Source organism: Natrix helvetica (genome assembly GCF_964273705.1).
Source record: "Natrix helvetica genome assembly, chromosome: 1".
Lineage (NCBI taxonomy): Eukaryota > Metazoa > Chordata > Lepidosauria > Squamata > Natricidae > Natrix > Natrix helvetica.
Genome location: NC_138548.1, coordinates 48709175 through 48836067, shown reverse-complemented (window position 1 = coordinate 48836067; position 126893 = coordinate 48709175). Strand labels below are relative to the sequence as shown.

At 37.5% G+C, this 126893-nt stretch overlaps 2 protein-coding genes across 4 annotated transcripts in view; one reads left to right on the top strand and one right to left on the bottom strand.

Annotated features, from left to right (window-relative positions):
- Window positions 1-43162: 43162 nt before the first annotated feature.
- On the bottom strand, window positions 43163-102046 carry KCNK10 (potassium two pore domain channel subfamily K member 10). 2 transcript variants are annotated; one of them, XM_081938252.1, is made up of 7 exons: window positions 101058-102046; window positions 74634-74992; window positions 64012-64129; window positions 59087-59247; window positions 54705-54891; window positions 47536-47678; window positions 43163-43798 (listed from the first exon to the last, which is right to left on the bottom strand). In XM_081938252.1, exons 1-7 carry the CDS (start codon window positions 101107-101109, stop codon window positions 43169-43171), a joined length of 1650 nt encoding a protein of 549 aa, XP_081794378.1. In that variant the 5' UTR covers window positions 101110-102046; the 3' UTR covers window positions 43163-43168. The 2 variants fall into 2 exon arrangements, with proteins under 2 accessions (XP_081794378.1, XP_081794379.1); XM_081938253.1 differs by having other exon boundaries at window positions 74634-74971.
- A 10756-nt stretch (window positions 102047-112802) lies between these two features.
- Window positions 112803-126893, top strand: part of SPATA7 (spermatogenesis associated 7) — a 53349-nt gene continuing 39258 nt past the window's right edge. The window contains exons 1-4 of one of the 2 annotated variants that reach the window (XM_081950029.1): window positions 112803-113010; window positions 116178-116252; window positions 119108-119203; window positions 124852-124899. In XM_081950029.1, coding sequence (XP_081806155.1) covers window positions 112956-113010; window positions 116178-116252; window positions 119108-119203; window positions 124852-124899 — 274 coding nt within the window. In that variant the 5' untranslated portion in view covers window positions 112803-112955. The remainder of the gene's footprint in view (window positions 113011-116177; window positions 116253-119107; window positions 119204-124851; window positions 124900-126893) is intronic. The other variant, XM_081950030.1, reaches the window with a different exon arrangement.

Here is a 126893-nt window from a genome sequence, read left to right as displayed (position 1 = left end):
AGGTAGAAAATATGCCTGCTTAATATTCCATGCCATGCTCCTTAGAAGTAAATATAACCTTGTGACCACTCAGCCTAGCAATGCAAATCCAATTAATGTTAAGCAGAATAAATTAAAGCATTTTTCTTACCAGAGAGCAGCTTAGCATCATGCTAGGAAATGTATTATATTATTTGTCAGCCTAATTAGACCTCATACTTCTAACAGGCATAAGATCCATAAATGGTACCTTTGACATATAACATTGATCTAGGGTTTAGATAACTCTCTTTCAAAGTTCAAACCATGCAGAGTTTTTCTCTGCTTAGAAGTGCAAGATTTAGAAAAGTAATTACAGCTAGTCCCTGATCATATTGATTTAATAGAGCATATAAAAACACATTTTAGTACCATGAGATAGGATATCTATCATGGAAGAGATATAGACACACCAGTCAAGAAACTAAGCAGAAACTATATTATTTTCCTTAAACAAGAAGACTAAAGCAGCAGGAAATCATTGCATCTACTTGCATATATAATAAACATCATTGCCACAAACTGGCTAAAGTATGTAATTTCATTATTCAGGTAGTAATTTTTCAAAGCCCTTTAATATCACAGGATGTCTGGCTTAAATCTGGCTCCTATAAGCAAAAAAATATTCCATTCAGGATATATATACTATATATCCTGCCAACTTTCGAAAGGAAGGAAGGAAGGAAGGAAGGAAGGAAGGAAGGAAGGAAGGAAGGAAGGAAGGAAGGAAGGAAGGAAGGAAGGAAGGAAGGAAGTTAATAACATATAGAGTAGTTTAATGCTTAATGACTTAAGATCCAGTTCTATTGTTTAAGTGGACAATTCCACTGAGAATTTTTTTTGAATACAGCTGCCAGATCTCTTCTGCCCAAACTGCTGTGGGCTATATACAGTACAGATACCGGCTCTAACGTAACACTTGCACAGAAGTTCTGTTCACCACTCAGGAGTAGGCATAGTTAATAATAAAGTAAGAAGATTGGCCAAATCCTCTGATTTTACTCCCACTATTATGTGTATCTGTTTAGCTTTTGCATTGACCACATTATTGGGATTCTCATTCACACAACTCTGTTTTTCAGGAAGATTCTCTGTTCACGTACTTTTTTACAGTTTCCACATTATATACCTTCTACTTTTAAGCTACTAATAACTTTACTGCAGATTTGAAGTATATTCCTATATTGTTTGTCCTCTGGAAAAAAAGAAATTGATGATATTTAATGTTTCCCACAATATTACATGTCACATTTGTGGTGTTCCACTAGGTTGGAAATCATTAGATAAGAAACTGATGTTCAGTCATAATAAAACTAGGCAGCATGATACCAGTATGGCATCTAGAAAGCATCTAGATCTAGAAAGGCATCTAGAAAGGCTTGATAACAATTAGGAAATGAGTCCACTGTATAGCTTTTGAATTAAAGCTCAGTATTGGTTTCTCATTTTCATGTTCTTTAATAATTAAACCCATCTACAAATTAGTTAATAGTGTCAGTTATTCTATATTATGGAATCCATTTCTGGATTCCATTTTATGGAATCAAATAAAACGTTCTTTGAATTTGGAGGCAGATATCAGATTTATGCTGATGGGTAACTGGGAATGATGAGATTAAAAACTATGCGGAATAGACAATGGACTCATTTGAATATCTGTGGAGTTGCAAATATTGATTTTCATCAGCATTCTTGTGCTATTTTTCAAAAACCTTACGTAGTCTCTGTCAAGACCATTAAATCTAGACTGATCTCCAAAGTAGTTCTTGTGGATATCTGCATGGTTCACAAACTGGACATGAGCACAGTGTGAGGCAGCAGCAAAAAAAGCAAATAAAGTCATAATCTGCCTCAACAGAAATACAGGGTAAAAATCAAATATCATTTGTATCTACTCTACAGTGGGTAGATCATACCTAGTATACCACAACTGGTTTTGGACACCACATTTTGGAAACAATATTGACATACTGAAATGTTAACCAAGATAATAAGAGATCTGGAAGAAAAAAATTATCAGAAACTCTTGGAGCTATTAGATATGTTTAATATCTGATGGCTCCAAGAGTATGCACTTATTATAGCTCTCTTCAAGTAATGCAAGGGTAGGCATGTAGGCAGATCTCAAACTTAATTCAGAACAGACAACATGAAATTATAAGAAATAGAGGAAGACATCCTAATAGTAAGAAATGTTCAACTACAGAACAGTCTACCTCAGGCATGGGGGCTTCTCCTTTGTTCAATGATTTTAAACAGAAATCTAATAATCAAGATTACACTAAAGGGAGGTGTGATGACAAAAAATGTAGGAACCTCTGATCTAAGGATTTCATGAGCACTGCTGCACTTGCAAGCACGACTTATTGACTCCTGACCTAGGAAGAACTTAGAGAAGGGCAGGCCTGCGCTTTTTCAAATTCTTTGAATTTGAACATCCTAATTCCACAAGGCTTTAGGGGCAGTCCTAGGAGTGAAATTCAGCAGGTTCTGACAGGTTCTGGAGAACCGGTAGCGGAAATTTTGAATAGTTCGGAGAACTGGCAAATACCACCTCTGGCTGGCCCCAGAGTGGGGTGGGAATGGAGACTTTGCAGTATCCTTCCTCTGCCACACCCACCAAGCCATGCTCACAGAACCAGTAGTAAAAAAAAATTGAATTTTACCACTGGGCAGTTCTATCTCACTAATTACTTTCTGGTCTTGTAAGGACAAATGGGTTTAATTCTGAACAAATTTTAAAGATTTTAAAACCAAAAATTATTTAACTGAACTGCAATGGGCAGAATTTCTGGATGGAGGTAACCAAGTATTGAGCTTTATCCTAAATTTACCCTGCTAAATATGAAGCTTAGTGACCTGGAATTACAGAAATAGAGTGGCAAAATTACATTGTCTGACATTGTGCTCTTTCAGGAATCTCTGGGCTTTAAGTCTACTTTTAAATCTTATGTGAATAGGTCAACAAAATAGCATATTTGACTATAAGTGTTGGGAGACAAAGAAATGTACCAACTGCAATTGCAGAAGCTAAACTGCTCACATAAATAATTCTCCTCAATAGCTTTTACCGTTAATGAAAAAAGTGGCACATCTTTTTTTTTTAAAGAAAAAAGCATGCACTACATATGATTTAGCCTCTAATGTCTCGTAGTTATTTTGTGAATGAATCAATCACTGTGAGATCGTTGTCTCCAGGGTAACTTTCAAAATAAATGGTAATATCATGAAAATAAATGATCATTTATCTTTCAGTATTCGCACATGTGCTCCACATTTAAATAAGGGCAATTGGTCCAATGAAATGTAGCAGGGTCTTGTCTGCCTCAGCACATCTGTCATACTAATGGGTGTATTTTGTCATTTTCATAAGGCTGAATGTGGGAAAGGGGGGAGATGAAGAACAAGCAACTCTTGCTGTGATCTACATCCTTTCATGGACAATAATACTTCCTTCCTGACTTGCTTGACAGATCTGTCCTATTTTACAGGCAGCCCTCTTAACTCAAACAGCTATTTATTATCAACAGCAGCTACGTAATAGGCTATAGGAACCACATACTTCGAAAAGCTTGTCTACATAGACAACAGGCTATTGTAGGACCTAATAATGTCAGACTCAACATTAAAGATTCACTTGTCCACATCCAATAAAAATACTGCAAACTTTCAGTAGTTAGCACAAATTTGACATCAGAATGGAACAGCCGAGTATAGTGAGCAGAGGTCATGCGGGGTCAGGATCTGAATGATGAAAGCAGCCATGCCCTTATCAGGATTTTGCACCTATGCGCAAAAAGTTTTTAGCTCTTACAAATGCCACTGACCAAAATAAAACCACTGACACTGACCTTGGGAGGTTATTATCAAAGAAAGAAACTTGCATCAGAAGATCCAATGTATAATTAAGAACTTCTAAGAAATTTAAAATGTCAGGTATATTATATGTTATGAGGGAGAGAGAGAGACACACACAGAGAGAAACAGACAGACGAACAGACAGACAGACACATACACACACACACACACACATACATATACATATACACATACATACATACATACAGTCAGACAGATATATCACTTAAATTATCACACTGAATACACTACAGCACTGTTTAGAGTGTAATTTAGAATGTTGGGATGTATTAATCCTGACTTTGTGAGAATTAGATTAGAATCTAATCATTAGATTATTCTCTAATCAATCTGCAATACACCTGGCACATAAAATTATTTCATCTGTTCTTCTATAGGTACTAATTTGATAAACTGCATTCCAATGGTCATTATTAGTGATGACTAAGACTCTATCTAGGCACATTTTCTGTGGATATTTTTCAGCTTGTGCAACCTCAGAGTATGGTTAATATTTTTGCAAGAAATTGGATGCACTTTAAAAAAACTGGACAATATTTGGCAGCAGTCTTGAAAACTGTATCCAAGGACACTAAATTAAATCATATGAAGGTGACAAAATCTCAGAAGGTAACATGATACCAAATTCTCAGGATAGGGAACTAATATACTAACTAGGGCTATACTGCAGGTTTGTACTAATATGTGGAAAAAGAAAACATTTGGAATGGCAATCCACAATTTTTCACATATATGACATATGGAACAACAGGATGAACTTGAAATGTCAGCTGTTATTAAATGAATCTCTTGTTTGACATATTGGAATCGAAAGGCATCAGCTGCTCAAAGGATATCAATATCCATGGGATGACCAGACATGGAAATCCAGTTGAATCCATCTGGGTGAAAATAAAAAGATGGGAAAAGAACATAAAAGAATATTTTGTGTTATATTTTAAAGCATCAAGCCTGGCAGAATAGTGGAATGGTACTTTAATAATTCAGATTGTTAAAAGTTTAGCAGTAATAAGATATTACTCTGATATTATGGAAGCCCAACTCTGCTTAAATGAAATATCTAAGTTCTTGACTTGTTCTGTTGACAGTTTCATCTCCCCCGAAGCAGAAGAATGCATCTTAATCTGATCACTGGAAATAGGATAAGATGGCTGACGAGATGAAACTAGTAAAACCCGTGGTTGAAATTGAACATATCATCTTGGGATTTATGATACTGAGGAAGGAGAAAGTTGAGTACAATGTCAACTTTCTCTTAGCTGATACCAGAAGAGGAAGTTATGTGGCAATGATGCAAAGATACAGATCTCTTACAAGTAAATTTACTGCAAAAACGAATAAAGGCATTTCAGTGATGGCTAAAAAGAAATCAAACTCTGAAATTCTTGTGTCTCTTTCTCCTGCTGCATGGCATAACAGTCTCAAGGCTTTCTTTTCCTTTTCCATTTTTTTAAAATATAAAAATATTTTTTAAACTCTATCAAATCGAAATAGTTATTATAAAAGCACTAAGAGCAACCCCATTGGAATTTCCAGCCAAGCAAGTGACTGAGAATTCAGGCACCCATAGAGAAACAGGGAGACTGCATTTGAAGTAGTAGTGGCTTGGTGGGCATAGCAGGGGAAAGATACTGTAAAATCTCCATTCCCTCCCCACTCCAAGGGAAGGTTACTGCAAAATCCCCATTCCCTCAGCTGTGACTTGGGTGTCAGAGAATAGATAGGGGTGGGGCCGGTCAGAGGTGGTATTTACCAGTTCTCTGAACTTACTCGAAATTTCTGCTACCAGTTCTCCAGAACTGGTCAGAACCTGCTGAATACCACCCCTGACCTGTATGCACAACATCCCCACACAGAGAGAGTTATTGTATTGAAAAATTGCACTTATACATTTGAGAAAGAGTGATCTAGTATAGCATTCTGTTTCCAAAAGTACCAAATGCATAGCATGAAAGTAATACATTTAGAAATATACTACCTCTGAATATATTCTGTTTAATTATCATGTTATATGAGATGGGTGTCCCATCTGACTCTATTTACCTTTCTGAATTCTTATTTTGTTCAGATGTGATATTCTTCTTGGATGATCCTCAGAAGACATTCTGCTTATCTACCTATAAAACTTTCAATATCAGAGAATAATACAGGACTGCATATCTAGTTTACAAAGACTTCTCTATTTAAAGTGTTATTTTTGTCTGAAGATATCCTCTCTCTGAACTCTGATTTAAAGTGGTCATTAATGGTTTGTACTTGGACAACAAATTAAATTAGCTCTTAGGTCATTTGATCAAAGTTTCCCTATTATAGAAATATGCAAGATATTTCTAATTAATAGTAAACAATTATGTCTAAATTTACACACACACACACACACACACACAAACACATTTATCCATAAAAATCAAGGTCATTTTAATCTTTCTTTTTCTGATGAACTTCCCTTTTCTGGTAATATATCCACAATCACCCTAGAAAATAGATATTATTCTCAAGAATATATAAAAAACTAACACATTCATTTTTCACAATAGTATTGCCTCATTCTATCTTAATCATTCTTTTTTTCTTTCAAAATTAAACTTTAGATAAAATGACTGAATCCTTATTTCTTCAGTGGCTGCTTCAGATTGATTTTCTATCATCTGAAGTAGAAATTCAATTGTTCTCTTGTGATCCCATTTTACCCATTATGCTAGCAAAGCTTAGATTTTCAGGTTATCCATTTTGCCTGAAAGGTCAATAACGTACTCTAGAGAAAGTGTGAAATGGTTATATGGTTTCCTGCAGTGCTCTTATTGCAAAATATATGGTCTCTGGTATCTGTGATTAGTTCCACTGCCAATATCTTACAATCAGAATGATACAACTCTGCTGAGAAGAATTTATAAATCTGATTTAGTACCCTACTGGACAGACAAAGACAAGGAGATAGTAAAAAAAAAAGAGTAATGCATAATATATAGAACCCCCAAAGTCACAATGAGAAGCATATGGCTATGGTTCCTATCTCTGACATGCACGTAATATACAATGAGGGTGATCATTAAAACACAATGGAGAAAAACACCGACTTCTCTACTCTATCTCTCACCCACAAAGTCAACATTCTGTTTTAATGCTTCTTCCAAACAATGCACCCTCTACATCAGGGGTGTCAATCTGCCGTCATCACAATGATGTCACATGACATATCACGACTTTTTCCCCCCTTCGCTACACCGGGCGTGGGCATGGCTAGCATGTGACGCATCCGGCCCATGAGGTGCAAGTTTGACAGCCCTGCTGTACATGGATTTTGAAAACACAACAGGAACTTTAATTCCTTCTGATATAAGGAAAATGTATTTATGTAATTTGCAATGGTCTCCTTCAGAACAAAAGCAAACAGTTTTTTCTATTATTTCAACAGCAAACAGTTTTCTGGTCCTGGATCAGTCAAGATTCAGTCTTTCAACAAGGCATAATATAATGCCATGCAATAATCAGATATTTTATGTACTAATCTAAAACTTACATATTGAAACCAAAATACTGATCTCCATATAAAAAAGTTGACCACACTATCAGTACTTATAGGGAGGCTTTCTCTGGATAGCTTTAGCAGAAGCATGGGTAGTCAAAACAGGTAGAGTTTAGTAATAAACATAAATATAAATCTAGAATGTTTTAAAATAACATGGAAAGGGGGATTCTGTGCGAGCTCCTATTGGAACCAGAGCTATTCATTTCAGGCTTCTTCCTGATTCCAAGACTTTTAGTCCAAGATTTTAGAGATTAAAGAAGAACTGCCTTAAACAACAATAACAACAACAACATATCTTGGTTGACACCTAGTATGCTGGCAGTAACCCGTATCAACCTTCAGTGCCAGTCAATGATATTTGTGATACATTTTTAAATGTTCAGTTGACTGAGTTTCATGTTTAATGAATAAAAGAGATAATAATATAACTTCATCACAATCATAGTGGCTAAAATTGTAATTTCCTATATATCTTAATTGTACACTTTCCTACATGTGAAATTAGCCCAGTTGATCATCAAAATTGTCAAGAAATGTTCTTCCATCCATAGAGGTCATTTAGATACAGTTCTGAAAAAGTTATTCCCTAAGATGACACTAAAGAGTCTTTTGAAGTACACCAACTTAACTCCAATTAATGAAAATCTGAACACATGGGGCAACTTTCACATTGTAGGTCAGTTAATAATATAGATAATTTAACATGAATTTTGAATATAAATGACAACTTATGATTTTCCCTTTCCAAAGAATTATTATATTAATGGTAGGATAGACCTGAATATAATACATCAAATAATAAAATAATATCTTATTAATATAATATATCAGATAGATAGGATGCAGGCAGCACGCAAAACCACACCCCTTCCGGGTGGACCAACCTTTCTCCATGGAACCAGTCACTGGTGCCCAAAGGTTTGGTGGCTGCTGAATTAGATAGCTAGAGATGATGAGAGAGGGGGGGAGGGGGAGAGAATGAGATTGAGAAACGTCTGTGGAAGCCTAGAAGCTACTTTATGTTGAGTAAAATCTTTAATTCATCTAGTAACATCTGCATTTATTGCCTAAGACTCTCCAAGGGTTTGTACAAAAGTGCAGCAGATGGTCAACCTTGTGTAAAGTCAAAAGCTAAGCAGGATCAAACTTGGTTAGTAACTGAATGGTATTCCTTTGGTTTTATTCATTTGCTAGTCCTCTTGGATTATAGTATATCAGAGATCCACCTTTCAGTCATTCTGTTATATTTAGCTAGATAACCTAGGGCAGTGGTGGGCAACCTTTTTTTTCAACTGAGCCAAATCTCGCCAAAACCACGATTGAAATTTATTTTGAGAGCCACATTTTTAAAACCGAAAATACATAGGATGGTACACTGTTTTTAGTTTCAATAAGTTTCAGTAAGTGAACTGTGTGGATGACTTTAAAGTACTTATATTGTAGTTAAGATTTTAATTCTAAAAAGTTTCTAAACTCCATACTACTTGCAAATTAAATAGATTGTTAAAATGGCTCTACCATAACAAATAAGAGGAAAAAAACACCTTCCTTTTGTTTATAAAGTAGTGATTTTAATTTGCTCCAAATGATTTAACATTACAACGTGGGTGGGACTGGAATTTTTATTAGTCAGAAATGTGGTCACAAAGCATGATGCCATGTCATGTGACCGGGCTCTCCAGGGATCTGCAAAATTGGCTCTTACGACTGGTGGACTTCAACTCCCAGAATTCTGAGAATTGAAGTCCACCAGTCTTAAAACAGCCAACTTTGCAGACCTCTGTGTTATAGTAGCAAATTAGCTGATCACGCGGCATACACGGAAAGCGAGGTTTGACCGGGTGGGGCAATGAAACTCCAGGGCTAATTCCCCATGAGAACTGTTGCCTCTGAAGCGATATTTTGCTCCAATATTTTGAAACTTTAAGCGCCCCTTTCCCTTTTTTCTTTTCAACCCACAATGATTAGGGAGGATCCTGAAGTCGGGCGGGGCTGAGAAGCGAGGAGGCAGAAAAAGAAACGGAAGCCAAGGAGCTTCCCCCCCCGTCGCCTCCCAGCAAAAATCTAACCGGGGAGCCGGGCGAGCAGTAGCAAATTAGCCGATCACGCCGCGTGGGCAGTAGCAAATTAACCGATCATGCGGCGTGATCGGCTAATTTGCTACTGCCCGCCCGGCTCCCCGGTTAGATTTTTGCTGGGAGGGGGCGGGGGGGAAGCTCCTTGGCCTCCGTTTCTTTTTCTGCCTCCTTGCTTCTCAGCCCTGCCCGACTTCAGGATCCTCCCTAATCATTGTGGGTCGAAAAGAAAAAAGGGAAAGGGGCGCTTGTTTTGAAGTGCCCCTTTCCCTTTTTTATTTTTGACCTACCTACACTGATTAAGGAGAATCCTGAAGTCACAAGTCAGGCGACAATGAACTTTTGGGGCGGCCGCCCGAGAGGAGGGAGGGGAGCGGGCGCCTGGCACACAGAAGAGCCGCATTAAAGTGTGTAAAGAGCCGCATGTGGCTCGCGAGCCGCGGCTTGCCGACCACCGACCTAGGGCATTATATGTTTAATCAAAAATCCTTCCAATTTTGGTGGCATTATAAGATATTTTAAATTTCTATTTGTGTTTCAAGCTTCCATATAACAGGATTGTCCTATGATCTGTATCAAATGTATAAATGTTTTGTTCATTTTCATATACAGTATATACATTGTTTTACATCAGTATCCATGCACCCATCATTTCCTAAATAATTCTGTCAACTTTGGGATGAGAAGAAATGGATCCAGGCATTCACTAGGGCCAACATTATAGCAGTGTTCCAATATCTCAGGGGCTGCCACAAAGAAGAGGGAGTCAAACTATTCTAGTTGCAGCTGAATTATAAGAATGTTCTTGAGGAATGTATGTTTATTGCATTTCTCAAAGGTAGTATTCCCCCAAATACTATTAGAACAATTAGTCAAGCAGAAAATCTACCTTTCTTCTATTTATCTTCAGTCAAAAGAGACTAACATATTGGATATGCATATCTTCTAAATCCTTGGTACCTGAAGAACTAGGATTTTAGAAGTGGGAAATTAGATGGATTTCTACCTCAGCCTATGTGTGCCTGCTAGACTGGAGGAAGACATAATAACATTATAATGCAATCAATGCATTATAGTCTTTCAGACCAAGCTGTCATGAAGGATGGAAGATTAACAATTCATAATCCTATCCATCTCAGAATATTTTATCCTACTCTATACACTCCATCACCCTCTCTTCATTGAATGCTCAAATCATAAATAAAAGCATTAAAATTCTATTGCACTATCACTTTATCTAGGTTAGAAGGTAAAGCTGAATTGTGGGGTTTTGTTGCACATGATAAATAGACTAGGAAGAGGAGAGAGAGAGAGAGAGAGAGAGAGAGAGAGAGAGAGAGAGAGAGAGAGAGAGAGAGAGAGAGAGAGAGAGAGAGAGAGAGAGAGAGAGAGAGAGAGAGAGAGAGAGAGACCCATAATGTCTTCCTAAGCAAGGCCAGATAAAAAAAGACAATGTCAACAACAATACTTTCCACATATAATCTGACTATAACATAAGATTATTTCAGGAATAAAAACTCTTATTGGAGTGCAAGATCTATGAGGTCAAAACAAAAATTTAAATTTGTATTATGGAAACTGGTTGGCTTTGTTCTTCCACATTATCTGGTCATACTTTTGCTGATATTCTCATGATTTTCCACATCATTATATGAATAATGTAAAGTTCCTTCCAATTTGCAAGATATAATTTTTAAATTAATCAGTAGAGCAATAGATTTCGATGAACTTGATTCTAAAATCAGAAGGTGGATAAGCATTTGTTTTTAGCAACCAGTAGTATAGGATCCATAAAAATGATTAGTGGACAAATAAGAACAATTCATAAAGGTATCTGAACAATGTGAGTTGTTATGGTGCTGCCTGAAGCAATAACTCCAAACAATTTATAGTCTCAGTTTTCAGTTTGGTATTTAAATACTTTATGTTTCAGCATTAAAAATGAAGTGTGTTATTTATATTATTTTCCACTACTGTAAAAATATTTGTTTCTAGAGAACTTATTATTCTCCTCTTTATTCATTCAAATATTGATTGAAACATACAGTTTCCTTAAAATGTAGAATATCTTTCACTGGGGATCAGAGTTGGTCCCCTCTGTTTGAAAATAGACATATGATGAGGCATAACACAGATTTGATCTGTTAGATAGGTCCTTTTGCCATTTACCTGGGAAGAGTTTGATCCTGTGAGTCTTTAGTGATGGACCAAGTCCTCAGGGTTATGAACCTAACCACAAGCATGTTAGATCCATCTCTCTCCTGGCTAGTAAAGGGCTTCCTGAAGATGACATGTGGTTTGTTCTAAATAGTGGGGAATCCATCCCTGAGACAGAAGATGATCCCACCTGCTTTGAAGGAGATAGTGTTTTACGAAGCCATCCCTAGACTCAGTAATGCTGAATAATTTCCAACCGATATTCAATTTCATTTCATTTTTAGATTCTGATTCAATACTGATAGTATTTGAGAATGACCTCTGACAAAGCTGAGATGGGAGTGGTGCAACTACCATGGATGTTCTTAAAATTATTGGTGTTTTTAGTATAATCATTCATGGTAATGTTCTGGAGCGGTTAGGGTGTTTAGGAGTGAGACTTCTCTTTTCTGTATGATTGGTTCCAGTAGTTGATTGGAAATAAGAAATCCTATGTAGGATTCTTCACATCTCTCCACTTCTTTTTAAGAGATACAAGAAGCAGCTAAGCAAGGTCATTTGTTAGCATAGGGTCGGCTATCATCAATACTCTGATGATACTTAGCTTTACATCTTGACATCTGGCTGGGCTGGCAAGCTCCAGATCATATTACTGAAATGACACCATTTTATGGGACCCAGGAAATATGCTTTCTCTGTTCCATATCTATCCTAGGGAATAGTATCCATCCCAAGATCCTCTTAGTTGGTGTTAGTTAGTGGTGGTGCCACTAACTAACAGAATAATGGAATAGATCTGATTTGTACCTCCCAGTCTCATTCATGGTTGATTTTTATTGTTTTAACTATTTGCTTTCTACCCAAAAAACTATTTCCATTTCAAAAATAAACATAATTTGAAAAAATATCAGAGATGGGGCCCTTCCTACAATGAAGCCAAAAGTACTTAAGATTTGATAAACCTGTCAGCTGCCTATCTTCATCTTATTTAAAGCTTGCTAGCAACTGCCATAACCGGGGAGAGGGGCATTTGGAAGGGGAGATGTGAAAGAATGCTGTGGGAAATTAGGAAGTATGGACACTGACAGGAACCAGAGGTTCCAAACTGAGTCGTCTTCCTGCCTTCAAGGACGCCGACTCTGGGAAACGAATTTAATACAGCGCTGGAGGCACCAGGTTCCCAAAACATTGTAACAGAACTTTATTGGACTATTCTCCCAGGGGGGGAGGGGTTTGGATTTTTGCATGGTTTTTCTTCAGAGCTTGCCTCATTCATGCTGCATTCAGCATCTTTCGTAAAAGTACCTTTTTTCTAACATCTATGGAGTCAACGATCATTCTTTCCTAGGGATTAGCTATGGCAGTATGATAAGGAAAATAGTATTGGGTAGCTTGTCAAGATCATAGAGGCTTAACCTTCATACAAGAAGGTTAGGAGGGTGAAATAAACAAAAGATATGAAAAATGTAGAAGAGAACTAGTGAGGTATATTTCAGGGCTCATCACCTTTTCAGATCCTGAATACCAATGCACCCAAATTCCCTCCAAATTCACCACAAATCTTATAAAATTGCTAAATCTCATGAGACTTTAGTAACAAACCTTAAAATCTTGCACAATAATGGAGAAATCTTATGAAATTTTGGATGATATTTTGATAACTTTCAATGAGATCCCACATAGCAGAATCCTGTGAGATGAGCATGAGAAACTTAAAGTCACACAAGATTCGGAAATATTGAAAAATTAGCGCCATTTATTCCCATCCAAAGTAGGTACATAGTTGCAGGCAATAGCTTCTCTTAAGTATCAAGCAGGGAAGAAGAATGTAGCTGAAAAAATGACCCTCAAAAAGTATAAGTAACATGGACTTCCGGTTCCGGCGGCTGACGGCGACGGGCAACTGGTTGCTCGCTCCGGCTCCCCGGTGGGCTTCCCCACTCCTTGGGGGGCACAGGACGCCCCGTAGAGGCGTCCTGCCGGAGGGGCGGCATCACAGGGGATCCCTGCATCGGCAGCGGGTGGCGGGAGGTCCCCTGCTTCGCCCAAGGCACCAGGGAGCAGATCAGAGGGGGCGTGGCGTCTTCGCTAAGAGGCTGTTCGGAAAAAAAAGAAAACAGCGGCGGAGCGGTGAGGCGTAGACTCCCTTCATTCCTATTACTAATTTAAAAATTCGTCAGTTGTGCAAGCTTTTTTTTCCGGTTTGACTCAAGAGGTGCGGCTGGAGGGGAGGGGGATTTCCCCCCCCCCTCAGACAAGCGGCTGGAAACAAGCTCTCAGCCCCAAGGGAAGGAGGAGGGAGAGAGCCAAACCAAAGATGCCACATCCTAACTAAGTGGATTTTTGGACTTAAACCTACAAAATAATGAGATCTGGAAGCTTGAGGATTTTTGAACTTTGAAAACTTTATTTGTTGCCTCAAAACCCGAAGCTGGCAGGGCAAGATGGCACACTTCCATTGTCTTTATGAAATGTGAAACTTGACTCCACCTTCCAAACTTCAGGCTTCCGGTCTTTGTCTCCGTGCTACTTGGATAACTCTTTTGTTGATTGTTTGCCTTTGAACTCCTTGGAGTGAAAAACTTTTGCTCATCTGCCAGGGTGACTAGAAAATTCCCCTCTGCTTGAACTCTCTGTCTCCTGGACTCTCTTGGCTGCTCTACTCCTCTGACTGATCCTTCTTTATACTGACTGGACTCTCTATTTTATAAACAATGGCATCTAAAAGACCACCTCCTGGAAAGTCAGGATTTGCTGCCTCTGCCCCAACATCTGTAGCCTCCTGTCCTAGCACACAATCAACGTTAACAGCCTTCAAGCAACCTAAATCTACGGACTTGGAGCTTCATCAAATGTTGCAACAGCTTCTACAGGGACAAGAGGAAATAAAGAGACAACTGAAGGAGATGAAAGAAGAAATTAAAGAGAACCAGGATAAAATTAATAAGAACTCACAGAGACTGGACCTTTTGGAGGATGGGGCGGCTGAGATGAGGGGGGGGATAGAGGGTGTGCAGAAGGGAAACAAAGAACTTGACACCCAACAAATGAAAATAGAGTTTGAGAGAATGTCTTTTTATCTTAGATTCCAAAACGTGATGGAGACAGATGATGAAAACATAAGGGACATCATGACAAACATTTTGGCTGAGTATGTTCAGAAGGAGAAACAACAGATGGGGTGGGAAATAGACCTGGCTTATAGAGTAAATTCAGCCTATGCTAGAACACACAATGTCCCCAGGGAGGTGCACATTAAATTTCTTAGGAAAAGTACAAGAGTCGAAATCCTGAATGCACAAAGGGGGCAAGCCTTGACATATAAAGATAAGGAGATAACCATTCTGAAACAGATCCCCAAGAAAGTGAGGGAAAAAAGAAAACAATATTCGCAATTGGTGAATAAATTATACCAGAAGGGGGTGTGGTTTAGATGGTTGATGCCTGAAGGTATGTTAATATTCTGGGAGGAGACAAGAGTTAGGATTAATACACCCATAGAGGCGCAGGCCTTTATGGAGAAAAATTAACTGCCCCTAGAAAAACCAGATGATTCTTCAACAGACATACAAGACACGGGAGGGACCGGAGCTCTGCCAACGGGGGGAGATGGGGCGACAATAAGAAAGCTCAGATCACATAAATGAGTAAGAAAAGTCATTTGATATAAATTGATCGAAATTACCAATTGAATTTACCACACTGACTATATGTTACTACTTAATATTGAATTTAATGCAAATGTATATTATGAGTTTGGAGGGGGTGTGCATCTACCGTATTTCGCAGCTGCCAAAATTTGTAACCTTTCCCGTACCTTTTCCCTTTGTGAAAATTAAAAAAACCAATAAAACTTTGTTATAAAAAAAAAAGTATAAGTAACATGGGAACCACTTATCCGTGTGATCCAATTCAGTCATGCTCCATCATGTAAAATGGATTCCTCTCAGGAAAATCTTTCAAAAGCTTAGGAATTAAAAATTACCTAATGGGATAAAGATGCAATAAATAAATATTACGGTATGTGTGCTTTAAAGAGTATTACCTTATTTGCAAATCACATTTTCTTCACTTTCTGATGGCTTTACTTTCTAAACACTGAGCCACAGATTGCCAATATACAGCTCAACACGATCCTTCTCCCAGTCCTCTCAAAACAGTCTGCTGGTTCTGGTGAACTTCTACTACCAATCAAATTGTTTTGATTTTCAGCTTTTAAGAAAACTGTAGCATAGAGCTGCTTTTTTTACATTAAATTTTAGTTTGAACAAATTATAGTCCTCTTCTTACAACAGTTCATTTAGTGACCATTCAAAGTTACAACAGGTCTGAAAAAAGTGACTTATGACCGTTTTTCACACTTACGATCATTACAGCATCCCTATGATCACATGAACAAAATGCAGACATTTGGTAACTGGTTCATATTTATGATGGCTGCAGTGTCCTGTGATCAGCTTTTGCAACCTCCTGACAAGCAAAGTCGATGGGGAAGCCAGAATCACTTAACCACCATACTATTAACTTAACAAATGCAATGATTCACTATGAACAAGTGTGATAAGAAAAGTTGTAAAATCATGCAAATGTTTCAACATACATTTTGGGCTCAGTTGTGGTCGTAACTCAAGAACTACAGTACCTGTATATGAAAGTGAGGGTAAATTAAAAAGAAAACATGTAACGATCCAATAAGCAGCTTTTTAACTGGCTGTTGTTGTTTTTTTAATCTATTGTACAGGAAAATCAAATTATTCACATGTAGTCCTGAATAAGTCCAAGTTTTCAGCATAACCAATTTTCTCCTGAAAATCTTTTGGGATTCTGACTTTGTTGAATTCTATATATTGACAATTAGGGAGAATTTCATTGTCCCAGGATGATACGAAAAACAAATGTGGATGAAGGCATGGAGGAATTGAATTATACAAAAAAAAAAAGGTGTCAAAATATTTTTAGTTGTTCTCATCACAACTTCTTGAAAGTATTTTGCCATGAAAGGTTATAGGTGGTGTTTGTTTTGTACCAGCATATTTCTCTGAATTCTGCCAAACTCTGTGGCATTTGATCGGCTGTGGTGCTTCTGCTACCTCTGTTTTATATTGTTTTCAAATCACAACTTTTGAAACAACTAAGTACTGGCAGTGTTGAAGGAGTCATTCCAGTGGTGGGTTCTGGATCCCGTTGCAACTGGTACGGTGCAACAGGGCCGGGCGTCCACCACAAGAACGCGTGCAGCGCATGCATGCATAGTACCACCTGCGACGTTCCACAATGCCTCTGCAACACCTCTGCAATGTTCCAGATGCTCGGCAGAGCATTGCGCAGGTGCTGTACACTCCGTGCATGTGCGCAGAAGCGCCAAAGACTCAAATACAAAAAAGTTTGCCGATCCTCCATCCTCTTCCCAAAATAGATCAGATTCAACACTAGCAGAAAGTGAGTGAAAAGAAAAGCACTTTTTAACGGTTTTTAAAATTCAGATTTCAATTTATGTCTTGAAGGTTTGCATTTTTAATTTGGAGCAGGACACTGCATTGCTTCAGCCAATTTCTCTTGACTCCAGATTGGAAGCTTTGAAGCCTTGTTCTGTCATCTATTGCTTTGCTCAAAACCGTTTCCAAATATGAATTAAAATATGCACAACATATAGTAGATAATTTATTAGTTATTACTACTTTTACCACCACATCAAAAAAATAAAAAAAAATACTCAGGATCTAATTCCTGAGTAAGATAGATAAAAGACAAAACAGCAATAAAATACATATATTGATATACAAAGAATCAACATTCAGATAACTACATCACCTTTATAGGAAAACCTAATCTATTTGATGTATCGAGTTCTTAGCTTAATTGCATTACTGTAAAATATAAACAATACATAGCAGAGCCCAGGAGGAAACAGGACAAATGGTGATTCAGATCTCAGTGGGCAGTTTTTAAAAGTAGGAATCATAAGTATCTAGGCTGGGAGAAGGGGTTGTCATATAGTTGACAATCGAACAAAACATCAGCAATATCTTTGATGGCTGGAATACCATATATACATACATTCCCTCATGCTATGGCAAGGGTTGGACACACCCATATTTGGCCATAGACTCCAACAACTTCAATCTTCCTCAAGAATAGATCCTTCTGAGAATTGTATAATAGCAATAGCACTTAGACTTATAATCCACTTCATAGTGATTTACAGCCCTCTCTAAGCGGTTTACAGAGTTAGCATATTGCCCCCAACAACCTGGGTCCTCATTTTACCGACCTCAGAAGGATGGAAGGTTGAGTCAACCTTGAGCCTGGTTATATTTGATCTGCCAAACTGCTGGCAGCCAGTAATCAGCAGAAGTAGCTTGTAGTACTGCACTCTAACCACTGCGCCACCGCGGCTTATAAAACTCATTGACTGGTATTTCTCAAATTGGAAAATAGTTTTGTTCTTAGCCAACCAACTTAAAGATTTGTTTCTTGCCAGTAACTCCATGTCACTTTGAACATAACTTATAATACCTCAAAGAGCTATACCTTGCCCCTGAAAATGACAAATTACCCTTTGTAATCAAAATGTGCAGAGCAAAGCAAACCTTGAAGATTGGGAGAATGTTTTAGTGGTGTTCCAATTGTGTTTCTGAAGAGGCAGAAATTCTGGTGAGGAATTATCTGCTGTCTGGATTTGTTCTATATAGACGCAATTTCCAAAATCAATGTGTGCAGTTAAAAGGATCTGCACAAAACATCACTTTTTAAAGATGGTTTAAATCTAGTTACAACTTGGAACTAATGTTTATTTTCTTTTTGTATCTCATTCATAATATTATTTTTTGTTATTTGAAGGCATATTTTATCTAAACTTTCTGACTTCATTATTGTACCCCTTCTTCCCAATATCAATCTACTCTTTATATCACTTTTCTTGATGGAAGAGATCACAATTTATTTATTTGTTTCTTTGTTTCTTTGTCAAATTTAAAGACTGACCAAAACGAGTCTGGCTGACATCAAAAGTCTGGAAAAAAGAAGTACTATCCATGCAATTATAGCAGTGGGGAGAAACTCCAAAACATTACATACCTCAATATTTAAGGCTGCATTGTTGTCTAGCAGTTCTTTAGATTTATGCATTACTGACTTTCCTATGTTCTCTTTTTTTTCTTTTCCCTTTTTAGGAAAAAAGGGAGCTAAGAAAAATTATTCCTGGCTGTTGGTAAGATTTTTTAAATTTTTAATATTTTTATGGTTTCATTGGAGTTTGAATTTTAAGGGTCTTTAATTACAAAAATGTGCTATTCTAACTGGGTTGTTGTTGTTTTCTGCTTTTATGTGTGTGCGTGTATGCCTTTTAGAGTTTTTAGTGTCTACCACAATGGGGTAGAAATGTTATAAACATACTCTCTTGTACTTGAAAATATAGTTTGATATCACTACATTTTAGAAAGAGAGAAACTCAATATTTCGTTGTTAGCTCAGCAAATACCATGTTGACCAAAGGATCTCTTGCATTGGATATTGTTTATCTGCCATCAAAATTTGTATTCTGTCTTTTAAAAAAACACAAAGATTTATTTAATTTCCTTCAAATATTTACCCAACAATCCTTGGTTCATAGTAGAACTGATCAACTGGCACCATCACCAAATATACAATATCAAGAAAACTCAGGCACAGCAGTAAATGAATGTTCTCAATGCCAAATAGCTTTCCTGGAAGACTACACTTAAGTTTTCAGAAGCAATTGATCTCACATGCTTCATAGATGGAGGGAAAGTGCACATCCCAGGGAAAGCTGAATGCACATATTAGCTGAATACCTGGATCTGCACAAAAATCTATCCTTCGGAAGCATTGGAATTCAGATGAAGATTAAAAAAAAACACCTCAAAAATAGAAACAGTTCAAAGGTGACTCAGAAAGCACTGTTTGACTTTTTAAAGATAATTTTTATTGAATAATTATTTAACAAGATAAAAGCAGTACAAATATTAGGAAAATAAAGACATTGAAGGGAACAGTGAATAAGAAAACAGAAATAGAAATAAATTATAAAGAAGTAGCTCCCAATCTTTTTCTCTGTGCTTATAAATCCATTTATATTTTACCCCAGGATTGCATCATAATTTCCATCTTTCCATAAGCGACTCTTTCTAATACTCAAATTCATCAATCACAAATTCTTCATCTCCCCCGCCCCCATCTCTTTCTCTTTTTTTCTCACTTGTATATGTGATACAGTGGTGGGTTGCAGGCAGTATGCCCCGGTACACGCGTACCGGAGCCTGCCCGGAGTACCGGGTACCGTTCTGGTACAGTGCTCCAGAGGTCTCGCCTGCCCGCACTCCTTACCTGTCTTTAAACTCTTCAGTGCTTCTGTGCATGCACATGGCAGATACAGCGCCTGCATGATACTCTGCCAAGCAGCTGGAGCATTGCAGAGGCTCACGGAGGTGTTGCTGGACAGTAAGACGCATACGCGTGTGCATGAGTGCTGCACGCGTTTATGTGGAGGATCCGGAACCCACCACTGATGTGATAGTTTATTCCAACTTTTAGCTGTTAACTACATGGCCTATGTTCCAGATATTACCCTTTGGGGGAGCCAGCAAAATACATCCAAAAGAATCAGTAGGAGAAGGCAACAGAGCATGGGAAATAGTTGCTCTTCTTATTATATGCTTGATTCTGTGTTTTTAAGCAACACTGATTTTTTTCCCCGATATCCCATCCAGGGCTAGTATGTATATGTAAAGATCTCAAAAGAAAGAGAGGTCCTGCTTTCCGGCACCAAATGCTAAAAAAGGAGAGCTTTGCGTGCATACTTTGCACACCTGTGGGCACTCATCTGAGACACAACCCAGAAGAGGAGCTGCTCAGGGGACATGCACATGCAGAAAAATGAACTTCTGGTTTCTGGCACATGCATACGTGCTGGCCGACAAGTCTTCCGGTTACTGGTGCAAATGCACATGTGCCGATCAGCTGGCCAGTGTGCATGTTCAAACCGGAAAATGGAAGACCAGCTCTTCCCATTTCTGACACTGCCACACACACAAAGGACAGCTGATCATCATGTGTCCATGCGCGCCAGAAACCCAGAAAAGGGAATGGGAGATGCCATGTTCCAGGCGACATGGCTCCATGTGCCACTTTGGGCACGCGTGCCATAGGTTCACTATCATGGTACTAGATGCTGCCAAGCCATGGATGGAATACTTTATATGAACTAACAAATTATCATTTACTGGAATGTAGACACCAATATTCTCTAGCCCTGTCCACTATAGGATGCTCTCTGCTCCTCCAAGTAGGTAGGTCCAAAACAGAAAAGAAAGCTAGAACATATATATTGAGCGAGGTTGGGCTTTTGGCCATATGCTCCCAAATTAAGAGGAAAATTATCTATACAAGCAAAGATACTGAATGGGATCACTTTTAATGGATAGTTCCCAGACTGTTAAAGATTGAGATTGAGAAGGTCAGGAGGTACATAGCCAGCTGCAAACTTCTTCATTAGCAATAAAAAGATTTGTTAGTTTTCAGGAAGGTAGTTAGAAAGAAGACACAGACGCATCTGCCCCATTGTCCCTTGGGATATATTACTGTTCATTTGCCAGAATTCTTACAATCCTATCCCTTTCTTCTCAACAACATTTGCTAAAGGAATCATGGGAATTATGCTGGTAAAAGAATCACTTCTGTTTCAGCTAGATGCCAAATGGATTCATTTTTTTAAAAATGGCTCTTATCATAGCCCCATGTTATGACAGAACTGTGAATTACACACAAAGGACAAAACAACATTTCCCAGCTAACTTTCATCGCAGTGTGTGATTTGAAGAAAAATAAGATGAGTACTAAAGAATCATTCACATTTTCAAATACATACTTTGAATATTTCATTCTTCATCTTAAAAACCAAGGCTTTTTTCCACCTTAAAATGTAGAGCAAAGTTATAAAAGGAAACGAGTGAGGGTAAATACCGTATTCAGATCTACTACTATTTTAGTGGTTTTGATTCTAATTGCTTTGCTATAAGAATTCCACCTATTTCCTTTTTTTCAAAAGAAATTTTTATCAGCTGTGGTTTGATCTGAAATGTCAGTTACTATGGCAACCACATTTACTTCTTTGAATGCTTAATTTTAGGGAATTCAAAAAAAGTTCATCTTTCCTGTCAAGAAGTAATCTAATCCTGAATATAACTATAGTGTCAGAGTTTTGGATTGAGATGTATTTCTACTTTTACTTGATTCTATCACTTTACACTAGAAATAAAATTTAACTCTTTGCTTTTTCTCTTGTAGAAACTCATTCAAAAACTCAACAATTAGAAGCAGAAAATGGAATGTCCTGCTCAATTATCACGTATTATTTTAAAACTTCATTATTTTTCACTGTAACATCACTATCTGGAGAAAGTTTATTGTGAAATTCAAAGACTTTCTCTTTAATAATTAAGTTTCAAATGTATACAATTCTATGTATACTTTTTAAAAAAGTAAATCTAGCTGAAATCAGTTGAGCTTACTAGTTGAATAAACATAAGGCTGCTACTTGAAGTCTTTTATTTTCTAAGTGGCAAAAATATCAAATGACCTCATAACACTCAGCTGAGAATGCAAAAAGATAAATTCTGAATGCATACCAATTCCTGTTTGCTATTTTTATAGCAGGTTTGTGTTAAATTGGGAATTGGAAAGAAAGCTTATCAAGGAAGAATCACAAATAGAATGTGTGTTTTTCAATACAGTTTTTCTTCAATTGCTGTTCCTTGTCTTGGCTCTGAAACCTAAAAAGATATAAAAAATCTGTTCTGGATGAGGTCAAAGACCTATCCAAGCCAGTATCCTATTTCGTAACATAACCAAGCAAAACGCCCATCTTTTCAGAAGAGAGCATTTGATTTGGTCCAGTAATTATGGCAGTGGTCTACCACGGGGGACACCCAGGTTCTGAAGCCCCCTTAGGAACAAAGCCAGCTAGGTGATCTTGGGCTAGTTCCTTTCTTTCAATCCTAGGAAGGAGACAATGGCAAATCACTGCTAGATAACGTGTCAAGAAAAAAAAATCATGACTAGTCCCATGTAGTTGTCAGGAGTCCAACTTCTCTTAAAGGCACACTTATACACAAAAAAGTAATAGTTAACATCAAAGATATCTGCTCAAGACTTTGGAAAACAATTGTCAAAGTAAATAAACCATACTGAACAATATGAGCCAGTAGTTCAATTCATCAATCTAAGACAATGATAGCAATCTGAAGATGGGTTTCAGTAGACTGCCTGTATTAGAGGGCAGACAGTCAATCTAATGCAGTGGTGGGTTCCTACAGGTTTGGACTGGTTTTGCCAAACCAGTAATGGTTTGGCGGCCTGGGTTGCTAGAACCGGCATTGACCCAGGACTGCCACGCCCCCAAACTGGTTCTCCGAGTGGCGCCATAGGTGCTGCCATCTTGTTTTTTGCTGCGCACAACAATTTTTATTGTACTGTGCATGTGCGCATAGCACACATCAAGTGCACGCGCACGGCACACCCAAAAGCGAACCAGCAATAGTGACTGCCGGAACCCACCCCAGTCCAATCCCTAGTACTTGAAACTTTTTTTAAAAATGCATGTGCCAAAGTGGCAATCATCTTTAACTGAGATCCCAAAGGGTCACTGCCAGCTGGAAATCTGGTCTGGGTTATGGTAAAGTATCAGTTTAAACAATTTCATATTGTGCATTATTTTTATAGTGCTATTAATGCACATTTTTTTCTCTCTTTAGCTTTTGCAGAAAAGGATATAGTGTTTAGAAAACTCTAAAGTGGCAGTCCCCAACCTTTCTGGCATTAGAGACCGGTTTCATGGAAGATCATTTTTCCATGGATCGGGGCGAGATGGTTTCACATGCAACCTAGATCCCACACATGTGCAGATGAAGCTTCGCTTGCTCACCCACCACTTGTGCTCACCCACAAACTCATACTGGTCAATGCCCTAGGATTGGGGACCCCAGCTCTAAACAATTGAAACTGATACTTCACTATCAACTGTCCATCTGTCTATATATATAAATGGCTCTGTGTGTGTGTGTGTGTGTGTGTGTGTGTGTGTGTGTGTGTTCCAGCATAACTATGGAACGCCTCGAGCAATTTCAACCAAACCTGGTACACAGATGACTTACTCCCTGGAAACAAATTTTGTGGGGGGTAAGACACTCCTAGAATCCCTTGGGGGGAGGTGTTCTGTTAAGATACAGCCAGTTGTGCCTTAAAATGGCTTCTACCGTACTGGTGTAAAATTGATTCTACTGTACAGTGTAGTGGAGTTGCCATGGTAATGGCTTCACAGTACTCCACAAGGGGGCTCCCTCTGGTAAGGGGGAAAATCCAACATTAGAAATTACGTTTGGTCCAGGATTATTTTTGAGGACAAATGTATGGATTAGGATAAATAAATACCCTGGCAATGCCAGGTTATCAGATAGTTGTGAATAAAAATAGGACAAGAGATTGGAAATCTGCACCTCTAGCAAGGAAGCATTCAAACTCTTATGCCTTCCAGTTCAAATATTTAAGAGCTGGTATTTTGCTGTTGAAAATATTTATCTGTGGAAACATGTTAAAATGGGTGCCTATAGCAATTATTAAATGTTATTCTAATTTGAAAAGTATAAGATTAGCAGGAGAGAATCTTTTACAATCTATGACAATAAACACACAATGTAGTTTAATCAGCAGCAAATCACATATTGCTTCCAATAAAAAAAAATGTTTCTAAGGAGGGAAATTGACACAGCAGGAGTTGTGCATGTGCTCTAATTTTATATATTCATTTGATTTGAAGATTGCAAATTATTCCCCCAGGAAAATCAAACACTCCAATTAAAGCTCTAACAGTCAAACTGTCCCAGAATGCAAAAGGTAAATGTGTCAACTTGCAATGTTAATAGTCTTAATCACCTACTCCCTGCCCTCTGTCCCCACAATACTTTTTTAGTTCCAGAGTCACTTATTACTAGGGTTATGCATAGGCAATTTAACTCACCTTGAAACCAGATTAAATGGTTAGAGAGAAAAATAGCCTGTATTATCCTAAATTGGCACTCAAATAATTCAGACTGAGATCTGCATTAGCTGGAAATTCTTTATAACATAAAATCTTTAAATCTATTTTAATGAGTCATCAAGAATTGACCAAGAAAATAAGCCAGAATGATTTTAACATTCTATCTCAAGTTTAATAATTCAGCATCTGAAAATAAGAAAAATTATGTCAGATATAAGAAAAACGGGGAAATTATGTGGTCCAACCACAAGCTTTATTTGATTATGCTAAGTTCTGTAACAAAACTACATTTCTGTAATTGAACATAATTACAAAGCTCATAAAATTAGAAGCCTTGTTTTCTTAGCAAAGAGAGCAATGTCCTCACCTTAATGCAAATGCATTTCCACTAAAAATCTTTTTTATTGTGTATAGAGGGGGTGGGGCTGCAATGAACCTCACTGCTATCTTTCACTAATGTCAAATAAAAATCAGAATAGAATAGAATAGAATAGAGAGTTGGAAGGGACCTTGGAGGTCTTCTAGTCCAACCCCCTGCTCAGGCAGGAAACCTTATGCCATTTCAGACAAATGTTTATCCAATATTTTCTTTAAAACTTCCAGTGTTGGAGTATTCATAACTTCTGAAGGCAAGTTGTTCCACTGCTTAATTGTACTATCAGGAAATTTCTTCTTAGTTCTAGATTCATTCTCTCCTTGATTACAATGGAAAGTAGTTTCCTTCCATTGTTTTTTGTCCTGCCTTCAGGTTCTTTGGAGATTAGCTTGATTACCTCTTCTTTGTGGCAACCCCTGAGATATCGGAACACTTCTATCATGTCACCCCTAGTTCTTCTTTGCATTAAACTAGACACACCCAATTCTAGCAACCGTTCTTCGTATGTTTTAGTCTCCAGCCCCTAATCATCTTTATTTCTTGGAGAGAAGATTGAACACTAGCATGTAGCACAAGTGCTAATTAGGATATGCAATGGGAAATAAACGTTCCCTTGCTTACCTGAGTTTCTTAATAAAACTATTGCTCTCTAATGTGAGATGAATAAAATTTAATAATTGTATACACTGCTTTGTTTATTAGGGATTCAGATCATGTTTAGCTCCAGGCAGCTCGTCTCTCAATTGTTGCTGGTTGCAGCCATGTCAAAAATTACAAGAAGATAAATGAGCAAATCAATGCATCATCATTGACTGTATGTGCTTAATGTGCATTTGATGATGTAGGATTAATTCATGAAAATCAATACTTTTTATTGATTTTATTATAAGAGCTGTAATGCCTTGTTCCATTTCTATCCCACTTAGGGGCACAAAGAATATTTTTCTGCAAAGGAACTTTGATTTACAAGGCAATAAACATTCTTCTTTAAATGTTTTCAAAAATCATTCTAAACTTGTGTTTTCAGATTTCATCTGTGTTTTGTGGATTTACTTTGATCAGACTTTATTCTAAATAAAGTATTAAAATAAAATAAAACAAACCAAAGAAAGATTTTTGGGTACAGATAAATGGACCATTTTTATTTATTTCTTTGGGGAGGGGAGAAATTTGATCTTATTGTATTGTTTAAATCTAAGATGAGAAAGGTACCAAGGAGAGCTCCAAAATGTTTTCTCACTAACAGCGATAAAAGTGGTTTTTTTAACATTCTAAATCAGATAGTTTTCATTCTTACCATGAAAAGTTATGCATTGAATCAGATTTCATTTCATATTAAACACTTGTAAATAGCAAGATATTTTGTTCACATAGCTAAAATTGTTTCCATATTTGAAATGTTTAATAGTTTTAACAGATGGCACCTATTAGTATTTACAGTGAAAAGTTATCACATTTGGTAATATGTCATGAATGTGTAATTAAACAGTTGGTAGAGAGCCTCTAGAAACAAAAGTAATTGTCATTCCACATGAATACAGAGGTTAAAATAAAGTCTAGTGGTAACATTAAATATCTGGTAGATTAAAGCCATCGTCTTTACTTAGCAAAAAATCATTTAAAAAGTTATTCTAGACCCACATAGATTCTATAGGGCATTCTTAGAAAATAAAATGATGAATGACCAGAAAAATATAACAGATTTCAATACTAAAAATATAAGATGTATGTTAAACACAGTATTACTGGTTTTTTAAAAACTGCTTTATAAAACTATATTACCAAGTATAAAAAATAAAAAGATATTATGTAAAAGTACTATATGAAAATACCACTGTTGTAAAATATCATAAAATATATACCTAAGAAAGATACATTTCATCATTTTGATTAGTTGAAAATATTGTCTTTTCTTACACATTTTTCAAAGCCCAGTTCTTCATGTCTGGAATAATGTTATCTTTCCAATTCCTCAATATAATAAATTTGTTTTACCGATTAAAGAAGATTGTTTTTGATCCCATTGCAAACAAAAGACATGATGTGGCTTTTTAAAAACTGTTTCTGCAGTTTTAAGTTAGAAAAAGAGTAGTATATGGGCAGACCACAATCCAATAATAATGACATGGAAAGGTCAGAGAAAAAAATGAGATGGACATTAAATCAAAATCTATTAAATGAAAAAGAATTTCAGCAATATATCAAAAAAGAATTGAACTTTTTTAAAAAAAGAAAATAGGAAGGAGGACACATCCCTACAGAATGTATGGGATACAAGCAAGGCATACACTAGAGGATTAGTAATGACTTATCTAGGAAAAAGAAACAAACAAAACAGACAAACATGAAAGAAGATGGAGGAGGAACACAGGAGACTGGAAACAGAACTACAAAGAAGCCCACAAAATGCTAAAATTAAAAATTTGATGGACCTAGAAAAACATAAATAGAATTTAATGGAAAATGAAGAAGTGCAAATAAAGTAAAAGCCACAGGACAAAATTTCTTTGAAAACGCAAATAAACCAGGATGATGGTTGGCGTACAAGATGAAAAAAGAGAAAGAAAAAAATTCATAAATCAATTATCAGACTGAGAAGGGAATATTTGTTATCAAAAGAAAGAAAAGGAAGAAATAGTAGAAAAATATTATAAGGAATTATACCAGCAAGACACAGTGCCAGAGGAAAAGATAAAACAGTATCTAGAGAAGGCAGAAATACCTAAGATTCCAGAAACATTTAAAAAGGTACTAGAAGAGAGAATAACAATGATGGAAGTAATAGAAGCAATAAAAAGACAAAAAAGGGAAAAACACCAGGTCCGGATGGATTACCAGCATAATTTTACAAAACACTACAAGATGTGCTAAGCAACATCATGGTAGAAGTATTCAATGAGCTGTTATTGAAAGCAAAAATACCGGATTCTTGGTTGGAGGTTTATATAACTCTTATCCCAAAAGAAGAAACAGACTTGCAGCAAATAAAGAACTATAGACCAATTTTTTTTATTAAATGTGGATTATAAAATCTTTGCATCGATAATGGCAGAAAGACTTAAAAGCCTGTTAAATGAATGTATACACTCAGATCAAACTGGTTTTTTTAACCAAGAGACAAATTAGAGATAATATGCAAATTATATTGAATGCATTAGAATATTACAAAGTACATTCTGGGGAACAAATGGCATTGTTATTTTTGGATGCACAGAAAGCTTTTGATAATGTAAATTGGCAATTTATGATAATGCAACTGCAAATGATGGTTTTGGGGGCGGGATTCATAAATATGGTTAAAGAACAACAGGCTAATGTGATGGTAAATGGAGTTATGACAGAAAAAGTGCCGATTAGAAAAGGGACTAGGCAAGGGTGCCTGCTATCTTCACTATTATTCATATTGACACTAGAAGTTAAGGCAAGTTATTCATATTGACACTAGAAGATAAGGCAAGGTAAAGATATAAAAGGAATGAAAGTTAAAAAAGAAGAATATAAATTGCAAGCATTTGCAGATGACTTGGTATTTATTATTGAAGATCCAATAGACACAGGGCCAAAACTACTAGAACAAATAGAAGAGTATGGAGGAGTGGCAGAATTCAAAATTAATAAAGATAAAACAAAAATTTTAGTGAAAACATAACAGAAAAACAGAAAAGAGAAATAATGGAGAAATTAGATATTCAAATAGTAAAAAAGCGAAATATTTGGGAATATAGTTGACTTCCAGATGCATAGCTATTAAGGAAGATAATTATTATAAACTAAGAAATCAAGTTGAAATGGATATAAAGAAATGGAAAAGCAGCTATCACTAATGGGAAGAATAGCGGTAATTAAGATGAATTTATTACCAAGAATACTATTTTTATTCCAAACAATACTGATAAAACTGGAAAAAAAGTACTTCAAAAAACTAAATAAAATAATAGGAAAATATATTTGGCAAGGAAAGAAAGAGAGAATTAATATAAGAATGTTACAAGATTCAAGGATTAGAAATGGATTTGCGGTACCAAATTGGGAATTATACTATCAAGCAGCAGCTCTAACGTGGATAAAAGAATGGATATTATTAAGAAATGCAAGGTTATTATCCTTGGAGGGACACAATATGCAATTGGGTTGGCACGCATTTTTGTGGTATGGGAAAAATAGAATACATGGTTATTTTCAGAGACACTATGTAAGAAATGCTTTATACACAGTATGGGAAAAAGTAAAAGAAAAGCACTATATGGAAGTACCAATGTGGTTTTCAACGGAGGAACCTTTGACCATCTGAATATTATTAGTATGAAAAGGGTTATTAGGTACAAAGATATACTATCAGCACAGGGAGAACTAAAACAGAAGAAAGAATTAGAAGAACAAGGGATTGATAGAGGATGGTTTAAACAAATGCAAATACAAACAAGATATGAGAAAAATGCTAAACAGTATGGTTTTAATAAGGAAAATTCAGAATTAGATAGGATACTAATGGGAACAGATGAAAAAATGATTTAAAAATTGTACAGTTATCTACTTAGAATAAATTTAGAAGAAGAAGAGGTTAAAGAAACAATGATAAGATGGGCGGAAAACTTTGGATATACAGTAGAACTAGAAAAATGACAACAACAATGGGAAAGGAACTATAAATTGACAATACTGACCGCATACAAAGAGAATTTATATAAAATGTTTTATAGATGGCACATGACACCTGAAAGATTAGCAAAAATGTTTAAGGATAAATCAGCTAAATGTTGGAAATGTCACCAATTGCCAAGAACATATTATCATATGTGGTAGATATGTAGGGACGCAAAAGTTATTGGGTTAAAATACAAACATGGTTAGAGAAAATGATACATCAGCCCATAGAGTTTAAGTCAGAGGTATTCTTATTGGGTATTCTACCAGAGAAACATAGTAAAGAAGATTCATATTTGTTTGTACAAATAATAATAGCAGCTAGAATTGTATTTGCACAAAATTGGAAAGCAGAAAAAATCCCATCGGAAGGGAAGGTAATAAAGAAGATATTAGACTGTGCAGAAATGAACAGGTTGACATTGAGAATAAAGGACAAAGAGGAATCAGTGTACTACAGGACATTGGGGCAATTTTATGAGTGGTTTGAAAAAAAGATACAAATAGAAATAAAAAGGAACAAAACCTGAAATAAATATCTCAGACAACACATGATTAAATTAGGAGGAGGGAAAATATAAAAATGTAAATATACAGGCAGAAAAATGATATGAATTGACAAATGTTAAATAGCAATTTTAAGAATGTATATCAAAAAATGAATTTGAAAGGAAAAATAAAAAAACCTTTTACAACGAAACTGCAGGACCAGCGACAATCAGTCATAGCTGATCAACAACTCTGTTGAGTAGTTTTAGAATTATTTTGCTAGAAAGCACAATGGGGAGCTGGATGACATGAACAACTAGATTCTTTAAAAAATCAGCTAATTATAGAGCTATATATTAGTGTAATTCTAGAATTCGTTTTTCAGGTTTACATTTTTGAAATGAAAACTTTTTCAGGGAAGGATTTTTTAAAGAAACAATCAGTATTAAAAGGTTGAAATGTGTTTATAAAGATCACTTTTCACTGCCAGTAACAAGATCTTTCACTGCAATGAAAATTATGCTGAAATGCAATTATTGTCATATTTCTTGTGCTAAGTAAAAAGCTCTCTCTATATTATATTCCTTCTCTCCCTCCCTCCCCCTCAAAAATATCAAAAGCAAATATTTTAACATCTAGGCAGAAAAATAATGAGAAGTGAGAAAGAGGATTGGCATGGTAAAATTCTTGATGATTATAATTGAATCTTAATTACTGGGTTTGATATTATATTAAGCCGGCAGAAACAGGCACATGAGGAAACTGGTTAAAATGCAGTATTGCAGGAAAACTCTGCCCACAGCCTGGAGTTTATGCCTAACAAGGCTTAAAGTTGACTCAGCCTTCTATCCTTCTGAGGTTTGTAAAATAAGAACTCAGATTGTAGACGGCAAGATGCAAATAACGCTTCTACATTTTAAACTATCCAGAGAATGCTGTAAAATGCTATGGAGCAATATATATTCCCAAATGCTATTGCTATCACTTAGTGTCTAAGCAGATCTGGAATTTGCAAACAAAGCTCTGATGATAATCAAGAAAAGTGGAAGAATATGGCAGCCTTTTCCAGTTAGGCGACCTACAGATGTGGTCAATTACAAGTCCCATTACTCAGCAAACAACATATTTGGAAAATTGATGACAATAGTAAAGGTGCTTTCTCAACAGGTAACTGGACTTTCTTTGTTTTTCCTTGAAGACTTTTCACTTCTCATCCAAGAAGCTTCTTCAGTTCAGTTCTTCAGACTGGATGACCTGGATAACTGATGACCTTCAGACTGGATGACCTGGATGATTCTTTATGTTAATTGGACATGTCTGAACAAGAAGTTCAGTGTTATGCATTACATCACGGAGGTGCAATTTAGAATCTCCATAGACAGTTATTGCGATCCATTTTCCATGTAGGTTGCTAAGATGAGAAACACCCTGTCAATGTTGCACAACCTATACAGGTTAAACCCAAAGTTGCAGTTACTCACCCTGGTTTAAATAATCTCTCATTTATTATAGAGTCCTATGCAGAGTTTGTTTCCCCAAATAAGAGCTAACAGTGGCATGGTTAAAGCAATAAAACTCGTGAGATGGTAAATTAGACAAAATTCTCTCTAAAGAATTCAGGCTGCAAGGTTACATTTTAAATGGCTTTCAGCTGCTATTGTAGTACAGAAATGGGACTTTAAGGCTTACAGGAATGCTAAATAATTAAAAGCCATCAATGCCATTTAATGACTATCTGCAACAGAGTGGAGAAAGGAGGATTTGAAGGCTTCCACTTAGAATAAAACATGTCTTTTCATATTATTATAAACACTGTAATCCCATTTTCAACATTTTACCCAAATTTTGTTCTCTTCAAGCAAATTTTCAAGGTATCTATTGTAACACACACACACACACACACACACACACACATACACACATGCACTTAGAAAGAAACATTGGGCAAGGGTTGACATTTGTAGGATTTAAATATCTCATTTGAAAGTTCCCCAATATGGACTTGAGGTTCACAAACTCACTTCTAAATAAAGAGGATGTTGTTGTTTCAAAATGATCATAAATGTTTTTGCTGTTTTAGACTGCAGCTTAACCAGTGGTGAAATTCAAAAAAATGTACTGCCGGTTCTGTGGGCATGGCTTGGTGGGCGTGGCAGGGAAAGGATATTGCAAAATCCCCATTCCCACCCCACTCTGGAGCCAGCCAGAGGTGGTATTTGCCGGTTCTCCAAATTACTCAAAATTTTCACTACCGGTTCTCCAGAACCTGCTGAATTTCAGCCCTGAGCTTACCCATACAAAGAATATTAATTCAAGGAATTTCCACATCACCAATATTTTCATTCCACAAACCTCAAACAATTCACAAGCAATCTGAAAACCACAAAGTCACTGTTGCCTGGCCTTTCATTCTCCTCTAAGGAAGCAGACAAGTATTAACCTGGTACTTTGCATGCCAGCTCTTTCACTGTTGAAGAGAAAAGTGATTTGGGCTGCCATATATGGGCTGCAAAATTCCAGGTGAGTAATAGTTAGAAGGAAACAATTTTCTTTTTGCTGCCAGTGCATGGTTGTAGAGTTTTATCAATTTTACCACTGCTGTTAGCAACAGCAGTAGCACTTAGACTGATATACTGCCCCATAGTGCTTTACAGCACTCTCTAAGTGGTTTGCAAAGTCAGCATATTGCCCCCAACAATCTGGGTCTACCTTTTACCGACCTCGGAAGATGGAAGGCTGAGTCAACCTTCAGCAGGTCAGGATCGAAGGAATTGAACTCCTGGCAATGTGAGCAGCGTTAGCCTACAATACTGCATTCTAACCACTGTGCCATCATGGCTCTTCAGTAGCTGATGCTGAAGTAGATCTGCAAAGCAACCAAGCTAACATTTCCCTTGTAAGATCTGAATTTTGGAAGCCAGGAGAAGGAGTGGAATAAGAATAAGAATGCAGTCTTTTTCAAAAAGATTTCACCTTGCAGCCATTTCCAATGCATTGTAACTGACCTGCTGAGATCACAGACAAAGCTGCCTGCAAACAGTGCATAATCCTCCTGTGGAAGTGCTCTAAAAATACATTCACTCCTTAGGTTGGATGAACAAGCATAGGCAGCAGGTTGTATGCACCACTTGGGATTCCTTTTTTAAATTGTCAGGCTCCTCTTCCAGGCATAATTTCTGGAAATTAGCAGCGCTGATTCTGGTGGCTGCGTATAAGAATTTAAGGGGGGCCTTAGCGCTCTCTGAGGTTGGTTGTTGTCTTGCAGATATTTCATTACCCAAAGTAGGTCTGTTTTTTGATACGCTTGCCTCTTTTCCTTTCCATAAACCCAGTTAAGAAGATCTGGATGGAAGGTTTTGCTTCTAATTGAGACTGTTGGAGTGAAAAGTTGTATAGTTGATACTTGACTTACAACAGTTCATTTAGTGACTGTCCGAGGGTTCAACGGCACTGAAAAAAATGTGACATGATCATTTTACACCTTTGTAACTATTTCAGCATCCCAATGATCACATGATTAAAATTCAATTCATATTTATGACAGCTGCAGTGTTCTGGGGTCACGTGATTGCCATTTGCAACTTTCTTACAAAGTCAACGGGGAAGCCAGATTCACTTAACAACTGCCTGCAGTGATTTGCTTAACAGCTGTGGCAGAAAAGAAAGTAAAATGGAACAGAATTCACTTAACAACTGCCTTGCTTAGCAATAGAAATTTTGGGCTCCATTGTGGCTGTATGTCCAGGACTAGTTGTATGTGAATGACCTGTGGTTAAATTGCAGTTTCCATCTCCTCATGAGGCAATGCAAAAGAAAGTTAGATAAGGGAGGAACATTCAAACACAGTATGTATATGCACATCCATCAATATTCTAATTAGTAGACAGCATAGCATAAGTAGCTAGTCTTTTTATTTTATATTATTTGCTTTAAAATGTTGGTTTCTTGAATGATAGAAAATTCAAGGAATGAATGAATGAATGAATGAAGGAAGGAAGGAAGGAAGGAAGGAAGGAAGGAAGGAAGGAAGGAAGGAAGGTTCTACGCTCTCTATAATTTTGGATTGCAAATTGGTAGGAAAGTCAGAGAGGACTCAAAATTCTTCCTAGCATTCAATTATTAGTGACAAATTGTATATACCAAGTCTATCTTTGAAATGGCCAAGTATTCTCTAACTATGGGAATCCCTCTTTTATATAAATTGTTATGCCGTCAATCTTTTTTTTTAAATATCTCAGATTCTTTTATTTGAAGTGTGCCCCATTGCTATAAATTCACATAAGATCTGTCATCCCAGACTGAAAACTAAATTGCACCTCCAGATGTAATGCCCAACCCTGAACTTCTTGTTCAGACATGCCCAATTAATATAAAGAATGGCTCCTAAAAATAAAATAATAATCACTTAGATGTGGTAGAATACAGTGTTACACATAAAAATGTGACACTTTGAAGATCAATTGTCCTAATTTTCAAATAGATTTCAGCATCCATATTGGCAAGCTCAATGTAATTATTTTTTAAAAGAAAATACTGAATTAAGTAGCTCAAAAGAGAGCAATCTTGTGCAGACTTTTGTTCCTACATTCAAAGAGTGATTAATCTTCATATAGAAAGGTTGGTCTAAAATTGTATAATTGATGACATTGTTTGATCCTTCTGCTTTGTAAACATTAGACTCAGTTTCAGATCCAGGAAATAGCTCCAATATAATATAATTTGAGAATACAACAATCTTATTTTTTAAAAAGATAATAGAAAGGATGTGGACGTTGTTTTTCCATTTCATCTGCTTGTAGAAAAATTGTTGGAAGAACATGCGGGAATGATGCATGTTAGTCCTTTGGAGTTTTTTTTTTTGTAAGGAAATTCTGATTTCTGGTATACATTTTAAATACAGGGAAGGTACCTGATCTCCAAGTCTCATTTTATTTTTTAATAGATGCTTATATTGGAACATGCCAGTGTCTGAGAACAGTAATCAAAGGAACTATAAAACTGCCATGGAAGCTGCATTAGATCTATATATCTACTCTGAAGTTTTATGAACAAAGGGAACATTTATTTAGTTGTGAACTGGAGCACATTTTTCAAAAGGAAGGCGAGTTCTTGAATAACAATAACTGTTAGAATACGTTCGAACACTAAGATATTTACATCATTTTGTCTGGAGACATTCTGACCAAATGAGGTGTGGCCTTACACTGTATGTTGTAGATGATCTTGTTTTTCTTCTTGGGCTATGGTGTAAAGACTGTAACTGCTCCTGTAGGACAGACAGGCTGAAGACCAGAAGAGTGCATTTATGAACATTGAGTAGTATTCAAAAGATACAATGAAAGCTCCATAATCTTACAACACATGGACAGCCTCAACATACTTTCAACTGAGAAACTGTGAGCATCCTAGACTAAATTAAATTGAAAACTTCTACAATTCCAGGAAGTCTAGAACTCCTATATATCCTCCAACAATTTTTCTACAACTCGATCCATTAGGACAAATCAGCCAACAATAAATATATAGAGATAGACCACATTTATAACCATACAAAAGAAACAATAAAAGTAATCCTAACAATAAAATTAAAGGAGAAAAGAAACAGACCAGAACACATCTTCTCCAGCATCCAACATCCAGATAAACAGGGATTAATACCAGACAAACAACCAAGAATAAATCAATACCCTAATCAAAGAACTACCAATGACAAAATCAATCCACATGAACACTAGCAGGGCAAGCTAATATATATAAACAGGGAGAAAACTCCATACTCACATACAATGATGATGTTATCTAGTCAGATAATGAAATATCTGGAAATGTACGTACAACTAAGGTCAAGGAGTGCTAAGAACTTTACAGTTCAGCTCTTAGCTATAAATATTCTATTGGAATATTTTACTATACTGTATGTATCTATCTTAATTTAACTGTCAATAACATTTAGATCTATTATTTTTACTTACACTTCCTACTTCTTTATCTTGAGTTCAACCTACAGTTAGTCCTCAACATGAGCACAGTCAAGACCAGAATTTATATTGCTAATATATACATTATTAATTAGGTAACACAGCTATCCATAATTCGAGTCTTTGACACAAAAGTCCAGAAATATTTTTGTCTGAGACACAAAATAATAAGTATCGTTCTGAATAAGTGGTACCAATCTAGAAAAACTGCTGATCTGAACAATTGTAGATGTCTGGGATCATTTTTAAAGGGATTTAGCTAAAATATTTACATTGTAATAATGAATGAACTGGTCACCACCAAGTCACCACCAAGATATTACCGTATTTTTCAGAGTAGAAGACTCACTCCCCACCACCAAAGGAGGCTGAAAATGTGGGTGTGTCTTATACTCTGAATGTAGCTTTTTCAAAGCTTTTTTCAGCTCTAATGAGGTGCTAATGAGAGAAGCAATCTTCTGTGCTTTGCCTGTTTTTCTCATTGCCTCTCTCTCCAATGATCAGCTGTGCTTTAGGAGTTGTTTTTTTATCACCAACTAGGGGATAAAAGCGTGCACATGCTCAAAACCAGCAAATTTATGTGCTGAAGTTGACCAGACTAAGGATGCTAGCCAGATGAATACCTAGTAGGCAGATTTTTTTTCCTATTTATCTCCCCAAAAACTAAGGGGCATCTTATACTCTGAAAAATATGGTCTTCATTTAGTTGGCTATGTAGACATTGGCTAATTGAAAAAGTTAAATAAGAACCAAATCAAAGTGTGGGGGGAGGGAAATTATAAATCATTTTTATTCCGTAGCTTAATCTAGAGAAGAAAAGGCTACAGTATTGATGAGTGCTTACAGTAGCAAATCAGGTCATGTTAAAACCCAGACATGAAATATATTGCATTATTAATGGCAATGTCTTTCTCTTGTTCTTTCCCTGCTGTGATGGGATGGCTTAAAGAAACCTTATGAAAATAATAGGAAATTGTGACAAATTGCTGTTCAGACCCACAACATTTTCTTTCCTTATGGACAGCAGGATGGAGTCACAGACTTTCTTCGATGTCATGTCCTAAAATTCATCCATCATTAACACAAATTGGAATTTTCAGCACAAACAATCCAGCTGAAGAAAAGTATTTTTAGGTCCTATTACTTACTCAAGAAGAAAAGTTTAAAGCAAATACAGATGCAATTTGCAACTGTTTAAAGTTCCTATCTTAATTAAGTGTGAATCTGTGCCTCCCCAGAGCTCTTCCACAAATTTGGTAATCTATCATGTGACTTTTTTAATACAGTTCACCCATTTTTATGAAGAAGAGACATCAGACAACTTATGCACAGTTGGTGACTTTACTTCATAATTTGTGCAATTTAATGAGAATCTAGTCATGGTCATAATACACCCAGGCAAATGAGCTTTAATAATCTGTATCTGTGACAAAAAGCCACTTGAAGAGACTAGAAACATTTGAAATGTGGATTTACAGGCGGCTGTTATGTATAAATTGGGCTGACAAAATCAGAAATGAGGAGGTGATAAAGCCAAGGGATAATAAAAAAGTGAGAGTTTTCTAGTATGTTAGATTTCATACCGTTCTTAATATAAAAACAATCACTGGCCATCACTGCCCTCCCCTGATTTCTCTATTAAAAAGATTCAGTTTTTCCCTATATCTAACACACTATATCATGTATGCATTGAGACCCCTGGTTATGCCTGTTTAGTTGGCATTACATGAACATCAGAGTGCATTTGTGAGAATGCTACCTTGCAAGGGTGTCCACAAGGAAGTTCAAAAAAGTCAAGATGAGGGTATGATGTGTGCAAAATGTGTAAAAGGGGGGGGGGGGACAGAGCTTCTTAAAATCACATCTGCCATGACTTTATGACCATCTTCAATTGATCTCCCTGCAACATTTGCTGAGAAAGAGCAGCCTTTATGAAGATGCTACCTTGAATCTCCAACTCTTCCTTTTCATCAGGGTTGGGTTGTAATATTATGAGAGAGAACAATATTTCTATTCATTTTCCCCACATGCTACACTTAATTTTTATGCCCTTCTACTTTTGTTCCTCAGAGAATTGCTGTAACATCTGGATCATTTCCTGTTCACCAAGCCACAACCTTTTAGTGATATTGATGACACATGGATATTAAAGTTCAAAAGGTAAACAGACGGGATCTAGCTATGAAAACATTTGAGAGAAGAAAAACAACAGGGAAGATTATTATCTTCTACAAAGTCTTTGTTGTAGTTTTATCCCTTATTGAAAAATATTACGTTATAATTATTTTTAAAGAATAATAGCAGAAGCCATTGAGATGCTAACAAGTGTTTTTGGGATTTATAATTCATGTTTTTTTATTCTAAAATGCTTTTTGCAAGCCTCATGGAAGAAAAAAAAGACAAAATAAGGGAAAACATAAAGTGTTTTTGAAAGAAAAAGCAGTTGTTAGTAAATTGTTCAGGGGGGAGACTGCTTATATGGCCAATCCTCTCTACTATTATACTTTGATAAACTTCAGCTAATATCAATCCCCACATCAAGATCTCTGCGTTATTCAGTAAAATGTGACTTATGAACATCAATCTTCTGGGTTTGGAAAAAATTCAACACTCATTCAAGTCATAAATATGATGATAACAATGGTGACCTCATCTTCAAATGATTGAAGATGAGGTTGAAACTAGAGAGAACATTTTTATCCTGAAGTAGGTTTTATCCCCTCTTAAAAACAATCATCCTTAGGCAACAGCAGTCATTGACATTCCGTATTTAACACATTGTTCTGATTAAGCATTAAAAGTATGAGACAAGTTCAGTAACTTTTAGGGAAGAATATTCAGGTTATTCCTCCTAAACTCCAGATATTCCTTTATACTAAAAAGAAGAAGAGGGATTCGTCTAAATTAGTATACACATGTGGCATGGTAAAGTACACCATTCCATTAACCGTGCATGGAATGTGTTCAGGAACAACTACTTTAGCTAAGGGAATAAGACATCTTGCACCAGCTTTGCATCAGATCCGAACATAATCCCCATTTATACCAAACCATGAATTTATTCCATTGGGCTTGGTGAATAATGAATGTACAGAAGTGTGTAAAGTTGCATATAAACATCAACATTGGAATATATTTTGGAATGAGCCATGTATCTATATCTGTCTTGTTCTACATACTAAAGTTCACTTCCATGCCATATTCTTCCCTTACTAGGTAGGAACATAATTTTTCTCATTGATCTTGGGAGTTAGTAAAGGATGGGCTGAAAGCTGGTATATACTGTATGAATTGCATATTTTGTTAGGCATTCGTTGTCTCTTAAAGGGAGAGACAGAGAATTATCAGTGACATGTGGCAGAATGTGTGGTACATGTACAGCAATCTTATTCCAACAATGTTATCCTGGCATATGAGGGGGGAAATGTCCTTTCTGTGCTTTAGCTATGTGTGTGAAAATGATGCTCACTTTAAAATGCAAGCAACATTGGTATTTCATGCTGCAAATTCCAGGATACCACAGGGCTGTACACCAGACTGGTACACTACAATAAATCCCAGAAGCATAACATTACACAAAAAAAAGAGTTTCTGCCATGCCCATGAAGCCACCAGAAGTCATGTTTAATTCAACCAAGTTTTTACCTTTATTTTCCTAAAATGTTACACAACGTTCCAAGTTTGAAAGATCAGGCATTCAAAATTAAAATATCAGATTCATATGAGCAAATTAGATTAGTCTGTACTCTCTGTACCATACAAAATTGCATGTTAAACTAATTCCCAGTCTCTGCTTATGCAGGCCAACTGGGCAGCATTAGCAGCTATCTTAGTTCTCTAAATCCACAGATTTCAAGTATTGTAAAGAAGGGTTGCCTTTTTTTTAAGTGTGCATCGGAAGTGACATCACTCTGCATTTTTAATATATGAATTTACACAGCATCACTCTTTTATCTGGCACATTCTGAACCACATGGCTTCAGGTTGCTTGCCCAAAAATGTCAGTCTAACAGCGAATCATCTCATTCTGGCCACAAAGGTTTCTGTATCCTGTTCCAAGGGCCTCCTATGTGGTACATTGCAACATCTTCACTCAACAGAAATATGAATCTGCTTCATGTGTTCCTTTAAACTGAAAGCCACCATGCACTGTGGTGAACACAAGTAGGTCAATCCATTTTCATATACATAGCACCAGGACTAAATTCCCACCTAAGGTAAATATAGCTTGTATGCATATCTATGTGCGTGGGAAAGATTTTCATCATAATTCAAATTATATATATATATTTAAAAAAAACCTTCCATGGCAAATACAAGCTATAGAATGTGATGGTTCTCATATCCTACTTTTGGGGTGCCTATTAAGCATCTGGTTTGTAAAAGCAGAAACTGTATGTTGGACTAACTGGGCTTCTGGATTCATACAGAGAATATAATGAACTGCCAAATGTTAGTAGCTGCTGGGAATAGAAGGCCATTTCTCCTAGTCTTCAGCTGCATGCTAAATTCATTATTTTCTATACCTGGAACAGAGGACATTATATTCCATCTCTTCTCCCATTTTCTGCACACTCTCCTGCATAGAATTATTTGACACCGATGATGATCAGATTACGATTTACACAAAGTAGAATTTAAATTATGTGTAATGTAGCTGTAGGGTAATTTAAAAGCATTTCTTCCCCCGTTAGCAGCATTGTGGTTTTCATACAATTTTCTTATTTGCTCCAAATGTTCTTTCTCAGTGTGAGCCAAGATGGAGAACAGCATGAGCCTTGATGGTGGAAACTCTCGTCCATTATTTATTAGCTGCAACTTTCCTTAACTTGCAACCTTTGGTATTATGGAACATACTGTCCAATACCCACATACTGAAAGTTCATTTTAGCTTCAGAGAATGGGACTTTTATTTTAACCAGTCAAGTGGATAATACATTTTAAAAAGTGTCTTCGGTTACATCTTTTCCCCAAGATGATGAAGATGGTACATATGTGTCTCTCTCAGTTCATCTTTTATTTTTCTGATAATCATTGTGCAAACTTGGAAATTCCCAAGGCAATCAGTAAGCTCCATAGTTGAAGAAGAATTTGATTCTGGGTCTACATCTTCATGGTTTTATGGATTAGTCAGGAATAGCAAAGAAAGAAGGAGTTAAAGATTTCTTTAACTATAGACTGGTGCAAACAACCGAGATGCTTGAAATGACAGCATTACAAATACACTCTCCATAAATTGTGCTGGGCTGAACATATGAAAGCTGGAAAATTAAAAAGTGCAGCAATGGCTTTGGCATCCTTTAAAAACATTACAAATAGTATTTGGGGAACTCTATAGTATTTACAGATGTTCTCTGAATGGTAGCTGAAGGATGCTAATGTATGTCAATTTGCATGTGTATTCTAAGCAAATTTCCATTCAAACATTCACCAAGAACTAATTTCTTTTTGAGAGAGAGAGAGAGAGAGAGAGAGAGAGAGAGAGAGAGAGAGAGAGAGAGAGAGAGAGAGAGAGAGAGATCCAAGCATTATAATTCTAACTAATCAACTCTCTCCTACATTTTCATTTAACATCTGTTTTGAAATCTGAAACAATTTTGTGCTTTCCACATTTATTAATGGAAAGAACAACAAACACATAAGTGATAGTGTTTTCTTATTTGGTATAACACTAAAAGTGAATTTGCTCAGTTTCTGTGGAGAGAAGGATCAAATAAGAAAAAAACCTTTAAAGAAAGGTATTTAAAAAATAAGTGATTAAAGACTTCACAATATGAAGTTATTAATCGCACTTAAAGCTCTAAGCACTTAAAATAGTTACTCAAATATTACCACCAGTTTCCTTTTTACTATCCTGGAATTTTGGACAGCTGTCTTTCTCTTACATTAAGCTTAACCACCAATAGGGACACAAAGCCCTGAGGTTTGGAAGTTGCCCCACCCTTTACTATACATTGTATATGACATGTCTTTTCTAATGAATTTCTGCTACAGAGAATAGCAAACTGTTGACATCATGCAAGGTTTCACTTTCTATTTTTAGTGTATTACCGTGTTAAAACTGAAGCTGCTTCAGAAATAGAAAGTATGATCGCAATTTCTTTTAAAAAAAGAACTTCACTAGTTATTGACCCAAGCACAAGTTTATATTTTCCTTTCTAAAACTCTGCAGTTGCTTAAATTGTGAAGTTTCCCCCACCCTAGCATAGTATTAGTTTATAAGATGAATTTCTTCCAAAGGCAGAAGTTTTTCATCATTTTTCCCTTTTTCATTTTTCATGACGAATATTCACAATAAGCTGTTTCTACGTTTTCTTTTCTTGTTTCCGAAAAAGACATTCTGTTGTCTTTACTGATAATATCCCAGCATCCAGATACTTTTCTTGTGCATAAAAACATTTTAATTTGGGGAGCAGGGATCACTGAAGGCTCATTGATTTTTCAAAACATAAAATGAGGGAGCACTCATACTTGGATCTTATGCCAAAACAGAAACACTGCCTTAAAGTTGACAGTTCAGCCTCTTATTTTACTTTTCAATCAAAAGTATTCAACAGTGAGAGAAAGAACTTGAAATCCACTGGAAAGACTCATGCCGGCTCCATTGCCTCCTTTCCAAAATGATCTTCTAATGTGTCTGTCTTTGCTCTCACACATTCCTACCATGCTGTTCACCTTTCCAGTTGCATTACCATCTTCCTTTGGAATTTCCCCCCCTTGTACACATACAGTGTAGGCTGACACTGTCAATACTCCACCTTCAGATGCCATTCTCCAGTGTATTATCTGTGATTTCTTTTGGCAGAGCAACTTTCGGTCATTATGGCACAGTGAAATATTCTAGGATGCTTTGCAATTCAGACTGAACTAGGTCTGTATAAGGCACGTGTCTTGATACATACATTTATAGATCATGTACATATATAAAAGATTAACACTGGCTCATTAGAGTCAAAGAATGATCTACATTTAATTCCTGTCTTCAAGTAATGATTTATTTTCGTGTTCCCTTTCTTTGGTTTCAGTAGGGAGCATGCCATTCTCCAGGTCCATATGTTGTTCAATACAATTGGTAAGAATGGCAGTACTGGAGTGTTCCGAGTGACACATCTTCTCCAAGTTGTCCTCCTCCTCTTTCTTCTCCTCCTCATCCAAGGAGTAGTGCCGTAAGGTCTCATAGATTTTCCGCACATCTTCCGGGATACTTTTTTTCAGGTCTTTGTTTTTCCTTTTGGTCAGCTTGGATGAAGAACCAAACTTGTTGATGATGTTGTCCTCAGACGCCCCCTGCCCATGTTTGCTCAATTGCTCTGATCCTTTAAGGCGCAGATTGTTAGGCTTGTTGTTGATGCTTTCCTGAGATGAAGCCTTGAAATGGCTGTTGCCCAAAGCAGCAAAGACACAACGTTTCTCTGGAGACAGCATATCCAGGGAGTGGGCTCTCTGGTCCAGACCTAAACGCCTGCGCTCCATGCTCCGAATGGTGGCTGCCCTCTGAAGTTTGTCGTGGATCTCCACACTCAGCCGCCGCCGTGTTTCCCTGAACTCTGCCGTCACATTGGCTTTCCATTCTGCTGCATGGGCTTTTATTTCACCAACCTGTCACAGAAAACCAAAAATAACAGAGGAAGATTCAGAATAAATTCAAAAAATGGTATTACTTAAACAGATGTTTCTAAAAAGGATTATCCCCTGAAATATAGATGGCCCCACCGTTGTTGACATTTTATGAACCTTTTCCCAGGCACTGGGCCAGTCTGTCAGATGAGCCTCATGTTGGATTGGTGGGGACTATCATTGTGTTGACTTTGGTTGTATTGTGTATTCTCTACTGTTTTTAGTCCTGTTGATTATTTTTCATTTTAATCCTATCTCAGTTGCTCGGAGTTGCAAGTTGGCAGTCATCTAAACTGATTAAGTAAATAAGCAAACGATTGCTCTTCCAATTGCAAATTGAATTAATGAACAATTAGTAGGATCAGGCATTCATTTGATTTTCAAAGGCTGGGTATTTTTATTTGTTATTCAGTTTTCTGAATACACACTAATTTCCTATATAATAAACAAATATTTCTATATTACATTAATAGCATGTAAAGTAATGGGGAATAAAAAAATAAAAGCACCTAAATTAAAATAAAAACCTCCTGCTTCACCACCTAAATTGTATTTAATTTTAGCTCTGTGTGTGTCTGTGTGTGTAGCTATTAATATTCACTATATCTGGACTATGAATACTTAGACTCAAGCTCTAATCTCTTAGTGACAAAAGCTGACTTTGGGCCAGTCACTCTCTCAGCTCCAGAGTGGGATGTCAAACATCTAAGTTTGATCTGAGTTGCTATTATTCATACACACAAAGAAACATATATTTTATTAGGATTCAAATAAATATAGGCCATAGAGAATTATATTGTCCATCTTGGCTCTCCTTTAGTACAAAGCTGGTTGAAAGTCTAACAACTGACTAATTTTCTAAAGCCAATTTTCCCATTTATATGTTTTTCCCATAAACATATAATCACTTTTTCACAACATTCCATGCTCAATATATGTTAAATTCTTTATACTGAAACCACTCTAATTTAAGAAACATAAACAGTTTGAATCTTTAACTGACATGAAATAACTTGGTTTATCATAATAATAATAACTAGCCAACGAAGAATTGCAAGAACATAACCCATAACAAATGTACTCTCAATTTTATTACATCACTAACATAAAAAGGATCAGAGCCAATTGTTTCATGAAGATTCTCTATAGTCTCCAAGAGACTCTAAAGAGAATTTTTGCTGCATTTTAGGTCATAACAAATATATTTAACACTCCTCAAAACCTGAGGCAATTGATTGGGCAATATAGCATCATTCCATTCTCTTTTTCAAACGTATTTTATATTCTTCAAATTTAGTTTTTGATATTTTTTTATATTGGCAATCATGGGTTTTGATTCAACAAAGATAATATCTTACAGATGCAATTCTCCTGAAGTTTCAGAGTCTGTAAAGTCATGAGAGTCAAACAATAATATATAACAAGTCTTCTAAGTCTTATTTCCATTCAGCCTTTCTTTGTAAATAATAGTCCTTTTGTAAAATCTGAAAAATTTAAATATACCATTACTTAATAGCTGATTGAGAGTTATAGCTTCATATTTAGTTGGTTGTTTTTTTTAAAAAACAATTCATCAGCTTTTAAAGAACAAGAATTACTCCAATGTAGCAAATTCTAATAAAGTAATTCTAATAAAATTCTAATAAAATACAAATAAAGGGACATGGTGGCTCAGTGGCTAAAACACTGAGCTTGTCGATCAGAAAGGTCGGCAGTTCAGTGGTTCGAATCCCTAGTGCCGCATAACAGAGTGAGCTCCCGTTACTTGTCACAGCTTCTGCCAACCTAACAGTTCAAAAGCATGTAAAAATGCAAGTAGAAAAATAGAAACCACCTTTGGTGGGAAGTTAACAGCATTTGGTGCACCTTTGGCATTTAGTCATGCCAGCCACATGACCATGGAGACGTCTTCGGACAGTGCTGGCTCTTCGGCTTAGAAACGGAGATGAGCACTGTCCCTAGAACCAGAAATGGCTAGCACACATGTGCAGGGCGACCTTTACCTTTACCTTAGCAATTTCTCATGAGATGAAAAAAATATGAATTTCTAATTCAATCAGTGACGTGCGGTCAGAGGAGGCAGGGGAGGCAGAGCCTCACCACTGTCAATCATGAAAAGGAAAAAAATGTAAACGGGAAAAGGCGAGTGCTGAAGTGAGGTTAGCTAGCTGCTGCCTCACCGTGAATGACTGCCTGTTTAAAAAAGCCTCTAAAGCTCTGAGCTCTGCCGCGAGGGAAAGAAAGTGCTTTAGTCAGTGGGGTGTCGGGGAAGAGGATAGAATGCTCAGGCATTCTCTCCTCCTCTCCCCCACACTCCGCTGACTAAAGCGCTTCCTTTTGCCCGCCTGAGCTCTTCCGCAGGCGAAAGAAAGCGCTTTAGTCAGTGAGGTGTCGGGGGAGAGGAGGAGAGATTCGACACCTCACTGACTAAAGCACTTTCTTTCGCCCACGGCACAGCTCAGGCGGGTGAAAGAAAGCGCTTTAGTCAGTGGGGTATCGGGGGAGAGGAGGAGAGATTCTATCCTCTCCCCTGACACCCCACTGACTAAAGCGCTTTCTTTCGCCCGCGGCACAGCTCAGGCAGGTGGACGCTCAGAGCCCCTGGAGCCCTTCCGCCGAGCAGGGTGCTCCCTCACAGCTCCTGTCGTCCCATCTGGCAGGCGCCACCGGCCCGGGAAGCAGCTGAGCTGGGAAGTCCCGGCCGGCAGTTTGGCTTCCAGAGCGGGCGGTGCGGGCGCCGGTGGGCTCCTCTGGGCTCCCGCCTTCCCAAAGCATGTCCCTGTTTTTGTGGAAAGCAAAAGAATGGAGAAGAAACGGGGAAGCTTCGGGTGGGAAATGAAGCCATGGAAGAGAGTTTTGCCCTTTGCTGGTGAACGTGGATCGGTCTTGCGCCCATCCTGGAGAGATCCCACCCTGGGCTGGTTTTCAGAGACGTGAAAGGCTCTTTCCTCAGGCGGGCATCTTTTCCAATGAAATAGATCGAGACAGGAAGATCATTTTATTACATTTGAACGTTTTGACTAAAACGGATTCTCTCATTCAAGGAGGGAACCCAAAGACCATCTTTCCATCCCTTTTATCAAAGAAAATGCCATTGGACAGGGCAAAACTAACTCCTCCTTTGCCCTGGAAATCAGCTACATGGAATTAAACACTATAATCCAACTTGTGTGTGTGTGTGTGTGTGTTTGTGTGTTTGAGAGGGGGGAGGGGGGAGAGAGGGAGGAAGGAGGGGAAGGTAAAAGAAAAAGAAAAAGAAGGAAGAAAACTTATTTAAATAAGTTTAAAGCTGTTGCTTTAAATCGGAACTGAGCATGCCTGGCTGTGGAATTCTGGGAGTTGAAGTCCACAAGTCTAAAAAAATTGCTGCCTCACTAGCCATAAACCTCACCGCACGTCACTGAATTCAATTAAATTCAATTAGAATTTGTCTACCCAATAAATGACAATTTCTGAGTGCAGCTTTTACTATTCAAAATTAGATATGACTTTCAGCCCATAATCTTCTTTATAAAGTTTTAAAAAACAACTAATTGTTTTAATGTTGTTTTTAATTTTTTTTTATTATCTCTGTTTTATTTTCTTTTTTAAGATATTGGATATTTTCCCCAAATTTGTTATGCGCTGTATTGAGTACTGATAGAGTAAATTTCAAACCCGAAAGCAGAAATAACATGACACAAAACATCCTGCAATGTAAGCTACTTGCTAATAGTTACCTCCTCTTTAGTCTTCTTTGAAATAACTCGAAGCCAGTCTCCAATCATGCTGAGGACAGCAGCAAAATATGCAAGGCCCACAAGGATCCAGAACCATACCAAGGGTTTGTACCACTCCCGGTAAGGGATTTCCGCATTTCCTCCTAAGGTGGTAAGACAACAATGATAACAATGATGATGGCAACAACAACAACCAGAAGAACATACATTTAGGTCAGTGGTGGGTTTCGGATCCCATCACAACCAGTATGCTGCAACGGGGCCGGGCATCCACCATGGACACGCGTGCTGCACACGCATGCACACCCACTGCCCTGCAATGTTCCAAATGCTCAGCAGAGATTATGCAGATGCCATACGCTGCGCGCGCATGCACAAATGACCCAGTTAGCTCAAATACAGGTAAGGAAAGAGGGCGGGCGGGTGGGCCCTCCAAAGCACCATTCCAGTACAGTGGCCGCTGCTCCCAGCTGCCACTGGTACGCCCGTACCGCCCTGAACCCACCATTGATGTAGATGCAAAACATATCTCAAAAGCGAAGCTATACTTTTTCATTTCCATGTTCCCAATCCACGTTATTTTCAATATTTGAGCAAGACCCTCAGTATGCACACTCACAATAGGTTCATGTCGTCATGACAGCACATGCAAATATTTAGCATATTGATTTATAATTTTCTTATTGGTAAGCGATAAGAAATGAGAAGAGGAGACATTTCATTGAAATGTCAGAGATGGTGAAAAGTAACTGAAGTTGCTTGCACTTGTCTTGAGGGAAGAGGCAGTCATTTCTTTCTATGTCTTTTTCTTTGCACTCTTTCTTTTTAATTCTGTTTTGTATTAATTGTTTTCCTTGGTATTTGTAAACTTTAATAAAATTATTACAAAAAATAAATAATAAATGATCAGAATAAGTTCACTGTTTTAACGCATTTGTGACAAAAGTTTTTTGCTCATATGTAAGTTTTCAGCTGTCAGTATATTCACGTTATTTATAGCTAAATGTTAAGACACATTAAGCTGCAAAGGAAATTCCACCTTTTTTGTGATAATTTTCATTTTTTCAATAGAATACAAGCTAGTTATCAACACAAATTTGGACAACCTGGAACTACGTCGCCTACAGTCTGACCTAAGCATAGTACACAAAATTGTCCGCTACAATGTCCTGCCAGTCAACAACTACTTCAGCTTCAACCTCAATAATACACAAGCAAACAATAGATACAAACTCAAGGTAAACCGCTCCAAACTTGATTGCAGAAAATACGACTTCAGCAACAGAGTAGTAAACACCTGGAATTCTCTACCTGACTCCGTTGTTATATCCACAAATCCCCACAGCTTCAACCTCAAACTGTCTACTGTGGACCTCATCCCATTCCTATGAAGTCCATAAGGGGGCGTGCATAAGCCCACCAGCATGCCTACCGTCCCTGTCCTACTGTCCCCTAAATGGGGACTCATACTCATTTCCTTTGTTCATGTCCATGTTGATACCTGTTATCTTGTACATGTTTGACAAACCAAATAAATAAATAAATAAAAATAAACAATATTTTGCAGTGCGTTCTCTCTAAAGCCATGTGTCAGCATTCCAAATATCATGCAGAATTAAATCAGAATTCAAGGCAGAGTTATCCTTAAAGTTCCAATTTAATAAGACAGACATGTTGGCATTGTGCTATGAAATCCCAAATCTGAATAGCTTCCTGGGATTCCACCCAGTTGAAAGTTCATGATCTTATCCCCACACCCATAAATCCATCACATGGTCCAATCTTCTTCTTCCACGCTGGCATCTACACCCCTCTGCCTCCGGTCAGGTGCTGAGGTGCAGAGACAAAAGATGACCTTGGCTTCTAGAAAGAATGACAACAACACATTCCACAATTCTAATCCTTTCTATTCCCCCCTCCCTACTACTACACTAATGAAACAGCATAGGAAAATAATAGAAAGTGTGGCAGGCCAAAGATCCTAAAAGAAACATAACTACAGGCCTGACACCATGTCCCCCCAAAATGCTATTTGCAGTACAGTCCTATTGTTTAAGGACAATAAGTTTTACTCACTGGAAAGGAGTGCCTTACAGTGTTGCATTTATTCACCAGGGAGCAAGTCCCTTTGAATTGAATGAGCCCAACTGCTACATAAACAGATAAAAATTCCCTTATGGGTGGCATGTATCTTCCTAAATTTTGGGCCTCTACCAGAGGCCTGGGAGTTTGGAGGTTCTGCACAGTATCTTAGCTGTTCCTTCTGGACAAGGAGCTCTGATGCTGTTCCTGGAGCCACTCTCCAAGTTCAGATACCCCAGCCCGAAGTGACCTTACCACCCTGGAATCACCTTGGCCCTTTAAACATTATCTCAATTCCTCCTTCAGATACTTCTCCAGCTTCTCATACTTCTTCCTGATCTTGTTGTCACTTAGCACCACTACATCTATTCTACTCTATATCAATTTCAGATTCTTATCAAGAAAACTTAGAATTTATTTTTATGTGAGTGAGTGAGTGAGTGAGTGAGTGTGTCTGTGTGTGTACTGTTAATGTCACTTATTTAAATACAGCTGGACAGAGAACTCAATTTTATTTTTATAATGTTGTTTTGTCTTCCATCTTCTACTCCCCTGACCTTCTGCATTTTTACAGCCTGTTAGCAATTTGAAACATTGCAATGAATTTTTTAAGGTGCATTCTAAGTAGCCTGCGTATGAGCAGCATGCTTATAATGATTTAAGATTCACATACAAATCCAAGCATAGAAAGGTTGGCAAAGACTCAAGTATGGCTTCTGATTTCAATTATCTTTCAACAGATGTATCGTTATGGTTTTACAGCTGTCAGGTATAACAAAGGGCAAGCAGCTGTGCCCTTGTTTCTATGAGCTGATGATGTTTTTCTGATCATGTATCACAAGTCCCAGGGGAGAATCACTAAACAGTTAACCATGATCTGTTGCACAGAATAAGCAGATATTATAAAATAAATGCTACTACTTTCCAGCTAGACCAGTGCAATATTTTTGTGTTCAATTGTCATTTTTCTTCCCTGCTGCTCACAAATTAACAGGACAAATTCCTTTCCTAACTGATAAACATAAAGAAGTTGACTCTGGTATAAATTTGAAAATGTCAATGATCTATTGCGGGAGTATATAGCCCAAGGCTCAAAAGCCACATCTAATCCCTGAAAGCTTTAGATGAGATTCTTCAAAAGCTACCGTCATACTGTACATAGCAGTTAAGACAATAGAGGGAAATTATATTATTTGCTCAGGGAACAATCAAGATTATTTATTTTCATTATACTTAAATGTAAATGAAATGAAATCAAATTTAGTTTTTGTATTGCTTTCTCCAACCGGGCCATCAAGATAGTTCATACTTTATAAACAGTGTTTTTAAAGGGAAAATGGAACTATTCTTCATTATGTTTCTGAATCACTATTTTAATCATTAATTTCATCAGTGCTTCAATTATTTTGCCATGGGACAGTATTATTCTGTATCTCAGACAGCAGAGTCACTTTCTCGAATTTCAGATCACCATAAATACATGGGTACCACATTATTTCTATGTCTCCTTCAGAATCCGACGAATGAGATGTTGTGCAGGATAGAAGATGCAGTTTTCTTCCTTGTTTTCTAAGTAAAAGTGAGTAGCATCTTGTTGGGAAAGTGGAAAGGAATTTCTTCAAAGTGCATAGCTTTAAATAGAAATGCTGCAAATGAAAAATAATTCCACCACAGAGTTTGCTTATTTTATGGTTTTCGTAGTTGATTGCCTTCATTCCTGTCACAAGCAGTTACCTTGACTCCAGTCACATTTAGCCCAGACATTCATTTAAATTCATTGCCTTGACTGGCCTTAGTAGACAAAGAGAAAGGGGATAGGAAATCCCTACAAATATCTCATGTGGAATCATTCAGGTAATAAGTTGGATCTTCTAAAGCAGATCACAAAAAGATGTATTTGTGAGCAATATCAAAAATGTGATAAAAAATTGAGAAATCAGCACGAATGTGTCAAGAAACACATTTTGTCAGATCAATCTTTTCTCAGTTTTTGATTGGATTTCTAGGGCAGGACACTCACTAAATGAGGAGGCGGTAGCTGCTGTCAACCATGAGATTCTGCAGGCATCAAAAGAGACTATCCATAGAAACCACATGAGTGACATGTTGATGCGGCTGGGCCCAAAAGACCCATGTCTTTCTCAAGGATCTTGTTTGTGGCTCACTCAAGACTCTAATTACAGACACTTAGTAAAAGGGCATCCAGAATAAAGGTGCTAGATTTGATTGTACTGAAGTGGCATTTGTTCCAAAGTGGCATCCGTGGCAGGAAACTGAATTGTAACCAGTAATCGATGCTTCTCTGAGCAAGGGGGGGTGGGGTCTTCTTCCATGGTAATGGAGGCTGTGGTTTGCTCCTGCTCAGGAAGCCTTCTCCCATTCTACTTTAGACCATTTTACCTGGCTATACTTGTGGATGACTTATAGAGAGACTAGATCAAGAAAGCACAACCTTTCGGTTCTTCCGAATCTCTTAACAGTTTTTGATATCATTGACTATGATTGTCTTCTCCAAGGGACTGGAGCGGGGGAATACTGTTCCATCTGCCTAGACACTCCACTAAATGGAATGCCTCAGGGAGCTTTCTTCTCTTTATTCTTTCTAATTTCAAGATAAGGTACCTGTCAGCCTGGAGTTCAATATAATCAATAAGCCAATGATATCTACTTACACATTCTGTCCTCAAGCTGAAAAGTGATTGATGGTGAAAGTACAATCCAATGCTTAGAAACTGTCAGGGTTTGGATTGAGAGGAACAGGCTCTGACTGGACTTCTCCAAAACCAAGTGGCTTTGGATTTGTAAACCTAACCATTTCAGGAAAATTTCAACTTTGTGTCTGAACGGAATTGTACTCTCCTGCTCCAAGGTAGCACACAACTTGCAGGCTCTCTAGACTCATACTTGTGCTTTGCTGAGCAAGTGGCAATGGTGACTAGAAGGGCTTCTGCTCAAGTACAGTTGCAACCATTCCTAGAGTGGCAACCCTTGATGACAGTCATTCATGCATTTGTAACCTCTTCTCCTCAAGGGTGCCCCTGAAGATCATTTAAAAGCTTTAGTTGATATAAAATAATGCAGGCCATGCAACTGTCTTTGTAAGCCAATTTAAATATGTAGTTACAGAAATGGCTAAATATCTATGTGAACTAATTGTTATTGCTTGAAGATGTAGCTCTTTGCTCACTGGGAAGAATTACAAATCAACAGAATAAAGAACATCCTTACAAAACCTGCACAACTATGGGTTCTGATTGTGGCCTGTGATCATTTACTGCTCCCAAGCAATGTGCCAGAGATTTGAAAGCCCAACTAGATCAATCTGCCCAACCCAGGAATGTATTCCTGAATAATCAAGTCAGGTTTCAGGCCAACAAGATACTTTAGATCAAATAACTGTTTCTAAACTGTAAAGAGAACTAACATTAGCATATTTTATTATCCTCATAACAGCTGTTCTCAAGGGCAAATATAAAAAAATCTCTGAAAAGTTAAAATCTTGCCCTTATGGAAAAGGATTTCTGGAACTCATGTATCTTGTTATATTGAACCTTCTATCATCTCTTATATTGTGCCTTATATAAGGACATTTAACACTTTACCAGGAAAGCAATCAGACAATTATTATTCATTTTATGTACAATTACTTTTATTAGACTGCTATAGTTTTGTTTCCTTGAATATGTCGATATATATGCTTATTGTAAAACTAGGCACTTCCTTGTCACCTCAATGACCCAGATACAATTTTATAGCCATTTTATTTTATTTGAAATAGAATTTGTGTAATTGTTTTCATTACTACTTAGTTAACTTGCAGAATTCTGGCCAGTAGCCCTTAAAGACTACCACGACTTCTGAATTGTCTAATATTTGGTTGGAAGAAGTAGGTGGGGAAAAGAAGAATACTGGTGTCTTCCTTTACCATGTTCTGCCATTCATTTTACTCCTTGAATTTCCCATAGTTACTTAAACAGATCTAGATTAATGCTGATCATCCATGGGTGCCATGAATGAATGATTTTAGTTCAATATTTCATGTTATAGTCCCTCTTTATACTATTCAATCAAACCACTTTCATTTCAGCCTCATCCTGAGCTGCAAGTAAAAATCAGTTGCATGAGTTTGCATAGAACCCTTCTCCCGTCACAGGTGAAAGATCACCTATTGAACAGAATCACTGAACATGGTCTTATAATTATCACTAAAGTATAAAGCTATCCAAGTCCAAACTCTTGTGTGATATTTGAAAAGGGAATGTCCATCTTGCAACTTTCTCAATTATCAGGTCAATTATAACTTTATACAAGAAAAATCAATGGGAATCTATATGTCTTAGCTCACACCGAGCGAGGAAGGCAGTACACCTATCAACATTCCTATTTTATGTTTCAAATAGGACCACTAGTGATTGGCATCAAATATCAATAGCTACAGGGCCTTGGATGGGGGCTGATATGGGACCATCAATCATAGGTTGATAATTAGGACCAATCAGCTAACTCAACTTTCTGTTGAGTTAACTAACACATCCTAATAAATCGATTGGGATACTTGGTTCTTATACTGGAGCAGGGCACTGGTGATTTAATCTAGTTAGTGGCATTGCAAGAGAGCCTATGTCATATTCTTTAGGCAAAGGCTGTCCTCCCATAATTTTGGGAGGAGTAAATGAGCAAATTTAGCAGTCACAGGCCATTCAACTTTACATATGCACAATTGTAAATCTCTTCCAGTATTTCATCCTTAGAGATTGGTTTTCCAGGTTGAACACAATTTTTGTCTGTCTCTCTGTTTGTCTGCTGTCTTTATTATTGCAGACAGGAGGCAAGTCATATATACAGAAATGTGTTCCTTATACAGTACACAAAAATCAATTCAGTTTCCAGTTTGAAAGCATACACCTTCACTTAATTGGCAAAAACACATATTTTTAAATTAATATTGTAGTTTTCATGCCTACAAATTTAACATGTTATTGTAAGCTAGGTAAGCTAGGTAAGATTTGTCTCTTGATAAATGGGACATACAGTAATTCACTGCAATTAATCAATCAAGCAATCAAGCAATTGACGGAATGTCTCACCTGCCACAAAATCCCCAAAACCAACTGTGGTCAGAGTGACGACGACAAAATAAAAGGAGTCCAGGGCTGACCATTCTTCAATATATTTGAAACTGACAGCTGGAATGGTGACAAAAACAACGCATCCGGCCAGGATGAAAAGAATGGTAGAGATCACACGGATCTTTGTCTGACTCACTTGTTTCTTCTGGAAAAAGAAAATGATCATCATTTGTGGGTTTCAAGGCACTGGTTTCAGAAACAGACACAAAATAAATTGCTGCCTGGCAATATCATATTAAAAATCATTACGAATTGCAAACGGACTGTAAACATGAGAAATAGGCAATACAAGTTTTAATCTCACAACTGTGTATATCAAATCACAGTATTCCCCCCCCCACTGTCAAACTTCCTAGTAGTAAAGTTTGCAATACTCCAAAGAGAAGAATGAGTGGCTACTAACCTTAAATTTTACAAAAGCATGACAATTGCTTTTTAAGAAAGAATAGAAGCAGAAGTAGAAAAAGAATAATGGAAATGGAAGTATATTTTGTGTGTGTGTATACTTGAATCAAAGTATAATAAAATGATTAGTCATTCATGATTTCATGCTTCAGAAAAGAATGAGCTTTCAAACAGTATGCATGCATCATTTATTCTGCATTGCAGAAATATGCACTTTAGATTCGAAACAGGGCAGCAATTCACCTGGACGGGACCTACAGAAAAAATATAGTGTGGTCATCAAGGTAAGGGGACAGCATGCTTTTCTTCATTGAAATGCTTTACATAACATAAGAGCCAGTATCCCCCACAGTGCCTGAACAGAAATCCAGTTCCTACACATGAGACATAATGACACATCTGCATCTCTGCAAAAAGTCACATAGTTTGCAAAGTTTTATAAGGCTGCTTCAAAAGGGTACTTCACATCTACATTCATCAAACCATTCATTCAACCATACCTCTGAAATCTACACCAAATGAACAGCCAACCTCACATCAAAAAAGGCTTCGTGTTCATCTCTAAAGGCACAATACTACAGCCATCCTATAGCTCCATTATCAATTGCAGGTAGATAATTTTATTATTCACCAAGTGAGTTGCATACCCTGCCCTTGAATGATTAAAATAATATAGTCATCCTCAACAGTATAGAAGTTTATCCTGCACAGTATAGAAGTTAAAAGGTAAAGGTTCCCCTCACACATATGTGCTAGTCCAGGGATGGTGAACCTACAGTACGCGTGCCACAGGTGGCACATGGAGCCATTTGTCAGGGCATGCGAGGCGTTGCCCTGTCAGCTGGCCAGCTGAGTTCAGCCTTTTTTAAAGCCATTTTTCGCTCTCCCCAGGCTCCAGTGGCTTTATAGAAGCCTGGGGAGGGTGAAAAGAGCTGCCCCCACCTCCCATAGAGGTCCTCCGGAGGCTTCAGGAGCTTCCCTGAAGCCTCCAGAGTACAAAAAACCAGCCCTATGGGCAAACCGGAAGTTCAGGAATGGACTTCCGGTTTGCTCACAGGGGCGGTTTAAGCTGTCCGGAGGCTTCAGGGAAGCATCCTGAAGGTCCCTGAAGCCTCCAGAGGGCCTCCAGGGGGGACGGGAGAGGCTGTTTTTGTCACGATGTTAAAAAGTTTGTTAGGCCTGAACTGCCTAAACTGACATTCAAGAGTTAAACTAAGAAAGCTTTATTGCGCAGGTCATAAAACAAAATGTTATCTGAAAGTGATTTATTGCGCATGCGTTACACATTCCAAAAATTCTTCTCTTCTTTGTTCGGCAGCCAACTTGGCAAACGTAGCTTTCATTATCAAAATGTAACCATTAGTTATTTTCTGTTTTTATTTTATTATTAAAGTTTGTTTATTAATTAGAATACTTTTAAAGACTTTTATTTTTGTCAATATCTCAAAAGATATGCGGAAGGGAATCAGCCACGGTCCATTGATCTCAGATTTCCCCAGGGCATTTTTTTTTCCCTGACAGTTTTCACCCTCCCCAGGCTCCTATAAAGCCTCTGAAGCCTGGGGAGGGCAAAAAAAGCATGCAAAAATGGGGGGAGTACCTCTCATGTGTGCATGCACACTGGGGGGAGGTCACACGTTGCATTATGGGTGCGGCACACCTGCGCACGACTCCCCTGTGCTCCCTCCCTTATGGCACGCGAGCCAAAAAAGGTTTGCCATTGCTGTGCTAGTCATTTCTGACTCTAGGGGGTAGTGATCATCTTCATTTCAAAGCCGAAGAGCCAGCGCTGTCCGAAGATGTACCATGGTCATGTGGCCGGCATGACTAAATACTGAAGGCACATGGAGCGCTGTTACCTTCCCACCAAAGGTGGTTCCTAATTTTCTACTTGCATTTTTTACGTGATTTCGAACTGCTAGATTGGCAGAAGCTGGGACACGTTATGGGAGCTCACTCCGTTATGCAGCACTAGGGTTTCGAACCACTTAACTGCCAACCTTTCTGATTGATAAGCTCAGTGTCTTAGCCACTGAGCCGCCGCATCCCGTGTATAGAAGTGAGTCATCAATATATTAGCATAAAACTAAAGGATTTCCTCCTTGCTCAGCGTGGGACTCTTCTTTTCTGTGCATGCAGTACTTCCAAATATAGCAGGACTGGTTTCAGATAAAGTGCATCGGGATAGAGCAACTTTAAAATTAGCTTTCCCTAACTTGATGTATTCCAGATATGTTGGAAGTCCAACTCCCACTATTCACAATCAGCTGTTGCCATGCTGACTGAGAATTCTATCAATATAATCCCAAAATACTTGGACAATATTGGGTTAGGGAAGGCTGTTACAGTGATGAAATGAAGTGTCATACTATATTGTTGTTCCCTTCCTGCCCCCGTTCACAAATACAAACATAGAAACATACATCCATACATAGAGAAGATGCTTCAAATGTGACCTATTCAATTGAGGAGATCCGAACAAGTGAAACAAGTGCAGAATCCAATCTGGGTTGGTGACTTAGACCAGAGATTTAGTCTCATGCTAGAGTTCGTTCTCGGGGAATTTCTCTGTAACAGAATAAATAGTCTAGAACAGGAGTGTCAAACTCATGGCCCATGGGCCAGATGTGTCACGTGCTGCTCCACCCCCACCCGGTTTAGCAAAAGGGGGGGAGTTCCAATACATCATGTGATACCGCCATGATGACATGAGTTTGACACCCCTGGTCTAGAACATTCTGATAGAGAGAAGTTCCCTGAGGATGGGTTCCAGCACAAGTCTAAAAGCTCAGAAGACTAAACCTCTGGTCCCAGTCACCAACCCAGAATGGACTTCACACTGGTTGCTGGGGAATTCTGCAAGTTGAAGTCCACACTTCTTCAGCTCACCAAGGAAGCAATGAGGAACACTGCTTAGACTGTACAGTTTAGGGAAAGCTAAATAGAGATTATATAGTAATCTCTAGTTTTTTTTATTGATTCCTATCTTTCCTGCCTTTTCCTCTCATAAACGCTTGGCTGTTCATACAAAACTACAGATGAAGTAAATGATTTTTTAAAGACTCATATAATTTCAGGTTGGAGATAGAGTGAAGGTAAACTGCAGTCATTTGCATGACTGAAGACTATTTCAGATAAAATCTTCCTGCACAAAGAAAATCTGCATTCAAAGAAAACAATATTAAACTAGTTTTACACCTTAGAATGCTACTGTCATTTTAAGGGTATTGAAAGAAAGAAAAATTCAGAAGTTATCAGTTGGATGATTCCCATCTGCTGATCAAAGCAATTTAGAGAGTGAGTAGTTTTCACTTCCACAGCAATTAATATGAACTGGGATGATGCTAGATTAAATCAGTAAACACACACACACACACACACACACACACACACACACACATTGTTCAGGGATAACAAGTTGCACAGAATAAATTAATTCCCTTCCTGATCTAAATCTCAGCTTCTTCTGTAAAGTTATCAAACAATATCAAACAAAAGATACGAATTGAGATAATTGCAAAGAGAATCATCCCTTAGGAGTCAAGAAATATGCCAAAGAAAGAAGTAGGAAGTGACAAAGTAGCTTTTTAACAGCATGTATATGTTAGATTCATCTTAAGGTTACCTGGCAGCCTATTGGGCTTGTCAGAGATACTTGGAAGGAATGCCCTCCGGCAAAACACAGAACTGCCAATGTTCTATTGCAACTCACAAATTCATTATTATTTTTTTTCCTGAAAGTCCCTCAGCACTACCTGGCTAAGAAATCTGTAACTTTTATAGCAATGCTTTCCCTAAATTGTGAAAATACATCCATGAGACAGGTGGCATCATTGGATCCCATTAAGCCACATTTTTAAGAAGCGCAGATGCTTTGCCGTTAAGCTTCAGAACTAAAAGAGGAAAAAGCGGGGGAATAAACAGTTCAGTCTTACTCGAAAGACCTTTTCGACTCGTGCAATGCCCTTCCCAAAGATGGTTCCAAGCTGGTCACCTATGCCAGCTAGCAGAAAGCCAAAAAGCGGGATCCCAAAGATGGCATACAAAATACAGAAAATCTTTCCGCCTTCTGTGCTTGGGGCAATATTTCCATAACCTGTTGAGAGAAAAGAAGAAGTTGGTTGTGAGCTCTCTCTTCTGAAGATTGTGAGGAGGAGAAAGGAATGGCGCTAAACAGGAGTGGAAATATTCAAACCAACTCTTTTGCACTTACCAAAGACCCACAGCTTCTCAAAGCGATGTCAGAACCCTGTAACTTGCCAACCACCCCCTTTTCCGAAGAGTCCTGTGCCCTTCCCTCTGAACCCACTGCCATAATTTGTCAGCCAACTGCCTAAAATGATGATGTAATGTCTTGGTGATTTCTAACGGAAATCCATGTGAATAAAACATGCTACGTTTCTGGAGAACCTCAGTGTAGCCTATATCGGGAAAATAGAATAACAGAATTGGAAGGGACCTTGGAGGTCTTCTAATCCAACCCCCTGCTTAGGCAGGAAACCCTACACCACTTCAGACAAATGGTTATCCAATATCTTCTTAAAAACGTCCAGCGTTGGAGCATTCACAACTTCTGGAGGCAAGTTGTTCCATTGATTAATTGTTCTAACTGTCAGGAAATTTCTCCTCAGTTCTAGGTTGCTTCTCTTCTTGGTTAGTTTCCACCCATTGCTTCTTGTTCTGCCCTTAGGTGCTTTGGAGAATAGTTTGACTCCCTCTTCTTTGTGGCAACCCCTGAGATATTGGAACACTGCTATCATGTCTCCCCTGGTCCTTCTTTTCATTATACTAGACATACCCAGTTCCTGCAACCGTTCTTCATATGTTTTAGCCTCCAGTCCCCTAATCATCTTTGTTGCTCTTCTCTACACTCTTTCTAATCACATCATTTTTACATCATGTAGACCAAAACTAGATGCAGTAGTCCAAGTCTGGCCTTACCAAGGCATTATAAAGTGGTATTAACACTTCACATGACCTTGATTCTATCCAGAGGTGGGCTGCTACCGGTTCACACCAGTTTGGGTGAACTGGTAGTGGAAGTTGGGACTGGATTGCCGAACCGGTAGGGATGACAGGCTTGCCATGCCCCTAAACCAGTTCCCCGGTCACTACTGCTGTTCCCGACTTGGTTTTTAATCATTTTTTCATGCACACAGCATGACTTTCACATGTGCAGCATGTGGGAAGCGAACTGGCAGGAACTCACCCCTGATTTTATCCCTCTGTTGATGCAGCCTAGAACTGTGTTGGCTTTTTTGGCAGCTGCTGCACACTGCTGGCTCATATTTAAATGGTTGTCCACTAGGACTACAAGATCCCTCTCACAGTTACTACTATTGAGGAAGGTACCACATATGCTGTATCTGTGCATTTCCTTTTTCTTGCCTAAATACAGAACCTTACTCTTTTCACCATTGAATTTCATTTAATTAGATAGTGCCCAATGTTCAAGTTTGTCAAGATCCTTCTGTATCTTAAGCCTATCTTCTGGAGTGTTGGCTATTCCTGCCAGCTTGGTGTCATCTGCAAATTTGATGAATTCCCCCTCTATCCCCTTGTCCAAATCATATAATCTAGCTAAAAGTGGTGCTGACTTTTAGCTGAGGAATTTGGAGAGTTTAGATACACCTATGTGAAAAATACCAATTTTGAAAAACACTGCTATAACCCTTTAACCAACAGGTGCCATTAAAAAACAGAAAAAATATGATTTTATAATGCATTGCTATCTATTTCTCTGTTACTTCATAATGCATTACTGTTCATTTCTATGACTTCATAACACACTGCTCAGGCCATCATTGTTATTTCTTTTTTTTAAGTAAAACCACAACTATCTGAAACTAACTTAATCCTGTCTTAGGATGGAAATTCAAGCATCAACTTGCCATGTGATACTACAATAGAAGCCAAGATTAAACATGGGATGTATATTAATTGCTTCATATTTCCCCCCCTTATTCAGGCCAGGAATTTGACTATTACAATTATAAGCATGCATGCTTTATTTAATTATTTGTTTTGCCAACGATTTAAGTGAAATATATTGTGAGCATGGTATTAATCCTTGTACCTGCTTTTATTTCATTTTCGTATATTTTCAGTTTATCTTTACTAATAGGCTTTTAAATACATTTAAAATGCACAGTATAGCTATTCGCTTCAGAAGACTAAATGAAGGGGGGAAAGGGGGATTATAGACTGTGTCCCTGCTGACAAAATAAAGCAGATTGGGATTTGTGTGCCTGAGTCTATGGTTAATGAGCTATATGGCAGAATTTCTAGCACTTCATAATGGTATACTTATAACAATGGATTCATAAATGTTTAATACCACTTGGAACTTCAACAGAAGATGGAACTTAGCTTGCTATAAAGTAATAGTAATGGCTGGTAGCTTTTTAAGAATTCAAATTCAATAAGCAAAACTAAAGCAAAACATTCACAGCAAATTGTGAATAGGCTAAACAGGTGGTACAAGTTGAACTGTTAAATATGAGACAATACATATCTTTAAATTCAAGATTTTGATTTAATGTTAGGTTGCGCTCTTTAAAAACTGTAAGCTGCAATCAATATTTTATAACTTAAAATATGTACTGCAATCTGTAAAGAATCCCCTAGCTAGCTTTTGTTAAAGATTGGTTGCCTATGTTTGGTTTGGAAATATAAGCACTTAATTTGCAAATGGTATAATAATATCCAGAAATGATTTTGCAGGTATAACATCCATCATTATTCTCTAGTAGCATTTGCTGGGTGGGGAATAACGAAGATGTGTATAAAAATTAGACTTGCTGTATTTGGGTTTCAAAAATCTAGATGACCATGTAGATGGCAGCAAAGAAATTGAAAACAGTTACTCTTTTCTGCCACTTATAGTCAACTAGAATTTTGATAGCATATGCCTAGCCAAGCTCAACATCTATCTTCCACACAGGTGTAACATACATTACAAGTATAGTTAAGAATCATTTTCTTTTATGTTATGTCACTCAGCAAGGCAAACTCAGACATTCATGGGTTTTAAGAGGAAAATAAGTGACAGACAATAATTAGAATCTATTTCAATTTTTATAAATATTTTGAGGCAATCACCACTGAGATCCATGGAAGGGATTTCAGAAATATGTCATTTCTTAATATTTTGCACTTTTCCCTTTCAGTTTGAGCCCATTTTCCCTTTTATATGATGTTTATTATTAGTAACCCCTAATTAGTAACATTAACTAATGTTAGTTAATTAGTTAACTAACATTAACTAATTAATGTTAGTTAATTCGCTTAAATTATCCAATCTTTATCCTTTAAAAAAAATCATGTTTAGATCTAACTTAAATAGCCCAGCCACATAATTGAGTTCGCTGTCCAATGCACATCAACACAGCTGCATAACCTTTCAAAATTAAAATCCGCACACATGGCAAGTTAGTGAAAGTTCCTTCTTTTTTACAATTTAGCTTATGTGAGAAAGTCTTGTGCCATTTAATCTTTTTTAGGACTTAATTACATGCAATGATAATGAACTTTTGAATTCCTCCCTACCCCAACACACACAATTGGGGTGCTCTTCCCTTATCAAAAGAAGATCCAAATTTGCAACCAGGACAGACAGGACTGCTACACAGATAATTCAATAAGCTTTGCTCCAATACGGGTTGAAGTCAGTTATTTCTAAATTCCTCTATAATTATAATATGTGAATGACTTTGCTGCTACCCTGGGTGCAGCTGCTGATCACTGTAGGGAACCAGATGTTCAGCTTGATAGACTTTTGCTCCTACCCAGCTGGGCGCTTCTTACATTTATTTGCTTAGTAAGCCTGCAGCTCCAGATCTGGAATGTTTATTCATCATTAAATCCGTCAGTTGAGAGAATGCCTCTCCTGCACTTCAAATGGATTCCCCCATTCACTGGTAGATGTACCTTTTCTCTTACATGTTAAATCACTTGAAATAGGGGTGTGCCTGCATGCACTCTTTTTTAAGAGACAATTTCCCCACCACACTTAAGTATAACTATTCTAAAATTCCAAAAATCTGCCAATGAACAAGGTTCTAATTCGACTGGTGAGGAACGCCAAAAAAAAAAAAACTATTATTGAATGAAATTGCTAAACAGCATCATGCAACAGCAGCTCTTCTGTATCTCAAATGAACAACAGTTTGGTTCTAGTTCCAGAACAATCACTTGCTAGTCTTAAATAGTGGGGTTGAATTATAAGAGCCATTTCACCAGTAAATACTAGCATCTCCCCACCCCCAGTTTGATAAACAGAGCAAACAGAAGGCAGCTTTGGCTTTGTAAAAAAAAAAGCTGCTTTCTATTATTTCCAAAGGTAAACTAGGCAATTGACTTGTGTGCGTGTGTGTTAAGTACGCACTTATGCACAAAACAGAATGAAGGCTTGCAGTAACCTCTGCTGACTGTTCTGATTCTATTTGAAAAAATACAGCAAAGGTAACAACTAAGGCAGCTGACAGTCAAATAAACCTACTTTAAAAAAATTCATTGTCAGCTGAGTCACTCCCATTATTCTTTCAAGCCATGTGTTGTGTTATGCCATGTCCTTGGAAATCTCCTTACTTTGCCCTCTTCGGCTACTTGCTATCATTCAATGTTGGTTGATACATCTGTTAAAATATCCTATAGTTTTATTCCTGATTAATTCGTTTTATTTGGGGTGGTGCCTTTTATTGACTGATTTAGACTCTGTGGTGGCGGTCCATACTTCAAACCTCCTCTGAAAGTAGCAGTCGATAGGCTATATACCGTAAATCCCATTTTCCCCATATTTGGTCATACCAAGACAGAATCATTCAGAAAATATACATTATAAATATGCATAAACAGATACCTATAGTAGTAATGACAGTTCCTGCAAAGAAAAAGGCACTTCCAAGGTCCCAGTGGCTACTGCTATTAGAAGAATCTCCAACGGGGTTGACTCCTGCACTGGTAGCATTCATAACCCGCTACAAAAAAAAAATTAAAAGCAAATTGAGAGCAGAATATATCGTAAATGAACAAAATACCTTGTTTTCCAAATGCAAGATTGGTGGTGCAAATGTTTTTCTCTAAAGTTCAGGCAATTAAAAAAAATCCATTGTCTACTACTACAAGATGTCCCACACATTTCTACATGCAAAGTCATATTCCTCTCTCACTGAGTCAAAGCTTCTCCAAGAGTCCATTGTAGTTGTGTAGCTGTAACTCTTTTAAGTATAAAATAAAATAGATTCCTTCAAATACCATGGGCACTCAGTAATACACTGATTTATATGGGTACATCTCAAGAAGATGCAAGATTCTGTATTTTGCAAGATGCAGAAGCCAAAGAAAAGAACTTACCTGTGTAAGTATTAAGATGTATAATATTCTGTGTATATTCTTATGTCAACCTTCCTATTCAAACTTTCTCTAATATGATGACCTTCACCATTGTTAAGATTATAAACTTTAATATACCCAGCTGTCTCTAAATTCATAGACCATGCTGGAAGGAATTTTTGGAATCTGTAATTTGTAAATCACTTCTAACAAAAGTGGGTGAAACCATCTCTTCATGCATGGCAAATTTTGCATCTTTTGAAATATTCATTCCACACAATATATCACACATAACTTTTTTACCAGCATTTTGTACCATGATACAAAGAATAATTCTGCTCTAACTTTTCAGCTTTTATATGCAACACAGAATTATTTGCTCCATTTTCTCTCTCAGCTACTTTGATACTTTGATTTTCACTTGTTTGCCATGTGATCTAACATTTACTGAAAATAGTTCAATCTTGGTATACAACACAGCTTCATGAAAATGCCTGTGCATTTATGTCCTTAATCAACACACTGTTCGGGCCTGCAGTTATATTCCTTTTTAGGATCTTTGGCCTGCCACACTCTATTATTTCATTATGCTGTTTCATTAGTGTAGTAATTGGGAGGGGGAATGGAAAGGAGTAGAATTGTGGGATGTGTTGTTGTCATTCCTTTCTAGAAGCCCAAGGTCATCTTTGGTCTCCGCACCTCTGCATCTGACCGGAACTAAATGGGTGGAAATGCCAGCGTGGCTGAAGAAGATTGGACCATGTGATGGATTTATGGGTGTGGGGATAAGATCATGAACTTTCAACTGGGTGGAATCCCAGGAAGCTTTTAGATTTGGGATTTCACAGATGTGCCAACATGTCTGTCTTATTAAATTGGAACTTTAAGGATAGCTCTGCCTTGGACTCTGATTTAATTTTACATGATATTTGGAACGCTGACACACACATCTACAATCACTACCAGCATCTTATACTTATATAAAAGCATAACATATCATACTTTTATCTATAACTACAATAAAAAATAAAGGAAGTCTCATGTATTCTTCTCATACTCTGTTCAGCATTTCCAACACGTTCAATTTAATCATCACACATAGTTTCTTTCTTCCATATAACATTCTTATTACATTCAACATAGTCATATAAAACATTCCATAATTCAAAACTCTTTGCTCCCTCATCCACATTCTTCATAATTCTGTCACCTTTCTTATGATACATAACAAATAGGTATAATTTTGCATTCATTCTTGCTTCCTTGTCATGTATATAGGAAAGCAATCCAGATACTCCAGAGGCTACCTTGCAAGTCAACATATTATTGACTGCTTCCCAACTACAAGTATATGTAATATTCTAATGTGCATTCAGGATTCAAGAAACAGGAATCTGGGATTCCCAAGAGATTTTTTTTCTACTTGAATGTAGAAATGCAACAGATTAATAAGTCTTGGGCCACATGCCTGCCAGTTATATATTCTCTTTGAGTGCTAACTTGAACTTTCAAATTAACATTTTCATACAGACTAGAGCATTTTCTCTAGTCACTGTTGCCATTCCAAGAGTGCCCACATTGTCAAAATGGAGGGTGAAACATGATAACTGAATATTCAACCCTTTTTGACATGACTAGCATTCTTTGCATGCACAAAACAAGACAGGGCTTCACTCACACACCCTTGTGAGCCGAATTTGGACATTGTTGGTCTCCTCTCTAGATATCCCTGCTATCCAGGCTTTTCTCCCTTGGGCTTCTGATTTCTAAGCCACTATCTTCTCCATGGGCCTCAGTAATCTAGAAAACTCAAATTCTCCAAAAGCTTTTTTTTTTGTCCCAAACAAAGGAAACAATGCATGAAGAGTGCATAATCTGCTTAAGATCTTCTTTCTTTTCTGTGTAGGATGTTGGTGTTGTTTCAGTACAGTACTTCCCTCCTTTGGAATATAAATACAATGCTAACATCCCCTTTATATTGCTGTTTTGTACTTGTAATCATCTTTTTCATACACACACACACACACACACACACACACCTTCATGCTGGAGACACAGTTTGTAAGAACATGTTTTGAAAAGTGAAAATAACAAACCAGACCTGTAAAAATCCTATACCGGAAGACGACTTATGCAATAAAGAAAATCATCTTCCTCTGTGGCCAATTAATTGCGCACATTACTTCTGTTGGTGTAGAAACAAGTAAACAAGTGGTGACCTATTAAAGCTGTGCACAATTTAATGGCATACTGCATTTAGTTATCACCAAGTGACATTTATGAGACTACTTGGCTGGTATAAAAATTTGTTTAACAAATACATAATAGAAAATGCTGCCAACAGAAGTTTTTTCATTGTCTTCAAATTTAGTTCCACATGCACCATATTTCATTAATCTAGACAAGAGTTTATGATTTCTATTGAAATTTGCAAAAAAAAAAAAAAAGAATGAATCAAGAGTTATACAATTACCAATTATCTTTCAAAAGCTTTTGTAACAGACATTTCGGGTTGCACCTTAACTTTCCTACCACATTAGCAATGCAATTTATTTTTTATCTTGTTTTTCTTTTGGCCAGGAGCTGACATAAAGCTCTTCTCCCAGGCCAAGAACTCTGCACTTTTAGCTTTTCTTGCTAAATGTTTTTTATATTCATTTCACAAATGGAGTCTCATGCATGAAATGAACAAGGAATCCATGTAGCAATTGTGGTACCATTTTAAGATGAAATGGCAATGGCACACAACGTGTCTCACTCAGCAAAGATAACCTAATCTCACCAGAAAAGAGAGCACATTGGTGGCTTTACTAAGGCTTCTAATAAGTGCATGTGTTGGGCAGGATATTAGCAACAGATGATCAAAATTCCAACTTGTCTATAGGAAGTAAATGAACTAAGAGAATCAAAAGATTTGTCCAGGAAAAAGTAGGCCCTTGGAAAAATTATTTACCTACATACTCTGCTAATGTTTCAGTAGCTATTGTTAGGTAAGCTCCCCGTTAGGAGAGCGAGTATGCAGAGAAACGTAATGAGAGTAGAGTGGAAGAACACTCAAACCAGCATATAGAGACACCGCAGTTCAAATAGGTTTATACTTTTGTGGAAAATAGAGGTATTCAGAGTTAAATTTACACATGGTTCAGTCAGTCAGTTATCAATCAAACACAGTCTAGTTGTCTTCATATACAACAATAGGCTCCTGTACATCAATCCTGTACATATCCAGTAAGAGTTGTTTGTAACAAACCAAATCCATACATAACAAAGATAAACATGAGAATTCAGCCTTCATTGTCGATAAACTTAAATGTTTTTGGCGAATAGACCGCCCTCCAATTAATGCTTTACCTAAGAATATTGGATTTGATGTGGATTTACGTGTAGACACGTCTGTAGCAAAACTTGCATCAGCATATGCAGTTAATCTTAGTTCATCCTTAGGCTCTAAATATAAGGCATAGGGTATTGTCTGTTTAAGATATCTCAATACATGTTTAACAGCTTGCAGGTGCCTTTCTGTAGGTTCAGCATTAAACCTGGCTAATTGTTTAACACTATATGCTATATCTGGCCTTGATCAATTGCTAAGATAAGATAAACTACCAATTAGGGATTGATAAATACCTTTATCAAATACAGGGCTTTTTATATCATCATGGCTAAATTCTTGACCCACTGGAGTTTTAGCCAGTTTACACAGTTCCATTTTAAAAGTCCTGAGTAGCTGGTTGATCTTCTCAGTTTGTGATATTTTATATCCTCCCCTAGTTTTATCTATTTTTAAACCAAGATATTGCTTAATTTCACCAAGATGTTTTATTTTAAACTGCATTTTTAATAATGTAATAATCTCAATAGTCTTTTGTTCAGTTTTAGTAATTAATGCTATGTCATCAGTAAACAACAGCAACAATGAAATCATACCATCACTTTGGAATATGAATCAATTGTTGGTCAGTCGGTGTTAGACCAATTATACACAATGCTCTTTCGTTGCATCGTTGAAACCCCGCTATCTTCTTGGCATCATCCTCATCATCTGGATCCCAAGAAGTTACATCCGGTGGATTATGTACTGTTAGGAATGTAAGCTAACAGCTATGTTCCAGGTTACTGAAAGAAACTGTCACTACAGCACATGAAAACTGAAAATAATACCAAAATGTATGTTTATCTAGGGAGCATTTGCATTTATATAAAGTGAAGTACTGAAGTTTTCAGATACTGGAAGGAAACAAGAGATTGTCCTGTGTAGAATTTTCTCACTCTTATCTCAAGAAGAGATTGGACTGCCATTTGTCAGAAATGGTGTAGGGTCTCCTGCTTGGAGGGTTGGACTAGATGACCTACAAGGTCCCTTCCAACTCTGTTAATCTGTTAAGATCTGTTAAGAATACACAAAGAGCTCAACAACTGTAGGGAAGACTTACTAATTAGCAAGACCCCAGCATGAGCACAAATGAGAATGTACAAAATCTATTCTGGAATATTTTTCTTCTTGGTTCATCTTTACTGAACTAAGAGAACTATGCTAAAATCTGACCGGCTATTTATGGGAACAGTTCAATGTATGTTCATTACAGGACCTAGCTACCTGAGGGATTGCATCACTCCACACACATCCCTGCGGCCAATTCGCTCTCACAGGGAGGGACTTCTCCTAGTGCCGTCCACTAGGCAATGCCAAAGGGCGGCGCCAAGGAGTAGGGCCTTCTCTGTGATGGGCCCAACCCTCTGGAATGACCTCCCCCCCGACATTAGAACCACCACAGACTTCCGCTCCTTCCGACAAAAATTGAAGACACACCTGTTCCGATTGGCTGGCCTGGCATAATCATAACTGCTACCTCCTGGCAAACATATTTCTTTACTGGTTATTTTAGGGGAATTGTTTTTTAAATTTAATTTTATGGGATATTTGTTGGGGTTTTAAACTATTTACTCAGCCGTACAGTTCTTTAAACCTTTTTTATCCTCCTTCGTATCTATTTATCTATTTAATAATTTAATTGTTTAATTTTATAGTTATTTTATATGATGTATTTCTGATATGGACTGTACACCGCCCCGAGTCCCTTTCGGGAGAGGGGGCGGTCTATAAGCGCTCAGTAAATAAAAAATAAATAAATAAATAAATTAGCAGATTCAGAGGAATTTTATACTGACTTTCTGAGGACCATTAACAGATAGAATTGAACACTGAAAGTAAACTCCAGGATGTGAAGAAAACTCCTACTTAAATGGAACAATAAATGCATGACTTTAGATCATCGTGATGTGAGGAAAATGTTCTTAACTTTAACTTTAACTCTCTTAACTTTATTCTTTTAAACTTGTTTTTCTTAGGCAGACAGCACCTGGTACAATGGGGAATGTTGCTATGACCATTACAAAGAGACCCTAATTTTTAAAATCCATATCGATATAAATAGCAAAGTGTGTCAGGGTTCCAAAACTAAATCAGAGTCCAAGGCAAAGTATTGCTCAAAGTTCCAATTTATTAAGAGAGCCATGTTGGCATATTTGGAAAAACCTGAATCTGAAAGCTTCCCAATTTCCCCCACTCAGTTGAAAGTTCAAGACTTTGCCCCCACACCCACAAGTCTGTCACATGGCCCAATCTTCCACTGCCATGCTGGCAGTTGCATCCATCCAGTTCCGGTCAGGTGCAGAGATGCAAAGACAAAGGATGACCTTGGTATTCTAGAAAGAATTTTGTTATGGCTACATAGCATCTAATTCCATACAATACAATACAATACAATACAATACAATACAATACAATACAATGCAATACAATACAATACAATACAATAGTAGGGTTGGAAGGGACCTCTCCCTTCACAATCTCCCTTCCCATTTTCCCACAATAGAAAATGCATAGTAGGATAATAGAAAGTATGGCAGGCCAAAGATCCAAAAGAAAAGATGGCTGCAGGCCTGACAAAGTGATTAGTTCTTTAAGTCCTATTCATCCCACACATTTCACCCAGCTGGCCAGTTTGGGGGTCATTTTATATGTAGAATATCTGCTTCTTATCTACTTTTAGCAGCTACTCTCATTTGCCTCTTTACTTGTCCAAAATCAATTCCAGAAACTTATGCTTTCTGACATTTTACTTTTCCAAAAACAGTTCCTACGGGGGCCCTTAAAATACCTTAGGACAAAAGTGAATTTCCCTGAGCTGAAGCTTGTTTAGAATACCTTACTTTTACAATGAAGCAGCCTTCCTTTTCGTTAGCAAAAAGATCATTCTTTAACATACTGCAGTGAACGGACAGGATAAAATGCCCCATGCTTGGCCCAAAGCAAAATCACAATACGGTATACAGCTCAGGCTACAATAATGCAAGGGAAGTGGGGGGGATCAGGAACAATTATCTGGAAAGGTCATTGGTTTCTTTAGCTGGATAGGATCAAGCTGAGCCTCGCTAGACATTTGTTCTGGCTCTCATTGGATTCCAGCCCTAAGCAGGGGGCTTACTCAGTGGCCTAAATAGCTTTTTCCAATTGTGTCACTTTAAGATATTATGCTCAGGTATCTTGGATATCCACATTAAGGATACATCTTCCTCCAATTTGTCATTTTTAGTCAAAGTTTCTATCTCCTGAGTCAGTATAGACAGGCAACTCTTATGGGTAATGACTGTTGTTCCCAAGACATCTGAACCCAAAGGGACATCAACATAAGCCAATACTTTAGTAGCAGCAGTAGTAGCATTTTCTAATCTAGAAACTCCCAATTGCTATATAGGAAACATTTTAAGATTACCATATCTCCAAACTTCCTGGAGATGTCCATTTCATAGCCTCTATTGGTTAGGAATAGACAATAGGGATGTCTTATTTAATTAAGGCTGGAACAATCTCTGAGCAGTCTCACTTTATCATATCCCCCAACCTCCTCCTATTTTCTGTGCCTTTCTAACATCCTTCACTGTCTCAATTCTCTATGATCTCTTTCCATTTTTTAGTTTATAATGTTACTTTCCATCTTCTCTTTTATTCAGGGGACAAAATGAAGAGATACCCCCTTGTAGGCCATTTTAAGCTCTCAAAGAATGGCAAAAGGTCAGATAACCATCTATCTAAAATGTCTTCTTTCAGGAAATTCAAAACCAGTATTTTAAATTATTCTCAGTTTTCATTCTCTTTTTTCTTTTCTTTCTCTTTGTCTGTCTCTGTGTGTGTGCATGAGAGAGACACAGACAGACAGAAAGACAGAAAGATTAGAGAGGGAGGGAGGGAGAGAGAGAGGGAGAGATGAGAGAGAGATAAAGAGATGAGACTGACAGATATAGAGACAGAGACAGACAGACACAAACACAAACAGAGAAAGATAAAGATAAGAGAGAAAGAGAGAGAGAGACACAGAGAGAAAGATATCTTGCTTCTCCTTTCTCATCTTCATCTCTCCCTTCTCAATATGTCAACTCCTGCCTTCTGGTGCAACTTCCAGAAGATATTATAGACTTTGGGACAATGACACTAAGATAGTTTTTATTAATTTTTATAGCTGTCCAAAAAGAAACTCAGGCTTATTAACCATGATAATTATTTCTAACCGCTAGTAAGAATACAGCAGAAATGCCTCTAACTGAGACTCTTTTGCAGACTCTGAATGGCTTGGGGTAAAATGTTCTTGTCAGACCATTTCTTTATTGCAAAGGTTACATTCGCCCTTTCTCTGGAAGGGAAAAATAAGTATACATAAACTGAATATATGTTCAGTTTAAACTGAACATTTCCCTTTTAAACTAAATGTACAACTGACTTAAGAAAAAAAATTATAGATTGCCTTTAACAGAAAATGTAAAACATGTATTGCAGGCAAATGCAATGTACATTACTCAGTATGAAGTCATTTTCCAGGCTTTATTTCCTACTGTAAGCATCATTAAAGGTAACTAAAATGCTGACATATAATAATTGCACTTAAGCTATTGTAAAGGCTATGTCATATTCCTCTTTTGGCAGCAAACTCAAGTCTGATGATTTCTCTCAGAAGACCAAATGTCACTCAGAGGACCAATTAAATAACAATCCAGACTGCAGCATTGTTTAGAATAGATTAGAAACAAGTAAACAAACATTGGAAGTATTTCTTCACAATTTAAAATGAAATATATACATACAGTATATAATACATACCTTGCTTGTATATATTTCATAAACAATATATACTATATATTGTTTATGAAATATATACAAGCAAGGTATATGTTTTTCATCCTTCTTTCCTCTATGTATAAAACACTCATTTTAATTAATATGTCTTTGTTTTCATCAACATGTATTTGAGGGTTTTTTTGTGTTTTTGTTTTGTACTGACCTAATGAGCAGAAACTGTAATCAACTTTAATTCAGAAATTAAGGTCCTCATAGCAAGATGACGAAATATATTTTGTACGATCTGAATGTTGCTGTCAGATCATAATTGCCTTAGATTGCTTCTCATGTGCTGAATTCGGAACCAGAGATTAAACCGGAAGTTTTTATTCGGTTGAATCTCTATAGACTTTTTAATCCCTGCTTAAGAGCTACCTAAAAAGATAGCTGCAAATTTAGGAATCAATCACGTATTGCTAGACACAAGCTAGTTACATTCAGAGTGGGTACTCTGACCTATTAGCTTCAGAGCCTCAAAAGCAGCAGTGTTCTTTGATTAGTAATATATGGTCATTCTGCTAACCCTTTTTCTTTTTCTTTTTTTAGCTTTAAATTTATATCCATAAAAGTGAAATAGCTTATGAAGCTGCATGTATACATTAATTTATTTATTCCATTTATATAGTTGCCTATCTCACAGAACGTAACTCTGAGTGACTTATATGTAGGAACTCCTAGTCAAAATATATGTTTCAATTGATTCTTAAGTGAAAAGAAGCTGACGTAACCTGTGTACATGGTGTAAAACGAAATACCAACTATTTCTACAAAGATGAAAACATACTATTTAAGTGCAATTGTTTACAGATTCAGAATTAGAAAACAACAAACATGACAGGTGAGAAATTTGGACACCTTTACAGTAATATATCCTTGGTCAGAAATAACAAGTTTCCCAACATTTCCTGTAATCTTTCTACTTTTGGTTCTGGATCATTTTCCTCATCTACAGAACTTTTTCCCTATTTGCATACCTTTTCTGACACAAAAATATTCTTAGGCTTTTCTGCATGTTTGAGATCTCCCCATAGACGTTCAGTACTATTCAAATCTGGGGACTATGAAGGCCATTCTAAAGTTTTTCTTTTTTCTTTTTTCTTTTCTGTAGGCCCTTCATTGTTAATTTAGAGGTATGTTTCATATTAGTGCCTTGCTGAAAAAACCTTTTGACCAGATTGCTATTTTATATCCAATGATACAAGTATAAAACCCAAGGTTTTTAGACTTTATAATTTTCCTAATAAAGCAGCTCAACAGAGCAATGTATATCCTCAAGACAAAGCTAGAGAGCCATCTTCAAGAATATATGAACCTAGCTTCATTGATCTGGGAATTGGACTTAATGCTCTAAATAGTCCTTTCAACTCAATGATTCTTGGACAAGAGTATAGCTTCACCCTATTGTACTATCCACATTCTAGTCAGCCTTATACAATTTCCAGTATTCTTTTTCTCAGCCATACCATTCTGGCTATTTCTTTTAACTCATCAGATGTATAGTTGCTCACTCCAAAAACCTGCCCTATCTATCACTGCAGGAGACATAGGATTCTGCCTGTTGATGAAAAGGGAAAGATGTATCCTGCGTGCCTTTTTTCCTCAGGACATCCTGATGCAGATAATTTTCCAAGGCAAAGAAAGCATGTGGATTTAGCATCCAAGATAATTTTCTGCTTGCCTTTTCCATATTCTCTCTCTTTGCCAGACCCATATGCACCTCCTAACAAGTTGCACAGGGTTCAAAAGGAATCTTCAGTCTCAAATGGTTAAGGAGCCATATTTAAACAACATTTACTGGAGACACCATCCCTTCTCTTAAAATCAAAAACAGAGACTTCAGAGCTCCTTCTCATAGCAACAAAACAGAAGAGGGAGAAAAACATGCAGCACAGGAAACTTTTTTTTTAAAATTATACCTCATTTAGATTTTTAAAAGCAATTTTCCCAATATGTGGTATTTGTTCTGATGTTCTCACCTTAATCAATGCCTCCAACTCCTGCTGGGATACACAGTTGTTCTCTTGGAGGAATTCTGCTTTATCATTGGCAATTCTGGTTTTCTGACTGCTTTCTTCTGGCTGTTCCAAAGCACGAAACACAAGACCTCCTGTGACCAGATAGGCCACTACCACAAAGAAAATGGCTACCACTGTTTTCCACTTCATTACTGTCTGCAAACCCTGTGAGGGGGTTTCCATACTGGCAATCACAGTTGCCCGAGGAGACGAAATAGAGAGTCGTGATGCTGGCTTGGGTATATTAGTCTTATTGGTCACAGGCACACAACCTGAGGGAACAGTTGCCGGCACAATCACTGGAATAGAAAACAAAATTGCTGTGTTAAATCTGTATATGGTATCCTGGCTTTTTCTGTAGCTGCATTACACTGTATCACAATAATGGTTCAACAATTTCCCACACTGTCGGGTAGCTTTATCCAAACTTGAGATGTTTGCTAGCCTAATTAAAGACTGATCGTGCCAAATCCTATATATAAATAATTGGTTGTGTCACAAAATTATAACCTTTTTATATTTTCAGCTGCTGCTGTATAAACATAGTTATTGCTAACGATAATAGCTTTTCAAGTTCATGGGAAATTCTCCATGTTAATTCCTACACAATATGAAGCAGACTAGGTAGCTTCAGTACCTCCATAATAAATCCTTGGTATGGATAATGCCTATGGTTTGGCATTAGAGAGTTAATTAACATTTTCTGAGGAAACTTTAACTGGATGCAAGGTTTTCAAATGGGAATTGGGCTAGAGAATCTACACCTGCACACACGTACTGCTTCTCTGATTGAAATTCCACCTCCTGGGAAATGGCAATTAATCACCAAAGATGGGGAGTGACCATAGCTCAAACTGTTTTCCCACAAATTAAGAGACATTTTCTAATTAACTGTTGGCTGAAAAATAATGCAAAATGCCAATATAGCCATGTTGTTTCTATTACAGACTTGGAATAAATGCCATAGACCGGAAGCCAAAATTCTTAAAGCTGCTCTTCTTTTGCCCTCAAGAGCTAGCATGGTACAATAGTTAAGAATAAGAAAAAATATTTGTATTCAGCTGCCCTCTCAAGTTCACCCTGCCCCAAAGTGAAAATATAGGAGGTGAAATATTTTATAAATTCTAGTACTCCTGTAGATGGTTCTTCAACTTAAAGTAAACAAGAGATAAACAGCTGAGGTCTACAAAATCTTTTTAACTCTTCTGAGTACAAAACAACCCATTTCAAGCTCAAACTTCTTTCAAAATCATCAAAACAGCCCATTCCATCCAAAGAACAGCTGTTATGGACTTTCCAATCCCAAAATGAGTTGTTTTGAATTTGAAATGACATGAATTTGAAAAATTTATATATCCCTACTTAGGTTTATGAAGCTTACTTTTGTTTCTGCCTATTTCTCTATTTTCAGAAAGACTGAAATAACATGCACAGATATATGGAGATGATGGGGAATAAGGAGCAACCTGGTTCTCTTACTGAATGGAGATTCTACTGTTTGTTTCAGTTGGAAAAATGATATTCATGAAAATGATCCAAATTAATGAAAATTAAAATATTTTTCTCAATATGTTAGGACAGAAACTATGTTTATCTACAGTCTGAATAATTATATTCCTTCAGAACTAGAAATAAAACAGTCTTATAAGTCTAAATTTAATTTTGTGCATGTTGGATCACATTCCTAATCCATGGCAGATTACAGCTCATTGACCAATGATCCTACCTCTCAGTAACTATTCCTCAGTTACTTGTAATAAAAGAAAATAGTACTCTTTATTCTTGAATTCCTTTTAAGTGTTTGTATCTTGAAAATAAACAAATGAAGTCAGCTTTGGTATTTATTTATATACAGGCACAGCAGGCCTGTCTTCCTCATACAGTAGAGTGATTACTAAGCATATCATGTGAGGCGAATTGTGGTAATAACCAGTAAAAAACAAATGCTCCAATCTGTTAAAAATATTCTAAACTATCTTTATTCCCAAATTGTATAACCAATTGTAAATGACTTGGACTGAAAGATATTTCCATTGCTAAATTTTGTGGCTGTTTGGGGATATGAAATAAATAATTTAAAACATTATTCAAACATATTACTTAGACTTCACCCATTACTAATAATTAATACTCAGTAAAATATCCTAATCATGTAAGTAGTATTGTATCAACATTTATGAATTTTGGGCATATCATAGCAAAACCTGACGTAAGAAACACTTTTCATCCATAGAAAATTGCAACCAACTGTAAGCAACATGTAGGCCCAACATGAATTGGAAGCAGACAACAAATTCTGCCCTTGGCATCTTCAGGTTGGGCTCTAAAAAGACTTCTGCCATTCTGTGTCAACAATATTGAACTATATGAACTACTCTAAAGCAATTCCTTAGATTCTACATATCAGTAACATCAAGAAGCAAAATGTTATCCACTGGAAGGTTAGCAAAATGTTATCCACTATTGGGTATGCTTGGATAGATTAGCAAGTAGCCAAGTATCTAAATTAAGTTATCCTCTCTTGGGAGCGGTATAATCATCATAAATAGCAAATTCAGTCTCCACAAAGTACTTATTATAAGATCTACACACAGTTTACATGGGTACAGCTGCAAGCCCAAAGAACTTTCTAGAGATGTTATAATGTAGGTGAATTTTTTTCCTCTGTATTATTCTGTTATGGTCACTATTTTTTTTCCTTTTTCTTAGCATTTTGAAGAAAATGCAGGGATAATGAAGCATTCCAGACCAAGTTTTCCTCCATGAAAAGAGCTACCGCATACATGGTTGTATTCAATATGAGCCCTCTAGACTGACGGTAGGATCCCAGGAAATGACTTTTTTATTTTATTAATTTATCTAAATTATTGGCCACACAATTCCAGTAGGCTCATGTTTAAGGAACTTCCAAGGGCTAATACCTAAACACCTCTGTTATTCTTTCCTCTTCTAATTCAGACTATTGCGTGGCCCAAACTGGCACACAGAACTCGTGCTTTCTGTTTTTTCTCAGTCCCAAAAAAATAGATTTTCATTAGCCTCATTTCTGGAAAAGGTCTCTTAAGAATCTGCTTTTCCAGTACAGCTTTCTCTACTTTGAGTTTGTTTGTTAAGCCTTCCTGAAATAGGTTTTAAGCTCTCTCATTAAACATGGCAACAAATCTCAGTTTACGCAACACACACTTTAAATTAGCAGATTGTTATGCCTCAAAGGAGACTTTGTCAGGTGTTATGCCACAGACGATGTCACTGGAGAGAGGTATGTTCCTATTTGTTTAGCGAGAATGCTGTATTGAAACATTAAGGAGCTAGAAACAAGCCATTTGAAATGTCAGTTTCTGTAGCCTTATCAGCTTAGTTCATTTTAGTTTGGGTGTTTAGAAATTACTTATCGACCTAAAGTAAGTAAAATAATACATTCATAAAAATAATCATATATTATTATTTTCCTTTAGGACACCTGCTACAAAATGACCAACTAAAATTCTAATTTCCTTGGGCCCTTGAGATATTAGTGGATCACAAGCTGACTACACCTCAGTAATGTCAGTTCCAACTAAAAAAGGGAAATGTACAGGTAATCTTTGACTTACGACCACAGTTGAGCCCAACATTTGTGTTGCTAAGAAGACAGTTGTTAAATAAATTTTGCCCAATTTTATTATCTTTCTTGCCACAGTTGTTCAGTGAATCACTGCAGCTGTTAAGTTAGTAACATGTTGTTAAGTGAATCTGACTTCTCCATTGACTTTGCTTGTCATATTCTTTAGAAAGTATTAAGTTAGTTCAGTGCACTCCAGATGTGCTGTTACTATTTCTCAGCATTCATAACTAGTATGGTCGTATCAACTGGAATTGATATGAAAGATATTCCCAATGTACCTGGGGGACACCAGGTTGTGGGAGATTATTCTACGTAGGTGATCAAAGCTTTCTCAAGTACTTTGAGCAGGCTGATATTGCTGAAACTACAGTATAGCCTCTTTTGGCTGTGATTTTTATTTATTTATTTACAGAAACCTGATCTAGGTTGGCATAGTGGTTCTCTCTAACTTGAAAATTGCCAGTCTCTGCCTCACCAGCTTTATTTCTAAAACAATCTATCCCAATGGGTTGCTGTATGGATCGGATTAGAAGAAACTCCATATATACGAACTTGAATTCTCAGGAGACTGCTGACATAGAAACAGTACTTAATGCATGAAATAATATGTATGAAAAAAGTAAAACAATACAATAAAAATACATAAAATAGAAAAGAACCAGACAGTAAAAACTGAAAGGGTGCAATTTGGTTAGCTTAGCTTTTTAATTGATGCTGAAAAAGAAAGGTGCTAATGCCCTCTTGTCTTAGCTCCATTTCCACTCTGTCATTGTGTTTGCAAATTGATAGTTAAAGATCCAATTAAAATACCCACTACAGAATCAAATCTGCTTTAAAAAAATTACTGAGTTGTGACAATAGGAAATGCAACAAGTTATCTCATAGAATTTCCTGACTCTAGAATAATCGCACTGCAGACTAAGGTACATCTGAAGGCAGTGGGGAGAAACTTTTTCTTTCTGCCAAGATGAGATCATTTGCACTTTAATAGCCCCATAACAGTGAGAAGATGCAGTTCATCTAGATAAACTAAAAGAACAGCTGCTCCATTTCCCTGAAGTGAATTCTCTAATGCAGTGTTAGCACTGCTAAATTCAGTAATATGCCAGCACTTTGCAACAAATACTGCTATTAGTACCAATACATTTGGTTAACTTTCTCTCTGAAAATAAGCAACCCTGAACCCCAAATGTGCAAATTATGTTTTATTACTAATCCACCTGAGCAAGGAATGGAAGTTCCAAATGATGTAAGACTCTGAAACTTTAAATGCCAAAGTCCTCTACGTGCTCTCTGCCACAAGCACCTTGTACAAAATGACCAGGAAGCATTTGATTTTTTTCAGGCAACATTAAAACTGGGACTTGATGGGAGGAACCAACGTCGCGATTATGAGTTGATACTTTTGCCGCTGGGTGGTCCAATCGGACGTAAACAGTTGCAGACGGTGAACAGGAAGAATACGTCTTGCTGATCTCAGAGACATTGCAAAGTCCCTGATGGATCCAAGATAAGTTCTTCAAGCCGGCGACAAAAAATCCAGCCATTATACTGATGAAGTCAGGGCAGCTCCAAAAACGGAAGGATACGGAAAGAGAAAGTGTTTCCAGCTGGTGTGGAATTTTTGCCATTTTAAAAGAAACTGCCTATAAAAAACTTAAAGTTAATTTAAATTTGAGAATTTTGGACAGTGGGTTATCCTACTTTGTAAATGCTATGTTCATGGATGGAATTTGTGCAAGCCTTTTAAAACGAATGGATTAAGTTTTCTTCTATTTTTTTTTCTTTTATTATTATTCTTTGTAACCTATGGACTAAAATTCTCCTTCTTCACTACTGTGGGTGTTTTTCCCCCTTTTCTTCTCTAACTCATTTAAGAATTTGACTTTTTTTTAACTTGGAATATAAAAAAGATACAAAAGGAAACAAAGAAAATTGTAACAACAGAGGGAAAGAAAAACACTGCTACTTGGAGGCTGGAGGTATTGGAAACAAAACACTCTTACTTTCCTCACTGATTATTCTGGCTTGGCACGTCAAGGTCTCACTGTTTGTTTATAGAGAGTGATAAGAAGAAAAGCATACAGATGTTCCTTTGAAGTATATCTTTAACCAGAGAAAAGTGAAAATAAGACCTTATTGTGAATTTATGGTTAATCTTGTAAAAACCTTTTAATCTTGTAAAAACCTTAAAAAAATTAAGCCTGCAAAATATATTGTTAGAAATTCAGAAATTATCAAATACATTTGAGAGAATGGAGAAGAAGTTGGAAAACCTAGAGCATCTAACAGTAAAATATGATGAAGAAATTGGAGATGTTTATCAAGTGGAAAAAGTGGAGGTTAGAGCCTAAAAACTAAAGAGGGAAATGACCATAAAGAAATTAAATCCGCTGATATCTATGGTGATTGGTTTGTGTCTGGAAATGGAAAGAGTGAAACAGTGAAAGAGGAATTAAATGGAGGGGAACTCTACCCAAGATGGCAAGATACAGAAGAAGAAAAAACAAAAGAATTTATGAATTTAAAGAGAGAAATTTTATTAGCAACATCATTGGTAACACCACTGACAATTGAAGATAAGCTGATTAAGGAAACAGAAGAAGGGCATCGAAATTACATGAGAGATTTTATAAGCAAGGAGTTGCTAAGAGGAGTCCATACAAATTTGATTAAGGAGATGATTAGAGGACTGATACCACAAATGGCAGAAGACATGAGACTGTTTTGCTACTGGAAAGATACAAGTTGATAGATGGAAATGCATAATTTAAAACTAGTTAAATTTAGTGACAATAGATATAGTCAAATAAATAAATGATAATGATAATAATATATACATATGTATTGTTATGATAAGTAATAATTGGATATGAATATTTGAATGGTACCCATGAAAGGAAGATTACAAATCTTTTTGGTTATATATAAAGGCTAATAAAAAGAACTAAGTTAAATTTAGTTAAGTTTTGATTATTAGGGGGAAAAATGTTATGATACAGGATACAGTCAAATAAAGGAGGGATAATGATAACAATGTATATATATGTATGGGTACAACATAAGGAAACTGGATGTAAATTGTAAACAGTGATTTGGAAAGGAGGATTAGAAATTTTTGTTACTAGATATTATGGATGTTTAGCTAGAATAGGCCATAAGGATTCAGTGTTATTGGAGGATTTTAGAAATAGCAAATGAAATGCCAGTATGTGGTTATGTTTTAAATCTTGATATATTTTATGATGAAGGACGTTTAAACAATTGTAGTCAAATGAAAATGGAGGTATGATGAAGGTAATATGTATACATATCTGAGTTAAAATACTTGAGAATATGAATTATGGTTGATGACTATGGAAGAGATGCACAAAAGTTTTTTGTAACCAACTGATACACTTTCTACAGTATGTAAAAAAAGGAGAATTCTTTGTGTTGTGTTTGTTTTGAAAATTAAAAATAAAATATATATTTTTTAAAAAACTGGGACTTGAGGGCTCAGCTTAGTGGACCCGAGACCTGTTCAAGTACAATTCTTGTTATTTTGCATGGAAGCAAGCCTAACCACGTTTCTAGATCCAACCAATAATTTTCAGAGTCCCAAAACCTTCCACAGATTCTGGATTGATAATTTTATAACAATATATAGACTTGATATATGCATCTTGCTAAACCATGGTCTCTTAAGCATTTGTTGTTGTTAGTTGCAAAGTTGTGTCCGACCCATCACGATCCCATGGACAATGTTCCTCCAGGCCTTCCTGTCCTCTACCATCCTCTGGAGTCCATTTAAGCTCATGCTTACGGCTTCAGTGATTTCATACAGCCACCTCATTCTCTGTCGTCCCCTTCTTCTCTTGCTTACAATCTTTCCCAGCATTAGGTTCTTCTCCAGTGAGTCCTTTCTCCTCATTAAGTGGCCAAAAGTATTTGAGTTTCATCTTCAGGATCTGACCTTCTAAAGAGTAGTCAGGATTGATCTCCTCTAGGACTGACAGGTTTGATCACCTTGCAGTCCAAGGGACACGCAGGAGTCTACTCCAGCACCATAGTTCAAAGGCCTCAATTCTTTGGTGCTCAGCCTTTCTTTTTCTTTTTTTTTAAACAAAGTTTTATTGGTTTTTTGGTGTTTTACAAAAGGAAAAGGTATGGGGAAAGTTACAAATTGTGGCAGCCGCAAACTGCGGTAGGTATACCCCCCCCCTCCAGACTCATGGTGTACATTTGCATAGCATTCAAATATTATATAAAAACATATAGTCAGTGTGGTATTCATTAGTAATTTCAATCAATTTATGTCATGTGGATTTTCTTACTTATTTGTGTGATCTGAGCTTTCTTGATGTCACCCCATCTCCCCCTGTTGGCAGTGCTCCGGCCCCTCCCGTGTCTTGTGCATCTACTGGGATGTCTTCTGGTTTTTCTAGGAGTAATTTATTTTTTTCCATAAAGGCCTGCGCCTCTATGGATGTATTAATTCTGACCCTTGTCTCCTCCCAGAATATTAACATACCTTCAGGCAGCAACCAACGAAACCACACCCCCTTCTGGTATAATTTATTTGCCAATTGTGAATAATATTTTCTTTTCTCCCTCACTTTCTTGGGGATCTGTTTCAGTATGGTTATCTCCTTATCTTTGTATATCAGGGCTTGTCCCCTTTGTGTATTCAGAATTTCATCTCTTGTGCTTTTCCTAAGAAATTTAATGTGTACCTCCCTGGGGACATTGTGTGTTCTAGCATATGCGGAGTTCACTCTATAAACCAGGTCTATTTCCCACCCCATCTGTTGTTTTTCTTTCTGAGTATACTCAGCCAAGATAGTTGTCATGATGTCCCTAATGTTTTCATCATCTGTCTCCATCACATTCTGAAACCTAAGATAAAAGGACATTCTCTCAAACTCTATTTTCATTTGTTGGGTGTCAAGCTCTTTGTTTCGCTTTTGCACGCCCTCCACCCCCCCCCCCCTCATCTCAGCCGCCCCCTGCTCCAAGAGATCCAGTCTCTGTGAGTTCTTATTATTTTTTTCCTGGTTCCCTCTAATTTCTTCTTTCATGTCCTTCAGTTGTTTCTTTATTTCCTCTTGTCCCTGTAGAATTTGCTGAAACATTTGATGAAACTCCAAGTCCGTAGTTTTAACTTGTTTAAAGGCTGTCAATGTTGATTGTGTGCTCGGACTTGAGGTTGCAGATGTCGGGGCAGAGGCAGCAAAGCCAGACTTTCCAGGAGGTGGTCTTTTAGATGTCATTGTTAGTAATAGAGAGTCCAGTCAGTATAGAGAAGAATCAGTCAGAGTGGTAGAGCAGCCAAGGAAGTCCGGGGGGTAGAGAGACCAGGCGCAAGGGAGCTCTCTAATCACCCTGGCAGGGAACAGACGTTTTTCACTCCAAAAAGTTCAAAAGCAAACAATCCACAAGAGAATTATCCAAATAACACGGAGAAAAAAAACGGAAGCCTGAAGCTAAGAGGTGGAGTCAAGTTCACCTTTCATGAAGACAACGGAAGTGTGCCATCTTGCCCTGCCAACTTCGGGTACTGAGGCAACAAATAAGTTTTCAAAATTCAAAGTTCCCAAGGCTTCCAGATCCCATTGTCTTAAAACCTAAAGGTTTAAATCTGAAGATCCATTTAGTTGGAGTGTGACCTCTTTGGTTTGGCTCTCCCCCTCCTACTTCCCTGGGGCTACGAGCACATTTGTTTCTAGCCGCTTGTCCAAGGGGGGGGGAATCCCCCTCCCCTCCAGCCGCACTTCTCCAAGTTAGCCAAAAGTTCCAATTAACACAACTGACAAGTTTTAGAGTTGGTAATAGGTATCAAGGGAGTCTACACCTCACCGCACCGCCGCTGCATCCTTCAACTGTCTTTTTTTCTTCCGGACAGCCTCACAGCGAAGACGCTTCAGCGCGCCTCCCCTTTGCGCTCCTCGGTGCCTGGAGCGAAGCGGGAGCCCCCCGACAGCTGCTGCCGATGCAGGGGTCCTCCTGCCGCACCGCTCCTCCGGCAGAACGCCTCTCCGGGGCGTCCTGTGCCCCCCAAGGAGTGGGGAGCCCACCGGGGATGCGCGGGGCGAGCAGTCTCTGCCCGTCGCCGTCAGCCGCCGGAACCGGAAGTCCGTGCTCAGCCTTTCTTATGGTCCAACTTTCATAGCCATACATTACAACTGGGAAAACCATAGCCTTGAGTTCTTTTGTTGGCAGGGTGATGTCTCTGCTTTTTAGCATGCTGTCTAGATTTGCTTAAGAATGGTTTGCCAAATAAATCAAAACTGGCTTATTTTGCCCATTACATTATGTCAAACTGAAATAAACCACAGTGTGGCTTAATGTTTATATGACTTAGTCATGATGGTGAGCAAGCTTTGACAAGCTATCTAAAAGGTAAGTAGGTGTACAGCCACCTCTCTTAGTAGCGACCTCATTTTGCAACCGTTCACAAATATGACAGTAATTTTTAAAAAATTATTTTCCAACCAATGTCTCCATGTATGACCAAATTTTGGGCATCTGATGACAAAAACCATCAATATGAAAATGATTAAAGTCTGGTCAGTTTCAGGCATCATTCCAATCAACCAATGAAGGTCACAGAGCAGAGCCTGTCAACTTGAGGTTAACACTTTTTAGAAAATCAGCTCAGGAAGAGATAGCTTTTTAAAGCAATCTCTCTTACCTGTGAGGAGACTATAAAAAGAAAAATGGGTCAGGCCCAGGACACTGTATGAGAAAATACATCTGAATGAATGGCAGCAAGCAATCATCTTTACAGTGTCATTCTCTCGCTCTTTCTTTCACTGAGCAACCTTTCTGCTTCTAATGTAAGGAATACATTGTGGTCACTAAATGAATGGTACAAGTGGCCTAGCGGTGGAGTTCTCGCCTCACAATCAGGAGGCTGTGAGTTTGATCCTAGGTAGAGGCAGTTATTTCTGTCTCTGGGCACGATGTGAATATATCTGCAGAATATAGCTCTGCATTGGCGACAGGAAGGGCATCCAGCCAGTAAATACTCAGCTCCATTCAGTTGCCCAGACTCCACCCCACAAGGGTATATGGGGTTGTTAAAAGATGATGATGATTGTGGTCACTAAATGAGGACAGGATGCCAAGTATCTATTTAAAATGGGAAGAGGAGAGAAAAAAAACCTTTTCCATTTGATTTAAATGCCAAAAATCCAAAATAACAGTTCAAGTTTTATGACAGGGCCTCTTTTGTCTATCCATGCATTGAGTTATTTTCCCCCCAAACACACTCAGTGACTACAACTAGCTAAGTATTTCCTAATAATTTTAACATTTCAAAATGATCATTTTCATTCCCCAAAAGATAGTATCATGTAAGGTCTGGATAAACTCATGTAACAAAGATACTTTATGTTGTATGATTCTTGTCTTTGGAGTCAAGAGATCCATGTGGCAACAAAGCTTAAATGTCACATCAGTCAAGAGTTATTTCAGATGAGTACTTTAAATTATCACATGAAAACAATGTTTTGATGAACTATTTCTGTACTTTACCATCTAGTGTCTCATAAGAACACTTTTTTAAATTTTTGGACAGCTATCGTAGCTATGATTGAAACTCCAGTAATTATTATTTTTTTAACTAAAACAGGTCCTAATTAGCTTGAAGTAGAGAAAAAAACCTATTTTTCAGATTTTTAAAATTGTTTTTGGTGGAAATCAGTAACTCAAACAATAACAGTAAGCCGCTCAAACAATAACAGTCCGCTCTCACAGGGAGGGCCTTCCGCTCTCACAGGGAGGGCCTTCTCCTGGTGCCGTCCACGAGGCAATGCCAACGGGCGACACCGAGGAGTAGGGCCTTCTCTGTGATGGGCCCAACCCTCTGGAACAACCTCCCCCCCGACATTAGAACCACTACTGACCTCCGCTCCTTCCGACAGAAACTGAAGACACACCTGTTCCGACTGGCTGGTTTGGCATAATTTATAACGTCTACCTCCTGGCATACACATTCTTACTGGTTTTTAGAGGGATAGTGTTTTAAATTTAATCTGATATTTTAAACTTTTGTATTGACTTATTTATTAGCAGTACAGTTTGGCATATTTTATCCTCCTCATATACATGTATTTCTGTAGTTATTTCTATGTTTTAATCTGTTGCATTTTAATGCGGACTGTACACCGCCCCGAGTCCCTTTCGGGAGAGGGGGCGGTATATAAACGCTAATAATAAATAAATAAATAAATAAATAAATAAATAAATAAGCAAGGACATACTGTAGGTGGATGGATAGACAGACAGAATTAATAATAAATAATTTATTAAATTTCTAGACCGCCCCCTCTCCCCGGAGGGACTCGGGGCGGTGTACAGGAATAAATTTAAACATTTAAGGCAGGCAGGCAGGCAGATAGCCTTTGTATCATAAAAAAACACAGGCTAATTCATTACTACATATCTGTCTGAAGTGTGAAGTATCATGCATAAGAAAATAAGCATTTCTGACAGAACTTTCATACCACTCAGTTTGGATCAAAATCACCAGTCTCAATGGAGATACTCAAATGAGAAGAGACCAAACAATGCATATGCATGTTCCAGCCTTCCATGTTTTTAATCTAGTTTAAGTTTTAGTCCTATTCCTTCTCTCATACAACAGAACACTCCCAATTATATGGAAATCCAAGAAGACCAGTTTTTTTTTAAAAAAACACCACCTCTTCCATCTGTCAGTTGCCAAAAGCAGCTACTCAAATGTCTCTGTAAATACACAGATAGGACATGAAGCTGCTACCCCCTTTGGTGCACAACAGCTGGTACTCAATAGGCCTAAAGGTGCAGGGAATGAAGTGATTATACCAAATAATCATTAAATTCTGACTCCATGTCATCCATACATAAAATATGGTTCTTATGATAACTCCTTACATGCTTAACTATGCCCATTAGAAGCAAGTTGTTTTATTATTCCTAACGATTTTTTCAAAGTTCATGACTGATCAATCAGCTACATCTGAATGCAACATATAGAACAAAAAAAATATTTTAAAAAACATAACATAGTGCTTTTAATACTGGTTTTCTGAAAACACAGTTCTGAAGATAAAATTCATGAAATGTATTGCTGAAGAGCAAGTTAACAGATTTCTTAATATAAGGACAAAACAACAATGCACAAATTTTAGAATCACAGCTAAGATGCAGTAGCTTTCCTGAAATTAAGCCGAACAGGTTAAATAAGGTCCTAAAAAGGTGACCAAATACAGTATTGAATGTCATGGTGGGGAAATGATGGATGATGAATGGATTACAAAATTTTCATCAAAGTTCTTTATCAGTGTTTGCTCTTCTAAAAATATTATCTAATTATTTACCCCTTGCATTTTAACAGGTTTTCTAGAGATAAGAAAATATTCCATCTATTTCTTATCTATTTTTGACACACCCTATTATCAGACTTGTCCTCGAAAACGATGTCATGTTCCCAACTTTACAATTTAAGGAAGATTCGGATAAATTGAAACAGCTTCAGAGAAGATCAGCAAGGATAATCAAAGAACAGAAAATCTAAGCCCTACAAAGAGAAAGATTTAGCCTTAAGAAAAAGCAATGTAGGAGAATTTAATGGCAAACTTTAAATAGCTGAATAAGTATCATACAAAAGACCTGTCTTCTCTCAATATACAGAGAAATATAGAACAAATATAACAATTTAGAACAATGCTTTAAGTAACAGAATTCAATGTTAGCAAAAACTTTGTAAGAACAAATTGGAACCAAGTACCAATGGATGTTCTACCAATGGAGGACAAACACTTGTCAGAAATGCTTTAATTCAGATTCAAATGCAAATAAGAGAGTCACCTTGTAGCAAGATGTGCAAACAAATTTAATAAACAAAAAATATTTAACAGGGAATTGGACTTACTAACTTAACTAGCCGTTTCTATAATTTCTTTTAGCTCTTCCTATAAAGTATTGGTCACAATATCCCCCCCTCTGTAGCCCAGAAATAGTATTTTGATAATAGGTGACATAATTATTTCCTTAAATTCAGAAAGCACTCGGATTAAGAGCTTTCCATAAATTTGTCATAGCAAAATGTGTAACAATCAGTTGCCAAGGACAACAGCAGCAATATTCCTTCCTTCCTTCAATTTATATGGCCACCCACTTGCAGAGCAACTCTGGATGGCTAGCAGAAATAAAATAAATGTAACAATAAAAAAACCAAATCCAGTATACCATCTTGGGAATAAAACATGACCCCTCTCTCTCTCTCTCTCTCTCTCTCTCTCTCTCTCTCTCTCTCTCTCTCTCTCTCTCTCTCTCTCTCTCACACACACACACACACACACACACACACACACACACCATGGATTCATGTGTCTTCCTAGCCCAGTACTAGTTTTAAAGTGCTAATGGCATGCTTGGGACCAGCCAGATCTTTGGAGGGGAGGGCAGGGTGGAATAGCATATGCACTGGAATAGAGAAGGCACACTTTGGAGTCCCATCAGATGACACTGTTGACAACTTAACGTGGAGCATGTCAAGCACCTCTGAACTTGTAGGATGGTCAGAGATAACTGGAGACAGACAGACAGACAGACAGAGACAGAGAAACAGAGACACAGACAGAGACAGGCAGACAGAGGCAGAGAGAGACAGACAGAGACAAAGACAGACAGAGACAAAGACAAACAGAGACAGAGAGAGAAACAGAGATAGAGACACAGAGAGACACAGACAGAGAAAGAGAGACAGAGACAGGCAGACAGAGGCAGACAGAGGCAGAGAGAGACAGAGAGAGAGAGAGACAGATAGACAGACAGAGAGACAGAGAGAAAGAAAGAGACAGAAACGCAAAGAGAGAGAGAGAGAGAGAGAGAGACTAAGACAGAGATAGACAGACAGAGAGAGACAGAAACAGAGACAGAGACACAGAGAGACAGAAGTAGAGAGACACACAGAGAGAGAGAGAAACAGAGAGAGACAGAGAGAGAGACAGAACCAGAGACAGAGACACAGAGAGACAGAGACAGAAACAGAGAGAGAGATAGACAGACAGAGAAAGAGACAGAGAGACACTGACGGAGACAGAGAGAAAGACAGACAGACAGACAGACAGACAGACAGACACCCTCAAATAACCTTACTACAAGCAAAATAAAGAACATACTGTACGGCTTGCTCAGGTGGACGTTTTACAAGTGTCATTTGAGAGAGCAACAAATGACAGACTGCTACAAGGGCAGACTACATTATAGCACAAATTGCTACTAAACGTCTGCATGCTAAAGCAGGAACTGCTCCTTTTTCTCCCTTTTTTCTACTGCACTTTATTGAGCTGGCTGGTCTTGCCAGCCTATATGACTACAGCACCCTGGAGAGCACTTTCTGAAAATCTGACATGCTTCTGGTGAACGCAGGAACAGCGCTGCATAGAAGTCATGAAGAAATGATAACATCAGCATTATGTGAAGTTGCTGGTCTCCAAATTCTAAGGCTTTTGCAATACTATACCAATGCTATATGAATGGCTATAGGCCCACCACATGTTCCATTAAATGCATACTAGCATTTAGGTTAGAGTTTTTATATATATCTTGGCCTGTCAGGAGGGGAAAGGACATACCATCCAGTTTAAGACTGCTAATCCAATTCTAGATTTAAAAACCAGCATATGCCAAAGTCTACAATGTTCTGATTAATCACCAAGGTGTTCTTTCATTGCAAAGCGAATTGATTTTTGAAGATAATTAAAATATTATCTTAAAGGACTTAAAGAATTTAAAGACCTTAAAAATTTAAGTTCTCTGTTACAGTGTGATTCCAATCTGTAACCCTAATTTCAGGCTTAGAGACACATTTTGCACCCATATGAAGCTTCTACAGTTTGGAATAATGTTCTTAACACAATGTGTATTTTAGCTCACCATATTTTTTGAAGACCAATTAATTTGCAGGCCACCAAGCAGAGTTTCGGCTAAAACAAGTAATGGAGCCTGTTTGTTGTATTCCAGTTTCAATAATCTTTGGATTGCTTGCAATCCCAGTGATTATGCCTCTAATCCTGGCGGTAAAGCCCAGCCATAAAGATTTAAATGAAAGGAATTTTAACATGTTGAAAATGTTAGCCAAATATGGTTGGCTTTACTTCACTGACTTTTTAATTCTGAGATATCATTGGCTTCTTTGCAGCTTAAATTGTCTAAGTTTTGAGGGTTTGTTTTTCTTTTCTTTGTTTCAGGCCCCTATTCAGTATGAGGTCTCAACAGGTGGCTACATCTAGCCAATTTGGGCTGATGTTGAAAGATAATAAACAGTACCAGAATCTAGTTAATACTTGAATGGGAGACCACCAAAAACTCCCACAGCTAAGGACTGTGGAACTTGAATGGGTCCATGTGATATAAATAGTGAAGCTTGATTTGGAGCCAATCTTGGCAACTTTAAGCCTGGCAGACTTCAACTCCCAGAATTCCCCAGCCAGCGTTGAGTTGAAGTCTGCTAGTCTTAAAATTGCCAAGGTTGGAGACCCTTGATTTGGAGGACATTTTAATTAAATATGAAAAATACTTGTATACACTCTTTGAACAATAACAAAGAATTAGCTTTGATAACAGAGTAGGCAGTATTTTTCCCACCTGCTCATTGAGCAGATACATAACAATTTACAATTTGTTACTATTTGCCAGTAATACTAGAATGCCAACAATTTTCAACAAGAGTGCTGGAAAACACCAAAGCCCAAGAGGTTCTGTTCAGAATTGCTGATTTCTTGCAAGGCATAGAAATCAACTATCTTCAAAGAGAGTCCCTGGGAAGAAGCTTCATTTGTTTCTTCTTTTCTCTCAATGAGCCTGTTCAAAGACACTGGGAAGGAGGTAGAGATGCGAAGACAAAATAAGGTGGGCAAACTTGTAGGAGGAAAGCTGTGTTAGTTCACGGTTGCAAAACAATCGGAAAGTTTCTGGTAGCACTTTATCCAACTTTTCCTATTTTATAAAAAGACATAAGCTTTTGCAAGCCACAGTTCAAAAAGGTGCTATCAGACTTCTTCTGTTGGGCAAGTCAGTCCACATGCACATAAACACACTATCTGACTCAGTGATCTAAGGGTGTTCAGTGCCAAATGAGGTTGTCCATCTTTGAAATACTTAATGATATAACACATAGATACATAAAAGCTGCACGTTGGTAACAAAAAAAAAGACTCCCTCCAGAAATACTGTTTTCTCACAAAGATGGTGAGTTGTACTAGTAGGAAATGAGAAATAATTACATTTCCTTTGAGAACTTTTTCATAGTATCACAAAAGAGAGAGAGGTGGAGGAAGAGATGGTAATTAAGGGTAAGATTGGAACATGGAAACAATTGAGAGATTTAGCTCTCTCTTAGGTATGAAAAGCAGCTAAATGATTTTAGGCTCGTGTCATCCCTGCCTCAACTTGAACGTTTAAACAAGAATGATCCTTAACTCCGTTTGTTGAGAAATGTATAGTTTACTAAAGGTCAAGTGAAAGACAATAGAGCAAACTGAAATTTGCATGCCAAAATCCCCAAGTGTAATTTTCTCACTGTTAGGTCCTTCCCATTGCTGGCCCCCATTGCCCAATCAATTTCAAAGAAGATGTTTTCAGAATGGTCACTTTTAGTGTGAGTTGGTGTGCAGTCTGACCTTGAAGCTATGTCTCAGGGAGATAAAGCTCCTTCCCTCCCCTCTATGGGAAAAATAGAAGCAAGAACGTTACATGCACCACTTTCAGTTCTACAAAATAAATCCATCGTTTAAATCTAATAATAATATGTTCTTAAGATCACTTTCATTTGCCTGATCAGTTTTATTAATTACTTAATAAATCTGCAATAATGCTCCAGAATAAATTTAGAAAAGGTACTTTAATCTGTAAACACTTCAAAGCAGCTGTATAATCCCTGGGAAAGGCATGGCTGCATTAACAAGTTGCAGACAGGATACATTTATGCTCTCGGGCATTTAGGGTGCTAAATCCAAAGCTGAGTACAGCCCATTAGTTCACCAAAATGTTTGACCACCCATATTTTAGATGAAATAAATCCTACACTTTGAATTCTTTTTCAATTTTTGTAATTTCAAACATTTGCATTTTTTAAAAAACACAAAATTGCTTTATAAAGACACAAATCAAGCTCTGATATTCCAACATCCAATCTGAGTGTCAAGCAGAATACAAGATGATGATGGTGGATAATTGATGATTGTTGACTGACTGATGATGATGATCATCATCATCATATAGCTTTATATGTTTCCAGCATCTTCAAAACTGGCAAGAACTGAGTTGTTCAAACACAAATCAAGATCCACGCCCTGAATCTTAAATATCCTTGCAGTATCTTAAATCTTCAATAAATACCTGGTCTCAAACAGAGTTTTTTTTCCCCTTTCTATTTGAAGAGTCTTTTCAGTAGAGCATTTTGTTCTTTTCCTGTATTGATACTAGTGTCATAGCTTCTGCCAGTTCACGTCCACAGAGCAACAATGTTAAATAAGCTGAGCTATAGCTTCTTGAAATCTGAATAAAGTGGGGCCAGTTATAGATGTTGTGTTGCTTGCCAAGTAGTTCTACAATTTTTCTACATCAGCACAAGCCATCAGGGAACATATTTTGCAGCCATTCAGTGAATCCGATTCCACTGCTCCACGCAAGAGAACAAATAGTATAGCACGTACAACAACCAGCTTCTGTAGGATTTTGGTTTCAAGAACACGACTTTTGTGCAACAGCTTGTTTATACTTGGGGCTCCAGATGCCAGTCACTGCAGTAAGAATACCTCACAACCTTTTATAAATGAATTAAATGCAGCTATTACTGCATCCACCATAGCAGTGACAATGAAACTTTGCTAAGTCAAACAAGCGAATGAAGTTGGTAGGTTTCTTTCCCTTTCTAATTGCTTTTCTTAAAATATAATCTATAAGGGCTTTCTCCAAACTAGCACTTTCCAAATAGGTTGTGATTACCCTGAGCAAATGACAATCCCGATTTAGAATTTGGGATGTTTTGGAGTTGGGAAAAGCGAGTTTGGAAAAATAGTTTTTGAGACCTTCTTACAAATTAATCTAAGGAAAGATTTATGAGCCCTCCTCATGAAAAACATACTAGAGCTCAAGTCTGTTATTTTTACTAGAATAGCATTGAGAGTCTTCAAGGAATGTTAGAGGGAAATTAGCAAATAGCACTTTTAAAAACTATTTTAGATATCTCTTCATAAGAATTGCACAGTTTTCTGCTTACCTTCCCAGAAGAGTCGACATCTGAGTCAGTTCTTCTGGGATATGAGCTCTACACAGTTCCCGTAAATGAGAGTTTTTTATACTTATGGCATAGAAGAGTCCTGTGGGATGGCATCACTATAGTAGTGCCACTTGTTGCTTCATGACATTTTTTTCTTCTTCCAAGATTCCCTCCTCCAAACTGTGCTTTTATCCAAATGTAGACAAGGGATTAATAGAACAGAATAAGGTCCGAAACTGTGGTTCATATATGGGCAACTTGATGGAGTTATTCACAACTCTTGTTGAGAGATACAGTAAATTTCAAGTAAGAGAATGATGAGCAATTTACTCTGCAGTTGTTCAAGTTAAAAAAAGCTAACACACCAACTTGATTGTTTGCAAGAAATTGTTTCACTCCATACAAACCCCAGACACATGAACATTTTGGGATTTATCCATTACATTAGACCCTTAGCCTCACTGCTACGGAGGAGGCAGGAGGGCAAAACAGGTCCCCAGTTGCAGAAAATAAATAATAGAAGATTTTATAGAAGGCAGTAATACCTCTGGCATTTGAACTAGTTGGTCCTTTACTCAGATTACAAAGAGATCTTGCTTCGTACCCGTCACCAATTCTATACTTCAATTTCTACCCCCAAAGTAGAATTCCCAGTAAGGAAGGATAATTCACTTTGAATTATTTGTCAACAACAGATGCAGAGTTATTCTGACATGGTCAATGTGTAATTTCTCTCATTTATTTTTGTGACCTGAGACCTCATGAGTAACAAAATAAAAATGTAAAAATTGGCCTGCTTCTTTTGGCACGGCAACAAATACATGAGATCTGGAACTACCTTACAAGTAATTTAGGCATCAAGAGTTATGAAGGGAAAAAAAGTGAACAAATCTAACACTGAGATCGCCAGCAATCTCACTGACCATGCTGATATCTTGGGCATTTGTCCAGGTTGCTGGACCTGACATTATCAAGGGCACACTGCTCATACTCAACACCCTCTATACTACAATCCTCAGGCTAAACCGATGTACTCAAGTACTGTTGAAGGTATGCCAGGTTTTCTTTATTATTGCTCACAATCAGGCATACCTGATTTCTGAGGGATCTGTTCAAGGCTTAGTTTTAGAGCTATAAAACTAACATGAGAATATTACATTGCATATGACAGTGAATATAATACTGACAAATATGTGCACACATGTAAAAGGAAATGAGTATGTGACAGAGTATCTTCCAATTGATAACAATTCAGCTCCTCTTCAAATGTGTACAATATTCCACTTTCTTGTTATTCTCTGCAGAAACAAAGTAAACAATATATATTTCAGATGCTGTATACATTTGGTTAAAAATTAGTGCTCACTGTGGATTATTCAAATCCAAGGATAGTGGCCATGCAAAGGGACGCATTTATTATTTCAACAACAGATGTGGATTGTCAGCTGCTCAAATGGTGTCACAAATGTTTTGGAATTGCACCCAAGGTGTCTATTACTATTGTTATTATCTTTGCTTTTTGCCACAATTGTTCTACTTCTATTTGCAAGTCTTTGCATTTTGTGATTTTCTCCAGTTCTTTCTCTTCTATTCTTCTGTGCCTGGGCATTGCAATGTCCAGGAAATAAATGCTTTTATCTTTCTTAATAACATTATTAAGTCTGAGATATTGTGTGGCAGATGCTTGTCAGTTTGAATTCTAAAGTCCCAGAGCACTTTAGCTTCTTTGTTTTCTATTATTTTGTGGTCCCACAGTTCTTGCTTGCAAACCATGGCATTTCTTGAAGATACCTTGGGGTACCATTGTTGTCACTTTGTAGTGTCATTGTTTATAGTCAGCCTGTGTGATCTTCTTGTAGTAGCTAACTAGGTGATCCATTGTTTCTTCAGTTTCTCTGCAGAGATGCCATTTGCTGTCTGTTGCTATCATCACAATTCTGGCTTTATATGCATTTGCTCTTAAGGCTTGGTCTTGCGCAGCCAGAATAGCTGTCTGTTTCTTCAACTTTCCTACTTTTAGCCATTGTGAGGCCTTGCTGCATGTAGGTTTTTTTTTTAATGTACTGACCATGTAATACTTTGCCTTGCCATGCATCTTTTCTATTCTTCATCTGGTCTTTTTTATAGGCCAGTTTAGTCTGATATTCAATTCTAGTTTCAATGCATCTATTTCACTATCCTTAGTTATTCTTCCAATTACCCTTTTTCTTATTCGATTGTCTTATGTACATGCAACTTTCCTGTCACTTTTGATCCTTGATAAATAGACTCCGTCAACATCGCTGCATGGATGAAGAACATTACTGTCTGTGTTTTTCTGCTCTTCCTATCCAGGGTTTCTAATTCAACTTGAATGAGCTTTTTCAGCTGTATATCTAATTATCCAGATGTAAATCACCTTGATTGTATCTCCACCACTCAGTTTGGACTTTTAAGATCTTCTTCACTCTCGTTAAGTATTTACTAAAATTCTTCTTGACATTAGTATGCTTGACATCAGTATGCTTGATGTCGCTAGCTTGAAAGATGCCCACATATTTGTAGTGATCATCTTCATCCAGTCTCTTGATGTTATTTTCATGGGGCATCTTGAGTCTCTCAATTTTCACAATCCCCCCCCCCCCATTGATGTTGAGTGTGATGCATTTGGTCCAGTCCAAACTCCATTGTAATATCTTGGCTGTATATTCTGACAGTGTTGACCAGTTATTCCATTTCAGATGATGTTTTTCTATGTAAAGGAGATGGGACAGCCATGTAAAGGAGGTTGGAAAGTCATGTAAAGAAGGTGGGATGGCTTGGAATCTATTTTTTGATGTTTGATAGTCATGACTTAACTTGTTCAGTATTGTTGATAATCAATGCAATGACAAACAGCAATAACTACTTTCCAAACTGTGTTGCTGTTAACACACTTTTCACTATGCCACAGATGTGTCCATTGTGCAGTTCCCATACTGGTACACAAATCTATATCTTCTCCACTCAGGAGCTACTAAAATTCTGTCCATTTGGATGTATATCAGCTCCTAACTCAGCACTAATGCAGTCCTCCTTTTTTTTCCAAACCTACCTTATTTCTTAGCTATCAATTCTTATCTCGTGTGGGCATTCTGATTAGATTTTTAATAAACTTCCTTGGATGTAAGGAGACATGAATGAAAATAGGTTAGTTCTGAGGTAATTTCTAGCAAATGTAACTGTAACTTAAGAGCATTGATTAATTATGGGGGCAAAAGAGAAAATATTACTAACATTATAATCATGTTCCTGTCCTAATTGGGCATGATTTTACCAAGAAAAGGGGGATTGGATGCTCATGAATGTAGTGTTGCTACTTGGTTCACATAACTTATCTTTACAGTAATTCACTGGACCAGCTGCAGTATCTCTATCATCTCAAAGTCTGATGTAATTCTGTGACATCTCCAGGCAGGATTAAAAAAAATCTTCAGGAGCGAGGTTTCATGGACCAGTGATCTGATCTAGTTTAAGACAGTTTCTTTCATTTTATGCATGTAGCTGATGTTATTATCACTGTGTTCAGTAGGTTGTATGGGGCTTTCTATCATAAACTAGTTTTCTGTGAAAATAGTAATACTTTATGGATGAACGTATATCCAGTCCTATCATAAGGCTTCCCCAAAACAAAAGGAAATATACAATAATGAACTATTGTACTTGGTGCTGCTGGTGAATGAGTAGACCGGTTTTTCAATCCCAATAACTTTTTTAAAGCTGAAGACTCATTCTCCCCAACAAATAACTGGTGTTACCATAGCAACCTTATGCATCTTATATTCTCAGGATATACAACCATAATCTTTTTACAGAAATCCAAAACATCAAATCAGGGATGGAGAATTCTCAAACTAAACTTAGGAAAATGTTTTTCTCTACATTTCAATCGATTTAAGAATTTTCCCTTGGAACATCCCTATTTCTATTTAAGTCAATTGTGTAAAAGTGTAACTGTCATCAGCTAATATTTTACATGTCATGCCTGGGGGACCATTCCCAATTACGTACATTGAGAAAAACACAGATTTGTTACCCAATATATACGAAAAGTTTGTGAGATGGGCAACTATATACGATAAATTTCAGAAATAAATACATGTTCATTCTGGAACTCAATAAAAACTGAACGATTACATTTCATGAGAATCGCATTCTATTTACATACAGTATGTCTCTGGGCAAAAAAATGAAACAACTAATAATTTAAAATATTTTAACATGAGCATATATCTTGCAATTATTTAACATTAAAACTGAAAATATCTTAAACATTTTGTGGATGTATCAAACAGCCTATGATTTTCCATATTAAAATAGTAATCAGAGACCATCCAGAGAATTAGACACATCTAATTGCATCTTGCAGAAATTTCATAACACGCAGTCAGAAAACTAGAGTAGCTGAGTCCATAAAACATCAACATTCAGGGTTGTTCATTCTATTTGGGTGTTTTAACATCGTATCAGAAATGCAATATGACTTGCCTTGCTCCATCTATCGAGGGATACCAAATCAGATTAACAGATGGTAATTATGTTTGATGTTATCCCAATGTATCTGATATGATTTACTATCCCATAATTGGGACTATCTAAATGTACTGAACATAGACAAGTAAACCAATTTGGTACATTTTTTAAAATCAGCAGCTCAGTATTCTTACTCTAAGAAAACTCCTGTAATTGCTCACATTGAAATGATTTGTGAAGTTTGAGATTTTAAGCACACATTAATTAGATTGAAAAAATATAACTGCAATTATGTAACTATTTTCAAAACTAAATGTATGCTGTTGTCAATATATCATATTAAAGTTCATAGCACTGGACCCAATATACCATATGTAGAACAAACCCATTGTAATTAATTAGAACTTACAGTACATCATATTGATTTCAAGTTAATATTAAATTTAGGGCTAGTAATCCAAGCATTTAAAAAAATAGTCAGCATAAGTTTGTATTAAACATTGAATTCTCTTCTCATTTCATGGGTTAAATCCAGAGTTCTTTTTACAAATGCAATATTTACTTCCTTTTGACAAGAAACTGAGATTCTGCCACGGAAAATGAGGAGTACCCTCTTCTGATCCCCTGCATCTTTTCTAACAGTTTTCATAAATCATCCCTGCTCCCAGTTGCCTAGAACAGTTTTCTAGAGGCTCAGACAAAGAGGAAGGGGGGGGGGGGGGAATAGCATAAATTGTTTCTGCTATCCTACCAATGATTCTCTGTGAACAAACTATTATCTTAGTCATATAAAAGAAGTCTCAATCGTGCAGTAAAAAATAAAATAAAAGCAGCTCTTTTCCTTCTGTGCTACTGCAAGAGCATTAGATCACCTTAAGCTGAAAACAGAGCTTTCTGCTGCAACTCCATCAACAATGAACTCAAGCCAGAATCAGGTGCCCATGAGGGTTTGGTCCGACATCTGCTGGTATAAGAAGCAAGTTCTAAACCATTATCGTGACTCTGAACTGACCCATTCATTTGTCTCAGAACATCTGGTCTTCTCCAGAGAAGGCAATGGGCATAACTCAAAACTATTTAAAGGTAACGCCATGAATGAACACACCATGAACGAACACGCACGCACGCATGCACAGACACACACCCTCTACTTCTTACATTTTTTTCAAGATGCTATTTAAGATACAGTCTGACAGATATGGCTCAGATCACTGGTGACAACTGGCTACAGATCTATTTAATTGTTTCTGTTTTCATGTGGCAGACATTTAAATCTTACAAAGAGTTATCGGGTGAATTGACAGAAAAGTGGCAAAATATCATTACTCCTATATGAAAGGAACCTGACGTTGTTTGCGTCTTGTGTTAGCAGAAGAACTTCATTTATATGGCCTGCTTTTTTTAAATTACTTCGTAACTAAATACGTGATATCAGCAAAGATATGAGAATTGACTCAGTCACACATTAGGGAAATAATCACATTATACGAATATTTACTTACTATCTCAACTTTTTAATGCAATTGGAATCCACCACTTGTTGAGCTTGAGAAGCCCTACTATTCAAAACTGATTAATTGGTCTTTGGCGGAACGGAGGACATCACTTCCACCAACAATGTTTAGAGATGATATACTTCATTTTATTTATTTTGCAACAACAAAATGTAGCAAATGAAAGCAACAAATTCCCTTGTGTCCCTTACCAACCCCCTCCCAATAATGATGTTAGAATCAGCATCCATTTCATCATCTCTTAAGGTGAAAATAAGTTACTATGAAATTAGAAACAAATGCACTTTCTTTGTCTATTTCAAATTCAGGTATCTGGAATATTTATATGATTCAGTTCTTTTGCTACAAAATCCATTGCTATGTCTGAAGACAACACAAAATTGGGTATTTTGTCCATTTCAGCATATTGACAAGTTAAACAAAGGGTGAGAAAGGAATGGTAAAAAAAAAAAGGGGTGGGAGCCAAGCCCAGTCTTTCAGAAAACATATAAATTTGTCAGTCTTCCTAGGACTGCAAACATCTTAGCATCTGCTGTTGCTGTTGTTAAAATCCTAGACATTCAGCCTAGTCTGAATCATGAAGCGATCCTTACGCATCCACAGAGATAATGTCTACCACTTTCTGCAGGGGGGGAAAAAAAAACCCAAAATATACATTTAAGCTAAAAACAAGTATTTGTGTTAAGTGTGCAGCACAGGCATGCAAACTCATGTGTTGTAAACAACTCCCAACTGTTTTACAGAGCAGAACCCAGGAGAGAGGCACACATCAGCCGCCTTCTATGTATTTACCCCTCCACTTTTTTTCCCACTTCCTCTTAAGCTCAGAATTAAGCCCACTCATCCACCAAGCTTGGAAAGAGCTACTCCATTGTTAAGAGGGATGAAAAACATTTTGACTGTCTAGTCTCCCCTAAGCATTGTTATTTCATCAGGGCACCCCGATGGGAGTCCACTGCAGTCAGATTTCATCCCATCTAGCTGCCAAGAGACGTTTGTCATTGAGGAACCAAGGATGGCTCTTCTCTCTGTCTATCTACTGCTCTGTTTACTGGAGACAAAGATCACCAGAAGTGACAAAGAAGCCAACATCACACTAAAAGAACCTCCCTCCCACCAGACCTTTTATCCCAAGACAAGTCTATATCAGAAGGACTAAAAATAGTATTGGGGGGGGGGGGAGAGAAGTGATGTCACATTATTGTTTTCTGTTTTGTTTTTTTCAGTTAGACAAGTTTTTCTCTCTCCACCTCCCCACCCCTCAACCCTGCAGTCCCCAAGACTGTAGTAACACTGACCACCTTCCCAGACAACAGGGAGGAAAGGGCAGAGCTCCAATTAATAACAAAGCTTTCCCCCAAATCTCAGCCAAATCTCTCCTCTCTCATGCATCAGATGGGTGGGTTAATAACAAGCACAAATACAGCTGCGAAGGGGGACAGCGAGAAACGCTGCATGTATTTATTTACTTATTTATTTGTTTGTTTGTTTACTGGAAAAAAAAGTGAAAAAGCAACACCAACCTTTAGGATCCCAGTTCACCTGTTTTCTTGGAGTCTCGATTGGAAATTTCATTGCTTCCTTTGCACAAGGAGAAGGGAAGGATTAAATAAATTCCCAATTTTCCCCCTGCCTCCGAGCTGCAGCCAACAAACAAATTAATTTCGGGTCAAGAGGGAAGACGGCGCCTTTCAAGAGAGGAAGGGAAAAATAAAGTAGTGGTTGCCAGGCAAAGATAAAATGCACGTGAAAGCGTGGAAGGGAAGCAGGGAGTGTAGTTCTGAAGAGCAAGGAGCAACGGTGGCAAATGCCAAAGTGAGCTTTGGAATAAGTGAGAAGGGCCAAAATAACCCGGGAGAAAAAGAGGGGAGTCTGATTCAAGGCGCTTCCTGGTTTTATATGGGCTCCAAGAGCCGGGTCCTCCTGTCCTTTTGCAGATGCTCCTCGGTTGCCCACTGCAGCATTACACATTGGGCTGGCGGTGCACACGTGAACGCGTCGTTCAGCCAGATGCAGAGCCGCGAGTGCCCGGGAATCGCGCCAGTCAGCCACTCAGGCGAGCTTCGCCTGCCAGCCAGGCTGCTGTGGGCTGCTGAGATATCTGGAGAACGCGTGGAACAAGCTCATCTCCGCCCCACCGACCCCGCAGTTGCCGGAGAGGAACCGAGAAGCCGTGCACGACGCGCGAGAAAAGGGCAGAGAGCTTGGAACCGGGGGAAAGAAAAGAAAAGAAAAAGTCATCCGCTCGCCGAAGGGAGTTGCAGCCGCATGGCTTGTGGGAGGGCGCAGGAGCTCATCCTATATGAATGCAGCAGCGGCGGCAGGAGGAGGAGGAGGAGGAAGCGCGAACTAGGCGGAGAAGGAAACACAGACTCGCCCGCTTCTTCGCCTTTGGTCCAGCCGCTCTCCAGAGTTCCTCGGACGGGCCCCGCCTGGCAGAAGAAAAAGGGGCTGCCAAGAAGGGGCCGGAGCGTCCGCGGCCTCAGGAGCCAAAGGGGAAAGAGGGTGGCGCTCCGGTTGCATTATTGGGGTGAGGGGCGTCGATGGTGGCTGGCTACTTACTGGCTCGCTTTCTCGCCTGGAGGAGGAGATTGCATTGCGGTGTTGTTAGGTGGAGTTTTGCAGCGGAGACGCGCTTGGCTGGGTTGGAGAAGCGGTCTTAGCAGCGATACCGCTTCGGGGCTGGGGGTGGCGGCGGGGTGGGGGAAAGGCGGGGGACAGAGCTCGGAAGGGGTCTCCTGCCACAAACTCGATGCGTATGAAGCCAAGACTGGCAGCTGTGATTTCACATTGTTGTGTAAATAATAATAATAGTAGTAGTAGTAGCAGTAGGAAGAGACTGAGATGAGACCTAGGACGGAGCGGTCGAGAACTTTACAACTATTGCTCGATGCGGATATCGGCTGTGTGTTCGCACGACACGATGAACCACGAAGTAGACACACGTTTTGGCGTGGTGGTCCAGACGGATGACGCCATGTTCCTCTTTCCTCCTCCCTGTAGTGGTGGCGCAAACAAATAAGCTAAAAGGCCAAGAGGTGCGAAGTCTAACATAGTTCGTTAGAAGTCTAACGTAGCTGCGGAGAAGGTGTGAAGGGTGACATAGGTTAGAAAGTGGAACAAAGAAGGAGCTTGAAGCGAAGCTAAATGAACTCCCCTGAGCTTCCTGGAGCCAAATTTCAAAAGAGCACTCATTGGTTTCATGTACAGAGTATAGATAAATACAGAAATAGAAAAAAAATAGCTAAAGTCATATATGAAAGTAGGACCTAGTTGTAGCGACACCCTGGAAATTGGTACTGTAGAAATTGGGTTTCCCCTGAGATAATCCTCGACTTGCAACAGTTCATTTAGTGACCATTCAAAGCTACAACACCACTGAAAAAAGTGACATGACCGTTTTTCACAGTTACGACCTTTGCAGCATCCCCATAACCATGTGATCAAAATTCAGACGCTTGGCAGTTGGTTCATATTTATTTATGTTCATATTCATATTTATGACTGCTGCAGTGTCCCAAAGTCGTGTGATCAACTTTTGTGACTTTCCGACAAGCAAAGTGAATGGGGAAACCAGATTAATTCATTTAAGAGTCAGGGTGCTAACTTATCAACTGCAGTGATTCACTTAACAACTATGGCAAAAAGGTCATAAAATGGGGGAAAATTCACTTAACAAATGTCTCACACAACAATATAAATTTTGGGCTCCATTGTGGTTGTAAGTCGAGGACTCCCTGTACTTGCATAGCCCTTACTTGGAAGTAAATGTCAGTAGAGCCCAGGTAAATGTGCATAACATTGCAAAATTATTTATCATGGTTAATTTGCCACATTGCTCTATTTCCCTCCACATTCTTTTAATCCCTTTTTCAAACAAAAAGAGTAGATAGATATTAACAAGGTTTTGAAACATGTTTTATATACTTCAACCTGACCAGTTGCAAGCTTTTAAAACCACATTTGTCCATTTTTGTAACACAGGTCAAGAATGAGGTAAATGAGAGGTCATCCTGGTTAGGATGGAAGCACAAGTCTCAAGAGGAGCATTGAGAAAGCCTTTGGTATATTTTGGCAATTAGGTGGCCTTGCAAATCTATTGGAGAGCCAGTTTGATCTTTTAGCCCAATGCATCAGGCTATAAACTGGGAGACTGGGAGTTCTAATCCTGCCTTAGGCACAAAGCCACTGGGGTGACTTTGGGCCAGTCACTTTCTTTCAGTCCTAAGAAGTTGGCAATGGCAAACCACTTCCGAAAAATCTTGCCAAGAAAACTGCATGGACCTACCCAGACAGTCTTGCAAGAATCTAATATCTGAATGGAAGGGGGGGGGGGACCAAATCTATTAGTAGTAATAGTAAGTAGAAATGAGAATTTGTAGAACATTTAATTTAAAAATTAAGGAGATATATAAATTTTTACCCTTAAAAAATGTTTCTTGCTATCACATTTCCCACCCATTAAGAATTTTAAAGCAGTAAATGTTTGTCTGCTCTCCTTTTCTTTCCAAGTTCCACTGTTGTTCATTCTGCCTTTTTCCTTCCACTCTGGGACTAGCTTCTGGTCAAAGACAGATTGGCACCAAGGTGTCCCCAAGGGAGATCAGCTGGTACTAAAGTCACAACAATCTTCTGGGGCTACATTTGCCAGACAGAAAAATGAGACAGTCTTGAGTTCCTTTGAGACTCTGTAGTTGCTTAGCCCTGTCTGCAACGTATGCCTCAAAGGTTCATTTTCTTTCTTTGCACAGGTTGAATATACACATGTAAATGGGGAACCACAAAAGAAAATTATGTGAGTGTTCAAAGTATACAAGTGGGAATTGCAATAAAATGTTTCTGGGTAGCACTTTTTTGTGTAAGTTGGCTGTTACGTTGATTACACCATTGTATTCTCCATTCACCCATGTTTTCCATTTCACCCTCCATCAACGCTGTTGGGTGTAGTATTCATATAACTGCCTTTTAGGAAATAAAAAAGAGATCCTATCTAAAGATGATTTACTCCTATTTTTTAATGTTTGTCTTGCACCTTTTACAAATATTCCGTGAACCATACTGACATTTCCTTCTTGTACATCGATGGGGTTGTTTTAGCTGTATAAAGAGAAGCACTCAATGTAATTGATGTATATAAAGAGAGTATTACTGGTTCAGTGCTAGCTAGATAGCTGGTTCATGTAGGAATAAAGAAACAAAATAAATTGTATATATATGCTAAATAACTCCAAGGAGAGGTCATAAAAATATACCTTTATATAGTCATCCTTATGCATAAACCACTAGTGCCTACTTTGAATATTTTAATGACAGCTGTGTTGCTCATCCTGAATATAAATTACTGTTTGGCCAGACATTGTTCAATTTGTATTAGAAATATTTGTAATATGCAAAATTTGTAGGGAAATATTTGAACTCTAACCCTAACTAAATAACTAATGCAGGACAGAAGGTGCTGATGCAGATTGTTGATTTGAATTGCTTGGGTAATTAATTAGCTAATTCTCCTTTGCCTTATTTCTGCAAGTCTCCTTGGTATCTATCTGTTTTCTTTCAACATGTTTAACTAGTCAGTGAACTAAGATGTTTTATATAATTTGTGAGCATATTAAAATAAAAGCTTGTATCTTTTGAATCATTATCTAAGGTGATGTTAATATTAACTGTTCTTGAGTTAATAGCTATTTCACACTTAAGTGCAATAGAGTCCACAAACGTCTCTACATATTGATCCCAAGATATCTCAATTCTTCTATCTTAGCAAATAGGCATATGTGAATTTAGGCCTATAGTGAGAGATATACTGAATAGGATACAACTACAGAAAGTTCAAACAAAAATCCCCTTAATACTTCAGCTTATTGATGTTAATTAATTAGCCATGTTATAAGTATAAATCCCAGAGTGGGTGACTGATGTCTCATTTGAATCAGTTGCTTGACAATTTAGACTTGAGACAGACATGCTGTGGAATGACCAATTCATAAATGTCAATCTCTGCAGTAAAATGTTATTTTACATCAGGATGCTATCTTTAAAGACACAGGATACAAGAAGAAACAAAAATGTTAAGCTTATCTTACTCAGGACTCTGGAATCTGTCCATATTTTGTATATGAGAAAGAAGAAGAAGAAGAAGAAGAAGAAGAAGAAGAAGAAGAAGAAGAAGAAGAAGAAGAAGAAGAGGAGGAGGAGGAGGAGGAGGAGGAGGAGGAGGAGGAGGAGGAGGAGGAGGAGGAGGAGAGGAGGAGACACAATGATAGCACAATTTAAAGTGCCATTTTATTTATTTTGTGAGGTGAAAATATACTCCTGAAATTATAGTTATATAGTAGAAAAACTCATATGTGTTTATCAATGTCTGTTTCTCCCTTTTAATTATGGCCTCCATATTAGCCAGTTTGTGGTAGACAATGGGAAAAAGATTTGTTAGGTGAGAGACTGAAATGCTAACAATAATGTAGGGAACAACAATTAATGGAAGGAATGGTTTATGAGTTTGTTCTGTAAGACTTAAAGATAACATTATGGTCCCAGGACAAAGAGTGTTTTCTTCTGAATAGAGAAAAATGCCATTGAAATCTAAAGAGGTTGTTGGTTTTACAATCACACAGATTCAATGTAATGGAAAACATAATTGTATAGATGTTTTAGTCACAGTATAATATCTTTGACTGCAGTTGAAAAGAGAATCCAAGATTATCCTTTCCTTAAATTAAGCTGAGGAAGTGATATTCCAAAATTAGGCCCATTTAGCAATGGGTCCTCAAAAGATTTCTTTTAACTCATCCTTGATTTTACCTTATTCATGGACAATATTATACTATTATTTCTAGATGAACATTTCTAGCTGTAGCATTATCTTGCTTGAGTAGTAGAGCAGCTATTCATGGGACAAAAGTCCAAAATTCTTCGTGCCAATTGCTATCTATATTACTGCCAGCAAGATAATTCAGGAATATAGTCGTGGAAGCAAAATAGAAACATGGGAAGCCATTGTACAGTGAGATACCCAATTCAGCAAGGTTTACTCCTTAGGCATACAGTGGGACTAGATATAGCCGTTAGAACTCTTGAGTATGGCCTTCAAATAATTCTCAAACTTGTTACTCAATTGTAATTTTTCAATAATAAAGAAGAACAATACTAAATACATAATTAAACCAAATTATTTTTAATTTGATTTAAATATAGAATGAATAGAATCTTGTTCAAATTCAAGACCTGTTAATATAGAAATTAGCTTCTTCTAGAATATTTTTTTTCCAATTTCCCAATCTAATTTGCAATTCTGGCCTTTTCTTGTAATATCCCTTTGAACCAGATCTAATCCTGTTTAATTGGTTGAGATCAACAGAGTACTGTGGTTTGCTGGGGCAAATAAAGCATGTATTTTCATTTTATATAAGGAAACCAAATTTAGATTTTATCACCACACAACTCATCTTGCCTTCAATTAGTACAAGCTGGCTGTTGTTCTTTGAGGTTTAAGACAAGAATGTATTTCTCTTAATGTATTTGAGGATGCCAAATACAAGATTTGGCACACTCGGGGGGGGGGAAGCATCTTTTATTGCTGAGCTATGATGCTTTCTCCAATGAAAGACATGGTATTTTAGACTTCTTCAGTTGTTCTGAAACTGACATGGAAGACTATGTGAAGATGCATGAAATATGTATCCTTACTTTGCACTTGATAGGGGGGAGAGAGAGAAATTTTAGGAGGGGAGTGTTACTTTTTATTTAATATTACATATCCAGTTTATTCTCTTGGCTCTCAAGGCTGCATACATGGGAGGTTCTCCTAATTCTAATTTTGCAACTGAAATTGTTTGGGAGATGAAAAAGTAACTGACTTACTGAGTCACATAGTAAGTTTCATGATCAAGTCAGGTCTTGAATCTGGATTTCTCTAATCCCTGTTCTACAATTTAACAACTATATTATACTGTAGTGTAATTTACCAGACATTAATCAAGTGCTTATTTAATCCTGCCACTATTTTGTCAACAGGTAAGAGGCAATTAGTTTTCACTAAATATGCAGACACGAGGTTCATTCTACAGAATTGACTGATATATTCAACAATGAACATGTACAATTGCTACAAATTTGGTTATAGGGAATTTTACGATTCGCATGACTTAACCAGAAATAGTTGATGTATATTATTCAAAGTACCCAAAGAATAAACCTTGTAGCTGTCCAATGTCCTGAAATAGCTGGTATTTATTCAATGAGTTTTCATACTGAAATTAGCTAGGCAAAAAGTTCCAAGTTTCTCTACAGAGAATTATCTGGATGGAATATCTTTTGCTTAACATAAAACCAGCATATAGCTAGTGAACAAATATTTAGATAATTATGAACATATATCAAGACTATTGAAAATAAAGTTTACTTTTTGAAATGTGTCAGTAAAAATATAGTTTGGTACTTGTGCAAAGAGCCACAATAAGTTTTCTTAACAATCTTTTGCAGTACAATCTCATCCCTTCATAAGGTAAATACTGAGCAAAAAGGACTGTAGAATAAAAATAAACAGATTAGCATTTTTTGTATATAAATTGACTAAAACTTGGGACAAGCACATCAGGGATGTAATATCCATAGAACTCTAGTTTGTAGTTGTTATTAAATGTTAACAAACCCATTCTATCATAAGCTTCTAGGGCCTCTATCTACTTTTGTCAAGGAGGTTCATATCATAAAAACCTATGTCAAAATGAATGGGCTATGTTTTAATGCTCATGGATGTTTTGGTGTGTTAGTTGCAATAATTTACTGAATAATTTCCTGTTCTTCATCTTATGTCCTCTAATAACATAGCTTCTCCTAAAGTCTCCTTGTGTGATATTTCAGAAAACACTAATGCATTTACATTCAGATTGTACCTTAAAACATTTATTTATCCAAGTCCTGTTTGAATTTGTATCAAAGGATATCCTATAAACCAAACTTTTAAGTCAAAGGGGTATAGAATCACAACAATGTACAGGGTTGGTTTAGAGAAGGGCTTTCCCTCTTTTCTCTGCTGCTTTTTCTCCAGTGGACACATTCACTACAGAAAGCAACAGTCTACAATAGAGCTGCATAGGTTAATCATAGCTCAGCTATTTTGTTATGGGACCTGTGTTAGTCTGGCAAAAAATCAGAAGAATTCTGATAGATTTCAGACCAACAAATGGTCATGGCCTGCTCTCATTCAGATGAGTCTGAGACAGGATCTGCTCCAGTAGAGCTGGTTGGATCTCAGCCTAAGGAACCTTTAAGCACTTGAGGTTGATTCAGCTGGTTGATCCACCTAGAGCAGTTGCCTTTACTCTCAAAGGATAAAGAATTGGAGTTGGAAAGATTGCCCAGCCCCAGAGCCTGCCATCTGCAACAGAGAGCCGAGCAATGATGTTCAGCATGTCTTGAACCCTAAGAGTGTTTCCAGCTTTGATTGGATTCACCAGCATGGACACTATTTAGGAGCAACTTCTAACCTACTCTATTTGTTGAGAACAACTGCTCTGCTTGCCAGAACCTCTGCTGTTGCCTAAACTGTGGCCCATGGGAACTCTGTTCTTTTGCATTCAGACTAACTGAGCCCTTTCTGGGTGGTTAAAAGATAAATAAATACATAAAAATGCTATGTGCCTAAAGCTTCCATTTCATTACAACATGGAATCTCTCTGGTTCAGCAAGCCTTTGTCTTTTTTATGTCCAAAGTACCTACAATATCACAAAATGTGCTATATGTACATGTACATTTTGACCTTGGTATTTACAGGTTCTCTGCTCTATCTTTGGAGAAGAATGTTTAGATCTAGTGTTATCAAAACATGCTATAATTAAGACTGTGTTCACTTGCAATGAGAAATCAGAAGAATGTATTTTTAAATTCAAGGGAATTCAAATGAATCACACCATAAATTTATTGATTTTGTAGTGCCACAAAGGCCTATTTTTTTTTAAAAAAATCCAGGCTATTACTTTGTGATTTAAAACATTCAAAACATGCAATCATTCTTTGGGGACATACATTTGCTTAATGGTTAATTAAAAAACAAGCTTTTGCCTATGGAACATAAGGCTAGAGTCATATTGCACAAGACATAAAGTCAGAATTTTTGGCTTGGATAACTAAAATGAAACTCACAACTTCTTGATTGGTTCTCATAATGCTGCTAATTAGCACTGGTGTTATTTAATGCCTGGCATTTCAAATAGAAATAAAGTATAGCAGAAATTTCTCAAATCCTTAACTCCACTCTGATATACTTACAGGAATTAGCAAAAGAAAATAGAAAAATGATCTACTTCAATAGGAAATCAGGCAAATGGAGGTTTTTACATTCCACTCACTGAGGTATATAATAGATTACTGCCATTTTCACTCAGCTTCCAAATTCTGGGACATCATATTCTTCCCAATAATTATAATTATCTCCAGATATTAGAAAAGTTAAGTCAATTTTGTGGCAAATAATTGGATTCCTTGACCTTGTGTGTTATTTGTAGGAATGCATATTAATAGTGTATACAGTTTTAATTTATTGTAAAATAAAGGTATTAGTACAATAGTCAAGGTAAGATTATAATTAATTCATTAGCTTGCTTTTGAGCAAATAACATGGATAACACATTCAACTTTCTGTTTCTTCAATAAGTAAACTAAGATTAATCTAAAAACCATTCCATACATGCGTTCATTGACTTTGAAAGGAGTCAAATAAATGAAGGCGTTAAAGAAGCTGCTATTCAAGCTGCTGTCATTCTGCTGAAAAACGTTATGTGTGAGTGGACCAGAATTCTGGAACAAGAGAAATTCTAATGAATAGTGGCTATTGACAGAAAGGAAGAAGTAGAACTTAGTACATTCCTTGGGTAATAGATATACGTTGCCCAGTAACAAGGGAATAGTCAGAGACTTTTTTTAAAAAAAGCACTTTGTGAATGAAACTAGGCCTCTGTTCATTTGTGAAATGTCAATCAACCATATCACTTTCTGACATTTCTGGAACTTGCTCTTAGTAAATTAAAATAACAGTAAGACAAAACCATTATTAGAATTATGGAACAATAAAACCACCTGAATTCTATAGAATTCTTCATTTATTTTATCTCTATATTAAATGCAAAGTAACTGAGGCCAAATGTTTGCAGAACTGCTATCCAGGAGAGGAATCGTAACCTGAAGATTCTGATTGTTAGAATGTAGCAATACAGGCAGATCAACACAATTATGAAACTATTCCAACAAAACTCCAACATCACTTTGCCAGTGGAATTGATAAAAATAGGGAGGGAACATGGTGGGGTTACACAGTGTAAATGCATGCCATCTAGAACTTCCTCACCCATGATACATCTATGATGAAAATCACTGTGTGAAGATAGTATGTTTGCTGCCTTATTGAGATCAAAGGGAAAGAATTCTTTCTACATTTGGAATTTATTTAACATTCCACATTTGGAATTTATTTAAAAAGGTAAAAGTTCCCCCTCACACACAATGTGCTAGTCGTTCATCTCAGTTTCAAAGCTGAAGAGCCAGTGCTGTCCAAAGAAGTCTCTGTAGTCATGTGGCGGGCATGACTAAACGCTGAAGGCGCACGGAACGCTGTTACCTTCCCACCAAAGGTGGTCCCTATTTTTCTACTTGCATTTTTACATGCTTTCGAACTGCTAGGTTGGCAGAAGCTGGGAAAAATAATGGGAGCTCACTCCGTTATGCGGCGCTAGGGATTCAAACCTCCAAACTGCCGACCTTTCTGATCAACAAGCTTGTCTTAACTACTGAGCCATCGCGTCCCTAGGGATTTGAACCGCTGAACTGTGGACCTTCTGATTGACAAGCTCAGCGTCTTAGCCAGAGTCCCCACCTCCCATAAAGGAGATTCTCTGAAAATTACTTCTTTGATGAACGAAGGCTGAAAGGGATAGAATGAGCAAAGTAAATAATTGATGAGCTCTATTAAGGTTTCAACATTACAGATCATGAGCGTCACAATGTGTATTTTTCTACCATGTTTTAAAACTTATATTTTAATTATATGGATTTTAATAGATTTTAAGTTGTATTTAATATTTTACATTGTTTTATTTTTGTAAGTTACACTAAATCTTGAGCATTCATATGAGCAGAAAAACAATATAAAATTGTTAACATTCCTGCTTTGTCACTGTATGAATACAGTAGGGGCACCTTATGATCTTTCAGGGATGAAAACAATTGCACCTACAAATAAAATGTTGATTTAAAGAGACTTTATTGAAGCTAAAAATAATTGAAGCTGGAATTTCTAATTTAATTGAGACAAGCTTCTTTTTGCTATATTGTCTCCCATATTACCAAATGTGTTGAGCAATAATAACTGGAAACACAAAATCAAAACTAACTCTCCTCCCACCCAACCACTAATGTACTGGAATGAATGGAATATGAGAGGGGGTAGACTTCTTAGCAAATTTAAAAAGTTTCTACTGACATCTTGTTATCCTACCTCTTTCTGTCCTTTCCTAATAGTGTTCCAAGTAAATTGGGATGTCTAAGATCCAGAACTGCATTATGTACACTTTTATTTTTTATCATGCAGAAAAGGATTTTGGATTTGATTCACTTGTAAAAATGTGATCTGCCTCAGCATCAAGCAACATTGCTTTCTTGCACAATTTTAATAAAGTTTTCTTAAAAGCAATGTCAACTATAGCCAATGAATCTTGCACAAGACAAGTGCACATAGACACATCTGTGTCCTTTTTGTCCTCATGCCTTCCACCTAGCAGGCATAGCCCTGACGTTCAAATACTATCCAGCTTTTTTTTTAAAAAACAACTATAAACTGCCTCTGCCTGAGCAAGTGTTAGCCATAAATTAACAAACTCGGCTTTGTGACTTTGCTTTATTAGCACCATTAGCTGGCTTGCCCTGTGCACAGGATTAACCTTGCTTATGCTCAGTGGGGTTTTATATACAGGATGCTCAAAATTTAAGACAATCGTTTTAGAAACGACTTATTGGAGGACGTAAGGCTTAATTCCCGAGTATAGGATAGCACGGTAAGTCGAGGCAACAGCTTTTGATCCGTTTTCTCACTCCCCTTCTTTAACCTTTTCGACAGCGCCTCCCAGACACCCGCAAATCCGGCATCTGTCCCTGCTGCTGCCAATTAAGGGCGGGAAATTCGGCTACTCTCTATTGGGCCAGGTCGTCACGCCACGGCGGGCGAGGAAGATTGAGGGCTTCTCCCAGAGACCATGTGCCCCGGGAGTGGATTGGTTTTTCCACCCACCTTCCCCGCCCTCCCTGATCCTAAGACCTCCTTGGCGGCGAAGCGAGCGACGGTGGCTATAGCAACCCCGCCGCCGGCTAGGCCAGTCTCTTGCTTGGCTTTGCCTGCGCAGAGAGGGAGGAGGGAGAGGAAGCCGGGAACATGGAAGTCAGGATGGACGAAAGCGGCGAGCGCAGGAGGTGGCAGAGCAGCCCAGGTAGCGCGCAGGGACCGAGCGGGGTTGGGAATCTGCTCCCGAAGCGCCGGGAAGGAGGGCGCCCGAGGGTTCACTGATAGGTCCCGATTGGCACCGCTGCCGGGCACTTTCATTCTTAATGCTCCCAGCTCCCTGCAGTCGGAGGGAGGGCTACCCCGCTCGTCCGAAGCTCTTGGTCGGTGGCGACCAAGATCCAGATTCCGGCATCCCGTGGAAGCAAACGCTTCTCTGGGAGCGGGCTTTCGCCGGCTGGGGAAGTTCTGTGACCCAGCATGCACTGCTTCTCCGGCTCCGCAGCCGTTCCAGAATTGGCCGTTCCAGATTCCTGGGAAGACCTGGGGGGAGGGGGCGGAAGGGAACATGGGAGTCAGGATGGACGAAAGCGGGGTTGCAAACGCTTTCCCGAGTGGGTTTGGCCTGCTCCAGATAACCCCAGCAGGGAAAGGACGAGGAGCGTAGAGATTTCTCGGCCTGATCATCTCCACAGCAGCAGCAATTTGACTTAGACTTAGAAATAACTTTATTGTCACTTTTAATGTCCACTAATCGGCATACATTAAAATGAATTTCGTTGCATACAGCTCTCAAAGGGTCACGAATAGAATAGAATTTAGAATTATTATAATAGAATAATGGAATATAATAATAGCTTTATTGTCACTTTGAATATATACTAATTGCCATATATTAAAATGGTTTTTTTGGCATACAGCTCTCAAAGGATCTCTACCTCCAATATACACTACATAAACATGACAAATAAATAAGCATATTATCACATATATGGCACAGAGAAACAACAGTCTAGTTTGGATGTGTACATGTGCATGATGAGAAAAATGAATCTTGTGAGTTTACTAGACAGATGTGTGTGAGAGAGAGAACTACCAAAAGGGCTCTTGCACTCAATTGGCTCTTAATTCCTAGGACCTGCCTTAAGGACTGTGTTAAGGGCAAAATGAATTGGGGCCTGTTATAATTTGGCCAGGGAGTGGGTAGAGAATGGTGCAGAGATCAGAGATAACCACAGAAAAAACACACTTCTTAGGCATCACAAAATGACAAGATTTAAAAGAAGGAATCTAGAACATGTAGGCTGGGCAGATATTCTTAAGAGAAGGTGGCCCTTCAAGTAGCCTGGTCCTATGCCATGTAGGACTTTAAAAAGATTAAATTGAATCACATAAAAAAGTTTTATTGAAAGCCAGTGCAGCTTGTGTAGTAGTGGGGCAACATGAGCATAACAAGATGCATCCATATCTACCTGTGCTGCTACATTCTGGACCAATTGCAGCTTCCTGATCATTGTCAGAGGCAGCTTTATGTAGCACACATTGCATTAGTTCAGTCGGGAAGAAAATAAGACATGAGAGAAGTAATAAAAGGATGATAGTGTTCCATAATTTTTTATATTTCTGAATTCTATACTATTGCAGTAAAACCTTGATTTAATGATCATTCAAGAGTGATGTCCATGAAATCTGAGTGTGATGTTAAGTCTAAATGTATTTCATTTACATCACTTTGTGTCATTTGTATAATTATGCAGTTGATGTAAAAGAGATTTTGCAGTAACATTTTAATTCAGTAGATACATTTTAATGGTCAGCTCCTGACATTATTCCATGGAGTGGGAGAAGTTCATTGATGCAATTTATATTTTAAAAATGCCCATTGTGTCTGAATTCTGTTGAACCAAGAACATACTATCCTATCCATGCATTTATAGTCTTGTTCATCTTTAGGTAGAAATCATTTCTTGATACCAGAATATCTGTAAAACATATCCTGAAAAATAAATGACTACTGCCTAATGGAAGTTTTAATTTCCTAAAGACATATTGAAAGTCTTTGTAGAATGAAACAATCTTTCTCTACTTAGCTTTCTCATGAAAAATAGGATGTACATATAAATATAATAAAAGGTGGAAGATCTCATGTTAAGCATGTATAAGACAGATTGAGAAAATACTACTTTAAAATATTAATGAGAAAGCCATTCTTTCTGAGAAAAGTTTTTATTAGTGATGTTATCCAGGTGCAAATTTATAGCAGTGGAACTTTCTGCCCAGAGAAAAAAAGTCATAGTTTAGCAACCACAATTGGGATCTATTGCTAAAGCACAGAAAATCACGTGACTGAGATAGAGTTACAACATCACTTTCCATTCTGTTGTTAAGTGAATCATCACTTAACATAACCTTGATTTGTGATTTTACTTCTATCTTCTCTATTAATTCTGCTTCTGGAAGCCAGTTGTGAATCCCACATATTGCATGACCACAAGACTTTGCAACAGTCATATATGTGTGCCAGTTGCCATCAAATGGCTGCAAGGTGTTGCAATGATCATAAACAGGAAGTTTGTCACAACTTTGGTCATTAAATGAGGCAGTTGGTAAGGACTACTTACAGTCTTTGTAGCTTTTTGCATCACTCTATTAGCAAAGTAAGGTAATGAGTGACATCTAAGGTAAAACACTATTTAATAGAGTTACTGAGAAACAGGAATTTCAACTGTACAAACATCCCAATATTATAACATTTAAACAAAGGGAACTCTTACCCAGCATTCAGCCAGGAGTATATGAGAAGTAAGAAAAGATATAGTGCTGTTCTTTTATTCCAAGTCCCATTTTGTCCTTCCTAATAAAATTTTCAAGAGCTGAATAGATTCACTTTTATATAGCTTTTGTTCTGCTCTTTTGAGTCCGTATATTCTAGTTATCACACGGGGCTGGTTTATATATCTATAATATTGACAAACTAACATTATTCTGGTCTTAAGCCAGAACCACTCTCAAATTAATGTTTCTTTAATTGCTGATCTATTACATTTTCTGTGAATAAGATTTGTTGCTGAAAAAACTTTTGCAAAGACTGTATTGGTTGCTTCTGAGTTGTTTTCTACCATAATAAAGTTCTTAAAGTTATAGTAAATATAGTAGGCAGTCTATATAAAAAAGAAAAAAATATGCCATTTGCTTTCATTGCAAGCTAAACTTAAGTAACATCTGCTACTTAAGCCTATGAAAGCACAGCATTCTCCATTAATTAATCTACTTTCTTGATAGCAAAATATTAAAGGTTTTTAAAAATCCTACAGCCCCAGATTTTAATAGGCAATTACAACAAACTACACTTGTTTTTTTCTTGTTTTTTTTCAGTAATTGACTATCTCACCATTCCTAGGTATGGGCTAGCAAGCCCATTCAAAGGACATTTAAGTACCAAAAGTAATGGTAAGTAATTTATGTGATGTGAATTTATTTGGAAACCACACTAGATGTAGACTGCTACAAGTCTTTTATTTAAGCATTAGTTTGACAGAATGTAATAATATAATCAGTTATGCTTTAACCAAGAAATTAAATCTAAACCTAATAGTATTATTTTAAGGAAGCTATTTAGCCATCTTGATCTTGTTTTTAGCAATAAATTATACAAGTTTCAATCTAGAGAAAACTGTTAAAGAAGCATAACTAAATATTTTTGAAAACCATGTAATGTAATCATTCACAAAATGTGCATTGTATTATCATAGTTCTTTATTTAGCTTCTGTTTTCAAAATAAGGTGAATTAAAATTGCCATATTCTATGAAAATTTAAGTAAATTCCCTCATCACTTGGCTCATCAAGTGCTTTCTGTCTTCACTGGCATGAAATTGTCAGAACCTTCAAGCTGAAGTCCTTAAGCCTCTTTACCTCAGAGTGATCACATTGACTTCATAATGGGTCTATTCTTGTAGTAGCTGTTTTGAGGGTCTCTTGCTAGTTTCATATGCCTGGATACATGCTGCTCCACTGACTATTAAGACATAAACTTTTCCTGGCAGAAGCATTGCTGAAATGGCTCTGTGATTAGCGCTCATCTTGTTCATGGCTCAGTAACAGAAGAATTCTCAGTCCTGTGTGAGGGTTGATTTTAGTCTGCTTATTTATTTAATATATGATTATTTAGTTGTTGGAATTTCTATCTTAGCACAGACTACGAACTCTGATGGTATTAAGAAAGCAAGACCACTGAATAAGCCTGCTGATAGCGGTCCCCTGACCTCTTGGGATCTATGATCCCAGCAAATACAGCTGAAGCTCACTCATATCTAAAGCATTAAAGGATCTGGAGGAAAGGGCATCCTGTTTAATCTAAATTAATTAATAGCAAGATATAGATGTGCCTAATGAATGATCATTATGATTAGAGCATAAAGCTATCTAATTTATTTTTTAAAAGTTAAGTTGAAAAAAATCGGACTAGTAACTTACATTTTTTTTAAATGTAGTGCTTTCACAGAAGGTTTTCTAGGTTCTTTCAGCTTGAAAACCTACACCTGTAAGCAATACTAGAGCATCAAGTGTTCCCGACCATTTCTCAGGTCATTTTAAACAAGACTTACAAAATAAATATTCCTGTTATAAAATAAGCACCTTTTATGTAGAACAAACACCTCAGAGAATGCTATATAAATCTTGGGAAAGATTCTCTGCCAAGGATTTCATTAATCTACTTAGTCTCTTATATGTGAGTCTTATATGCAAACTGCCACCGTCTGGATCTGGGTGAGGTTTTTCCTCTGGTTCAATCTAAACCTTGTTTGATGGTTCCACATACCGTATTTTTGGGAGTATAAGACACACATTTTTTCCTCAAAAAAAAGACTGAAAATCTGGGTGTGTCTTATACATCGAATACAGCATTTTTGCTCCCAAAGCCCCTCCTCCTTCACCAAAATGGCTGTGCATACCCTTATGGAGGCTTTCAGAGAGCTCCTGGGAGCTGGGGAGGGCAGAAATGAGCCCAAACGGGGCGTTTTTTGCCCTCCCCCAGCAGCACTCTATAAGCCTCCATAAGGAGGCTTATATGCAATTTTTTGACAAAAAACAGGCCCGTTTTCATGAAAAACTGGTCATTTTTTGCTCATTTTTGGCCCCTCCATCCCCCAGGAGCACTATGCAAGCCCCCCCCCCAGGCTATTCATGCCTTTTTTTAAAAAAAATGGCCCGTTTTCATGAAAAATGGGCCATTTTGGGGAGGTTTGCAGAGTGCAAAATCTCCCCCCCCCCCTTAACTGATTGATGAGAATTACATTGATCAAGTGCTGTGCCAGCAGAAACAAAGTCTTAGGTGCTGCAGATTGTCAGCGATTTTCTTCTCCAGCACATGGATAAATACACCTGGAAACATCTACGTACCTACCTACTCTCTTCCTACCTACCTACTGTATTTCTCTCTCTCTTTCTCTCTCCCTCTATCTACCTACCTACCTACTCTCTCTCTCCCTACCTACCTACTGTATTTCTCTCTCTCCCTCCCCTCTACCTACCTACTCTCTCTTTCTCTCTCCCTACCTATCTACTGTATTTCTCTCCCCCTCTCTCTATTTCTCTCTCTCTCCCTCTACCTACCTACACTCTCCCTCTCCCTACCTACCTACTGTCTTTCTTTCTCTCTCTCTCTTTCTCTCTCTCTCCCTTCGTCTACCTACCTAACTACTCTCTCTTTCTCTCTCCCTAACTACCTACTGTATTTCTCTCTCTTTCTCTCCCTCTCTATCTACCTACCTACTTTAAAAAAAATTGTCTCTTCAAAACCTTGGTGCGTCTTATACTCCGGTGTGTCTTATATTCCAAAAAGTACAGTAACTCTTTACTTAATAACATTTTAGACCAAATGAAGGTATCTAGAATAAGTTGGTTTAGTTTAAATGTGTCTAGTTTCCTTTAGTGCACCTTAATCTCAGTTCTATGTTTTAAGTACTTTAAATGTTTTAACTACCATTGCCTTGGAAAATTTCAATTTGTGGCAGAAAGGTTTGACTTTATTTTTAATTATTTAAATAATTATGTAGGTTCTGTGGCTAGATCACCACTGCTTTCTCATGAATGGGCTTTGGACACAATCATCATTCTCCCTTTTTCATACAGTTTATTCAGTCCAAGAAAAACAGTATACAACAATATCCAGGTGTACTGTGCTATTTATTTCATTTTAATGCCACCTTTATTCACATTTTCAATTTTTTCCTTGTAACTGCAATTGTGGATCAAAATTATTGGCATTTTATCCTAATGCTCAAATATGTTTTATTTTGGTAGCTTTCTGCATTGACTCCTCCTCCCGCAGACTCAGTAATCAGTACCTCATCAGGGATCACATGGCTGTTCATTACAATAAAATACTTTCAGCCAAAGGTAAAAATACTCATACTTGAATTATTTTCAAACATTTGTTATAATACTCATAAGGTATAATGGTTAGAATGTCAGACTAGCACCCTGGAGATCTGATTCAAATGTCCACTTGGTCCTAAAGGTCACAGATGGGCTTGAGCCACACAACAGTATATATTACTTCAAACTTTATAAAGGCAACAAAAGGATAAAGTATTATAAGTATTCTGTTATCAGAAAATAAGATTTTGCAACAAGTATACTCTTAAGAAAATTTGGTTAGAGATGCAGATCATGTGTGCCCTTGCAGTATGTTGGTTTTTTAAAACTAAAATGAGATAGCTCATTTTGTTGCCCTGTGTTTTCTCCTGAATCATTGAGAGGTTGGTGGCATACAAGTTTAATTTATTGTGATTATGATTATAATTTCCACATCTTTTTGTGGTGTGCTTCCAAAGGCAGTTTTTCTTTTATCTATCTATCTATCTATCTATCTATCTATCTATCTATCTATCTATATATATATATATATATATATATAAATAACAGGCATTGGGATTAATGGATATCATTTAGAAGTTGGAAAAATGCCAATTTCTTTATTTATCAGCACTCTAATGATTGCATTTAATCAGAAATATTTATGAATCTTGAGTGCATACTATTTTCTCACTAAAAATGCAATAGACATAAAAGCTAAATATAGGAGGTATACCAGCCAATATTAATGAAAGTTTGAGGGTTTCAGATAATAATTATATAAAATAATTATTTCATAATATGTCACTCCCTGGGTCATTGATCAGATATTTATTCTCCAAAGTGGTGGTATATCCTTATTAATATTTAGCAGAGAGGTCTTTTCATCTCTTTTAATAAAGAGATTGTAGAATAAGACAAAAGTAATATTCCTGTAGAGGTCTATTCAAAACTAAATTTCCTTGAGTTCAGTGAGGCTTTCCTCCCTGGTCAGTAGATATGCGCTCTGACTTCCTAAGAGTTAACTGAATAAATTGGTGGCTGTCACAAGAGGGGTGCATCAAGGTACTGGACCCTAAGAATATATAAAATGTTTCATACATAAAATTATTTTGTATGGTCCATGGCCACACTCAAATATGTACGGTATGTTTCAGGTGTTTGGGACTGTGCTAAGAACAAAATGGCACAGAAGAATAAAAGAACCTCTAATAAGTACATTTTATTGTAGAAAACCTAAGAAGCTATGTATCAGATTTAAGTAGTCTTTATAACAAATCAGTGTCCTGCATCTGTTTTCCTTGCCTATTCTATATAAAGGACTAGAAGTATTTCTCTTTTAGCAAGACATAAGAGTTTTCATCTTTTCTTTGTTTGGATAGTACTCAGATCTGATATCATATTTTTTACTTTTGTCCAAATGAGAGTAAACTTTCTCACGGGGAATATTGGAGTAGGAGTGGGTTGGTAGGTTATGTCCGTCTTTGACATCAGCAATGGCTTACTGAGAGAAGAGAAGGGACCAGGCGGTTATGTCAAGTTGACAACTGCTGAGGAGAAGGTGAGAGGTTACCCAGAGCAGCTTTATCCTACTTGTTTTAATATAGTATATTTTGTAAGCCACTCAGAGTCTTCTGGAGTTCTGGAGTGAACTGCTATATTAAAATATCATTACCATCTCATCTGTCTTCTGTTTTATTTGAATTGGAACAACCCAAACATTCTGGATTATATGTTGATTGAACCACGAGTGGCCCAACATGGTTCAGTAGACGTTTTGCAATGTAATGGATTGTTTTAGGTTCAAAACAAAATACTGTATTTTCTATTTTATGATCATCCCTTGACCCACTATTCTTCTTAGAGTAGCTTTTTAAGACAAGTATTTGCTAATGAGGTTGTTTTATGCCTGGAAAAGCAGTAAATTACAAATATGTAAACTGGATTCCATTTTTTTTCTGTGCAAAAGGACATTTATTTTTCTAATGGGTGAAGTATGCAAGATACTTTGAGGTAATTTATGTTTACAAGGTAATACTCCACATTGAATTGGATATGTAAGATGAGAAAATGAGCTACATTGAAGAAGAAAAGGCAAATATGTAACTTGATCAGAATAGTTTTCTGTGTTCTACAGAGACATGGAATATCATTATAAACCAAGTACTTTGCCTATGGCCCTATGCACTCATTAAATTCTATTGATACTTGATAATTCCAGGCTGAGATTTGCCTGGAAAGTGTAGCATTTACTTAATACTTTTAAATAAGCCGTTTCTGTCAGCACCCAAGTTTATTTAGTTGAATATATTAATAAGCAAAAGAAATAGATCAGTGGAGTTAAGAGGAAAATACTTTCAGGGCACTATTGATTCACAGGAAGTCAGTTGGGGGCTACAGATGATAAAAGCAGAGTTAGAAACCCCAGTGGCATTGCAGTTTTTGTCTTAAGCTTCCACTTCAGTTCATTATTTCCGCTTTACACCATCATTATAGTTCACAAACAGAACTAAAGCATTCAGAGAGCTAAATTATGTGTCCTGTGTGAAATCAGGACACTTCCCACTCGGGAAAAGACAGATAGGAGTTAGGCCAAACTAGACTTGTGGAGAAGGCCTCTACCTCATCTCTTCCTCTAATGGCTGTTGCTTGAGGCAGTTAAGGAAAGGAATGTGTTCAGTAAATAAGAGGACTTATATTCTCTATCTCTTTGCTTGCATGGATGCTGATGTCTTGGCAGGAAAGTAACCAGATGGCAGTTGGTTTCCTCCTTTCTAACATTAGAGCCCTGACTGTTTTAATTTGAAATTGATCAGGAAGCCTTATTGCCAATACTAAAAGAACTACGGGTCTTATAGTAACTAACGAAAGCTTGGCAGAGATGGTCTTTGGACATAATTATATTAAAAAATCTATTAAATATTTTCTAAGACTGAGTTCCTAAGACTAATTCAGATGAAACCCAGAGCAGTTGATAGGCCTAACTAACATGTTGCTGATCCAGCTGATAGCTCAGCATACTATTTTTACTTCTTCCAGTATACATGTTTTCTCCAGTTTAAGCTCTCCTAAGGTAAGAAAAATCTCTGCTAGGTATAAATGATGTTATTATGGAATATACAGAGTGTTAGATGAAGACCAGAAATTTTACCTGCAAGCAGATAATAGCCCATATTCAAGATACCATGGGAGTCTTGCATTCATTGTTAGCCTCTATAAAGAATAAAATAGGTTTTGTCCTATATGTTTTTAAAAGGAGGGGGGGTGTCAGAAAATTGAAAAAATATTTTTCAAATTTCAGCTTGTTAACATTTCTGGATGTTTCCCTTCCTATTTTCATGGCCTACCATAGTGTAGCATTATGTCTGTGGGATCCTTGGTGCTGTCTGAGCTTGGTTGTTTTCTTACAGATGTTAACCCATTAGGTAACATAATCAATGCTTAGCAAGGACCCCATAGTTCAACCCTGAGTTACAAATATTCTCTTCTATCACTATTATATCTGCATGATACTATTGATTGATTGATTCCCAGACTTTATATAGCCATTCACCTCACCCATCTCACAGGAATTTGCTCTGATTCCCAGAGTTGATGGCATAACCAGGTTTTGAGGAATTTCTGGAACATTAAAATGATGTTTTTTTAATGCATTAAAAGCATTATGTCTGGGGGGAAGAAAGCTCCATAAGACAGGTGCCACAGCAGAGAAGACCCACTACTTTGGATCTGCCAAATGTTGGTCCCTGGAAGATGTCATCTGCAGCATGCCTTCTCTGCCAGATTTAATGGGCTGGGCTGATATAATTAGACACAGGCAGTCCCCCAGATAACCCAGTCCCATGCTACGAAGGACTTTAGAGGTTGAAACCAGCACTTTGCATTGGCCCCGGAAAAAAAAACTGGCAATCAATGGAGATCGCAGAGCAGAGGTTTAATATGACATGTCTTAGGAGCACATACTGTGTAACTTCCTACACAGCTGCATTTTGCTGAAACTTCTAAATTCTTCAAGGGCAGCCACATGCAAAGTGAATTACAGTAGTACAGTACAGTATGGAGGTGACATGGGCATGAATGAATGTGAACCAAACCTCCCCCATCCAAGATTGGGCACAATTGATGCACAATCCAGAGTTGTGCAAAGACCCTCTTAACCACGACTATTACCTCTCCTCAAGCAAGAGTCATGAATTGAGAAGCACCACAAATTGCACTTCGGGTCTGTCTGGGTAGCACTAAAGATGGCATAGTCCTAAAAACAGTAGGCCCCAAAATTTCATCTCTAAGGTCCTACATGGCTCATTATTTGAAATACCTCCTTCTTTGGAATTAATTTACTTGTCTGATCATATTTTATATTGATTAACTATTTATACGTCCTCTCCTTGTAGGATTGACATCTAATAGGGCCTTGGAAGTGGGTTTTATCAATGTTGCCCCAGTTCTCTTTCCCAGTGAAGCTTTTGCTTGTTTCATTCTTTTTGAGTTTCAGGAAACGTGTAATAACTTTTGTCTTCGAGTTGGCACAGGAAAAGGAGTTTTACAATATGCAAATGGGATCTGTATTGTGTGTGAATTATTTATATTGGTTTGAAGGGTTTTTCTTCTAAAAAAAACCAATTTATTAGCTGTCTATAGCCTCAGTAATGAGTAGCATACAAGAACAGTAGGAAAGTAGATAGCTATATAAGTAGGTAGTTAATAAAATTAGAATACCGTATATACTTGAGTATAAGCCGAGACCCCTAATTTTACCCCAAAAAACTGGAAAAAGTTATTGACTCGAGTATAAGCCGAGGCTGGGAAATGCAGCAGCTCACGGTAAATTTCAAAAATAAAAATACAGGTAGATAACAATAAAATTGCTAAAAGTGTGTGTGTGTGTGAGTGAGACAGACAGACAGCGGAACAGAGAGAGGGAGAGAGAGAGGGAATCAGAGAGAGACTGACAGAGACGAATCAGAGACGTACTTTTAACTACCTGGCAGCGGCGTTTTGCCTTGGGGGGCTCCTCAGAACATCCCAAGACTTCGGAGGGAAGTTTACAGCCCTCCCTCGGAACGCTTCGGAGGGAAGCTTCTGCAAAGGCGAGTGACAACAAGTCTCCCAGGCTTTAATTTGCCGAGCTGTGCGCACGCGCCTGTTTTCCACGGCGTGGAGCAGCGGCGAGATTCTGGGCGGCGAGCGATGATTCCAGGGGCCATCCGGGAAGATGAGGAATGCGAGGGGGGACCCTGCCCCCCCCCACCGATGGCCCCCGGAATCATCGCTCGCCACCCAGAATCTCGCCGCTGCTCCACGCTGTGGAAAACAGGCGCGCGCGTACAGCTCGGCAAATTACAGCCTGGGAGACTTGTCACTCGCCGGGGTTATGCAGAAGCTTCCCTCCGAAGCCCGAGAGGAGGGAGGGAAGCGGGCGCCCGGCACACAGAAGAGCCGCATTAAAATGTTTAAAGAGCCACATTTTTTTTTTTTTTTTGTTCACTGGAGTATAAGCCGAAGTGGATTTTTCAGCCCAAAAAGTGGGCTGAAAAATTCGGCTTATACTCAAGTATATACGGTATATTAAAAGCATGGACAAGCTGTAAAGAACTTCAATTATAAAGTTTCGTTTTGTAGGTACATATTGACAGCTCATATAATGCAACAAATTCCTTTTTTATTCATTTTGTGTTGTTTCTTTTTAGCTGCTATAGATTGTTCATTACCAAAAAGCAGATTAAACAGCATAAAATGTAAGTATTTTCTTTGATTTGTTAATAATTTTAAAAAGCATATCATGAAAATTATATATTGATAACATTATTCATTATTATTCAGAAATTAGAATTATTATTCATTACTAGATACACCATTACTTGCAGTGACATTTTCTCTTACTTCCTCTCATCTTCAAATTTTAAGTTGATTTGAAATATGCAGCAGTCTATTATTTCTGGTGAATGCTGTCTATCAATGAATGAATACAATAAACCATGACAAATGGCTTAAATATCACAGTTCAATACCCTGAACTGTGATATTTCAATTCAGCATGGTTCAAACTATGTCTAATAAGACTATGGTACGGTACGGATATATAATATGATGAAAAATCTGTTTTTTGTTTATTTTGTGATCTTAAATAGCAAGATCTAGCCCACACTGTTCAGTAGTACTGTTTCACAGTAGTATGATTTTGTGTATTTTGCTTTTTAAATTGTGTTGTTTTGATTTTAACTTGGATGCCACCTTCAATTTGTTGGCGAGATAGGCAGCTATAGATATTGTTTAATATGTCTTTTGTTTAAGCAAATCATCAATCAATAGCCACTATTGAAAGACTGTTTATGGAGGATGGTGCGGTTTACCAATTCTCCACTGGGAAGGGGATTGAACTAGAAGATTTTGGAAGTTATTTTCAATCTTTCAGATTTTTAATTCTATATAATAAAAATGTCTTATAAAATTGTATAAAAACAGGCTTAAGAGTAGTAAGAATTATTCAGGGCAAAAATGCAGTGTACAGAAAATATAGATGAAACAGAATTATTTGTACATTAAGGAAGAATTTTTTTATTATGAATCAGCAACGTAAATTGTTTCTCATGGAAATCTAGCAGGGTGGAACAGTTTAGTCCTATAGGAATGCATTTTAATCCTTTTATTAAGCTATTTAAATTATTTTCCCCTGGCACTTTCTATGTCTTAATGAAGATTTAAAACAGAAAATTGTTCATATAAGAGGACTAAATCACAGATAAGAGTACAGACAGGTATACTGGAATATAGAGCTGGTACCAGGTAAACCAAAACTCATGTGAGCTAAAGTTACCAAAGGGGACAAAGGCTTCTTTAGATATGTTCAAAATAAAAGAAAAAGAATTATGCTAGCTGATGAACACAGATGGCAAAATACTTTAAGGTAGCAAACAAAAGGCATAGAAACTGAGCTGTTATTTTGATTCAGTCTTAATCAACAAAAAAAGAAAATTGGGTATTCCACCGGGATATAGGTAATCCCCGGGTTACAAGCAATCTCTTAGTGAACTCTCAAATTTACACAATCTGCGTCCCCTAATGTTTACAAGCAAGTCCTGAAACTATGAATCTTTCAGCACCATGACAGTTGTTCAACCTTAAGAACAACCACAGAGGCTGTGCAACATTCGTCCTGCACTTTGCCGGCCAAAATGGAGGTTTGAAGGGGTGGGTCTGCCCTTCCGATAAGCCGTTTAGGCCTGCGCAGGCCTTGGCTGGCATTTTTCCAGCCAAAATGGGGCTCCATTTAGGCCTGTGCAGGCTTCGCTTGGCACTGCAGAGGCCTAAACAGAGCATTGGAGGGGCAGCCTGCTCCTCCAAACCTCCATTTTGGCCTGCAATGTACCGGGCGAGGCCTGTGCAGGCCTAAATGGACCTTCGTTTTGACAAGGAAAATGCCAGCTGAGGTCTGTGCAACCTAAATGGAACGTTGGAGGGGCACGCACAGCAGAGGCTGGAGAAGAGACAGTTTACTAGATCTTCCCATGGTAAGTGACCCAGTACGGCAGGTTGGGGGGAGGGAAGCAATTGTGGGGAACATGAGGTATTTCAGTGGGTCGGGGAAGGCTTGGGTAGTCTTAAGCAGGTGGCCTGTTCCATCACTAGCCCCTCCCCTCCCTCCATGACCTTCCCCACCCTGAAATTCCTCATGTACACTTAACAAGCCGCGCCTTTGATTAGCAAATGAATGGGTGAAGGAAGGGAGTGA

Bases quoted from the DNA above. Each gene is read 5' to 3' on its own strand.
- KCNK10 (XM_081938252.1), bottom strand. From the start codon at position 101,109: ATGAAATTTCCAATCGAGACTCCAAGAAAACAGGTGAACTGGGATCCT. The intron at 74,993-101,057 runs GTTGGTGTTGCT...GATTTAACACAG, and splicing joins GGTGAACTGGGATCCTAAAG to CAATTTTGTTTTCTATTCCA. The intron at 47,679-54,704 runs GTGAGACATTCC...TTACCACCTTAG, and splicing joins TTTTGGGGATTTTGTGGCAG to GAGGAAATGCGGAAATCCCT.